The sequence below is a fragment of the Lynx rufus genome, unplaced genomic scaffold (assembly GCF_022079265.1).
Source record: "Lynx rufus isolate CCGP_SWC_20201006 ecotype Redwood Valley unplaced genomic scaffold, mLynRuf1.p SCAF_2, whole genome shotgun sequence".
NCBI lineage: Eukaryota > Metazoa > Chordata > Mammalia > Carnivora > Felidae > Lynx > Lynx rufus.
In genome coordinates this window covers 128947270-129087223 of record NW_025814834.1, presented here as the reverse complement: position 1 = coordinate 129087223, position 139954 = coordinate 128947270, and the positions used below count along the sequence as shown (strand labels likewise).

Sequence of the window (139954 nt, the reverse complement as noted above, 5' to 3'; positions counted from 1 at the left end):
GTGTCCAGTTCTGAGCACCAGAAGCTACTTGCAAGAGGCTCATAGAGCTGACAAAAGTTAGAGAATTCCTATGAGGACGAGCTAGAGAAGCATCATTGTTATGCCAGTGAGGAGGCTTGGAGTATATAAAGGGTAATGATGCAGAGGCTTTGGGCAAATTCTCTTCAGCTCTGTCAAGATAAGCAAACAGGGCTCTACTGCAGTCTCTGTAAATTAAGCCAGATGAGGAGGCTATTCAGGCATTGGAGAGAGTTATACTGTCTCCTTTCCTGGATGTTTTTTTTTACAATGGAGACAATTCTCAGTTGTCTGAACTAAACCTCCTGGAAACAGAGGTGCTCATTGTGACCTTTAGAGATGGGTCAATGGCTCCAGCATGGAGAAGATCTGCCAGGGCAGGCAATGCAAGGCGGGGCAGTGGCACCGGACACCGCTGAGGGGCAGAGCACAGCTGCCGGCAAGCCCGGCCAAGAGCACGCTGATAGTATTACCCCCATCCAGTGGGAGAAAGGCCTCTCGATTGCCTGCTCCAAACCCCTTGTTCAACAGACGGGAAAACGGAGACTCCGAGAACAGAGTTATTTATTAGAGGTCACCCAGCTCATCAGTGACAGGGCCAGGACTAGAATCCAGATTTCCAAACTCCTAATCCAGGTCTCTTTTCAAAACTCCATAACGCTATCAAGAGTTAGCAAAATCACGTGCACATAACTCCATTCTAAACTCTGGGTGCAAGCCTGGGATCTAGATGAGCTGTCTTCTAGGTGCTTAATGTCCAAGATATGGAGAAACATACAGAAAATAATCATTAACAGAATAAGCTCTGTGCTTAATAAGAATGATTACATCATATACAAGCCCGTATAAGGTAAGTGCACAGGAAACGGGGCCTGAACAGATGATGCGGGAGGATAAGTGATTCCAGTTTCTCACCTCCTTTTCTAACCAGTGTGTTTCCCCAGAAAGAAATTAGAAAATCATAGGTTGAGGAAATTTCATTTCACTCAAGACAGGAGGTTTAGTAAAATGTGATGAAAGGTGGAGAGGAAAACAATTCAAGTGACCTGAAATGCTTCTGGTTCTTAACACTGAGCAATGGCAGCATCAACAGATAACAAGGGGAAACACTGCGGGGGGGAACAGTGGAGGCTGATAAGGCAAGTGGAAGGTACTTTGCTCTGGGCGTGGGCCAGGACTGTCAGCATGGACGCAGCCAGCATTGTTGCTGCAAGGAAAAGTACCTTTGGAGGAAGAGGAGCATAGCTCTTCCCTGCTTGGCCCCTCTGAAGGCTTGGTGGAAGTGGAAGTTGCCACTTCTCGCTATACCTCCAGTGAGGCTGGAAGCCCCTGGAAGTTAGCAACAAGGTAACCACAAGATTCAATGACAGCTTCAAAGGAGAAATGGAAAGAATCCCAAAGCATGCCTGATCTCATCACAGAGTAATCTATTTCTAGGATGCCTCTCCCTTGGGGGGGGGGGGAGTGGAATTCAAGTCCACCTTTATCCTAGAAGTTTCCAAAAGCCTAAATTGTGTTGCTTATCATCTTAAGGAGGCTACCTATATTCTCCACTGTCACATCCAATGGCGAGATGTGGAAACTGTCCATTTCTTCTTTCTCTCTATCTTCCCCCCAGACACCACTCAAAGTCAACCTCATTCATTTGACTGTTTGGTCCAGGACTCAGATGCAGTGAACACAGCATCCTGAGGCTGGAAGACCAATGGAAGCCACGGGTCCCTACCCAGGAGGGAGTTGATTAAAGGAAATCCTGGTCCCCTCCACCGTATCTGCACCTGTTAAGAGTCAGAAGGTGGTTCTGATGAGATATACCTTCCGACTCTCAAAGGGGCTTCCCTCTCCCTCAGCTCTTTGCTATTTTCGCCTTCGGGTCCTGTGGCTCCTACAGCGGGGAGACAGGAGCAACAGTTCGCTGCAACAACGAAGCCAAGGATGTGAGCTCCATCATTGTTTTGTTCGGCTATCCCTTCAGGTGAGCAGGAATTGATTCTGACCCCACACAGCCTCTCTCGCTTATTTGGCAGGACCTGCTTGGTCTCTTCCTTCTCCAGAAACTTAAAGGCCTTTTGTTGAGTGCCGCTCCAGGTTCAAATAGAACTACAGGACTTGGGTCCTTTCCACCCTTTAGGAATTTCAGACTAACCACAGAAAAATATCGGGGAACCTCAGATCGATCATTGTCATAATAATGTTCCAGTCCATAGATAACTAATAGCAGGTATAACATGGTTCCTACAGAAAAAACCCATGCAATTGGGGATGGAGGCTTATACGAGTCTCAGCTAGTTGGGCAGGTCCTTCTGACCTTCAGCAACCTCCTCCCTGCCTTGAAGGTTAGGGCACTTGTTAGTACTAAGATCCTAAAGAGTTGACATGGGGTGCTCACCTGGTACCACTAGAGTACAAGGATGTGCACCTTGACCAGGAGGCAGAAAAGAATACTTTTTCTGGGCTACTTGGGAGCTTAGGGAGGGGAGTCCCAACTGTTCAGAGGAGAACTGGGAATAGGACTTGTCTTTCCAGAAATTTTTAGTACCAATGATTAACTATCTCTTGTATATTGCAGGGTGTTTGTTTTTCTCTCCTTATTTTATCCCATATAGTCTCATTTGGGGGGCCTGACTAAGGCCTGGGAATGGGAAAGTCCAAACTAACCTGGCCACTGTGGGCCTGTGTGCCCCTTTCCCAGGGGCAAAATGAAGCTGATCTCCCTGGTGGTTTGACTATAAGAAATAGATGGATTATTGTGGTAGTGACCTGAAGGGCCCTGGAGATCCTTGGAACTACACGGTCACCATATCTGGGCAAAGCAGACGAGTGTGGGGTAGTGGCTGAACGGGAGGTAGAGTTTGACCAGAATTCCAGGGAGATTCCTGTTTTGACTGCAGGGTTTCCTCCAGAAGCATTCCTCCCCACACACCCCCTTTCTTGGCTCTGTAAGAGTCCCAGGGTGAGAATGAGCACAGGACTACCCCTAGGGCAGGTACAGTCTTCTGCCTCCACAGGAAGAGGATTGCCCCGAGCTTAGGATGGCATCCCCTGCCACCTGCAGGTTGAACCGGGTCCAGTATGAGATGCCCCTCTGCGACGATGACTCCACCTCCAAGACTATGCACCTGATGGGGGATTTCTCTGCTCCCGCTGAGTTCTTTGTGACCCTGGGCATCTTTTCCTTCTTCTACACCATGGCTGCGCTAGTTGTCTACCTGCGCTTCCACAACCTCTACGCAGAGAACAAGCGTTTCCCCCTGGTGGTGAGTAAGCAGAGGCCAGAAGTGGGGTGGAGAAACTGAGAGATGTGCTTTCTGAGACTGATGTCAGAGTGAGAGGGGAGGACACCCATATGTGGAAGCTCCTGAATCTCCCTGCCAGCTTTTCCTTGTTGATCCCTTCGGGTTCTGTGGTTCCCACAGCTCCGATGACTCTGCCTCTACCAACTTTCTGTCACTTGCTGTGCTCACAGGAGGCATAACAGCATCAAGAAGTGGGCTCTGGAGTTGGGCTGCCTGGGTTCAAATTCCAGGGTGGTCCCTTACTGGCTCTGTGCTCTTGGACAAGCCACTTATCCTCTATAAACCTCAGTTTCCTCAATATAAAATGGGGATAAAATAATACCCATCTCGGTGGCGCCTGGGTGGCTCAGGGGGTGTTAAGTGTCCCACTTCGGCTCAGGTCATGAGGTCACAGTTTGTGGGTTCCAGCCCTGGGTCAGCCTCTGTGCTGATGACTCTGAACCTGGAGCCTGCTTCAGATACTGTGTTTCCCTCTCTCTCTGCCCCTTCCCCACTTGTGTTCTGTCTTTCTCTCTCTCTCTCTCTCTCTCTCTCTCTCTCAAAAAAAAAAAGAAACATAAAAAAAAATAATACCCATTTCATAGTGTTTGGGGGAGATGAAGTGAAAATGCATGTAAAATATCGGGTATATAGTTAGCTTCAGTAAGTGTTGGCTATCATTAATATTATTCCCCCTTTACTGTCTCCCTATCCCAGGCATGCAAGGTGGAAGGGGTGCTTCAGGGGACCCCATTTGTCTCTTGCAGTCTGCTGTCACTCTGACACCAGTTGTAGCTGAACAATGGTGACCAGAGGAAAAGCTTGAAGGGGAGAGTGGGGAGTTTAGGCCACTTGGATGTGGGGGTAACATTGACCAGCAGGTGCCTTGATACATTGTGGCCTGACCTCAGTTCTGAGGGCATGGGGTGGGGTGGCCCTGGGTAGCAGGGTTCCTTTGGTGGCATTGAACAGATTCCTTAAGATGATCTGGGCTCCCAGAGGTTCTAAGTATTGGGTAGGATAGGAAGAGGTGGCTGTCCTGGGACCCCAGGATCCCAATGCATTCTGGCAAGAGGAAAAGAAGTAATCACGGGGGTCTTTCTGAGTGTATTTCTTGTTCCTCTGCTCCTTTCAGGACTTCTGCGTGACTGTCTCCTTCACCTTCTTCTGGCTGGTAGCTGCAGCGGCCTGGGGCAAGGGCTTGACAGACATCAAGGGGGCCACACGGCCATCCAGCCTGACCGCAGCCATGTCTGTGTGCCATGGGGAGGAAGCAGTGTGCAGCGCTGGGGCCACACCCTCCATGGGACTGGCCAACATCTCTGTGGTGAGACCTGTGGCCACTGAAGGGGACCGGGGGAGGCAGTGCTATCCCAGATGCCCAGGCCTGTCCCAGCTAGCAGGTTCTGGGACAAAAAGAGAGGGTGTCTCTCCAGCTGGCATCCCTTACAACTGGAGCCGGTGACCCTAGCACCTAAGGATGGCTGCTGCTCCCTGGCTGACCCTGAGAAGACATTTTGGTTTGGGGGGAACCCAAGAGCCATTTAGCCTCCTGTTCTTTCCTCCTTCTGTACTCTGTCTTCCCATTTCCCTTCTCCCCGCATCCAGGCATGCCCTTTGTGACTGCTTCCCACTCCTCCTTTACAATATGTGTTTGTGTGTGTATGTGTGCACATGCGAGCATATGAAGGAGAGCACAGGCTGTGGCTGGGCTCACGGCTGGGAGCAGACCCAGAATGAGTGAGAAGGGGTTCACTGTCACTCAGGCCTCTACACTGGAAAGGGGTTTTGGGCAGGTGTGGGTCCGGCAGGTATGCACATGTTTGGCCATCCCAGTTGTTAGAATGGGGAAATCTTTCCATATCAATTGGTAGATAGCTGAGGCCTGAAGCTTTTCAAATGCCCCCTGTCACCTTAGCCCTGCCCTGAAAATGGCCTGGAACTCTTCAAGGCCCAGCAACTGAAGGGTTTAATCGCTGGCACACCAGGGAGCCTTCTAGAACTTGCTGGAACCCTGCTGATCAGTTTTAGCCCCCAACATTTTATTGTAAAAATTTTCACACATCAAAGTTGAAAGAATTTTACAATGAACACCCACACACTCATTGCCTAAACTGCACCATTAACATTTTACTAGACTTGCTTTATCACACATCTACCCGCCTCCCTTCATCCATCAAACCATCTGATTTTTAATGCATTTCGACGCTAATTGCTTTGACATCAGTTCACCTCCCCCACCCCAATACTTCCTGCTGATAGGTTTTTAAGTATTTTTGAATAAATAGTTGAATATAGCCCGGGCTGGGTCCCTGGTCTTAAGAAAGGAGCACCTTGGACAGCTCTGGTCACACCCACCCTTGAAAAAGGCACTCCTAACAGTGCTTTGGAAAGCACCACCAGAGCCCCTGCTCCTTGCTCTGCTTTGCATGATGCTTCACTCCAGGGGCCAGACTCTCCTAGCAACCAAGCTACAACCTGGGTGCATGCTGTGGACAGTTAGGGACTTTTGCCAGAGAGCCCCTTAGTGGGTATCAGCATTGAACCCTGCCTGTATCTCCAGTTCTCTGTGTTTTAGTCTTCTGAGCCCCCTGTGCCTCTTCCTTCACCCCTCACAGGAACTCCTCCTCCCTGTTCCCACAGTTCCCCCCTTACTATTCTCACAAACTTCCCTGATGTCTTTGCAGCTCTTCGGCTTTATCAACTTCTTCCTGTGGGCCGGGAACTGTTGGTTTGTGTTCAAGGAGACCCCGTGGCATGGGCAGGGCCAGGACCAGGACCAGGGCCAGGGCCCCAGCCAGGAGAGCGCAGCTGAGCAGGGAGCGGTGGAGAAGCAGTAAGCAGCTCCCACCTGGCTACTCCTGAACAGGACAGCACCTCTTCAACCACCTCCAGCTTCCAGGACCTCCCTCTTCCTCCTTCTCCAACTCCCCTCCTCCATCATTCTGGGCTTTGAGCTTTGAGACGTCGTCGTCGATGGATGGGCAGGCATCAGCTGTCAGAAACCCCAGCGGCCCTACCAGTGGCTTCCTATCTCTCCTCTTGCTGGAGCTTCGGATGGCAGGAGCTCAGTGCTTCTTGTCTACGGCCTGGACCCCAACATTTTGCTTGGGGTCTTCCTCGTACACTTACAGCCTCCCATTGCAGGAGAGGGTTGGGGGCAGGAGACTGGTTCCTAGCAGCCACTTCTATCAACCTGTCAGCTTCAATAAAAGTGGGGGGAGGGGAAATTGGCTGGCAGCCTTCTTCCTGGTCCCTTGCATGAAGGGCCCACCAGTGGTTTAGTGACCCCTCTTCAATGGTTGTTATCTAAGCCTTGTGTCTGCCCTGATCTCCAGTCAGCCTGAGCCCGGTATGCTTCCCACTTTTTCCTCTGGCATCTGCTTGCCCACAGAGCCTACCATGTGGGAACCCAGGAGGCCAACTAGTCTAGAAGACAGCCCTGTAGGGGCTCCTGATGAGGCCCAGACTAAATGGGGAGCAGATATATTGCAACTGGGTTGCAACTTCAAGAAACTGAAGCCAGGAAACTTGCTGGGGAAGCAGTTTCTTCTATTCCCTTAGCCCTCCCACCCCTCCAGGCTGGTGCACCTTCCACCAATAGTAAACTCGTACTTGCCTTAGAAACCCCTGACCTTCTTCCCTGTCCTCCTTCTTGGGCTTAGTCTCACACAGGGGACACTAGATGAGGGGTCTAGGAGCAACTCCCTTTTAGCCCTCTCTGCCTCCAACCTCTCTGTCCATCTCCCTTCCCCAATCTCTTGGGTCTGAGGCATTCAAGATCCTTTTCCATGTCTGTCCAGGCTTTCCTTTCATTCCTATGGGGCCATATAGGGGCTTTGGAAGGGCCCAGAGGACCACCATGAGGCTAAGTTGCCCCAGAGCCCCAGGACATGGATGGATGGGCCTATTTCTTCCTCATTCTCTGCTCATTTCCCCCCAAACCCCCAACTCCTTCTGTGGCCCCTCTTTCATTCTCCCCTATCTCACCTTTATGAAAGGACACACCCTCTCGGTTTGCCCTCTGTTCCTCCCCTGCTTCCTCATTTCTCCCAGGCTCTATCCCTCCCCACCCAAACCCCCAGTCCAGGGCAGGCCAATGCTATTGGTGCTTCTTCACTTCGGGACCCAGTTCCATATTTGTCTTTGATATGTCTCCTCTTTCTGACACCTCCTTCAGTCCCTCTCTGGACCCCAGGGCCTAAGAGTCAATGCTGACTGGGAAAGGGCCATCCATCTCCTACCCAGCTCGAAGCACTTCAGTCTGCCCTGGCCATAGGGCTGCTCAGGGAAGGATGAAGAAGGAAGAATCCAGCCATTTTCTGATCCAGTGCCAATTAGCCCACTTATCATCCCAAAGGTGAATGTGCCCTGTGCCAATTTCTCCTCAGGACTGAGTCATCCCTTCCCACCTTCTCACCTCCCTAAACACCATCCCCAGTAATGTGCACTTTCCTGGGGTACCCAGAAGACAGGACCTTTGATATGGGGCCCGTCATTTCTTTGGGTCAGAGTTTCCCTACTTGACAGGGGGAGTGTGAGATTTACATCCTCAAATGCTCCAGAATCCTTCAGTGAAATAATTAGATTTTTTGTTTTATTTTTCTTTTTAGATTTTGGGGGAGGGATTTGAGGAGAGAGGAGAGGAGATGGGGATGAGAGTGTTTCTAAGTCTGAACCTCTCTCTGTCCTGAGCTGTCCCCATGGTTACTCAAGGAAAAGGGGGGAACAGTTTTGCCTGCAGCTCCAGAGACACAGAGAACAAAGAGGTGACCATTTTTCTCTAAACTGGCCCCTGTGAGGGTCTGTGAGCAGCTTCTACTGGAACTTTGTTTGGATTCTGTGTATGTATTTATAATTTATTTGAAATGTGATGGATAAAGTGTTCTCATTTGGGGGCTGAAGTTAGCAACTGGCCCTTGAGCTAGGGGAAGGGCAGTGGGGTGGATATTCACTCCTGCCAAGGACTCCTAGCCCAGAACTCTCCCTAGAGCAGAGAAGGCTCTTTCTCTTCCTCAAGAGCCTAGCTTGTTCTCATCCAGAAGGGCCTTGATTTAGGCTATGGCCTCTCCATGACCGCCCTAAGAGGAAAGGCTACTTCACCTCATAACCTCCAGCCAAGTGCTGAGGGCAGAGCTGTCCTCATAGGACTCACATCCCCTCTAATCAGGGCTGGCACTACTGCTTTGCCTAGTAGGGCCTAAGGTAGGAGACCGTGTCTGGTTTCTTCAGACTGCAGGAGGCTAACAGGCAGGGCATTTGCCCTTTGCCCTCCTAAATTCTGACTCTGCCAGGGTACCCACCAAGGACTTTTTCTGAACTTGAGTTCTCCCCACTATCATGGTCATAGGTCTCCTACTTCCAGGATTGAAGATCGGGGTGGGGGGAGAATGTTGCATGTTGTTTTCTGGTGCTTGTTATTACACATTTGAATAAACAGTGCTTCAAAGCATTTGCCATGAAGGAGCCAAGCCTAGAACCCTTCCAGAGATTTTTTTTTCCCCTCTTCTCCCATTACTTTAAGTTATCGGACAAATATCAGTATTTCCACCAAAACATCATTCCACTCCTTTCCACGCTGCACTCCAAGCAATAGAGTCTGCATTTTCTCTTTTGGTGGCACCGATTTGTCCAAAGTAACTGAGGCTCATTAGCAGATTTACAGTAAACTCAAAAGGCAAGAGATAGTGGCTTCCACAATACTGTTTCCATTTGCTCTGTGACCCAGACAAGCTTCCTGTCAGGAGGTGAAGGCCATATGCCTTGTCCTCTTAACTATAAAGGTTCTTTCTGAACAAACTTGCACCTCTATCCCCCTTCTGACATGCTACCTTGCATTCCCTATATCTTGGACACAATATTGCATTCAATTTCACCAAGTTCCTGGACCCCCTAGGGATCATCTGTCGTTCTCAGGTTAAGGATCTCTGCTCTCAGAGATTATCTTTGCGGTACTTAAACCTTCCCTGGGTGAAAATGAGAAGAAAGTCTGAGGTCTTGAGGTCACAGACCTTGACTTATTTGCCTCCAATTTGGTTTCCCTTTAGCTTAAGAAATTAATATGGGGTGAGGTGTGAGGAGTTGAAGAGGGAAAAGAGAACTAGTATCTCTTTTCTGGTGTGATGCGGGGGGGGGGGTAGGCTTTTGTCTCTTGATTGTGTGAGGGTGGGAAGAAATGTTATCAGCTGAGAAGAAGAAAGAGAATGATTAAGGTATTTTCCAGGCCATAGCAAGGAAAATGACAGATCTGATGAGAAATCTCCCTATGCTGAGGCTCTGGTAGCAGCCCTTCCAGCAGAGAAAATATTCATTAGAAAAAGAAGCCAAAGTGATGGATGGAGTCGGGGTCCAGCCAGGGTTTGGGAAGAGGCGGCACAGGGTATCGATCGCAGTTCTCAGGAGGAGAGAAGGATCAGCAGAGATGCCGCAAACACCAGCAGCCTCGGGGCCACCCCAGTTCCGGGGCTGGCTCTGGCTCGGAGATAGCCTTCTGTCATCCTGACAGGTGATCTTGATCAGCTCATCTAGGTCCTTCCAAACCCAGACAACCCCACTCCAACCCTCTGCCCTGCATCAGGGCAGCGTGGGTTTCCCACAGATGAAGCACAACACGGTAGACGAGGACCCTCCCCCCCCCCAACCCTTGTGTCCTTCAGCGCATCCTACAGACTCCCTCCCCTTGCCCTTCTGATTCACAGCGCCCACCTCCCTGCACCTACCCTATTCGATCTACTGGGGAGCGAAGTCGCTTCTTGACCGCCAGCCCGGGAAGGGGCGCCAGCCAGCTGGCGGAGACACGGCTTAGAGGGGCGTCTTGGGCAGAGAGAGGTTTGGGGCTAAGGTGTGTATGCAGTGAGCTTGGAAGAGTGGGCTGGTAGCACAAAGAATGTATGCACAAGGGTTAGGAGAGGAGGTCCTGGGGCTTTGGTCTCTTTGCCCCCCGCATTTGTGCATTTTGCAGGGGCTTTTGCAGCAAGCACGGTAGGCAACAGCACGCCCTCCAAGACTACATTTCCCAGAAGGCTACGCGGGAGGGAGAGTGAGGGGCAGGCAACCTGTGCTGCGCTTGCGCAAAGAGTGAGCTGGAAAGGTGGGAGGGAGAGGGGAGGCGTGCCCGCGGCGGGGCTTGGGGGGAGGGGGCCGCGCGGCGGTGGCGCCGGGGCGGGCGCGCGTCCGCGGCGGTGATGGCGGTGCGTGAACGCGCGGCGGCAGCAATGGCCGCTCTGGAGCGGCGGGTGCCGAGTCTCGATGACTTCGCGGGACAGAGCTGGAGCTCGTGGGTGGAACGGGCCGACCTGCCCGCGGCCGACGGTGAGTGAAGCTCCCCTAGAGTCCGGGGACCCCATCACTGTCTCCCCTCCCCCTCTCCGGGCCCCCGCCAGCAGAGGGGAGCCGCCGACGGGAGCCGCCGTCCGGCTCCCCGGCCCCCCAAACAAAGGACCCGCCGGGTCCTAGTGCCCGCCTGCTCCGTCACCTTCGCGCCTCCGGGTCCTAGCGCCGGCTCACAGCCCGCAGCCCACCCTGCCCACCTCTGCTTCTGCCGGTGCCCAGTACCTGCCCCCACATCTGCTTGCCTTTATCTTTCTCTTCGCCTGCTGTCCTCTAGCTTCCGCCCCTCCTGCACCTGCCTAGGGCTTTCCCCGTCCGCAACAGTCCTCTCCACGTGTTTCCCACGCACCCCACTTCTGTGCCCCCCTCCCAACCCCCCTTGTTCTTTCGCCTTCTGCCCCACACCTCCTGCTCCTCCTCGGCGTTTGCCTGCCGGTTACAGTGCTACTGGACCACCCCCCCCCGCCCCCTCCGCATTAGTTCGTCGGTCCATCCATCAATCCATCCTCCCTTCCTCCCTCCTTTCGTCCATCCATCCCTCTCTGCCTGCAACCCTCAGTCCTTTCCCGGGCCTCTTGCCCTCCCTCTTGGCTCTCTCCCCTGACCCCCACCTTCTCTAGGCCCCTGAGTGCCTTTAGTAAGGGGGCTGACAGCCCCTTCTGCTGATCTTTGTCTCCTGGGCCCCAGGGGGCACCTGGCCTCGTGGCCTTTGGGGTGACAGCAGGCATCACAGCCCTGAAGAAGTTTGCAAGTGAGAAGAGGTGGAGGAGGAGACCGCATGGAGCGGTCTCTGATGACACTTGTTCTCCTCTGAGACATCCGACTCCCAGCTCAGTTCTGCCCATCACTGCATTTAAACGGACTTAAGAGTGGGAGCTGCCCCTTGTCTCTTACATGCCTAACCCACTACCCCTCATATCTGGAGATTATGTAAGACTGTCAGCGATCTTCTCATCCTAGAAAGGGGCAAATCTATTAGTAGGCGTTAGAAGCACATCTAAGTGGAAGCCCAGGCTACCCCAGGACTGCCCCATGCTGGGTGGGCAAGGATGGGGCCATTGTCAGGGTCTGGGTGCTTTGAGAACCGGAAATGGAATCAGACGGGTTTGGTGACTCAGAATTGATTTTTTTTTCCAAGGGACAGGGAGGGGGCGTAGAGGAGGGGAGGGGAGAGGAGTGAGGTAGGGGGATGGGGGAAAGAGCTGCTTTGCACAGCTAAGATGTTTTTGTCATCAACCCAGAAACTGAGGTACAAGGGCAACCCTTGCCCAAAGCCCTCCTAAAGAGGGGAGGGGCTTGCATAGCTGACCAAGGGGACTTTGAAGATGCCATAGGACCCCCAATACAGCAGTTTCTGTGCTCTGTGACCATCCTGTCAACGCAGGACCTGAGAAGCTGGGTGTAACTTTGTCAGTGCCATGGTAACCCAAGTGGAACAAAATTGCATTCATGGGGATGGAGTCCTAGGAGAGTATATGTTTGGTATGGCACAGAGTAGCAGAAAGGACCCATCTAAGAAATCTCAAGAAGGGTATAGTAAAATATGCTAAGGATTGTTTCTCATTTAAATGGGGAAGCAAGCCCAGAAGGAGATCATATTTACCCACAATCACTCAGCTAGTCAGCAGTGGAACCCTGACTTGCACCTTGGAGTGAAGGGTCCATAGGAAAGGTGCCAGGATCCCTTCTAATGGAATTAGCTCATTGCAGAGGTAGCAGGTAAAGGAAGAATGGGCGCTTGAAAATGACCCACTGAAAGCTTCTCCAAGTGGTCCTGAGCACCAGGAGCTTGTTAGGGAGTGTGGGCTTCCTACTGCTTGGCTGCCAGTGCTGGTTGGGTAGGAGTTGGGGCTTCTGGGGTAGGGGTGGGACTTCTGAGCTGTGTTTCTCCTCCAGGGGCTGAGTTGGAGGAGAGTAACAAAAACACAAAGAAGTTGGATGCCATGACCCTCATTAAAGAAGGTGGGAGTTGACACACATTAGGGCTGGGACCTGGGGCAGATGGGGGGCTGCGGGGGTGGGGGTGGGGAGGGTATCTTCTGAGTGGGGGTAGGAGTGCTCTCTGATCTTACAGGGAAACCCTGGCATCCCCAGCCCCAGTGATAAGGACTTCTGTCATTGCAGACATGTCCATCTTCGGGCACTGCCCTGCCCATGACGACTTCTATTTGGTTGTGTGTAACCACTGCAGCCAAGTGGTGAAGCCTCAAGCTTTCCAGAAGCACTGCGGTGAGGGGCGCCCCTAGGGAGGAGATAGAGGGAACAGGGGAAGGTGGAGCACGGAACTCTGAGGACAGGGTCAGTTGGGAGGTCACGTGGGTAATAGGGGAAGGCGCTGGGGATCAGAAGGTCCTGGGGGCGGTTTCAGAGGATTGTGGCAGGTCAGAGTGATTGTTTGAGCAAAATTCTAGCATCTGGTGGAATTAGAGGAAGAGCTAAAAGGGTCAAGAAACTGGATCCTAGAATTTTTGAGTCTTGAAGGCTCAGATTCAGGTGGGAAGACGGCAAATTTAAAATCTAGTCTTGGGAAAGTCCAGAGTTTGTATTGTGAGTCTATGAGCAGGGCTAGGAGGTTGGGGAAGGAGGCAGTGGATATCACTCACCTCGATTACTCTCTCCACCTCCTGGTGACAGAAAGAAGACATGGGCCCCTCAGCAAGCTTTACGCCCGGGCCCCACCCCCACCTCCAGCCCCTGCCAGCTCTCAGAAATGCCATGTAGTGAATGGGCAGGGCCCAGCTTGTAGGGCCCCAGGTTCCACCAAAACCTCCAGGGAGAAGGGCCAGGGGTCCCGGAGCCGTGGCCACCAGCCTCCTGATAAGACACAGAAGGACAACCTCTGGTAAGGAGAGGCTGGAGACTCCCTGAGACCAGCCATGACCCTGACCCTAGCCCAGGGAGGGATTAACACAAATGCAGGCAGCTGTGGGGCCATGGGCACTGCTCACAGCAGGAGGCAGCCAGCTCTCTCTGCCGCTCCCTTCCATATGTTCCAAGGAATATGGGGTCCCCTTTTCCCATGTTCTGCACCCCTGCTGGAGCCCACCCAAATTCCAGGGCTGGGAAGGAGATGGCTCTGGGCTAGAGTCCAGGGCCCAGGCCCAGCCCCCCTGCCCCCCAGCCCACACCCTCTCTCCATATGTAGCCTTTTCGTGCCTGTGGTGAATCTGGAGAAGATGTCCAGTCTCCCGAAGCCCGATGGACACGGAATCAGGGTGGCCCCGCCCTCTGCTTTCCTCAGCCAGCCTGGCGGCCTCACCAAGGACTCCCCTGGAAAAACCCCCATGGCAACCCCTTCTAAAGAACCTCCTGGGAGAGAGAGCATCGAGATGACCCCCAGCGAGGGCCCCAGTCACCGGGCTGAAGGCAGCCCCCCTGAAAAGGAGCCTGGTGGGGCCAGACTGCCCCCCAAAACCCACCGGAAGATGGCTCGTAAGTAGTCATGATTTTGGGGGTCAGGAAGGTAGAGTGGGAACCCTTTTGGACTACTTTGTCCTTGGACCTGACGGAAAGGGGTCAGGAACGAGTGGGCCCGGCCATCACTGGTTGCAGGGTACGGGAGCCCATGGTCACCCCTTGATGTGGACACGTGCTTAAACTCCTTGCTTTCTAGGAAGGCTCTCTCCAGCCCAGGTTTCCTGATCAAGGCTAAGGGAGCTTATGCCCAAGCAGGGCATCACCCTGGGCTGTTGACCTTTAGCTCTTTTCTCACCTAGATCCAGGGCACCCGATCGCTCCCACAGCTGGTTTCTCTGGCATCCCACATATCTGTGGCTGCTTTTGTTTCTTGATATGTATTGCCCTGTTTTGGACTTGGCATTGCTAAAAGGAGGGCCTGGGCTGGGCATGGGGATGGGGATAGTTCTTTCGCCCAGCAGGGAGCTGCTGGTGCTGGGAGGCGTTTCTCTGGGAGGCCGCAGCCCTGGACTTGACCGCCAGAGGCTCTTGTGTCTCAGGCCCAGCTCTCCCTAGGCCTTTCCATGGGAAATGGCCATGGGGTTCACAGGAACTGTTTTCCCCACAGGGAAGGAGTGCGACCTCAACAGGCAGTGTGGGGTAATAAACCCAGAGACCAAAAAGATCTGTACCCGCCTGCTAACCTGCAAGGTAATCCCAGTCCCACCGCACCGTGAGGGACAGCACACACACAGGTCCTGGGCAAGGAGAGAAACCACAGCGTTAGCCAAGATCCAGCTCAGGGGGTGGGAGTAAAGCCCCAGTGAAGCAAGGGGAGAGGAGGCTGTTCTCAGTGGGCCCGCGGTGGAACAGTAGGTAGGGGTGGCTTCCAGATTGCCCCACTCCAATGGAAGGTTCTGGTCCTTTGGGGGAGTGAAACAAAGACACACAAATACACCCACAAACATACTCACAGCCCCCTTCTCCACTTGCCCAGGCTAAAGCACACTGCTGCCTCTTACTCCTGCTCAGCTCACACCCCCTCCCCACCCTTCACCCTATTCTAGATCCACTCAGTGCACCAGCGCCGGGAGGTCCAGGGCCGAGCCAAGGACTTTGATGTGCTAGTGGCAGAACTGAAGGCCAACTCTCGCAAAGGGGAGTCTCCCAAGGAGAAGAGCCCAGGGCGCAAGGAGCCCACTCTTGAGCGCCCCTCCCAGGAGCCCCCCTCTTCAGTCCAGGTTATGGCAGCGGCCGCCCCCAGCAGCACCTTCTCTGCTCGCGCCAAGCAGACCTACCCATACTGTGCACTGCCCAGGTAAGTCCAGGATCCAGTCCCCCATCTGGGGACACTTGGTCTGAAACCATCAGGGACCCCGGGAGATCGACCCAGGGAGTCTCACTCTGCCCTGAGTTGGGGGGATACCTGGGGGCCCCCAGCAGTGGTGTGGAAGTAGGGGACTACCTGCTTCTAACCAAGCATACTGTAGTACCTCAGCCTCTGTGTAGCTTGCCAGTTACAGTACCTGGGATAAAAACATTTTCCCAGCTGCTTCTGACAGTCCAAAACTTGTAACTGGGGAACCGAAAGGGTCAGGGTCCTGGGTGAGGCAGTCCTACTGTATTCATTCACTGGCCCCTTCGTGTGCAGAGGCTGCGCTGGAGCCCTGGGAGAGCCTGCCTTGCCGGAAGGAGACACATGCATCTCTGCCTGTAACACAGGGGGCAGACGTGAAACAGGCTCAGCTCACAGACAGGCTCATGCAAGAAGGGGGTTGAGAGAATTGACTGGGCTGACCAGAGCTGGGTGCAGTTAAGCTCAGAAGATTTTCTGGAGGAGGCAAATCTGGAACAGATTCCCCACCCACCCCCCACCCCCACCCCCCAGGAGGCAGGGCCTGGGAAGTGAAGGGGCTGGGGAGAGGATCCCTTGGGAGCTGTGGCCCCTGACCTTTCGGCTCTTACAATGTGAGCTCTGTTGTTCCCTCCCTTCCTGTCCTCCTTCCTCTTTGTCTGATTGCCCAGCAGGGTGTCTGCCCTGGCGGTTCAGGGACACCCCCACCCCGACCCACTCCTGTCTCAGTCTCATCGCCCTCACATCCCCTTTGGCCCTTCCAGGTCCCGGGCCTCCTCTGAGAGTGAGTTGGATGATGAAGGCCCCTGTGGTGGTGATGGGGACCCAGGCCTGTTCCCCTTTCCCCTGCCCCGGGGTGGGGCCCAGGCCTCCAGCGAGGAGAGTGAGGAGGAGGGGACATCTGACGACCTCCACCTCCCCCCTGACTGCCATTATGCAACCCGGCCCCCGCGGCCACAGGCGGTAAGGACCTGGGGCAGGGACCTGGGGTGGGGGGTGGCCCAGCCCTCCTGGCCCACAGTGCGGGGAGGAGGTCAGATCCTTTGTACAGGAGCCCTCCCTGCATCCCAGGCCCCGCTAACCACGGACCTTCCTTCTGCCTCTAGTTCTGCACGTTTGGGAGCCGGCTGGTGAGTCCAGGATGCTACGTGTTTAGCCGCCGGCTGGACCGGTTCTGCTCAGCACTGAGCTCCATGCTGGAGCGGCACCTCAGCTCACACATGTGGAAGTGAGTCTCTCAGGCCCAGAACTTCCCTCCCTAGACCTCAAGCCCCAGACATACGTGAGCTTCAGAAGCCCTAATTCTTCTCACATACCTGTGGATGTGGTTCGGCGTTTGTCAGGAAGACCCCAGATAGAACGAACAGGAGGCGGGGAAACTTGGCAGCCTGAAGCTGGGCTAAGGCAGGGCATGGGTGGGTGGTCTGGGAGGGAATCCCGACTCTTAGCCATCACTTCCAGTACCTCTTGGGTGACTAGGGATAGGGGATGTCCAAACTGAAATTTGAAACGAGGTTCTTAATGGGTGTGTATACTAGTTCATTCCTGCTTATCCCTGTGCTGTCTTCCTAACCCTCAGTTCCAGTGTCTCCCAGCAGATGGCAGCAAGGCCGGGGCTCTGTGGGCCATCTCTAGGTGGGGCGGAGAGACTGGTGGATGTCGGAAGGGAGGGCCTCTTGTTTGCTTGGCATCTCAGTGGAGCTCTCTCTCTGCTGCAGGAAGATCCCACCGGCGGCTGAGCCTCCATCCCACCTTGTCAGCTCCGCACTCGCTGCTCCCCTGAGCCCATCCTCTACTGGCAGCTGCCCCCGCCTTCCAGGCCCACCCCTCAGACCTGCCTGCCCAGCCTCCACGCCCCCCGCCAAGGATGGCCTTGTCCCCAGCTACCCTGCAGGCTCCCCCAGTGTGGCAGCTGCCTGCAGCCAGGCGGAGTGCATGGGCGGGAGCCAGGCCATCACCTCACCACTGCCTGCCAACACGCCATCCCCATCCTTCAGCAAACTCCCGCCTTCGAAGGCCAGCAAGTCATCCAAAGGCAAGGATGGGGCTGAGGTGGAGGCCCCTTCTCGAAAGCGAAAGTTATCACCAGGCCCCACTACTTTCAAACGGACCTGCATCCTGGATCCCCCTGGAAAAGGCAAACCCTCTGGCTGCCGGGGCCTCTCGGCCAAGACTAAAACTGCCCTGGGCATGGGGCTTAATGGGACAGTGGGGCCAAGAGTGAAGCGGGCAGGGCCCCTGGACTGTCGGGGTTCCCCTCATCAGCCCCCTGCTCCAGTCAAGGCTTCTCAGCTGGACAACCGGGGAGTGGCTGGACACCCAGCCAAGGCCCTGCCAACCAATTGCCTCTCTGAGGAGGAGGTAGCCAAGAAGCGGAAAAACCTGGCCACTTACTGCCGGCCAGTGAAGGCCAAGCACTGCCAGGCTGGCGCCCCTGCTGATGCGGCCTGTTCTGTGCGCCGCAAGAAGCCGGGTCCAGCCATGGCCTTTGAGGAGAAGTGTTCTACACTGAAGGTACCAGCCCAGCTCCCTGAAGAGCATGGGCAGGGAAAAGTCAGGATGGACGAGGGTAGAATACACAGTGGGGACCTGACACAGAGAAGGTGCTAAGTAAATGTTTGTGTAGGGAAGGGATGAAAGAGGAAATTGAGACAGTTCCTGGGCCATCTTCTCTAGGGAGAGGTAGGTCAGCTCTTCGAAAGGTAACCTAGCTTTTGTTTGATGGGCCTCCCTCTATCTCCAGCCCTCTCCCTTGAGCTAAAGAGATGCTGCCTCTCCCCCGCCCGTACCCCTGCTTCTGTTTTAATCAAAGGGCCACTTTCTGAATTGGCTGTGGCCTTCACACCAGGAACTAGAGCTACCTCTGTCCCCTGAAGGAAAGGCAGTTGGACTCCATGAACTCTGATGGGAAAGGTTTGGGCAATGGGGTGGAGTCTGGGTTGCCAAGCTGTGGCCCGACATGCTGGGCAGCAGGGTGGGCAGGCTGGTCCAGTTCTTTGGTTCTGCCTCTGGGCATCAGGGCATGCAAGGGCAGGAACACCACCCAAGGTCCACATACGTATATGTGTCCACCTTGCACATGTGCCCACTTCCGGGTTTTCAGGGGCTAGGCGAGTTTTCCAGGGTTTCTGGTAAAGCCAGCAGCCAGGTTTATGTGCCTCTTCTGATGGCAGCCCTGGAGTAGCATTATATGGGCTATCCATTTGATCTCAGCCAGGAGGGACTTACTGGCGGTGAGACAGGGGATGCCCTTCCAGTTCAGGCACGGGCCAGATGTGTACCATATCCTCTGGCACCCATATGAAAGGGTTTGGGGCAGTGCCCCACACGTGTGTGCATGTGTACATGGGTGTTTTCAGGCTGTCCCTGTTGGGCTGGCATTCATCTCTCCCTTCACCCTTCACCCGGCTTCCCTCACCAGCCCAGCAGGAGAAAAGCAAGCTTTAGCTCCAATGGTCCACACAGTGCACGGGTAGGAGGCCTGCTAGGCCCCCCAGCCTGACCGTGTCTCTTGCCTCTTGTCTTCCTGCAGTCTAAAGCCCATTAACAAGAAAGTGCCTGCCCACTGCGATGGAGCCGCCAGCACCTCCTCCCCTCCAGATCCGGGCCCCAGGCTGCTGCCGCTTTTTATAACTTTATATTATTTTTTTTAAGAAAAAAAAAAAACTCTTTAAAATACCTCAAGACTGTCTCCCTGTTCTGTTGCTGCTAAGAAAATGTAAAAACAGAAACGTAGAAAAGGAAGGAAAAAGATGTAATAAAATGAGTGTCCTTGCTGTCCCCATCCGCACCCCAAGAGGCCAAGATGATGGGCAGCCAGACTCCAGCTCCCATCTCTTGCCTGCAAATGTCTCTTAGCTCTTATATTTTTGTCCTTTTAAACAATGTGGAAATGGCTGGGGTTTGTGTCATGGGGGCAGTCTTCTCTTCAGATAAGATGATGAGGCATGTCGCTCTGAGTGAGCAAGGCTAGCCAGAGTCTTTACCCCAGAGATGACTCCAGTCATCAAGGGAAACTTGACGGGGTGGGGAGCCACACCTCCGGCTCTACTCTCAGGTCTTTGCCCTGAACCTCTGCAGGAGTCAGCTAGGGCCCTTCTCCAGTCTTTCAGCCTCCATCCAGTCCTGGGCCTCCATCCCATCTCTGAATTATTGCCTCAGTCTCTTCAGCTGTTCCTGCCCTTCCCGCCTCTCACTAGCAGCCTTATTTTCTCAACCACTCGGGGAGCTCGAATTGAGTTGGTAACTGCTCTAAGGATGTCCGTGATTTCTGCGGGACAGCCTGTTTTGGTCTCTCTGTCCGTAGCCTGTGGGTTTGCCCTTCAGGAAGGGATAGGGCCTCTCCCAGGTAGGCCTCCTTAAGGTGAACCACACCTTTTTGGAGGCAAGAAGGGGAAGGGTATGATCACTTACAGAACTTCTGGTGTGGGAGGCAGCAGGAATGTGGGAGGACCTGGTCCCTCAGGATCACCTGGCTCCCCAGGACTGAACAGATGGTGTGGAGGTGGGAAGGGCTGCGTGTGCCCTAGTTCTTCCCTTTATCTCACTGGAGACTAGTGCATGTCCCTCCTTTGGTCCTCAAACCTGAACTCACCAGGCACAGGGCACTATTTTTTGGCGTTGTCCTTTCGGTCTCTTTGCTTTTAGGCGGAAAAGACTCTTATTCCCTTAACAAGCCAGAAGAAGGGATGGCAGGAGGGTGTAGGCAGGTGGAGAAATCCAGTGTTTCTAGAAGACTGTTCAAACCACTGGTCTCACGCTCTTGGTTCAGCGTACGAAGTTTGTGATTGGGGTTTGGGTGGAATCAGTTACCATACGTGTAATTTCCACAGGCTACTTGAGGCGTAAGTCCTTGTGGACAGAAAGGTGCAAATGAGGTTGACCGAAGAAACCAGGCTGGTCGCCTGCTGTCGGGTCCCCTTCTGCCCCCAGGGCTCCCTAGGGCCGACGCGCTTTCCCCCCAGCCCACAGAGGGCGCTGTGGGCGAGTCCGCCGTACTGCCGGCGGCGGCCCGGGGAGGGGCCTCTCCCGCCGTCGCGGCCGCCTCCGCGATCGCAAACCCGGAAGACGCGCTCTAGCAGCTGTGAGTGTGCGCCGGCCCGGCCATGCAGCCCCTGGAGGTAGGTCTGGTTCCCGCTCCAGCGAGGGAGCCGAGACTGACCCGCTGGCTGCGGAGAGGCAGTGGGATCTTGGCGCACCTGGTGGCTTTGGGCTTCACCATCTTTCTGACTGTGCTGTCCCGGCCGGGAACCAGTGAGTGTGCAAGGCGGGGCGGGGCCAGGAAAGGGGGCGGAGCCGGGATGCTGGAGGAGAGGCGCCTGGAGCGCTCGGAGAACTGGCGTGGGGACCCCCGCAGTGGTGGGGGGAGGCGTACTGTGGAAGGGTAGTAAGGGCGTGGTGGGGCGGGTCCCCGGGAGGTGGGTCCTGGAAGGATCCGACTCTGGGTGCTGGGGTGGAGAGGCAGACACTGAACTGACCTCAGCTCATCAGAAGCAGAGACCCTCATGGAGAATACAAGCAAAGAAGACCAAGGTCCATTCTAGGACTGGGCTGACAGCTGCGAGGTGCCGAATGGGGAACACAGGCCAAATTGATGTATATTTGTCCCCTTAGTTGGTCATCGTAAGGCCCCTTGACTGCTCCACTTTGCACGGAGCTCCTGATTCGTGATTGGAGCTGGGGATAGTACACTGACCTTTCCCCTATAGCCAGATTTTTTGGGCTCCAGCCAGCCACAGGGGCAGAAACAATGGTGCCCAGCCGTCAGTCTGTTCTCTTTGATTCTTAGGTCTTTTCTCCTGGCACCCTGTATTCATGGCCTTGGCGGTGAGTTTGGGCTTCTTTTCTGCAGCTGATTCGTTAGAATATGCCCGTAGGGAAGCATCCAGCCTTCCGAAGGCGTGCAGCCTTTCTGAGGCTCAGAGAGGTGGGGGAAAGAGCAAGGGCCCCATCTTTCCCTGCAACCTATGATTGGGAGACATGGAGGGCCGGGCTGTAGTTAGTATCAAGTGGTTGAAGGGGGTTGGGAGAGTATGGAAGATGTATCTTTCTCCCCTATGGTCTGAAAGGAGGAAGTAGAAGGGGTGTTGTCCAATCACCCCCCCAACACCCCTACCCCCTCAAAGTTCAGGAACTTGCTAAAGATTTGCTTAATATTGGTCAAGAAGTGGGAATCATTGCCTGTGGAGGAGGAGGAGGAGGAGGTAGGGCATGGATGTCAGCCTGAGTGATAAAACTTCCACTCGAGTGTTGATTCTCCATTGTGCCCAGAAATCCTGACCTGTGATGCAGGAGGTCCTGGTGGGAGTTCTTTGGCCTCCACCCTTTGTACTCCCTGTTTGGATGTATGAGAGCACCCCTTTTTTCTTAGGCCTCCAAGCTGGCCTGAGGCTCACGGGCCCTCTCCTGTGTTCACAGTTCTGCCTCTGCATGGCTGAGGCCATCCTGCTCTTCTCGCCTGAGCACTCCCCGTTCTTCTTCTGCTCCCGAAAGGCTCGGATCCGACTCCACTGGGCAGGGCAGACCCTAGCCATCCTCTGTGCAGCCCTGGGCCTGGGCTTCATCATCTCCAGCAGGACCCGCAGTGAGCTGCCCCACCTGGTGTCCTGGCACAGCTGGGTAGGCGCTCTGACCCTGCTGGCCACTAGTGGTCAGGCACTATGTGGGCTCTGCCTCCTCTGTCCTCGAGCAGCAAGAGTCTCAAGGGTGGCTCGCCTCAAGCTCTACCATCTGACTTGTGGACTGGTGGTCTACCTGATGGCTACAGGAACGGTGTTCCTAGGCATGCACTCAGTGTGGTTCCAGGCCCAGATCAAAGGTGCAGCCTGGTACCTGTGCCTGGCACTGCCCCTCTATCCGGCCCTGGTGATCATGCACCAGATCTCCAGCTCCTACTTGCCAAAGAAGAAAATGGAAATGTAAGTTCCTCTGAACTTTGAATGTAGGTGGGACACTTGCCTTGGACTTAAATGTTTCCTCTGGTGACCTTCAAGGGATCCACTTCAGAAGTGGTAGGATTTTTGTACTTCTTAGCTGGGCCAGGGGCCACAGAAACCCAAACTGCTATTGCTGACGATGATTCAGGGGGCCCAAATGGGGAGATATACTGGGTGCAAGTGGAAGGTGATGGGGGGGGGGGGGGCTTGGTCCTGAAGCCTCCACTCTTGATGGGACACAGAAGTGTTGGGCGGCGGCGGTGATGGTGTTGGCAGTCATTTCTTGCCTGTGCTCCTGATGGAGAGTTGGGTTACGGTAACTTATGAATGAGCACAGTGGCTCTTTGGGTCTGTTGGAGACAGCAGTGTGGAGAGAGCCCATGGGTTATGGTTCCTGTAGGTTCTAATGTGCAACCTTAGGCAAGTCACATGCCTCAGGACCTCAGTTTCCACATCTGTGTCATGGGTGAGTTTCTAAACAATCTCCCAATATTCAGTGTCTGTCAGGTTGATGTCACAGAACACTCTCCCCGCTCTGGAACGGTGGCTGGACCACTAAGCAGACTCAGGATGTGATTCATACATTTGTTATTCTCTTATCCCTCTGAAGGGACAGGTCTGTCTTTGTGGCCTTCCAGGAATCTGTGCCAGTTTGGCTCCTGGACTAGGGCACAGAAGGTCGGGCACTGTGGAAAGAAGGGTCCCATGTGAGGCTCTTTTGAACTCCAAGACAGTAAAGGCACTAAAGTCACTTTAAAGCTTTTGAAGGAGCAGAAGGGCATTGGCCTAACCAAGCCTATGGCTCCTGGCTGGGCGTCTTAGCTCAGTTAAGAACTTCCTTCAGCCCACCTCAGAATCTGGGCTTGAGGGCTGCATGTCATGGGTTCGCACCTTCCCTGACATGTGTTCTCAGTGGCAAAGTAGTCCTGAGCTTCTCATGTTCAGCCCTTCCTAGGGCTCACATTCTTGCCTTAGCACATAGCTTTATGTAGGTATTCTGAAACTTTTAGAGCAAACTAAGAGCTAAGGAAGAGGGGTAGGGCTTTTCTGATCTAGGGAAAACAAAGTCTCCCTGGTCCCTTTCTCAGCTAAGCTTTTCTCAGTTGCGGTCTCTTGCCAGCTCTTTGGTCTAGGAGGGGGCTGAGTTAGTTGCCAGTTGGCAAAAAAGGGCCGGGTCCTCTTCCCTGCAGAGACCCCTCCTTGTTCCAAACTGAAGCTAGTTCCCCAGACCATTCTCAGTGGTGAGGGCTGGATGCCGGACTGGTTAACTGTGATCTGGCTTGGTCTCAGAGATGGGACCTCCATAGATCATGACAAGGACTGAAGATGGCTAAGCCAGAAAAGCTGATGTTGAGGCAAGTAAAGACAGCTCAGGGGATACTCTGGGAGGTCTGGGTATAGGGGCTGGAGCTCCAGGTCCCAGGAGCAGGGCAGGCGTTCCTAGATGGCAATAATTTAGATGTCCCAGGTCTTCCTAAGATGTAAGAGCTTCCTGTCTGGGTGGCTCGGAAGCAAGGAGGTTGGTATGATTTAACAGTCCAGGAATTGGGACTGCGAGGGCACAAGCGTCCTCTGAGTGGATCTCATTGGGTCAGATGGCATCTCCAGGAGCTCTCCAGACCCAGAGCATCTAAAGGGGGTCTCTGCTGTTCAGAGGGTGATTATACCTGTCTCATTGTCTGCTCTTCTCTCTCAAACTACCCAATGTGGTCTGAACTTGGAGAAGATGGTTCCTGGGGCATTCTTCCCTAGTGTCACTTGGATCAGGGACTCCATCTCCTCTCCCCCTGTCACAGCCAGTGCTGGGAGTCCCATCCTGTCTACAGCAGGGTGACAGGGCCGGTGAGGTTCACCAGCTTCTGCGAGCCAAGCAGGCAGCGCCATAAAGCCTGAGCCTGCCTGAGGTGTTGCCTCCTCCCAGGTGGTGCGGGGGCTGGTGGGCGGGCGGGCAGGCGGGCTGACAGCCGGCAGTTTGCGTGGGCTGTGCCAGCTGATGTCTATTCCCAGCCCTCGGAGGAAGGGGGAAGTCATTTATATTCTGCAGGAGGAAGGGGCGCCAGCTGTCACCTATCTGACCAGGAGGCCTGGAGGGCAAGGGCACAGGGCCGAGAGGAGGGCACAGGTGGTCTTCTGCTTAGCCTGACTGCAGTATAGGGAGTAGGTCACCAGGAGGAGCCCTTCTTCCCGGTTGGCCAGGTTGTGGGGGGACTTCCGCCCCCCTTCTCTGAATCCCATCACCACCTGCCCTCACATCCTGGGCCAGCAGCTGGACAGCCATTAGACCTCAGTGCCAGGGCACTCTTCCTCCAGCTGGGAAGAGGTAGCTGCCTGCTACATATGCCTCCTGCTTGTGTGTTTCCTCCTCCCTACACCCTCTGTTACCCCCACCTCTCTTTATCTCCCCATCTGGGATATTAGCTGGGCTCCTCAGCAATGAGGCAGAGGCCTTGGGGGAAGAAGCGAATGTCTACCCTTTTGCCCTTGTTCCCTGGCTAGGGAAAGCTGCTAGTAGTCAGCCTGTACTGTCTTTTTTAAAAAAAGCCAGGGTGCTCAAATTAAAAAAAAAAAAAAAAAAAGCATGTCATTTGCACAAATTTGCATATCAGGCTCACTAAGACTTGATTCCAAATATGATATTTTAAACTCAACCTTGAGGACATTAGAAATGTAGATGTTTTTTGTAACCAAATCCAAATGGTAACAGGATTACCAGTCTGGGTTCAGACCCCTCCCCCAGCCCCCATCTTTCCCGTAACCACTCCCCTTGAGCCCCACCAGAGCTGGGGTTGGTGTTGAATGGCAGGAGCCCTGTGTCTTGGGGAATTAATTCTTCCAGCCTCACCTTCTTGGCTGTTCAGCTGCATCAAAGGTAGGCCGCCGCCCCTTGCCAGCCTGTTTCTCCTCTCCCTAGCATCTCACAGGGCAGACTGCCCATCCCAGTCCCTGACACCGGCCTGTCCCTTCTTTCTCATTGTCTCCACCCTTCCACCCCCGTGCATGGCTGCTCTGGGTCTTGTTTTTCAAACCTCACTGTGGGAGATCTAGGCATCTTCCCTGAGCCAGCTGGCTGCTGTGCCAAGGCCTGTTCAGAGTTAACAATAATCATTAGCTGCACAGTGCTGGGGCCTTTCAGCTCCAGGGCTCTAGGCACTTGCAGGCTGAGTCAGCCAGCCCTCACCTTCCCCCTCCTTCTGGGCAGCTAGAGTGTAATGGAATGGGGAGGGGGTGGTCAGAGTCTCACTTCCTAACCATGGCTTGAGGCTGCTTTCCTTTGGGAGTGGGCCTTGAGCTTCCTCTAGGTATATTACTAAGACCTTTTCACCTGACAAAGATCAAGACAGGAACACAGCGTAGGCTCTGCTGAGAGTGGCAGTGGCCGTCATTGACCCTGAACCTCCAGTACTCCTGTCCTTCCTTCTGTTATCTGTCTTAACTTCGAGAGGACACCCCTGGTCCTGATGCCCCAATCTCAGCATTTCTGGTGGCCCTTTGCAACCTTAGGGAGCAGGGAGGCTTCTGGGGTAGTGCTCCACTCTTCCTGTATCCGGTTGACCTAAGAGCCTGTGTATCATGCAGTAAAAAGCACACTGACCTGGGAACCAGGAGGGCTGCAGTCTACATTTGCTCAGCTCCTAACACTGGTGTGGCTGTGGGCAAATCACTTACTGTTTGACCTACCTCACAGGGATGTTGTGAGGGTTTGATGAGAAAATGCATGTTAACAGGCATTGGAAAGTCCAAAGTATTAAATGTAAACAGGTGATAGTATGTTCTTGTCCTTGACTCTTTCATTCAGCCGGGCTCTGGGTTTGATGCTTCTTTTATAGGGAGGCGATAAACAGTTACAGCTAAGATGCTTAGAGGACCCAAGTCCCTGGCAGCTTGTGTCGTCAGCCATCCCGAGAGCACACACACATTTCTTCCTTCTAGATGAAAGGTCAGCTCTCATCCACTCCTGTCAGGAAAGCCACCAAGCCTGGCAAAGCCAGCCCTAAGTGCTGCTGGTTTCAAGGCATGGGGCTGGTGTAAATCCGGAAATCAGTGCAGTTGTTCCCTCATCCAACCTGAAGTTCCTGGAGCTGGTCTGTCTGAATCTCTCCTACCTAATTCTGCACTTCTGAGGGAAAAGTGGAGCAGGCAAGCCAGGGAGGCAGGAGCAATAGTAACGGACACAACACCGCCACCCTGACTCTCTGGTTTCCCCTGTAGCCCCAGGCTGAGCAAGGCCCGCCTCAGGCCCTCATGCCCGGCACTGGAGATGTAGAGCTGACACGCGGCCCCTAGCTTGTTCGCAGTTTTTTCTCTTTCCTCGTTACAGGCTCTTGGAGTAGGATCACAGTCCCCTCCTCAAAGGACTTTATTGGAATTAAAACACACACACACACACACACACACACACACACACACACACACCATGACAGCAGTTCTATTTAAATGTCAAATTAGGGGAAGGATACTTTCCATTCCATTTGAGAACTGCCAGCAGTCTGCTGGGAGTGCACAGAGAGAGGCAGGAACAACAGCAGTGCAGAGGCTCCAGTATTCAGTTTTTTATCTCAATTGTTTTTTTTCTATCCTGGGATCCAGCAGTGAGACACTAGTCAGGCGTTGTGGGCATAGCCTGAGCAGTTCTCACCAGCACAGGCACAGAGCAGATATAGGTGACATACAGGAGGACAGGGCCCCAGAACTGCCCTGGTGGGTGTTTTGAAGTAGACAGTCCCCAGCAGTGGGCTAAGCTTAAAGCAGACCCAAATTACATCCAGTAAGAAGCCTTCCCCCTAGATATCCACCCAGAAGGCTTGGCTAGTCACCAATGTGTAGGGAATAAGAGTTCCAGTTTTTAATCTACCCGCTATTGTCAGAACTTCCCAGATGATTTTTTTTTAACCTCTGCTAAAAGCAGATTAAATAGCTACTTCAGGCCATTCTGTGGTACCAGAGGATTCAGCTCTTTGTCTCACTGAGTATACATGAGGGGCCCCCAGCACCCCTCTCTTTAAAGCAGGTTGTGAGTTATCTCACCGGGCTCAGGACTGAGCTGGGCCTTTCTAGCTAGACCCCACCCAAAGCAAACTGGCCAAGTGAAGGAGCAGTGGGAGGTGAGGGAAAAGCAGCACCTACTTCTGTCCAGCTACAGTGCTTCCCCCTCCCTCCCCGTGTGCCTACTTGCATGTACACACACACACACAAACACACACAAACACACACGTGCATATACACACCCCTAACTTAGGGGCCAATGACTCTCACCTTATGCATGCCAGTGCTGTAGGGTGCCTGGAAGGCTCCCTGCAAGGCTCTGTGTCCTGGCTCACAGAAAAATGGTTCTCAGACTGTGGTTCCACGCCCTCTATGTGTGGGACAGTAACCACACTGACACAGACTAGAAGGCCTCAGGGCAGATCTAAGTATCTTTGCCACTTGGTATTTCCTACCTGACAGCATATAAGCCTGATGAAGGGGCTTGATGAAGCGGCTGCATTAGCCTTCCTCTCTCAAGCCCCAGGAAAGGACGCATCTGGCACAGGCTCACTGTAGCCAGACCAGAAAAGCCAACCTTCCTACTGCATAGGCCTGAGCCTTTTCTACATTGTGGATGAGGAAAGGAGCTTCACGGTGGCTTCCTGGGAGACACGGTAAGTGCTACAAGAACTACAACTGCAGAAGGGAAGGAGGTGAGAGGTCAAATGGAAAGGAGAGTAGGCTGGCCAACGCAACCGAACTTTCTACTTGTGTTGCACAAGGCAACTGTCCTGTTAGCCTCCACCACTCCGCCGAAATGCCACCTAAGAGGAGCTGAGTGCTACAAGACATGGTAGACAAAATTGCACATCTTGGCCAGAATCTTAGGGAACTTCTTGTGGTTTGGGGATGGGGGGGTGTGGGGCTGAGGTGCAGCCGTGGCCTTGGGAGGTAGGAGAAGGGAGCACCACAACTTTGCAGGCTCAGAGACAGGGCTTGGCACAGGCCATGACAGAGGGGAGAACTGCCAGCAGTCTTCCCAGACCTGTTCTCTTTACCAGCGTCCCCTTCTTGGCCAACCTCAGCCACAGCAAAAGCCGCTTTGAAAAGATGAAAAAATGCTATTTAAATGTAGACTGTGGGGGCACTCTGGCATCAACATCTGCCATTGCGCTGACTGCCAGCGCTGATTTGTCTGATGTAGCTGGAGTGAGGTGTCTCCATCTCTTCACCACTTTGGTTGTTCCTCATGAAGAAAACAAGACAACTTTCCAGACAGCGGAGGGCTGCCCTCTAGCCAAGATTTTATCAATGTAGGAAATTAGGTAATGATTCAAATTCCTTTCTTTCTTCTTTATACCATCTCCTCTCCCCTTTTGGAATCTACCCCGACAATCCCCTTCCAGAAGTACCCAGAGAGTACCCAAAGAATTTGCCTGTTCAGAGTTTAGTAGAATCCAGTCCAGTAGAATCCTGATAGATTGTGTCTGTACCAAGAACCTGGGGGTTGCATTTCTCTGTTGTATGCAATGCCCAGGACACGCTAAACTATCTGTGAATATTAACTTGCCCATTCGATGAATATACTTTTAGCCGAACTTAGTTACCATTTACAGCATGCAAAAATACAGGTAATAATCAAAATACTGAAACTGAGCTGCTTTCCACCAATTCTTCTAATCTAGTCCAAGTGTTTTCCATAGCACGGTTAGTAGGCTTCATCCAGACTTTTAAGAAAACTCTGTGGGGAGGCAGCCCTCCTCCCCAGGGATCTAGGAAGACTTCATTATCTATAGGCTGTAGTCTCAGGTAAAGGAATTTCTAAACTCTCTCCTGCTGGTCAGTGGCATTTCTTTTGAGAATCCTATCAGGTTGGGAGACTATGGTCTGCTGGCCAAAATCAGGCCACTGCTGGGTTTTGTATGGTCTGTGAGCTAATAAGAGTTTTAACATTTTTAAATGGCTGAAAAAAACTCAAAAGCCATGTTAAAATTATGTGAAATTCAAATTTCAATGTCTGTAAATAAATTTTTACTAGAACAGAGCCACAGTCATTAGTTTATGTACTGTCTATGGCTGCCTTCCTATCACAATGGCCCAACTAAGTAGTTGTAACAGAGAGTGTATGGCCTGCAAAGCCTAACGTATTTATTACTATCTGGCTCTTTACAGAAGGAGTTTGTTGACCCTGGTCTATTTTCATGCCTGGATGTGGATTCTACCCTTGCCTTTATAATAGCATTTAAATACCTCTCCTTACTTAGGCCACATACTTCTGAGGTAGAGAAAGCCCCACCCACAGGCTGAAAAGATAAATAAAGCAGTCACAGACTATGCCAGAACAGAGACTCAAGCCAGGTTTAATGATCATAGTCTAGTGTCAGAGCCCAGAGGCTCCAAGGTCTGCCAGCCTGGATTGTACATAAGTGGGAGGGATAGGATCCCGGACTGGGAGGCCTGCTTGCTTTGCCAGCAGGGCTACAAGGAAGTACAGAGGAAAGAACACACAGAAAATTGGTATCAGTCGGCTTTACTGTCCCCAGCTGAGTGTACTCTCTCCTGGCCCCTTCCTAGGAGCCCCATAAATACAAGCAAAGAAAAAAGATCACAAATAATCACATAGACAGATTGTAGAGCCCTGTCATATTCTGTCTCCAGGGACAGCTGCTTCCTGGGAGACATGTCTCGTTTATGGGTGCAGGGTGGGGGGAAGGGAGGAAGTGATTTCTCAGCCTTTTCTTATAACCAGACCTGGCAGTTTCCTACACAAGGTTCTAGTGAGCTCATATATACTGAATACCTAATCCCCCAAGTAGAAAGCTGCCTTTGGGTTCTATCAACTGAAACCATGGGAAGAGGCTAATCGGTTCAGTCTCTTGGTGGGGCAGCTAGGCACATCTACCAGTCTTTCAAATGAGGGGCCTACCTAGTGGATACAGTAGGGATACAGAGCCTTACGAGGGGCCTTTTCCTGGCCCCTAAACTGGGTAGGACTTATGAAGAGAATGGCCCTCTTAGTCCTCAGGAACTCAGAATGCTCTAGAAGGCCACTTTCATTTGACTTTTAAAGATTTTCAGAGCCCTAGGTGGTGCCTAGCGGGAAATTGCAGCATGGAGATGAAATTTTCCCAGGTTCCCTAATAAGTCAGAGGAGGGATGCCTGGTTCCTATAGCTCCATTAACAAAATCCCCAGAAGTCTCTGGAACATAACCAGACAAGTTTTCCTTCATGCGCCTGTCTTTCCGGGGCAGTTAACACAGGGAGAACAACTTCTAGCTGCTTGCTCCCCTGCCAGTTTCCTTCTGGGTCTGTCATTGACCTAGTTATACATTTATTTCTCACATACATGGACTTTCATCCAAGGAAGGTTTCGGAGGGGTCTGAAGACCCAGCTAGCTCCTCATGGGCCCTTCTCCCCAGGTGCCCTGACCTGTGGTTCTCCTAACCCCAGCCTTTGCAGAGAAGTTATTTGGTGCCAGGGAAATGTGGGTAAAGCTTCAGGGAGTTCAGAAATTAAAAGTACAAGAGTTGGTATTTGGGGAGCCTGGCGCAGTCACTGTCTCTCCTATGGGATACAAAAGCTGTGTGCATGAAGCTGTGAGCATAGGCGGAACCCACTCTGACAGGGGACGTTAGTGGGGACTGAAGAATCACTGTCCTGGTGGAAGTCAAGGTGCTGGTGTGCATGCGTACCTATAAGCGTGCATACCTAGGAGCATGCAAGTACTTGAGGGAAAGGCTGCACCTCTCCCAACAAACGAGGTTACTAATTAAAGGACGGACAGCAGTCTTGACATCCCAGGCACAGACAAGGGGAAGATGTTGCGTTCCGGTCCCCTTTCCCAATCCCAACAGGCAGCAGGAGTCAGGCCCTCCTAGCAAGCAGCCCTCACCCACAGGTCGATGACACCTCTTGGAACCTAAAAAGCAGGTCAGAAAGCTAGAAGATCTGGAGGACTTCCAATGGACAGGGGACTTGGTTGGGAGAAGGGAAGACACTGAAAAAGACCAACATCAGAGGACATTTTCACCTGTGCCCTGCTGGTCCCCTTGCCAAAGCTCAGAGCACCCATCTCCCAGGGCCTGCAGTATAGTCAAGGGGCGCAGTCATCTCCAGACCCAAAGTATTCTGCAGCCTTGGATGGAATGGAATGTTGGGCCTGTTCTTAAGTTCCTCTGGCCTGACCACCACAACTGCACAGACCTCTGGCTGAGAGGGATGGAGGTGGCAGAACTTTCCTTCTGAGAGTTCAGTGCCACTGTCTGTTACACGGTTGCCTAGAACCTTGTGGAGAGGGGCAGAACTCTAAGCTGCACTCCGCCTTGCCATTCTGGGGCAGAATTCCAACCCCTTGGATAATGAAATCCCGTGCTTTGGCTCTGCAGCAGGGTGAGATCTAAGAGAGGCTGCTTTGTCAACACAGAGAAAATACATAACTGGTTCCCTCCATGCCCAAGCACAGTCTAGCCCAGCTGGGGCCAGACTTTCCAGGATTCCTCCCATTGCAGAGCAGCGTATTAGGGAAAACTCAATCCCATCTGAACTTGCTAAGAAGCCTGAGAGAAGAGATGGCAAACACGAAATCAGGTACGTCCAGCTGGATGCTACATGATAGAGGCTGATTTACCCTCCTCCGCCTAGTGTGAGGCAGCCCCATATCCCACGTCTGTGGCAGGCACCCATGAAAGCTCTGCCTCCGGCAGCCCCCACCCTGGTCTGACACACAGGTGCTGAGAACCAAATGATAATCAAGGGTTTACCAACCGGGGAATTAGCAAATCTGGAGCTTATCCCCCATCTACAAGTTTTGTGATGGCACGTATGCTGTGAGGCAGACCCCCTCCGTTCATGCTGTATCCCTCTGTGCCACTGGTTCCGGGACAAGGGACAGATACCACCTCTCACATTGTTGCCATATCTGACAGGCAACAGGCCAGGCTCCTGCAAAGATCCGTCCACCCAGGACTCATCGGGAAAGAGAGGCATTAGTGGGAAACCTCACAATAGCTTTGGGGAGCATTACTGATTGAGGCCTCAGCATTTTCCTGACTCACTTTCCCAAAGGTTTCCAATTTCCCCAGCTGTGAAGTGTGACTTCCTGGCCAAAGAAGATACTACAGCTCTTCCCCAGTGTGGCTCCTATGGAAGATCCCCCCCAACCCCCAGCACACACAACACCGCAGGTGTGGGTGGGCAGAGATAGAAAAAAAAAATTTTTTCCCCCAAATGATTCTCTTTTAAGGAGCTAGGGATGACCTCAAAAAAGTTTCGGGAATCTGCTCTTCCCCCCGCCCCTACCTCATTCCCACCCAACTCAGACATGCTCCTCTTCCTCCACCGCACTGAGAATTCCCAGGGCTTTGGGTAAGGGTGTAGCACTTGCCTAAGGATTTGACATATCCATATTTGAAAATCGTGGCAGCCACACCCTGGTTGAGGTCTATGCCAGCTATTGTACCCGTGACCAATTCCCTCACGGTCAGGGGGAACCCACTCCCTTGGGCAGCCAGCCCTCTCTTCCATCCCCTCATATCCTTCAGGGGTGCATTACCTCTCCTGGGGCAGAATCTCCCCACCAACCCATCCTGCTCACACCACAATGGGTGTATCAGAGAAGACCGAGCTGACCGATTCTGGATCCGACATCCTCCGCTGGCCCTTGCCTGTTGCCTCGGGCACTGGCAGGGTGTTGCCTGGCTTCAGCTTGCCATTTTGACCCTGCCCGGGGCCAGCAGGCTCCAGGAAAGCCACCCGCCGGTCAAAACCATCATCCTTGTCCCCACCGGCCATAGGATCGTGATTGGGTGTGGTACTAAGCATGGAAGAGCTGAGGCTGTCTCCTTGATGGCTGGATGGTTTCTCGACACCCCGGCACCAGCATCGGCAAGGGGTTAGGTACAGGTATATGAGGACCAGGACCACACTGAGGATACAGCCCACTAGGGTGGTATAGGCTGTGTTGAGGGTGTCGTGGTGTCCGTGCAAGGTGAAATTATACACTTTCAACTCCACAGACAGTGTCTCGTTGAAAGCCTCCCCCATGGCGTAGCAGGTGTACACACCCCCATCCTCAACCTGCACCTGCTGGAAATGAAGACTGCCGTCCTTGGACACGGTCACTGTGCTGTTGGCCACCTCATCTAGCACCCGTTCGTTGCTTGGCGTCACCCACACCTTGGTCATGCCCTGCTGCTTGGTGTCACACTTGATGGTCAAGGTGTCACCCAAGTGGGCTTCCCAGGCACGTTCCTTGTACTCGCTGCAGTTGAGGAAACTCAGGTTGAAGACATTGTGCAGCTTTTTGGAGCTCATACAGTACAGGTCCTCCTGAAAGTCCATCACGGAGCTCAGCTGCCGGTACTGCCAGTGCGAAAAGAGCTGGTAGAGCTCACAGTCACAGTGCAGGGGGTTGTTGTGCAGGTACAGCCCGTTCTTGACCCATGCCGGCAGCTTCTGCAGGTCGGGCAATGGCAAGTTCTTCAGCTTGTTGGAGGAGAGATCCAGGAGTGTTAGTTTGGGTAGCTTGGCTCCTTCCTTAACCAGCTCCAGAGGGAAGCGGGAAATCTGGTTCTGGCTCAAGTAGAGTTTCTGCAGCTGGGTCATGTCGTCGAAGGCGCAGCGGTCCACTGCCATAATATGGTTATTGTAGAGCAGCAGCACCTCCAGCGCTTGTAGTTCACTGAACAGGAACTCGTCCAGTGTACGGAGCTGGTTGGAGGAGAGGTCCAGGTAGCGCAGGTTGGGCACTGGGGAAAAGGCCTCAGAGGAGATGAAGTTCAGGTGGTTGTGGCTCAGCAGCAGGGACTGCAGGTGGATCAGGCGTGTGGGCGTCCACTCCGCCCGCAGGCGGCTCAGGTTGTTGTGGCTGAGGTCTAACAGTGCGGTGTAGCTGGGTAAGGAGTGGGGCACGTTGGGCAGCTGCTGCTTGGAGCAACTGAGGATGTTGCTGGCGCACAGGCAGGCAGCAGGGCAGCTAACCACAGGACGGGCGGCCCTGGCCACCTCAAAGAGGAGCAGGAACAAGGACAGCAGCAGGAGCCAGAGGCCTCGCGGGTCACGCTGGGGTTGCATAGTGTCACTGGGAAGGGCGAGGAAGGCCACCAGCAAGATCTGGGAGGGAGTCACCCGGGCATGTTCTGGTGGGATAAGGAAGGAAGGCTCACTTTGACTACAGGCTTCAGAGAGACAGCCTGGGTTTGTGGTCACTAGAGCCTCTAAAGGGAAGGACCCTTCCTCCTCCCTCCCCCCCTCCTTCCCCTCCACCCCAACGCTGGGCTAGAAGAGAGAAAGAGATGCTGGGTAGTTCCCAAGCGCTGTGCAGGCAGTGGGCTCAAAATACTGGGCAGAGGAGGAGGTGAGCACACGGGCCTACCGGGCTGGGGTCACAGGAGTATAGGATGGGGAGTATGCCCGGGATTGTTAGGAGCTGTTGGTTTCACAGGGGTTGCAGCGGGTTTGACAGCAGGGTCAGCGGGGCCTCTGGGGAGGAGCCGAGGGAAGGTCAACAGGGCACCGGTTGGGTAGGGCGCCTACCGACAGGGCTGAGGGTTCCCGGGGCCTGTGGGGGCGGGCTCCCCCCGGCACCGCTGGTCACTGCACCTGCTCGGCAAGGACGTGTCTCAGCCCATGGCGGGTCCGGGAGCTCCGTCGCGGCCTCCCCCGGCGCCTCACCGGCCGGCCTGTCGCGGCGCCCGCCTTACGCAGGCGCCCGCGCCCGGCCACATCGCCTCCCGGGGACTCGCCGGGCTCCGCTCCGCCGCGCCGCCGCCTCGACCGCCTTGCCCGCCAGAGCCCACCGACCACGGCCGCCGCCTCCGGCTCCGCGGGTCCCGCGTGGAGCGGTGCGGGGACCTGGAGACGCCGCGATCCGAGCCGAGGGAGCAGCGTGGGGGCAGCGAGCACCGCGCGCGCGCCCGTCGCCGGAGCCTCGGGGCGCGTGCGCGCGGCGGGGGCGGGGCGCACGTGCGTGTGTTTGTGTCGGAGCCGGACAGGCGGCCGCGCGCCAGGTCGTTCTTTCTCGGAAGGGGGTCCGGGCGGCGACCTGAGGACGGAAACTGTCAGGAAGGGACTCTGGCCCCTAGCCCCTCTCTCACTTCCTCCACCTTCTTTCATTCTCTGCACAGCCCCCAAGCTTCTACCTACCGAAATCTCTCCTAGGGAAACTAGGTCTAGCTGGAATGAATCCGCGGCAACTGACTCCGGGGCAGGAAGCGTCACATGTCTTTTAATCCTACAAATTAAAGAAATTTGGCTCAGCGCCCGCCTGTCAGTGTTGGCGGGAAATTCATTAGTCACGTTCTGAGGTTCCCCACTTCTCTCTCTAGGGCTGTGAAGTCTCAATATTTGGGGGTGGGAAGCTTTGGGGGGAAGAGCCTTGTTTTTGTGTTTGTTTCAGTCTTGCTACTATTATTCCACGACTCTTGGGATAACCACTGAAGGATACATTTCCACAGCCTGCAAGCCAGGGAGGTAAAGGAGTGGTGGTCTTTGGTGTATGTCCAGACCCCGGGATCCCACTTTCCCAGGCTACCCATGAAGCGATCCCTACTGCACCCCTGATGGGCGCGCGCGCGCGCGCGCACACACACACACACACACACACACACACACACACAGATTTCATACAAGCCAGGAATAGGTTTCCACTTTTGGAACCTCCAAAACCTTTCCCCGCCTGGGGGGAAGTCGTTCATCCCTCAGGCCTGGCCACTTGCCCTCTTCCTGAACCAGTACCAGCTCTTTCCCCTCCTCTTACGGAGCAATTCCAACATCGTTTCTCTGTGACCTAATCCTCAAGATAAAACCGGGAGGGGGAGTGGGGACAGTGAGGAGGGTGGGGGGGTCTTCTTTAGGATGGTCCCTGAAACACCAAGAAGCTGTTAACCAGTGTTTGGTGTTGGGGGTTGGGCGTGGAGTGAGGGAGATGTCAGAAGAGTTTAAACCTTTTATAACTCAAGACTATAGCTGTTTCTTGGGATGGTAGACCCTGAGGGAGAAATTACCTTTTTATTCTTTCTAGTTTCTTACAACAGCAGGAACGAGACTGAAATTAATGTCTCAATACATTAGCCTGCTAAGAGTTTTAAAAAGAAAGAATTTATATCTGTCACATATGTTTTAGGTTGAATTTAAGTGAACGTGTTATCTCTTCAAGGGGTATTAGCATGTTAACCTTATGCATAGCGTGAAAGATCTTTCCCTGTTCATTTGAGACATCAGTGATAAGGTGGGGAGAGTATTCAGGGAGGAGGAAGTATTGAAATGACATTGCATCAGTACTCTATTACCACTTAACAAATTACCCCAAAACTCAGTGGCTTACTACAACAATATGCATTTATTGTCTGTCATGGCTTCTGTTGGTCAGAGATTCAGATACTGCTTGGCGGGCAATGATGGCATGCAGGTCTCCCATGCTGTTGTAATCATATGTCAGGTGGAGGTACAGTCACTGGAAGGCTTGACTGGGGCTAGAGAGTCAACTCCACAGAGGCTTGCTTACATGGCTCACCCTTGCAGCTGACTGATGGCAGGAGGCCTTGGCTCCTCTCCATAAAGGCCTTGCCACAAGACTGCTTGAGTGTCCTCACAGCATGGTAGTTGACTTCCTTTAGAGCTAGAGATCCAAGAGAGAGCAAGGCAGAAGTCACAATGACCTGGCTCTCCAAGGTCACACCTGTTATCTCCACCTTGGTCACATGGACCAGGCTTGATTCAGTATGAAAGAAGACCACACAAAGGCATGGATACCAGAAGGAGAGGATCATTGGGGGCCATCTTGGAAGCTATCACACACATCTTCTTTGAAATCACATCTATTTCTTAATTTTGAAAAATTTCAAACATACACAAAAGTAGGGAAAATAGTATAATGAACTCCCATATACCCATCATCCATATTCAGTAATTATCAGGGAATTCCCTCATTTTACTTTGTATAAGTATCCCTGAGGAACACATACTCTTCCCACCCCATCCCCCATATCCTATACTAACTTTCCTTAGACCCCATGTTCCAGGTTCTTTCTTTCTCTCGCTTTTCCCCTTTATGCTTAAGGAATGGAGGAGAGACAGATACAAAGAAAGAGGGCCCCTTATGCTGGACACCAGTCTCAAGTGTGGGAGTCCGCAATTTGGAGAGGTCATCACAGATAGGGACCTCAGTCAATCCTTTTTTTTCCCCCCAGCTCATCCAGAAGTAACCATGCCATTTTCAAATTTTAATGTGCATATGGATAATCTGGGGATCTTGTTAACATACAATTTCTGAATCAAGAGGCCCAGGGTGGAGAACCTGAGAGTCTGTATTTCTAACAAACTAATAAGGTGATGCAGACCCTGCTAGGTCACAGACCACACTTTGAGTAGCAAGGGTCTAGAGCTGTGCTGTCCAAATCGGTAGCCACTAGCTACATGTGGTCATTTAAATTAATTAAAATTAAATAGCATCGTAAATTGCCTCTTCAGTTTCAATACCACATGTGGCTAGCTAACCCTATTGAACAAAATCATGGAAAGTTCCATTGGATGGCACTGGCATGGGGAATTGACTGATGCTAACTCTCTCACAGCTGCTTTCTAGACCAGAATAACTATTAATTCACAACAAAAAGGAGACCTTGGTAGGATAAACAGGTTATTTATAGTGGGTATTTATATCCTCTTGCTGGAATGGATCAACCCAGTGTTCCTAAATACAATTTTGAAGGTTGTTTGGTCAGTTCAGCATTTGAGCAAAAGAGGCTGGATATGTCTACCAGCTTATGAGACTAGATAACTTAGTTTTCTCTATTCTAGAAGTATTTTTTTTTTCTTTTCTCAATAGCTAGTATTGGCCATCAGAATCAGAACTGGAGAAGACTGGAGGAAGACACCCTATTAAGAAGCTATGTTTGACTCCGCTTTAAAGACTCCATCGGACGGACTGGCCACCCTTCTTTAGGACAATGTGGTCTAATTTTCTGGACACACTTAGGTGTTCCTTTCTGTGATTCCATTAAAAATTTTTTTTCGTTAACGTTTATTCATTTTTGAGAGACAGAGAGTGAATGGGGGAGGGGTAGAGAGAGAAAGAGAGAGAGAGGGAGACACAAAGTCCGAAACAGGCTCCAGACTCTGAGCTGCCAGCACAGAGCTCAACGTGGGGCTCAAACCCATGGACTGTGAGATCATGACCTGAGCCAAAGTCGGATGCTTGGATGCTTAACTGACTGAGCCACACAGGCGCCCCTCTGTGATTCCATTTCACATCGTGTATATATCCTTATAGAACTTTTCACCTACTGTTTTGTCTGTTTACATGTCTGCTTCCCCATTAGTTTGTAAGCTCCTTGAGAGCAGGGATTTGCCTTAGGTCTGGCCAGTAGTAGGCACTCAAAATATGTTTGTTGAATTAATTAATTAATAATTGCATTAAATTTGCACATTTATTATATGTTAGTCTCAATGCCTTGTGTAGAAGTAAGGATAAGCATAAGGTTTGGGCTTGGACAAGTCGCAGCTATATACTGGCTGTGTGACTTTGGGTATTTTGCTTTCTTCTACCAAATCTCATTCCATTATCTGTAAAATGGGAACAATAAAAGCACTTGAGCCTACTTCATTGGGTTATTTTGGGGATCAAATGAGCTAACGTTTGTGAAAGGTCTTTATCATTTATAAGTGTTATCTTTTAAAAAAACTCCTAGTTTTCTCCATAAAAGTTAGGAGATCCTTCGGTCTTGCTGTCAACATGTGCGTAGATTACCTTGCCCAATTACCTGCCTGTTCCCATGTTCTAGGGTATTGCCTGTTTGGAGCATTCATTCAGATTTACAAGATCTCCTTCTCTGTTTATCTTTTATAACTTATAAATATTTACAAATTTAAATAATTCAAATTTTAAAAAGTTTTTAATTTTAAATATTCTTATATTTTTTAGATTTTTATTAAAAAAATTTTTTTAGCATTTATTCATTTTTGAGAGCAAGAGACACAGAGCATGAGCAGGGGAGGGGCAGAGAGAGAGGGAGATACAGAATCGGAAGCAGGCTCCAGGCTCCAAGCTGCTTGCAGAGCACAGAGCCCAATGTGGGGCTCGAACTCACGGAGTGAGAGATCATGACTTGAGCCAAAGTTGGACGCTCAACCGACTGAGCCACCTAGGTGCCCCTAAACATTCTTATATTTTGTGGCAAACCCCGGTATGTAACTAATATCAGCACCATTTTTGTAGTTCCTGGAGTATCTCCAAAAAGAGGAGGCTCTAAAATGAAGCTATTTCTGGGAAGGGTGGCAATAAAGATTAGTCCTTTGTTAAGTATTGCTTAAAGGGCTAAAATTTAAGCCCTTAGCATTGGGTTGAGCTCTAGCAGGTCACCCATGTTACCATTTTTGGTTTGTCCCTGAAGGTCCTTAGCTTGGAGACTTCCTGTTGCCACCCATCTCTCCCCCCTCCTTAAGCTATCACTCATTTCACTGACCCTTTTGACCTTTTAGCTTGCCCTGTAGCAGGCCCACCCATTATTTACTGCCCAGGAGGCAAACATTTCCTCTTTTTGGGGATTCAAGTGACATCTGACTCTCCCTTTTTTTCCTACTCCTTACCCATTTCTACCTCAACCCTGTCCACTTCCTCAGAAGTTCCACTTGATCTGGAGAAACTGCCAAGATATGGATGTTAACCATGGGCAGAGAAGGAATGACTGGTAGAGAGGTGCCACAGACACCTGTCAGTGTCCAGGGCTTTTCAGGTTTGTCAAATAGATCTGAGGGCACCTTCTTCAATTTACAGCTCGTGCTTTTGGTCAGGGTTCTTCTCCTGTAGGGGAGCAATCACTCCTGATGGCTAAATCATGAACAACTTTCTTGACTTTTGACACTCATATATGGATGTCTCAAAATAGCCCAGCACTGAGTCATCAGGTAAATGTGTCTTTGAAATATTGCTGACAAATAAATTCATGGTACAAAATGTTATTTCAGCCTTTAGGGGTGGGGTTCTATGACCACAATCACCCTGCAGCTGAGCAGACATCCCAGAGATTGGAAGAGTTTGTTCCCAAGCACTATTATAAAGAAGGCTTCTCTGGAGCTCCCGCCATGTGAACCTGGATAACCAGGAGGTCCTGCAAAAGGAGTTTAGCCTTTTTTCGTTAAGAAGTTTTGTCATCAGTCTGGAAATATTTTCTCATCCTGTACATGCGGTCCTCTCTTTTGACTTCTAAAGGCTTTATATCTGAAATTAAATTCTAACTCATGTGAGACTTATCAGTAATTCTTATCTATGAATCCTTGATTAGTTTGTATTATATCTGGGAAGTTAATATTCTTGTTTAGGAAGTCCGTGCTTTTATGATTTGGGGGAGGATTAGGGTTAAACTGAATGTTAAACTTTCCGTTAAGGATTTTTCTCCCTTATCTAAGTCCATTGGACTAACTCTTTGAGTTAATCTTTTTCCTCTAATGATGCTTTTTGAGTCCTTAGCTATTCATTTATGTCTGAAGTTTCTGCTTTTCAACCACTTATACTGTTCTTAGCTGATTCCAAGGCTAATCATAATGTTAGCCTGTCTGACCCTTACCCATAATGACAGAAGTTTAGACTACCGGGGCTGGAAGCTACCTTAGAAGTCAAGTTCACAAGGCGGTTCACAGCAGAGCTGAGTTAACCTGAAGAGGGAGTGTGGCCTTGCGGTTAAGAGCGTAGTCTCTGGAGCCAGGCTTCTTGAGGTAATATTCTAGCTCTGCCACTCACTGTGTGACTTGAGCTATTACATAACCTGTAAAATGGGCACAATCAGAAGACCTGCCTAATGGGGTTGTGGGGATTCAATGAGTTCATGTACCTAACAGATCCTCTAACGTGCAGTAGATGCTCTACAAATGTGAGGAGGTAGGAGTGGGTTACATCTTTCATTCTTGTTCAGGGTTCTTTTCGATGCATCGTAACACTTCCAGGGATAATACAAAGCAGACAGAACTGGGGGTGGGGTGGGGCAGAATCTGAATTTGTGGCCTATGTTCTCCAAGGGTTTCAGGCCCAGACTTTGGGCCTAGCAGAATTATAAGCGTTAATGAGTGGAGGGGCTAGGATTGGAAAGCCATGGTAGAGTCTGAAGTTGCTGAGGAGAGCCCAGGGTCAGCAATAGAGCAGTCAGTTCCTATTCTTTCTGTGAGGGCACACACCAGACCACCAGGAAGGGCAAGCTCCAGCTCCCCAGAACAGGCAGCAGCGCCTTTAAAACCCGGGGCAAAGGAGCTCCTCCTGCACTCATTTAGGGTCAAACCATAGCTGGAGTATCAAGTTCAGCTCTGGACAGCTCATTTACAGTCTGGAGCGCAGCCAGGGTAGCTGATGGATGTTACCACAGTCCAGTAATCATATCATAATGCATTCTCTCACAAAAAAGAATCCGTTGAACCCCTAGGGCAGACCACTGTGTTATGTACCTTGGGGTGAGGCTGCATGGAGTGAGATGAAAATATGCTTTAGAAATGGTTTCTTCCCTCTAGGACCTAGAAAGTACGTATGTGGATTCTTTTCAATTTCACAAACATCTGTCGATCTCCTGTTATGTTCAGGGCTCTCTGTAGGTGGTATGGCCTTTGTGTCCCAGTAGAAAGAGCACTGGACTGTGTCAAGAGAGCTGGGTTCTAGTCTCACCCCTGTCGTGAACTAGCTGTGTGGCTGTGGATAGGTTACTCTGGGCCTCAGTTTTCTCATATACAAAAATGGGAGCTATGATACCTGCTCTATGAAAAAATTCCAGAGCCCCTGATCTGCGGACCCAGAAATTTCGTGAGAGGAGTCTGGGAAGGATTTTGATCATCAGGGAAGTTGGGAAACATTACATGTTAGGGCAGTGTTCTCCTTGGGTGGGCCTCAGGCTGCTTGCCTCAGAATCTCCAAAGAACTTAAAGGAAAAGATGATTTCAAGGCTCACTTCAGACTTGCTTAGAACCTCTGGAGATGGGGGCTTGGGAATCTGTACTTAAGATGAAGCCTGGTGATTCTTGGTACCCCCAAACTGGAGAACCACTATCAGAAGAGTTTCATGAGGATTAAATGAGAGTATATGTGAATACTATCATAGCTCGTACATGAGGGATGACTTAGCAATGAGACCTTTTACTTTGGGAGGAAGTCATAATAACCCCTTTGGAAAGTTGAATGGTTGCATATTAGAATGTTTGGAACCAAAAAGAAGAGTCATACCTCATAGTTTTCAGAAGAGAGGTTTCTTGCAGGACCTCACAGAGGTTTACTGTAGCTAGGGAGTTGCTTTATTAGCTGTAGTCACTGTGGACCCAATGCTTCCTACGTTTGGAGAACTGAAACAGTGGTTTGAAATGGCAGAAAGAGGCTTGCAGCCCCCAAAGTACCCACCTTCTGTGGGTACCACAAGGATGTCTACTTCCCCAGTAAGAGAATTGCGATGAGTCAAATTGCTGCCATCTAACATGGAGAACCCTTTCGAGCAGAATTCCTATCAAACCATTTCCTTCAGCCTCCTGTGTGTCCCACCCATATGTGGTCAACTTCAGTATGTGAATTAATCCCCATCCAATCATCTGTGGTTAGAGTAGCAGAGCTAATTTTGCTCATGACACATGACAACTTTGGGATCTGCTTTCTTTGGAAAAGGAAGGAAGGAAAATCAAAAAAAGCAAGCATTTTGAGGCCCCTTGGTTTGTCTAGTATACATTTCCATGAGGAGGAGGGGGTAAACAAATGCAGTGTGGCTCTAAAATTTGGTGATACAGACTCCTTTGTGAAACCAATGGATTCTCTTCAGTTAAGCACATGAGCAGACACACAAAATTTTATACACATTTCTTAGGGACAGGGATCTTAGAAGGCTCATGCATGGAATCCTAGGTTGAGGACTTCTGTTCTTTAGGGCCTCTAAAGGAAAGATCTGTTCTACTGGGGAGAAGTGTCAGAGAAGCAGATTTCTGTCCCATGGACAGAAACATCTGCTGACATTTCAATTGTCCAATAATGGATTGTTTCCATCTTGAGGTAATGATCGCCCCATCAGAGAAAGCATTCAATCAGGGGCCAGATGACTACTTTGCACGGATATCTTTTCATGTGTTTGTTCATTCATTTTATCACACACACCTCATTAGCATATAGCAAGAAATCCTGTGAGTGTTTAGGAATAGAAAAGAGAGGGGTGCCTGGGTGGCTCAGTCGGCTAAGCATCTGACTTTGTCTCAGGTCATGATCTCATGGTTTGTGAGTTCAAGCCCCACATTGGGCTCTCTGCTGTCAGCACAGAGCCCCGCTCTAGATCCTCGCTCCCTCTCTCTCTGCCCTTCCCCAGCTTGTGCTCTCTCTCTCTCTCTCTCAAAATAAAAAAGAATTTTTTTAAAGAAAAGGAGTAGAAAAGTGAAATACAAAGGTAGACACATAAGAAACAGTCTCCGTTCTCAACTGTCATGGTTTGGCAAAGGAAACAGACACAGGTGGCCACAGTGCTTAATGACAGATAATATATGAGCCAGGGTACAAAGGGCTTAGGAGGCCAGAAAAGAGACTTGAGCAAACTTGTGGGGAATCCTGTGTAGGGACAAAGATTGACCAGATGTCTCTTAAGTCCTCTTTGGGGTATCCTATGTGGCAATGGCACCAGGATGTGTCATGAGAGGGCTTTATCTACACTATTCCAAACAGGTGTACAATATATGGGAGCAACCCCAGGGTACTTGCTATGCAAACATAACTTCAGGACAAGCCTTTCACCTTCCCTTACTCCCCACCTTCCAACCAAATGGGCGGCCTCTTAGCCTGTCCTATAGAGAAATTTTGGAGCTGCTACTGATCGAAGGTTCAGTATTTCACAAAGTTATCAAGACACAGGTCTGAGGCCTTCCCAGAGATTGCTATTTGAATGGAGCACCTTTGGTCTCCTCTTCGGGCTGGAAAGACAGGGACGACCAGTAAGAATGTGCTGGTGAGGATGAGGAAGGAGGCAGGAGGGAGTGCTGGTGATCATGGAGTGGCTGTCCTCAAACCTACAGCCATCAATCCGCGATTGTTCCCCAAACTTTGAGGTTTGAAAGCATTTCCTTCCCTCCGGGTTTTTCTTATTTTCTTTGCCTGCTTCCACAGACAGTATACCCGCCCTCTCTCCCTCCCATCAAGGTCACCACTCAGCAGGCTTTGATAAATGTCATTTTTTTTTTTGAAAGTCGCCTTGGAAAAAGGCAATTTGACTGCAGTGAGGCAGAACAGGAGCTGAAGGCCGGCCGCCCTTTATCGACCAGAGCCCAACCCCAAGAACAAAACGCAGAGGAGTGTAGCACTGCCTGGGGCTCCTGGTGATCCCAGGGCTGCCTCTCCCCAGGGAGCTGCGTGCTGTGCTGTGCGGGAAGCCCGCGGGCGCCAGGTCCTGTGGTCTCCTCCTCCCTCTCCCCCTCTGCCCAGCCCTTTGTCTGCTACTTGTTTCCTGGCTGGTAACTAAAGGTCCCTGAGAACCCCCACAGCTCTGGGGGCGGGAGCCCTCTCCACTGTGCAAGCAGTGGGCTGCTGATTAGTGTGGGGAATAAATAACAGCAAGCTAATTATCTCCTGATTGTGGCTTGCCTCACTAACAAGGCTGGGCTGGAGTGGTGATGCGGCAGTTGATACTATTCCAAGCATGCTTCTGGGTTCAGGGAAATTTCCATGCCTTTCCAGTCTGGAGACTTTCCCTTCCCAGATACTCTGGGATTCTAAATGGAGATGTTCCCACTCCTGCTTCACCTTGGAATTGAGAGACTCACCCCAGACAGACTGTTTGTGTCAGACCCTGGTGGGTGAGGGGAGCTGGCTTCTGGTAGAAGCAGAGAAAGGCTTTCAGGGAGGCTTGGGGGTTGGCCAAGGTCATGGAGAGATAGGTCCTCAGGGAGCACACTCTCCAGCACTTAGTATCCTAATTACATCTGCTGCTCCAACTGTTAGAACTGAGTGGCTCCCATCAGACCTGCAAGCAGAGAAGGAAAGTACTAAGAGCACTGGCCTGGGACTTGAGAGGTCTGGGTTCTAGTCCTACCCTTGACTACTTCTGTGACCTTGGACCTGCTTCTTAATCACTCTGGTCCTTGATTCCCTCCGTATGAAACGAAGGTCAGGCGACCCTTGGGGCTTTGCCTAGCTCTAAATATAACTGTGTGACTCTAACTCTGTAATTTGGACTGTGATATTAGGAAAGCTTCTGATGCTTCGTGTCCACATTTCCAGACTGAGTTTTCCTTTCCCTCGTTTAGTTGCATTGTTCTCCATCTTCTCCTCCCACTATACCTGACTTCTCTCACTCTCTCAAATCTTGAAACCTTGTCTTGCCTAGAGGGAGAAGGGTGAGGAATACCCTTTCTGGGAAGATTTAAATTTCTAGCAGCTTGGGCTGTGTTAACTTGCTGAACCAGTAATTATCAGCTTATGAAAAGCCAAGATGTGTATGTGACCAGTAACTGCTGCTGGCCTATTGTGTTCAGAGGAAGAAATCAACATGAACCCCTGGGATTTAGGTCTATCCTGAGACTACAGGCCTTGTCACCACCTCCACACCAACCACAGAGTCCACTTGTAGGAAGTAGGACTGTCCTCTTTCCTTGGGGATACTCACCTCTACAGGCTGGGTAAGTCTCTCTCTGCCAGAGATCAGGTGTTAGACAAACCCGATGTTTCCATCTGATAAAGATAAGCCCATGAAAGAGCAAACTCTGGGCCACAGTCCCCTTGGGAAAAGAAAAGGGAGAAGGGGAGGCACTAATATATATCTGGGAAAAGGAGGAAAATGTCACTTTACAGTGTCCTGAGGTATCAAATGCATGTACATGGTCTTATCTGATGGGAAGAGCCCTCAGGTAGGGCTCATTCAACCTCAGAAGATTTCATTCAACATTATGCTTCATTGCTTTTTTTTAAAAAAATGTTTATTTATTTTTGAGAGAGAAAGAATATGAGAGAGAGAGAAAGAGAGAGCGTGAGCAAGCAGGGGGAGTGCAAGTGCACAGAGAATCCGAAGCAGGCTCTATGCTGACAGCAGCAAGCCCAGTGTGGGGCTCAAACTCATGAACTGAACTGCAAGATCATGACCTGAGCCAAATTTGGACACTCAACTGAGCCACCCAGGTGCCCCGTTTTTCTTTTAAGTTTTTATTTTTAAGTAATCTCTACACCCAATGTGGGGCTTGAACTTACAACCCTGAGATCAAGAGTCACCCACATTAAGACTGAGCCAGCCAGGCACCCGATACTTCATTGCTTCTAAAGGACAAATTTGGGCAATTCATTTACTCTCTGTATTGGTAGGGTGATCTATCGATGTAACTTACAACCCCCAAGTCTCAATGGCTCGTCACAATAGAAGTTGACATTCTCACTCACATGAGAGTTCAATACTGATGCTCAGTTGATGGCCTTCAGTTGATGGGGTGAATCAGGTACCCAGCACTGTCCATCTTGTGGCTCTGCTAACTGCTAGAGGCTTTGAAATCCTTTACAGTATCCCCTATATTCAGTCAGCAGATGGGGGAAGAGACAGGGAGCCTGCAGAATTGTGTGGAAGGTTTATGGGCCAGGTCTGGAAATGACATTCATCAATTTTGCCCATATTCCACTGTCCAGAATTCTGTCATGTGACCACATCTGACTGCAGGGGAGGCTGGGAAATGTAGTCAAGCTATGCACACAGGAAGTAAAAGAAAATGGTCTGGTAAACAACCAGTCTCCAATATATCTTCTTTGAAGTTTTGTTTCCAAACTTATTGGTAAGGGCAAGGGGCTTCTACATTGTCATCTTCAAAAGTTAGCATGAATATAAAATAGATTATGAGAAAGCTTTAAAAATTCAGAATGAATGAATATATACATATTATAATTTGTTTTTCAGATTAATCTAGAAAAAACTTCATAAATATTGTCTCTATAACTCTATTGGACACATAAACAGTGCTCTACTATTGGAACAGATGTCTCTAGGTTATATGACGAAAATCTGAGTGACTGTGAAATTGATTTCATTGTGTGATGAAAACAAACTCTTCAATAAATCTAATCCTTTAAAAAATTATGGAATGTGCTCTTCCTGTCCTCTTTCCCTTTGATCTGGATGGAGACCACATGGATGACCACATGGTCAGCAGAGTTGGGGCCAAGATTTGGCTGAGTCAACTGGCATGTTTGGTGAACTGGGCTAGAGAAGATGGCCTGTGTGGTTAGGAAATTGATTATAAGTAAAGGAATTAAGAAAATAGATAATATATTGAGGATAATGGGCACCATATTTGTCGAGGTTAGTGAAAGGAGTTACATTTATGGAAAGGGAATAAACCCCATGGTATTAGATCAGAATTGGGGTACCTAGTTTCAACTCATGTTTTTAATATAAATAGATGTGTGTGTGTGTGCATGTGTGTGTACACACATATATATTTCTAACTCTGTCTGATGTGAGGTCCTAAAAGCAATGATAACCCAATAGCTGCAAGCACACCAAGCACCCAGATCTTGGTTTCTAAATATCATTTTCCACTAAAAAGAACCAGGACTGATCAGCCTGAAAGTACTAGATGAGCCTGGAGTATCTTGTTATGCTGTAAAGTGAGGAAGGGCTCAAAGAATGATGGGAACATGTCAAAAATATACAGAATCCAGGTGCCTGGGCTTAGTCAGTTGAGCGACGTTCTTGATTTTGGCTCAGGCCATTATCCATGGTTTGTGGGGTCAAGCCCCACGATGGGCTCTGCACTGACAGCACGGATCCTGCTTGGGATTCTCTCTCTCCCTCTCTCTCTGCCCTGCCCCTGCTTGTGCTCTCTCTCTCAAAATAAATAAACATTAAAAATTTTTTTTTCAATATACAGAATCCATGGGGCACTTGGGTAGCTCAGTCAGTTAAGTGTCTGACTCTTGATTTAGGCTCAAGTCGTGATCCCAGGGTCATGGGGTTGATCCCCACGTTGGACTCCACACTGACAGCATGGAGCCTGCTTGGGATTCTCTCTCTTTCTCTGCCCTTCCCCCACTCACACTCTCTTTCTTAAAAATAAGTAAACTTTAAAAAAATCCTTCATGAATTCTCATTTTGGGGTACCTATGTGGCTCAGTTGGTTAAGAAACCTACTCTTGATTTTGGCTCAAGTCATGATCTCAGGGTTCGTGAGCCCTGTGTCAGGCTCTGTGCTGACAGGATGCTTAGGATTCTCTCTCTCTCTGCCCCCACCCCCTGCACTCGTGCTCTCCCTTTCCCACTCTTTCTCTCTCTCCAAATAAATAAATAAACATTAAAAAAATATACAGGGGTACCTGGGTGGCTCAGTCAGTTAAGCTTTCGACTTCAGCTCAGGTCATGATCTCATGGTTTGTGAGTTTAAGCCCCACATTGGGCTCGCTGCTGTCAGCACAGAGCCTTCTTTGGATCCTCTGTCTCCCTTTCTCCCTGCACCTCCCCTGTGGGAAGGCGCTAACTTACGTTAGAATGCCAACTGATAATTTTTTTTTTTTGCCAACTGATAAATTGGAACAGGGTCTCTGTATTAGATGGTAGTTTTGTTTTTTTTTTTAATTTTTTTTTTCAATGTTTATTTATTTTTGGGACAAAGACAGAGCATGAACGGGGGAGGGGCAGAGAGAGAGGGAGACACAGAATCGGAAACAGGCTCCAGGCTCTGAGCCATCAGCCCAGAGCCTGACGCCGGGCTCGAACTCCCAGACCGCGAGATCGTGACCTGGCTGAAGTCCGGACGCTTAACCGACTGCGCCACCCAGGCGCCCCTAGATGGGAGTTTTGTATCGATGTTAGTTTCCTAATTATAATGTGTACTGTAGGCATGTGGGAGAATATCTTTGTTTTGAGGTACTATGCACTGAAGTGTTAAGAATCAATGGGCCACCAGGCCTGCAACTCACTCTCAAGTGGGTCAGAAATTACACATATATGTACATGAAAGAGGGGGAGGGGAGAGGGCAAAGGACATACTCAAAATGCAGCAAGTGTGGTAAAAGTAAAACAAATCAGGAGACTCAGCAAAAGGTATAGGGGAGTTTTTTGTACCTTTCTTGCAACTTTTCTGTAAGTTTGACATTTCAAAAAAAAAGTTAAAAGGATCATAGACTATAATAGTGTGTGGTATATAGCAGGAGTATAGTACACGGAACATGTGTACCTTTGGTCTCAGGCAGGAGAGACATTTGGTGAGCGGTGAATATTCAGGGGAGGTGAGAAGCAGGAGAGTCATGGAAAGCAGACAGGAGTTGGGATAAATGACCCAGATTGTCACCTAGTAGTTGGGTGATCTGGGAAAAGGCACTTCACCTCTCTAAGCCTCAGAAAATAGTGTGTCTCACAAGAATGCCATGTGGCTTAAATAATAATATATGTGACAGTCCTTTGAAATTCATAAAATGATCCCAAATATAATCATTAATGGTATCTTCTTTCTCCCAGAAAACTACAGCTGATGAATGGAAAACTGTCCCTCACTGACATCTCTTTCAGGGCTTCATCTGGTTACTATCACAACGTTGTTATTCTCAAAAACATTACTCCTTTAATAGTCTGAGAACTGAGGAGGTCTGGCACCTTGGAAGGGGGGCAGCTGATGGCAAAGCCACCAGGGATTGCCATGATGCACGTGTCTGTATCCGTGTGTGTCCACACACATCCTGGAAGCCTGGATTTTAGGTGCCTTCTCTGCAAGCAGAGAGACCCTGTGGGGACTGATGAATGCTGTTATAGATTCATAAACATCTGCTAGTGGGGCCTGGGAAGTCCCTTCTAGCAGGAAAGCTCCTTTGCTTCTGTCACTCCTGACAAAAATGCTTGTGCGCGCGGTGTTATGATACAAACCATTCTCTGGCAGCTTAGGATTCAGAGTCCTAATGCTACACATTGCTGATGAGCTGACAGACAGCAGCATGGGGTAATAAAAATCATCGTTCCTGTTTGTACACTTTCCAAAGCCTCTCACTGATATTCCCTCATGTGGGCCTTAGAGCTACAGCAACCGTACAGCAAACTCCTCCCTGTATCTTTTCACAGGTCAGGAAAGGCTGACGGTCCCAGAGGCCGGGACCGGCCCCGGTTCACAGAGCTAATAAATGATACTGATAGGACATCCAGCTGGTACTCCTTCCCATGACACTCTGACTGGAGATGGTCTGTCGCTGGCACCTCTCTCACTCCCTTTTCATGACCCCTTTCCTGCCTCGAGGCGCTGCTTCCTGCTTGCTCTGCTTCTCAGAGCTCTCTAATACAACGGTCCACAGCAAAGCCACCTATGCCAGAAGTCCTTTCTGTCTGGCCACTCCCTCCCCCCCGGGTTTTGCTAGAACCAGAAGGATTCGGCGTCTTTGCACCTGCTGTCTAGAGCCAAGAGAGAAGAGAATAAGGATGAGGCTGTCCTGCCAGTGGCTTTGGGTCCCCGGGACCTCACCTAGTGCCCTCCCTGATTCCCAGGCCAGCTGCTGGGTCGTCTTCTGGCCCATGTAGACATCTCTTTCCTCACGGTGCCAGCAGAAGGAGCAATACTTGGTTTCTTCTAATTCACTCCATCCCTGTGAATCACACTGGAGGAAGTTCAAGCAATGCCACGTTATCACTAGGCTCCCTCTGCCCTAAGCACCTTTTGCACCTGTACAGACAGGCAGACAGATTAACATCAGACATAGCAGAGCCCAGCTGGTCTTTGCTTGATCCCATGAGTAGCAGCTGTTGCCGACCTGATGGAGGCTCGTGGGAGAAGGGGCTACTTCTGGTGGCAGTGGTGTGACCAAGGAGCATTCTGATGGGCCCCAGGTCCCCTCTGTGTTCTGAGAGCCCTGTGAGAAAGAGGGTGTGCTCTGGGTTTGTTAGAGATCGATTTGTTGGCTTTGTTTGGACCTGCCGGATGGGTCAAGAGTGACCCACTAGATCTTGGTCAGTGGCTTTTGGAACTTGTAGCCGAGGTCCTGTGGTGGAATGGGCCAAAACACGGTCAGGAATGGTTTGGGAGTTGGCAAACCTGTCTCAGATTTGCCTTAACCAGCTAGGCGTCCTTGAGCAAATCACTTCTCCCCACTGGGACACAGTTTCCTCATCTGTAATGTGAGGAATACATTTTAAAGGCCCTTTCTGCCCTTTCTGTACCTCTAGTTACTATCAGTCTGCTGGCTCTTCAGGGCTGGAGCCCAGCCAGAAGGAACCCAGGTCTGGAAACCAGACCTTCTGACTCTCATGCTCTATATTCACTGCTGATTCTGGAAACCAAGGCCACGGTGGGAAGTTTAGGGAGCAGAGGGCACTGCCTGGCTTCTGTTCAGCAGGGCAGGGGAACTGCCCAGGAGCTCAGCATCTGTACCCAACAGGACTTCCTCCAATTGGTGCTGTTCCCCAAGGTGAGGCTAGGAACAGGGGTAGAGGCAGGGTGGAGGGGAGTCCAGGGTCCATCAGTCTTCACAACTCTCCTGGTAAGTGAAGCCTCCACCAGTGGCCTGAGGACATGTGCCTGAGAGAGATCATGGGGCATGTTAGAACTCAGTATAGAACAAACAGGACAGGAACAGAGAAAACTAGGGCCACTTGATGGCAGTCAGCCGGGCATAGTAGAGCTTCAGGCATATTAGAGCTTGCTTGCCCCCTCTGGAGGATGGCTTGGGATATTTTGGAGGTCGCTTCCAGCCTTGACATTTTATGACTCCATAAATAAAAGGCTGGTTCCCTTCACCCTGAACTCTCCTCTGACAGTGGGCCTCCTGGGGTCAGGCAGTGTGGGTAGTTTTCCTCCTGCTTGGGTGCCCCCCAGCTGACCTGCCTCCACCCCCCCCCACCCCCTCCCTCCCGGCCAGGTAGAGAGAGAAAGAGAATGAGAGCTATCACCTCTTTCCTCCCTCCTTCTACCACCTGGAACCCCCAAGGAGCAGAGCATCCCCTGCGATCTCCTCACTCCAGAGGAAACCAAGCCGGGCGGAGCCCAGGGGCACAGAGAGGTGGGCCCAGGGCCAGCAGAGGCAGCTGCCTGAGGTGTCCTCTTGCTGTGGGGGTGGAGAGGAGTTGGACTTTGAAGGTCTCCTCTGAGACCAGCGTGGGTAACCTGAACCTCTGTCCTGCCCTGCTCATGCTCTGAGAGAGAAGACTCAGAAGGCCAGGTCAGGGTCAGCCCAGGAACCCCGATTCTGTCCCTCCAGGCTGGAAGGAGTTGAGCTTTTGTTTGAGAACTCCAAGGAGCTCAGCTCCTGGCAGCCCAGCCCCGGAGAGCCGCGGCCCTGTGAGTGCCAAAGGAGGCAGCCACTGGGCTCCTTCCCCCACAGACAGACGGGGTATTGATCCTACTTGCACACCCCCTCCCTCTCTTCACTTCATGGTGCAGCTAATGGTCTGGAAAAAACTGGCCAGCTGTTCCCCAGCTGTGACATAATGAGCTCAGGGACGATCAATGCCCGTTCCGGTGTCTAATTAGGCCTGGGAGCCGGCTGGGGTGAGAGTGCGGCCTGTTTCCTGAGGGCACCACTCCCACCGCAGTCCCCAGCTGCTGTCTGCTGGCAGCCACCTGGGCCCGCGCATCTGCGCCCTGAAGGGGGGGGGGCAGGGCCCTGGGGAGTCTTCTGACCCAGAGCTCCTTCTCTACAGCAGAAGGGCTTCCATAACCATGTCAGGTGGGGGCGGATAGGCTGGTGGGGAGATCCTGGCCTTCAAGGGAAGTTCCTGTGACACCCAGCTTGCTGTGACACCTCAGTCTCAGTCTGGGCCTGGCCTTGGATTCCAACCCTGCAACCCCCTGCCCCTGAGACCCTGCCCAGGACCCTCCCCACCACTGATCCCAGATGCCGAACCCTGGGACTGTAAGGAAGAGGCTGGGAGCAAGTTTGGCTCCTGGCCCGGCCTCCCTCTGCTATTTATACCCTCAGTCCAGGGAAGGATGGATCAGATTCTCAATGTGTTCACTGCAGAGGAGGAAGTGAGGGTGGAGAGAGAGATGGAAAGGGAAAGGTGTTCACTGAGGCAAAGAAACAGAGAGGTGGGAGGCAGAGGCCCATGGTGAAGAGGTCCTGGGGCATGGAGAAGCCTAAGAACTGACAGTGAATTCTCGAGAGATCAAAGAAGGGAAGCCAAATAAGAGAAAAGTGAGAAATGGGGCCACGGGGAAGAAAGAGGGGATGGGACACAATAAGTAGGATACACCGTGTGCTGGGTGGGGTCAGGCCCCAGGTGTCAGATCAGATGCTCCAACAGGGTAGGTGCTGGCCAGTGTGTCCAGGAGCCTGGTGTGAAATTATTGGCATCGAGAGAATGGCTGGGGTCAGAGAGGCACAGGGAACAGGGCTCATCTGGAGTTGGGCAAGGATCTTCCCCTAGAATCCGGGCTGTGAGCTCTGCTTTCTGGGGGCGAGGGCGCGGTGGGGAACTGGAAGCAGAGGTCAGAGTAATGTGGCGGGGAGGAGAGGAGGCAGCTGCTGGAGAGTCTGGCGTGCAAAGGCCAGAGAGGGAGGGGATCTAGGCTTTCTGCAGTCTCCATGTTAGGCAGCCCAATCTGGCCCTGAGGCTTTTTGGGTACCCTGGAACTAGCGGGCGATACCCTTTAGGCAGCCTCCAGCCTTCTTACTGTTCACACAGTCATATACAAGTCAGTCAGATGGAGGCCCTTAGAGGGGTCTTTCTGAGGCCCAGCGGACCCTAGGAGGCCCTTCCTGTGTCTCTTGCCAGTCCTAGCACTGTATTTCTTCCTGTGATTCCCAAAGGCATGACCGGTTTGCAGAGCAGAAGTGCCCTCTGCTATTTCCTGCACCTGCCCTCTGCCCCTGGGGCCCTGAATCTTTCAAGCTGTCAGGGCCCTAGAGAGAGAAGCCACTCAAGGACAACTGCTGACTCAGACTCAAACTCTAAAGCTGCAAAGGACCTTAGAGACATCTACAAGCCTATCCCAAGCCCTCAGTTGACACTGAGGCTCAGAGGAATTAGGAGAGTAGCCCCAAATGCACTGCTCACTTATGCAGATGCAGCCTCTGGACTCCAAGTTCAGTGCTCCTTCCAGGATGCCAGTCTGTCCGTCTCTTCCTAAGCACCTCCTAGGAGCAGGGGGGGGTTTCTCTTAGAGGCTTGGCCCTCTTGCCTGAACCCCCAGCAGAGATTGTGGGAAGTCAAAGAGGTGAAAAGGTCAGGACTCAGGACAGCAAGTCCCCCAAGAAAGACAAAACGGGTGGGGATTTATTTCCAAGGTAGCAGCAGCCTGTCCCCTTGAGGCTTCAGTCTCTGTGGCCAACACTGCCCTCTTGTGGCTATTGGCCATCAGGGCAGCCTGGGGGAAGTTTCCTCCTTCCCGCCCAGGTCCTCACCATCCCAGGACCCCTGCCCCAGTGTGGGGCTGATTTAGACTCTGCAGGGCTACCCTTCCAGGCTAGGCCATCTGAGAGACCGAGCTTTCACCTACCATTCTCTACTATGGTCCTCAGGCTGACCATTGCCACCCTCTGAGGGGCCATCTCTCCAAATCCCTGAGGAGCCCTGGCCAGAATTCCTTGGATTGAAAGGCGTAAGAATTGAATTTAGGGAGGGTCCTGTATTTTGGTGGATCAGGAATCCGTGGGGAGGACTTTGTAGAAAAGGAGAATGTCTGGGAAAAAGGCCACAGGGCCTGTATCCCTGTGCCTAGCAGTATCCAGCCTGCAGAAGGAAGGGTCAGGCTGCCTGAGGGTTCGGTGGGGCTGATGGGATCAGGGCCCCTCATTTAGCTGGGACTGACCCAGAAATGTAGAGTAAGGGTGCCCCCCCACCCCAAGTCAGAAAGCAGGCACTGCTAGTGTGCTCTGTGGAGCCCAAGTTGGGAAACCCAGCCTAGCTCTTTGTTCTTAGGCCAGAGCGGAGGACCCAACTGTGAGCTGGCTGTCCAGCACAGGAATGAGCAGTGGGAGGTCCAGGGTGCCGTGTCCCTGCACATCAGGTCAGGCAGTTTCTTATGACACCGCGAATCTAGGTGGGAGGATTTCCAGGCACTCAAATTATCCTACCGCTCCACATTTTACCTCCTCCGCACGGAATGGACACACAGGTCACTCTGAGAGCCCCACCTGGGGCCATGAATGTCACATGGTCTCATCGCTTCATCTCTGATCTCCCTTTTCCTCTGAGTTGACTCTGTTGTGTGTTCGAAGACACCATGTCCTTGGTGACCTGTATGTTTTCCCTCCTTCTGGGCCTGAATGACAAGGAAAATTCCCAGCCTTGAGTTCAACCCCTCACTCTGGAACTTGTGAGTTCAGTAAATACTTATTGACTGACTCACTGAAAAGACAGGAGACAGCACATCTGAGGTCCTTCATTTCCCTGTTCAAAACATTTTGCTGTGTTGGCCTTTCAGTCTGGCTTACCCACAGCCTGACCAATCTACCTCTCCATTCTCACTTCTTCCTTTCATGTGAATTATTTTTCAGTCAAACTGAACAAGTCACAGTGCCCTGATATTCCCTAAACTTGCCTGTCCCCATGTTTTTTTTTTTCTAGACCAACTCCTTTCTCCTTGACTCTTCTCTTCCTTGACCCCCTTCATTTACTGCCAGTGAAAATTCAATGCTCCCCTTTAAGACCCATGCCACTTCCTTCATGAAGTCTGCCCAGATTTCCTGAGGGAGTGGTTCACTTTTTTTTTTCCCCTTTAAATCTCCACAGCACTCAGATTCTCTCTGGGAGCTTATAACCTGCCTCATCCCTATCTTAGATGGTAAGCACCAGAAGGGCAAGTTTTGTTTTCATCATTTTCATCATCATTGCATCATTTTCCTTTCATCCCTCTCACCCCCTACACAGACATTTTCATAGAGTAGGTACTCAATAAACACTTCTCGTATTGGGTGAAAGGGAGCTTGTAGTTTGGGCTGTTGGGAGCTGAAGGGGGTGGGGAGGGGGTGCTCCAAAGCTTTAGGAGACTATAGAGGTGTGTTCAGAATGGGGAGGCCAGGACCTGAGTGCGGAAGGGAGTGGGGAGTCTAGGCATCCTCAAAACCTTGTTGGGGAGAACAGGGGGCTGGGTGGGGTTAAAAGGGCACCGGGTGTTAGGGGAACCACAGGTTGACCTCAGCATCAGGTCTGATGGACCCCAACTGGCTGCATCCTTAATGACAGGCCAAAAACAAAAAGAGAGGTAGGAATCTGGAGGCTTGGATTCTCATCTCCTTCACTGGTCAGCTGGGTAGCCTTGGGCAAGTTACTTCCCCTCTCTGGGCCTATTCATCTATAAAATAGGTACCTGGCCACCTATGACCCTTTGAGTTCTGCTATTCTGATTCCAATGTCAAGGTTCTGGATCAGTGGGGAGTTGTATATGCCCCCTCCCCCCAGGCCTGAGCACCAGGAATGACCCTAACTAGGTCCTGAATAGTGTTTCTCAGAGAAGGTGACAGAGCCCAAGTGGTAGCCTGGCTTAGAGGGCATGGAGGTGGGTGGCAATAGTAGATGGTGTACCCAGCTCCGAGCAAGTCGAGTGCCCAGTTATCAGACCACAGGGAAGGGTTTTCAAGGATTCCCCTTCCTTTGTTATGCTTCCCTGTCCTCTTCCTTGCCACATCCCCATCCTCAGTAGATACAGATCTGGGATGTGAAGCCCAGCTGCTCAACTGTGTGGCTCTGAGAAAGTCAGTTAACCTCTCTGAGCTTCAGTTTCCACATTTATGAATGGAGTTACTTAAATCTAACTCAGAAGATTGTTGTGGAACTCTGTGAAAAGTGCCCAGTACTGTGTCCCTGCTGGATCTCCCTTCCTGAGCCTGGAAAAGGGCAGTTGATACAGATCACTTCACAGGCCACAGGGAAAATGGTTAATGGTGCCCTGTGGGTGCACTGGGGGTGGGATGGGGCTTTCAGAGGGTAGGCAGATGGTGGGGAGGTTGGATGGGAAGAACAGGGAGAGGGGCATTGCCCAAGCAATCCCTGACTGTTAGGAAGACCCACTCCCCCTGTAGACCTACTTATTGTATAGCTGTCAAGGACCCAGGAACTGTCTGCAGTTTTTCTTTGGGGGTCCAGCCTTGAGCCCCAACTGATGGAAGAAGGGTGGGCCGTATGGGGAAGGCTCCCCTGTCTCCTAGCAGGCCTGGCCTGCACATGCACTGTGGGTGTTCCTGCCACTCTTTTGAGCCTGGTTCATCCAAGGCCCCCAGTTTCTAATCTGGTTGGGAAGGATTTATTTTTGGGTCCCTGTAACCTAGCAATGGGCTCACATGACCAGTGGCAGCTGCAGGCTGAATATACCGTTGGATCCTGGCTCCTGGCAGGGGGTGTAGGCCAGACTGTGGGGGGAATAAAGGGAATAGAAAGGCTCTCACTCTGCTTTCCTCTTCAGCCCCTCAGCCTGGCCCCCAGATCGTGGGCACAGGGGTGGGTGCCCGGGGAGCAGGCATGGCTGGTGCTGGTACAGGGGATCTGGACAGCCAGCCACGAGCCACGGCGGGGAGGTCCCAGCTGTGAGCCTGCTGTCTGTGTGGGGAGAGCTGGGTGTCCATGTGGATGTGGGGGGTGCAGAGAAGATCCAATGCTGGCATCCTGGGGGGCAAGCCCAGGCTGGGGAGTGGGCGGCTGAACTGACAGTCCACGTTGTGGGATCTCAGGGACACCCCTGGTCGATGCTGGAATCCCAGCATTCAGCTTCTTCCCTTTGTTCCCTGTTAAATTGTTAATATCCCTGGGAGAGGGAACACATTAGCTGCTATCAGCGTGAGTGGATTTATCAGCCTCTTTCCTGAAAGCAGGTTTCAACAGAGACAGAGAGAACGGAGGAGGGCCGTGGGTGCCACTAAGCAGGTGAGGAGTTACTGGGAGAGAGCTGTAGGCACATAAAAGGTATTTGATAGATATTTATTGACTAGGTGGATGGACAGATGAAAGGTACACTTCGTTCGCTTCCAGGTCTCCTCCTGAGGGAGCAGGAAAGGGCTGGGGGAGGCCGGGGAGCATAGGGCAGATGTGACCCTGTCAAGGGGTGCTGGTGGGCAAGGGTGAGTGGGACAGAGCCGCCCCAAGGAGCAAGTCTGGGATGGAGAAATTAGACCTTAGGACCAGGGAGCCCATCACAATACTGAGGAGAGGGGTGCCGCTGCCCCCAGTGTAACAGGAACCCATTTCTGGGCCTGCATGTGGCATGGTGGGCAGTGGATTTCTGACGTGGGCTGTGTGACCACCCCAGTTTCTCCACCTTGGTCTGCCCCATCCTCCATTGTGCTAAACTCTAAAAAGAAGGATTGGCAGGATGGGATGGTGGCAGGTAATGTCAATAGCTATTCCAAATGCTGATTTCGATCATTTAATGAGATACAGCATAAGAAGTGCCTCCACAGGCCGGGCCCTCGAAAAGTGGTATCTCCACCACCATCATCATATCATCCCTGTTATTATTATTGTCATCAGCTGCCCCAGGGCCAGGACAGGAAGTTTTCCCTCCCTCCGTACTCCCAAACCAAAATGGCTTTCAGCAGCTGAGAGGATGCTCCAAGGTCCACTGCCTCCTTGGAACCACCTGTCTTAACAGCTCTCTGGGAGGGGCCTCAGGGCCTGGAGACTCTACCTGCTGGCTGCCACACCAGTTGTTTGGCTAGCTCCCCCAAGCCTGAAAAGAAGGCTGTGTTTGTATTTCAGACTTCCTATCCCTATTCGATAAACTAGGGGTTGGGGAGGGGGTGTTAAGAATTTGTGCCCATTTTAAACAATGTTTTTTAATGCTTATTTATTTTTGAGAGAGAGAGAGAGACAGAGCATGAGTGGGGGAGCAGCACAGAGAAGGAGACACAGAATCAGAAGCAGGATCCAGGCTCTGAGCTGTCAGCACAGAGCCTGATGCGGGGCTCGAACTCATGAACTGTGACATCGTGACCTGAGCCAAAGTCGGACGCTTAACCAACTGAGCCACCCAGGTGCCCCAATTTTTGCCCATTTTATAGATAGAAAAACTAAGGCACAGATGGTCAACTTACAGGCCAAGGTCTTACCACCAACCAATAGAGTAGAGCTCAGCTAGAACCAAGGTTTTCTTCCCAATCCAGTGCTCTTTCTATAATCCTGTTCTGATGAGCCTGAGTCTGCCCTGGTTCTTTCTCAATCCTTCAAAGGGGGCATTGGCTGGGACCCTGTAGGAAGCATGTGGGTGCTGATTAGGTTTTACCTGATTGATCCCAGAGGGTTTGACTGATCTCAAGATGATCCTGCCAACATGTCAGCACAGGGTTTGATAAAAATCATTTGGCTGTCTACAGGTTTACGTTTGATATTTTAACTTCATTTCCCTGTACTAGGGTTTATGTAGTTTTGTTTTAGGCTGTTGCTTGAAAGGCAGTGGCCACTTCTATGGAATAGGCTTTAGGGCTTCAGCCCAGAGTCTCATGTTAGGTCTCCAGAGGGAGCACGGAGGAAAGAGTATATGTCTTGGCTCCAAACAGACCTGGGTTCAAATATTGGCTCTGGCACTTCCTATGTGTATGATCTGCGGAAAGTCACTTAACCTCTGGCGCCCTTTCCTCATCCATAAAGTAAGGGGAATAAAGGCTGCCTCATAGAACTTGTGTGGGGAGTGGAGGTACTGTATGTAAAGGACCTGGCACTCGTAAGAGCTCGAGAAATGGTGGGGGGGATACTGGCGATCACTGCTCCAGCTCTGGGATGGTCGGGGGCCTCTTTGCAGGTGACCTGGGGCCTGGGGCAGCCACCTTGCTCTCTCTGGGTTTTCTGGGTAATTAATTCATTGTTCTTATGGCTCTGTGGGTTAGGTCTGGTAAACAATTCCAGAACTCTCTTTCTTCCCTTTTGAGGACAAAAAGGAATTTCTGGATAGGCAAGTCTCTGGGCAGAGGGCTCTGGAGTAGGTTATCCTGTCTGAATTCCTGGTCCGATCTCATGTCTCTGCCATGTGTGACTTTGGACAATCTCTTCACCTCTCTGGGCCTCAGAAACATGGATGCTTTGTCCTCTAGGATGTCTTAGAGCTCTGCAATATTAGGATCCTATCCTTGGGTGTCAGTCATATACCTAAGGGAAGTGATCGCTTCTTCATAGTGGGAAGCCATCCTTCTCCATCTCACCTCCAAAGGCTTAACAACATGGCCTTGGACCCTCCATGGATAATGTACCCCAGCTCAGTCCAGTCCTATAAATCCAGATTAACCTGAGCCTTCCCTAGTCCCTGGTGCCCGCTTTATCTTCAGGGAGAAGCATTGTGGATCCCACCCCACCCCCCCATCCCCATAAGTTTTCACAGCCCACACCAAAGAAATTTACAATCTAAGAAAACAATGGTAATTTGCCTGTTTGAGGGACAAATGCAGGGTTAGGACAAGGCCTTTAGCTCCCCTTCAAAACTGAATGTCTGGGGCGCCTGGGTGGCTCAGTCGTTTGAGCGTCCGACTTCAGCTTGGGTCATGATCTCATGGTTCATGAGTTCGAGCCCCTGCATTGGGCTCTGTGCTGAGGGCTCAGAGCCTGGAGCCTGCTTCTGATTCTGTGTCTCCCTCTCTCTCTGCCCCTCCCCTGCTCTTGCTCTGTCTCTCTCTCTCTCTTTCTCTCAAAAAAAAAAAAAAAATTGAAAACAAAACTGAATGTCACTCCTAAACCTATCCTTTGTACATATTTGGTATCTGCCAAAGAAGCCAGACCCTGAAGTCTTGGCCGCTGCCAGGCCTAACCCCGGCACCCTGTGTCTGCACTAACTGGCCTGCTATAAGGGCATCTTTGTTCTAACGTTACACGGAAGCATGCAATGGCACGGCTGTCAGGAGCCTCAGGATCATCTCTCCTATATTCTCTTTGAACAGATAAGAAATCTATGGCCGGGAATGGCAAGTGACTTGCCCAAGGTCATACAACTAGTAAGTGTCAGAGCCAGGCCTTAAACCTGGATTTTCTATGAGCACTGGGTGTTGTATGCAAGCAATGAATCATGGGAATCAACTCCTGAAGCCAAGAATACACTGTAAACGCTGTTAGCTAACTTGACAATAAATTGTATTAAAAAAAATACAAAATGGATTTTTCTGATGCTAAATACCCTTTATACTTCATCAAGCTGGCCAGGAGTGTCTCCCCTGCCTACGGTCACCTAGTCCCACTAGAGTTTTGAGATGCCAGTCCAGCAGCCTGAGAGAAGTGAGGGGGATTGGAACCACCCCTGGGTGTCTTCCCTGGGGGCACTGGTGCCTGGCTCCTTGCTTCAGAAGTGGCTCCAAGGGGCTGGGTGGGAAGCAGGAGGCCATTAGGACCCAGAAGCTCGTGGAGCATCTTGCTCTGCCGGCTGCCTCTCACTGCTCACTGCAGTGGTTCAGGCTTCAGCAGCCTTGGAGAAGCATCAGCTGAGAGGAGCTATCACATGGGAGCCGGGAGCTGCTCAGCAAAGGTAGGAGTTGCCGACTAGGCCAGGAATGGGGGCCAGTCCGATGGCCTGATGGTGAGTGCTGAGGTACTCTGCAGGAGGGTAGCTCTGTGTCCCAGGGACCAGCCCACCCAGCCCACCCTACCTTATGGTGGGCAGTTTTGTCAAGGGATGGGCTCCCAGGTATCTCAAAGGCAGTATTGGGGTGTGGGCATGTCTGAAGCCTAGAGATGGGGGTTGATCTCCTGCCAGCGGGAGTACCCACATCCCACGGGCAGACAGGGTTCCCCATCTGTCTTGCTCCATGTCATAGAGATGGGTACCCCACATCCTAGGAGTGGGTCCCTTGATATCTACGCTCATGGGCAACTCTGTGTCCTGGGCGTGGGCAACTCTGCTGGGGAGAGGTGTGGTAGCCCCCTGGAAATCTCCCCTGGCTTACGAGGGGGCATGCTCTTGTCTGAAGAAAGGCTGGGCTCGGGTTCTTGAGGTGGAAGCTCTGTATTTGGGAAACAGGTGCATGCGAATCCCAACGACACCTCTGTGGCCTTGGGCTCGGCACTTATGCACATCTTGCATCCTGAAACAAGGATATTTGTAACTTGACCATGCCCTTGCTGGGAGACCAGACTTTAGCCCCTGTGGTGGCAAAGCCTGCCAGGTGCTGAGAGGTGCTGGAGGTGAGGGAGGGCTTGCTGGAAGGAAGCAGTGGGAAGACGAGAGCATGTGAAAAGGCATGATGATGTGAGCTAGGGGTGGAGTGAGGCTCTCTGGGCTTCCCCTCTGACACCGTCATGCACAACCCTCTCATCCCCAACGCCCCCCCCCCATCAGTGAGAAGGGTGCTGGGGAGCAGGAATGTTGGTCCATCTGTTAGGAGGTAAATTGGAATCCTGGTATTTAGGAGTCAGTGTGGAGATACCGGCAAGGCCGAGGGGGCTATGGAAACGAGAAACGTCCAATACCTTCTTGCCTAGGGCTCCATCATGGCTGCACAGAACCCCCTCCATCTCCACGTGGATACCATGTCTGCTTCCCTCAGTCTGGGACCCTGGGTGCACCTTGCTGGCAGACTCTTGATGTCCATGCAGACACGGAGGCCTATCCTTCAACTCCCAGGGCCTCAGAGCCACATCTTCTGGGCCCCACTCCCAGGTGGAAGGGACGAAGAAGTCACGGCCTGGAGAGTAAGGGGCAAGGACACCTCCCCTAGCTTTGCTCTCTGCATTTTTTTCTGTCAGACTGTCTTGTGAGAAGCTGATGTCTCCACTTTTGAGCCCTCTCTTCACCTTCTCTGTAGACCCTGAGCCTATGTGGCCATTTTAATTGTGAAACGAGCTTTCTGTTATCCCCGGGGAAAGGCATCTCTCTAGGCAATTGTCCAAAGTTAGGGCTGCCCCAAGTCCAGGAGCCCAGGTTACCCTTTCCAAAGCAGAGTCTCCTGGCTGGCACATAGTTGATCTACTGAGTGTATTTGGGAGTATGTACTCAGAGGCAGGGATTTAACAGATAAGTTTGAGTTTGATATAATTGACAAAGTTATATTGAGTACTTATTGCATGCATTAGTGCAAGGTTGGTGGTAATGCCAAAACCCAAGGGTGGTTGTAAGGCTGTAACTACGGAGAGGGAATGGGGTCTGTCTGCCTTACATGGTCCACTTCATTAGAGTCAGAGAAATGATGTGTGTGTGTTTTTTTTTTAAGTTTATTTATTTTGAGAGAGAGAGAGAGAGAGGGAGGGAGGGAGAGAATCCCAAGCAGGCTCTGCACTATCAGTGCAGAGCCTGATGCAGGGCTCGAAATTACAAACCACGAGATCATGCCCTGAGCCGAAGTCACGACTGAGCCACCCAGATGCCCCACGATGGGTTTTTTAATTGAGCAACCACAAGGCCCTTTATAGCCCAGGAACTCACAGAGTCATTAAGTGTTGTCAGATATGGGAATCTTGGTGGTCGTCCAGTTCAACCTTCCCATTTTACGGATGAAGAAACTGTGATCCATGGAACTTGTGACTTGTCCACAGACAGCCCATCAGACTTGGCATGTCCATAGTTTGCCTCTAATTTGCATACCTTCACACATTATACTGAGAGACTGTAAGAATAGGATATGGAAACGAAAATAATTTATAATTGCATTATTATTTCAATTATATGCAAACTTAATATGGATAACGAGACACATAAAACATTTGACCTGCCCTTTGATCAGGAGAAATGAGGGACGCTGAAACCCCAGACTTCGTCCTCTCCCAATTTCCTTCAGTTGCCTTCTCTGCTTTATGCTCCCCTATTTCCATGATAACAGTAACCTACCCTCTCTCACCCCTGTGCCCCTCTTAAACACCTACTCTTCCCTCCTTACTCTGGATTCTGCTAACAGTCCAGGACCAGGAGGACTCTGGGCCAGGGATCTGCTCCAGTGATCAGAGACCTGGGACCTGGGGAGTGTGAGGTTGGGAGCATTTCCTCTCCCATCTGCAGGGGCACAGTGGCCTTGAGAAGCTAATGAGTGGGTGAGGAAGGGCAGCTGTCAAGTGACTTACCCCTTCTGGCTTGGGGGGCAGTGGAGGCTGGATGAGCTGACATCCCAGCTTCCTTCCAGCTGGGACATTTTGTTTTCACTGTTCCTTTTCAACACTCCCCAAATGGCAACTCTGTGTCTTGGGGGGTGGTGATGTCACAGGAGACTAAAGCAAGGTCCTTCCCCCTTTCAGGTGATCTCTTCCAAATGGGAGCCCCAGAACACTGACAGACATTTTTAGAGATGGTTCAAGTTCAACGACTATTCATCGAATGCCTACTGCGTTCCAGCCACCGTGGGGGGCACTGTCTGGTGGGTAGAGTACTGGCCCTGGAGCCCGAGCACTTGGGCTGCGGGTACACACGCAGACCTTGCCACTTTTGGTAAGTTATTTCCCCTCTCTAGGCCTGTTTCATCAATTGCAAAATGGGGATAAGAATAACATCTACCTCATAGGTTGTGTGAGGATTAAAATGAGTTTATTTACGTACAGTGCTTAAAACAGGGTTTGGCATGTGGAAAGCACCATGTAAATGTTATGCTTATTGGTAGTATTGTTATGAAGTCTCACCGGACCCTCCAAACACAGTTGTGAAGTAGATATTATTCTCTTCATTTTACAGATGTCTTTGTGAGGAAACTGAAGTTCACAAGAGTCACAGAGTTAGCAATTCCCAGACCTGAAACTGGAAACCAGATCCTGTGTCCCTTCTACTCCCCAACAGCTCCTGCCATTTGGAGAGTCAAGAAATCGGGAAATTTACATAAGCAACTTTAAAACTGGGGCACTATCCTGGAGCTCAGCGGGACCCCGGGAGAGGGAGAAAGAGGATTTAGAATCTCTGGATAACAATCCCTGAGAGGGGAGAAGGGTATGGAGAACAGAGGAAAGGAAAAGAAACAAGGAGCCCGAGACCACTCAGAAGGTGGAGTGTTGAGTGAGTGAGGCTCCAGCATCTCTCACATCTCCTGCTTCTTCGATGTCACCAAGGTGGACCAGAGCCACCACCTTCCAGAAAGGAGAGATGAGCTTCTGAGCCCTCCGTTCCCTATGCACAGTCTGACCTGGGAGGCTGGCGGTAAGAGCCTGTCCAGGAGGCTCCAGCAGGAGGCGCCCTCCCCCCCCATCCCCACACACCAAATTGGGAAGCCTGGGCCTGGGCTGGCCATCCCAGGGTCACTGGACTAGGATGGGGGATGGGCCTGTGACGGGAGGTGCCCTGGGTGTCCTCTTCCGGCCCCATGGAGTCCTCTCCCATCCCCCAGTCATCAGGGAACTCTTCCACTCTGGGGAGGGTCCCTCAAACGCCAGGTCCCTCTACTGCCAGTGGGGTCCCAGAGGCGGGGCTGCGGGACGTGGCCTCAGAATCTGTGGCCCTCTTCTTCATGCTCCTGCTGGACTTGATCGCTGTGGCTGGCAACGCCGCTGTGATGGCTGTTATCGCCAAGACACCTGCCCTCCGAAAATTCGTCTTCGTCTTCCACCTGTGCCTGGTGGACCTGTTGGCCGCCCTGACCCTCATGCCCCTGGCCATGCTCTCCAGCTCTGCCCTCTTTGACCATGACCTCTTTGGGGAGGTCGCCTGCCGCCTCTACTTGTTCCTGAGCATATGCTTCGTAAGCCTGGCCATTCTCTCGGTGTCGGCCATCAACGTGGAGCGCTACTATTACGTTGTCCACCCCATGCGCTACGAGGTGCGCATGACGCTGGGGCTGGTGGCCTCTGTGCTGGTGGGTGTGTGGGTGAAAGCCTTGGCCATGGCTTCTGTGCCAGTGTTGGGAAGGGTCTCCCGGGAGGAGGGAGCGCCCAGCACCCCCCCAGGCTGCTCACTCCAATGGAGCCACAGTGCCTACTGCCAGCTTTTCGTGGTGGTCTTTGCTGCCCTTTACTTTTTGTTGCCTCTGCTCCTTATCCTTGTGGTTTACTGCAGCATGTTCCGAGTAGCTCGAGTGGCTGCCATGCAGCACGGACCGCTGCCCACGTGGATGGAGACGCCCCGGCAACGCTCCGAGTCTCTCAGCAGCCGCTCCACCATGGTCACCAGCTCGGGGGCTCCCCAGACCACTCCGCACCGGACGTTCGGGGGAGGGAAGGCTGCCGTGGTCCTCCTAGCTGTGGGGGGACAGTTCCTGCTCTGTTGGTTGCCCTACTTTTCTTTCCACCTCTACGTGGCCCTGAGTGCTCAGCCCATTTCGACCGGGCAGGTGGAGAACGTGGTGACCTGGATCGGCTACTTCTGCTTCACTTCCAACCCTTTCTTCTATGGATGTCTCAACCGGCAGATCCGGGGCGAGCTCAGCAAGCAGTTTGTCTGCTTCTTCAAGCCGGCTCCGGAGGAGGAGCTGAGGCTACCTAGCCGGGAGGGCTCCATTGAGGAGAACTTCCTGCAGTTCCTTCAGGGTACTGGCTGTCCCTCCGAGTCCTGGGTTTCCCGACCCGTACCCAGCCCCAAGCAGGAGCCACCTGCCGTTGACTTTCGAATTCCAGGCCAGATAGCTGAGGAGACCTCCGAGTTCCTGGAGCAACAACTCACCAGCGACATCATCATGTCGGACAGCTACCTCCGGCCCGCCCCCTCACCTCGACTGGAATCCTGATGGGCTTCTGGACACTTGGAGGGAGATGGGGCTGGGGCCATTGACGACTGAAGGAACATCTTGTGGGATCACCTTTTCCCAGCTAGCAGGGGCTGGGGCTGGGGTCTCTGCACACAGCTTTTGCTTAGCTTTTTCTGGGTCAGGAACAATGCCAACAGGATGGACGTGTGGCAAAAGCCTTGGACATGGCTCTGATCCTTGACTACTGGGGGAGGGAACCTGGTGAGATGGTAATGAGAATAAACGGTCACCAAGGTGAGATAATGCCTTTCAACCAGTGAACTTTCCATGCCTTGGGAAGCAGGGAAACTCTCTAAGGGTAGGAGTTGGAGGGTATAGAGCAGCAGGCCAGGTTTGGAGTTAAACTGGGGGTCCTTTAGGATATTTCATCTTTCAGTGCAATTGTCCAGGGCAGTAACTGCACTCAGGCAAGGTAAGAAAATGATCTTTGTCTTCTCCTTTCCTTGCTAGGTTTAAGAAGAACGAAATAAAGTACAGCCAAATGTTTCCATTTGAGTTAATGGCTCTTTTTCTAGTTTTAGACCTGAGGGCCAGCTGGATTTATTCCTTTCCTGAGTTTGGCCAGAAGCAAGGGGGAAATAGCAGCCAGGGTACAGAGAGTAGAAGGCAGGAAAGCTGACTGCAGCTCTCTCCCACCCTCGAGGAAGAGCCCTTCTGTTCTATTCTTCTGTCGCTCTACTTCACATGGGAGATCAAGCTTGGGGCTTGATCTCAGCAAAGGCAAGGATATGACAGGATGGCTCTTTCTCCTCATTTTTTTAGAATGAAGAAGTGGAAAGATTGGGAGTTGGATGGCTGAAGGTGGGGGTTAGCATTTGAATGGCTAAGATGGTTGGATACAGAGAGTCCAGATAATCACCTTGACCAATAAAACTGTAAATCTTTTTTTTTTTTTTTTTTCCCTTTCTAGGATTGGCCTCCCTGATCTCTCTCCTCATGGCAGTGACCCACCTCCAGCCCCCTGGACAATCGGGTACAAGAGACTAAGGTTGGGAATGGGAAGGGTGGGGTTTCCATGGTCCATTAAATGCCTCCCTTCTCCCATTCATCGCTCTCAAAATTAGCTTCAGTGACAAAAGACTTAAATCTCTCTCCTACCCGAAGCCCTGGGTTGGAGAGAGGGCACAAGAGTTGGGTTCAGCTGTTTACTGATTGAGACTATAGGAACTTGTTGGTTGGTATTGGTGGTGGTATTTTCAAGCAGGGGGAATAGTTGAAAATTGGACAGGACACTCATCTGGGACTACCTGTCCATCCACTTCCCTCTGTTGAATCAAATAACACTAAAGGATTGAGGCAGGACCAGAGGGTGGTTTGATCTGTATTTAACAAATTCTTGACTCATTGAACATTAAAGGGTAAGATGGGCTGGTGGGAGTGGGCCCTTTGAATGGCCAATAAATAATTTTTATTATAAAAAGTTATACTGATATCAACATTTCCTATTTTAGTCCAATTCAGTACATAATAGTTGAATACCCAGTATTCTCTGGGACCCACACAGAGTCACTGCCTTTGAGGAGTTCATAGTCTAATTTGATCAGGCACCTTGTATTTTTACAGAGCATTTATATCTGGTAAAACACTAAAGAATGTTGGAGAAATATATTAAAGAACACATTGCAGTTCAGTCCACTGCAGCAAGATACTTACATGGAAACTTCCTGTGGGCTGTGGAAAGTGTGAGGGTTGCAAATGAAACCCCAGTTGAGGAAAATAATTTACTTACTGAGACTGAGCAAATCTCCCTTTAGATCTAGGAAAATTTACAGGTTTCTGTCTTCCTACCACCAGACTTACTTTAGTCTAGGACCCATTACACTGAGGAAATCCCTCAGATAGTATATATACCAAGGAGAATCTTTTGTGACTGAAAAATAAGTTCTCCTCGCTTTCCTCCCTTTTAAGATAAACCTGTTAAGGGAGGAACCTCATTCCTAGATAACAGGAAAAAACCTCTTCAAACATCATTGATCAGCTAGTAGGCCCTAAGCATTGCCAGCAGGTGGCAGTGTGAGTCCAATGGAAACAGGAAAGGTGTGCGTTGGGGAGGGGGGCTGTGGGGAGAGGGAATGGGGACAGGGGAGGACATTAAACATTGCCTGGCAGCCATTTTGTTAATTTATTTTTCCTTTTCCTTTGACTTTGCCCTCCAACCCTTCCTTCAAATATATCAAAAAAGAATTTTAAGTGCAAGGATATCTCTAATTCAGGCTGAAATCTCCTGACACTGTGATCTCACTGGCATTTATTACAGAATTTGACACATGCTGGTTCATTTGCCATTTATTTTTCCCTGCTTGAGTGGATCATGAAGGAAACAAATATTTCTCTTCTATTATGCTGAGAATTCTCCCAACAATTTCTGCCATGACCACCTTCCAGTTGTTTTCTAGTTACCAGGATCGCTTGGTAAAGTTGGCTATGTAATCCTTGACTGTGCAAGCTGTTCCTGGACCAAATTTGACTTCTCTAGTCAGCTCAAGAATCAACAGGTTGAGACAACTTTCCTGTCAGTTACTTTTCCTGCACCCCAGTGGCGTTGGGGTAACCCTCAAGCCTAGATGAAAACCTTGTGTCATCAGGTCTCCCCAAGTAACATCTTATAGTGGCATGGTAGAAAAGGGGTGAGTTTGGAGGCAGACATCTACTTACTCACTGTGTGACCTTGGGAAAGATGCTTAATTTCTCTGAGCCTATTTCTTCATCTGTAAAATGGGGGTAACATTACCTACCTCACAGGGTTGTTGTGAGGATTAAAAGAGATGACCATGTGGAAGCACCTAGCCATACCTGGCAAATAGGTACTCAATAAATATTGGTTTTTCTTCCCTTTCCTCTTGCCCTATTCCCCATAAGTATTGATTATGAGAAAGCCATCCCTTTTATTCTAACAGTCATTTGGGAATGAGTAGGAGGCTTTTTAAATTTTGAAGAACCTGCATTACTAAATTATAGTGGATGAAGTTGTTTATTGTGGCTCTCAAGAAATCCCCCCAGTTAATGAATCATCACCACAGAGAGCTTTCTGTTGGGGCCTTATCTTCTAAGGTTTAAATTCTATTAAGGAAATAGTTTTTAATCCCAGGGGAAAGTTTGGGGGACTACGAGAGTTTTCGTCTCTAGAATGTATGATGAGAGTATTTGTGCAGCTATTTGGTAGTAAGGGTGAGTTAGGACCACTTTCACGGTAGTACCCAGAATTAGGAGTGAAAGGGCTGAGTCTCCAGCTTTTGCAGTGGATTTATTTTCAGGTGATGAGAGAGCTGAGAAACAAATCTACTAGAACTTCCCTTTTTGTGTGATACTACAACGGGAAATTTTAGTAGGAGTTTCGCAGGATGCAGTGGTTTGTTTCGGGGTGTGGGACTGAGGCTAACTGATTTTGGTAGAAGTCCGAAGCCCCTTAACGCAGGATCATCTATCGGCACTAAAACTGGCTTTTATTGGAGAAAGGCGGCATGGAAATTTTTTGGAGGAACTACACGCTTACCTTTCAGGTAACAGAGTATCTTGGCGATTTCAAGTGGCCTTTTGCCAACATAGTCGCTTGGCAACTCGTAGCTAACGGCACAAGGACCAAGGTACATTTTGAGAGCAGGAAGCGGTGGGCCAAAGGAGGGCAGAAAGGGATCGCTAAGGTCCCAGGCACGGTCAGTCTTACAGACCTCAGATTTGAAGCGTGGCTGGGCCCCAGGCTCTGCAGTTTGTTCTCATCCCGTAGATCGGGCTGAGACAACCCTGGCAGAGAAAGTTTCCTACACTTGGGAAGGGGCTCCGGTCTCCATAGCCAGAGATCAAAGGGGCCTTCCGACCAGTGAGAAATCCCCAGCAGAAATTCCGGCGCGGGCTGTGGCCTCTTAATTTGGGACCCTCCCCCACCTCCAATCCAAAGCCTGCTGTGTGACCTCAGGAGGGTGCCACGAACGGGAGAAGCCAGTCCCTGGTTTTCCTCCATTTATCCAAATAAGGCAGCCGAAAAGGAGAAGAGGCACTAAGGTCGAGCGGCGTAACAGAAGCTCGAGCAGACCTGGCTACTCCGCGGAAACGCCGCTCTGCCTCACCGGCCCTCTCCCCGTACTTCCGCTTTTCGTTGCTCCTCCTCTACCCCAGCTGGACAGGTTTGAGCAGTAACCGTCGCGGGGCGTTTCCGGAAGTGTCGTAAACGCCGGATATCCGGTTCCTTCGGGCGCTCAGGGAGCTGACGGAGAGGGCCGCCGCCCAGCAGTAGACGCTGTCTCAGCGAGCCGAGTCGCAGTTTCCGCGGTGTGTGAGTGAGCCCGGGCTCTGTCCCCTCTCCCGCCGCCGCCATGGGCTGCACGTTGAGCGCCGAGGACAAGGCGGCGGTGGAGCGGAGCAAGATGATCGACCGCAACTTGCGGGAGGACGGGGAGAAAGCGGCCAAAGAAGTGAAGCTGCTGCTACTCGGTGAGGGGCTGAGGGCGGAGCTGGCAGGGTGAACGGGAGGGCCTAGGCACTCAGGAGCCCTGAGGAGGGTCGGGCCCAGTCGGCGGAAAGGACCCCGAAGGGATCTGGAGGCGTGACGGCCGTGGGGCGGGGTGTTCGTTGGTGGCTGAAGCTCTGGAGGGCGTGATGAGGGGAGGGGGTGGGGTTTGGAGTTGTAGGAATTAGGCTGGAGGGAGGGTGTGACTCCGTGCTGGAATTGCGTTTACTGAAGAGAGCTTGGGAGTGTGGGGCAGTGGGACATTGAGACCCATGTTAGGAATATGGGAAAGGCTCATAAAGGAAGAGCTGGTATTAGGGAAGGTTTTGCAGAGGGTTAGGGTGTGTTCATAGCAAAGAAGACGGGATAGAGTTTGTTGGGGTTGTAGAATGGCTTATGAGTTTGGAGCGTGGTGATAACTTACTTTGACAGGATGTAGTTGGGATGCTTGAATGATTAATGTAAATAAAGGGGCAGGGACAGAGTGGTCACATAAGGGCCCTGTCATTTATTAGCGAGTGGACATTTTGAACTGTTGGTAGGGTGAAGGAACCCTGGATTATCCTGGAACCTGAAGATGTGTGGTTGAGATAAAATTGTAAGTTCTCAGATATAAAAGAAAAGAGCTTGGGTACAGAGGCTGTCTATACTTTTCCACCTTTTTCTATCATTTTTACTCCCTTAAGGTTTTATAACTCTTTCCTTTGTTATTATAAAGGGGGGAGGTGGTGTGAGCTGAGGAAATTTAAGGACTGGCTTGTTTGAGGTTTGTGGCAAAAGATACAGCGGACAAAAGATTACATACTTGGGAGCTGCTGAATAGTTGCTAGGGGTGACTGCAGTGGGAATGGAGTTATTTTAGGATAAATTATGGAATTGGACACAGTATAAAAGCTGTGACAAACTTCTGGTGAACTTTTTAATCTTTTTTGGTTTCTTTAAACTAAAAATACTGGCTTCAGAAAATTACTGTTTATTTTACCCGACATTCATTTTGAGCAGTTTTTAGGTACAGTCAGATGCATTTTGCTCCACACGATTAGTTTAAACATTTTGGAGACTGGCTTTTAGAGACTCAGTAAGTCATAGACCCTGGTATTAGCTTACTGATAAGTTAAGCCACGATTCCTTTACTATTAGTATTTTCTACAATTCTTTTAGAGAAGAGTAAGTAGGGGTATTCGTTTCTGTAAGCAAAAGAACTTTTTAAAACAATTGGTTTTTGAGGAAAATGAGTCGCTTTAGGAGAATTGCCAGATTTTCAGGGTGTAAAGCTCCAGAGGGCAGAATGCACCACCATAACCCAAGGCATATTTTGTATTCCAGGATGTGCTGGGTGCCCATGCTAGTCTCTTGATGTTAATGTATCTAGTGGTTTGTAGATTGCAGACGACTGGGAACAGCTCTTTGGATCTAGGGGGAAAGTTATGCATTGGAGCTTGAGCTTTTGGTTTCAATATCTGACCTTTCATAACATGTGAATTCGAATTGTAGTTCTAGACTGCCACTCTCTATAGAACAGGTATCTTTTGTGGATGAGCATGGTCCATGGCATATAGTAGGTGCTCCTTAAATATTTGCTATTAACTAGCATGAACCAGCTAATGTTGGACATGGCTCTTTGGGCTTTTTTAGACACTTAATATAAACCATTATACCCAAGGCATTAATGTTGTCTGTATTGATTGATTGGTTATGAAATTAAAGGTGTCTTTATAAGTTTTGATTTACATTGGCCATCAGAGATCCCCTTAGGACATTAGCCTAGTGTAATACAGTTGTAAACTGTGAGGCTTTCTTCCAAATGGCAGGATTTGGCAGGCAGAATTTAGGCAAGCAAATGTCTGGAAAAATCTTTGTTCAGAACTTTATAAATAGTGCATTTAATTAAAAACAACATTAAATACATGATGACTTAGGGACTTCAAAAGCAGGAAGTAAAAAATCAAAGTACTAAAACATTTGCTTTTAATTTTTATCAATTTCATTGTTTTAAGTAAGATTTTTTTATATTCTTGAGCAAGTTAAATCAACAAATTCAAATAGGTTGCAGACACAGATGCTCTTGCTTGAACCATATCATTATGAGCAGAAGTTAAAGTTTTCCCTTCTTTTCTGTAAGCAGAATGCACTCATCACAGTATGCAGATACCTTTTTTTTTTTCCTTTTTCTGTAGAATACCTCTTTTGATGTAGTCATTTTTACTTCATCACTGTGAAACTGTCAAACTTAATCTAAGTTGAGATATATTTACTTTTGTTTCTCCTGGCACGTAATATGTGTTCATTAAATATTACTGTATTTTCTATCTGGAGGAATGTAGTTTAGTATAGTGATTAACAACCAGGGCTATGAAGTCAAACTGTTTCAAATTCTAGTTCCCATTTACTAATTGTAAGGAAGTTACTTACTCAGTTTCTCTGCCTCTGTTTCCTCATCTGTAAAATGGAGAAAATAGAGCTACTTCATACTGCTATGAGCATTAAATATGATAATAATGTGAAGTGAAACACAGCCTGGCACATAGGATTAGCTCAATGAATATTAGCTATTATTTATTTAAAAATTTTTTTTTAGAGGAGTGTGAGTGCGGAAGAGGGGCAGTGGGAGAGAGAGAGTCTCAAGAGAGCTCCATGCTCAGCCTGGAGCCCAACGTGGGGCTGGATCCCTTAAACTGAGATCATGACCTGAGCCGAAATCAAGAGTTAGACACTAAACCAACTGAGCCACCCAGGCACCCCTAGCTATTATTGTTATTATTAAATCAAAAAGAATGTTACAGATTATAGGTACTATAGAAATTCAAATTAAGAACCTGGTGTGGGCCAAATTAGTAATACTTCAATGGAAGAATTATACTTCAATGGAAGGAATACTTGAATGTTAAAATTTTTTTATTACCTTTGATTTGAATTTCCTTTAGGTGTGTTATTGGGAAGATCTTGATAATGCCAAATTAATCATAATATTCTGTGGAAAGACAAATTATATTATGCAAAGCTTCCCAACCAGAGTGCAGTGCATAGGATGGCATATAAGTGTGCTGTTTGTAAATTTTTTTATAGTTTTGAAACTTTAAGTCATTTTCATAACTTAAAAATTTCACAACAGTTGAAATGATATTGGAACATTTTTAGTATGATTCCTTCTGTAAACTTTGGAAACACGGCACATGAAAATATTTTATTATGCCAATTAGTGTTTAATATCATCTGTAATACTTGGCATTTTATTTTTCATGTCATAAGTGTTTGATCTAAGGAAAATATATATTATTTTCACCAAGCTCCACCAGTTTACCTTAGTAAGCCTTACAAATACAATTTTTAGTGTGTGCCATCATGTGACAAAAGTTGGGAAGCATTAGTGTAAGAATGGGTAAGAGCACTGCTTACAGAGTCACAGAGAACTGAATTCAATTCCCACTTTCATTTCCTAGTTGTGAGACCCAGAGCATATAAGTTAACTATATGAATCTTATTTTTCACATATATAAAGTGGGGATGATGATGCCTGTTTCATAATATGCACTAAGGTAATGTATGTAAAATCCTTAGCAAGCAAGTATTCGATATTGGTAACTTCTGTTTTTTATGGTAATGTCTGTGAAAGCTTATCATTTTAAAATGCTACTTTTTTCAGGGGTGTTTCAGACAGTTAATTTGATTTTTTCAAGTACTATGTTTTCGGAGGTCTTCAAGGAATTTTAATAAATAACACTCTTGTGGTAAAAGAAATTAAATATTATCATTTAGTTTTGTAAGTTATTGTTTAGTTTTGTGTTATCTTTAGATTTATATTTCTTGATATAAAGGAAGATTTACATTTACATCAAGATCCCTTAGCGGATCTTGAGAAAATAGTTTTATACAAAACGAGATTAATGCTTTGTTCTTTAGGATTTTGCTGGGGGTGGTATGGCAAAAATTAAGTTGCATGCAGAGGATTGGAATCATCTGATTCACTTAAATCTTATACAATTTATTCACATTTAAATACCTGCATTTACTGGCTGAATATGCTTATTATTGAAAGTAGTGTTTTTTGATGATTAGAGAGTTATAATACTGAACTTTTCCTTTAATTTAGCTTACACTAGCTTCTTAATTTGAATTTCCATAGTACCTATAATCTGTAGCATTCATTTTGCTTTAATAATAACAGTAATACTTTCATAGTTTCATTAGATTCTCATAGGATGATATTCTTTATAATGTTTGCCATTTTTTTGGCCTAAGATTCATAGACCGTTATTTCATTTCTTGTGAGGATGCATCTTGTGTCAGTACAAAAAGAAAAAAAAAAAAAAGAAGAAGAAGAAACTGGCATAAAAAATAAAAAGTCCCATTTCGAAAATAGGTTAGTTTTTTATAAGCACTTTTTTGTGTCTCTTGTGTCTTTTATTTAAATGCATTTATCACTTCTTCAGCCTGAAATTATGGTCCTTTTCAGGAGTTACAATATTGTAATCTTCCCTATGTATGCTAATTCTCAAGTAAGTACAGAGATAACCTTAGAGTAGGGTCTTAGTACTTAATAGATTTGACAAGGCATGTAACCTTTGAATCATTGCTGCAACTGTCCATGCTGTCTTCTTATGTTTAGTTTAGTTTTATTTTATTGGAGAATGGGGCTTGTCAGGGAAAGTAGAGAGGAAAAGATATTTTAAGTACTCAGGAACTAGAAGATTAGCAGTAAAGTCCAAAAAATAGAAATATGGGTCTCATAAGAAGTGTATAGAGCAGGAGACACTAAATTGGTTCAGATAACTGAAGTTTGTTTCAAAACTTGTTTTCTAGTCAGCAGAATGTAATAGACTAGCACTAATAAAAGACAGTTCTTTGAACTGGTAACTGAGTTCATAAATAGATGATCCCATGTAGTGTAGGGTTAAAGAACAAAGATACTGAAAATTGGGGATTCATCCTAATCTTTGAGCTTCATTTTACTTTTTCTGTACAATGAGGTCCAATCTTAGGGGTTTCTTGTCTGTGATATTAATATTATCGGCCAGATAAAATATTTTAGTGAGTTATAAGGAGGGCTGTTTTTGTTGTTATTTCTCTTATTCTTGAGTTTGACTGAAATTAGTTTAATGTAATAAAGCTGTTTAGGAAGACATAAATTCATAAAGTGCCCATAATGTAAATTTTCAAGAGAATATTAGGAAAAGCGTTGTAGTGATTGATTTCCCCTCCAGTTTTAATTGTCTTCATTTTGGTAAAATTCTTTTTCAGTGTTTAGCAAGTTAGAGTTATCTTTAAGCCTTTATCTACCTGGGCTATCCTGTTACCTGCTTAGCAGTCGTCTGTATCATATCTGTAATTCAAGCTGCTTGAACTGTATAACATTGTGTTAGGATCACTGTTTAATTGTCCCAGTTTTTATACAGTGCTCTATGTAAGGGAACTATCCTATTTTCATGTCTTACTACTATTAAGTTGTAACAGAAATGAATATATCTGATATGAACCAAACAAGAAGGACCAAAAAGACCAAATTTGTTTTGACTTGTATATGACTAATGGCCTGGTTGATCTTAGAAACAAGCTTCAGAAGGGTATAGTCTTTACACATGGATTTCTTTTGATTTTCAAGTTAGACTTGGAAGATACTTAAAAGTTTAATAGATTTGTTCAGGGCTAGTAGAGACGTTAGTGTGTTCATTGTTCCGTTACTATTTTGCTGTTTTGGGCCTCTTTTTGTCACCAAGTCTAATTCACAAATGGGTAAATATTTTTAATATTAATACAAAAAGACTGAGTTTTTTGGATGATGTTAGTGTTTTATATCTTGAAAAAGTTTTGTTGCTTAACTTTGAAGTAGATACTATTCAAAAATTTTTTTAGTTGCTCATATAAATCTACAGCTACACAGTCAGGTGTCTCACCATGATTAAAACATACACTCTTACATTTAAATTGTGCTTGTATCTCCTACTTTTATTTATGTGGCCTGCTGTTAACACTTATTACTCTTGTGATATAGGGACCATTTAAATCAGACTTTTTTCTTAATGTTTATTTTTGAGAGAGAGAGAGTGCGAGAGAGTGAGCAGGGGAGGGTCAGAGAGAGAGAGAGGGAGACAGAGCATCTGAAGCAGGCTTTGCGCTGATAGGGGGCTTGAACTCATGAATGTGGGGCTCAAAGTCACAGACCGGGAGAACGTGATATGAACTGAAGACAGCCGCTTAAGCGACTGAGCCACCCAGGTACCCCTAAACCAGACTTCTTTAAAATTAATTAGCAAGGTAGTTTGATTCTTGTTATCTTCTAATTTCCTGTATTGGTTGGATATAAAATTTTTTTTTTTAATGTTTATTTATTTTTGAGAGGGAGAGAGAGAGAGAGGGAGAGGGAGAGAGAATGAGTGGAGTAGGGGCAGAGAGAGACAGAGACACAGAATCCGAAGCAGGTTCCAGGCTCTGAGCTATCAGCACAGAGCCCAACATGGGGCTCAAACCCACAAGCCATGAGATCATGACCTGAGCCAAAGTCAGACGCCTAACTAACTGAACCACCCAGGTGCCCAGTGGTTGGATTTTAAAATTAAATAGTATTCCATTGAATTCTAAGAACTTACTATGTTACACTATGTTTGGATTTCTGTTGTAGTCATATATTGGTATCTCTAGTTTTTATATTTTTTGATTAAATAGATAGTGTCGTATGGAAATGAATTTTGCCCAGGCTCTTGGAAATTATGTTTTACAGATTACTGTAAATTACAGAAGGATTGTTTTAAAGTGACACACTTTTGATAGAACATTTCCCCCTCTATTTCCTGAAGTTAGAACATCGGAATCATTAACTTCAAAACAAGGTTCTGTTTGATGTAATGATATAATCACTATCATGATTTTTATAGATAATGTAGTTCTGATGTATGTGTTAGGATAGTACAGTCTTAAACTTCCCATGGAAGTTATTTCAATGTTGAGTTATGTACTTTTGAAATTAAACACTGAATTACTTCAGTTTAAAAATACCAATCTCTTAGACCATTTTTCAGCATTACTAAATCACGTATTTTGGTTCATATCAGGTTGTTAAAAACTAATGTCCTTCCCCTCTCTGCTTCTGAGAAGTATATTTCTCATCCTTTTATTTTTTTTATTGTGGTTATAACTAAAATCCACATTCACATTCTCATTAATATTTGTACTTTTTTGGATTTTTCTAGACTACTTAAAAGTTTTTTTAATAAACTTTTTATTTTGGAATAATGTCACATTTTATTAAAAAAAATTTTTTTTGTTTATTTTTGAGAGAGAGAGAGGGAGGGACAGAGAGAGAACGAGACACAGAATCTGAAGCAGGCTCCAGGCTCTGAGCTGTCAGCACAGAGCCTGATGCGGGGCTTGAACTCACAGACTGCGAGATCATGACCTGAACTGAAGAAAACTGCTTAACCGATTGAGCCACCCAGATGCCCCGGAATAATGTCACATTTATAGGAAAGTTGCAGAGATAGTACCTAGAGTTCTTGTATACTCTTTACCTGGTTCCTGTTAATATTGACATCTTAGATAGCTGTGGTATGTTGGTCAACAATGTATAATATTGGTGCACAATAGTGCATAGTATTGGTGCATTAATGTTAACTACATAATTATTTAGATTACATCAGTTTTTCCACTCATGTTCTTTTTCTGCTCCAGGATCTAATCTAGGACACTGCATTGCGTTTAGTCAAGGCTGCTTTTTATTGAACTTTTTGGTTTTTAGTGTTGCACTATCCAGAGGAGGCTCAGGTATCTGAGATCATCTTTTATGTGCACAGGTACTTTTCTAGCCTAGAGATAAATGAGAAATAGAACTCTTAAGCAGCTAAAGTTGTAGAGATATACAAGTAAACCATGGTAATATACGTGGAATGTGGTTACAGAGGGAGTAACCAATTTTGGGAGGAGGAGAAAGAAACATGCCAGGGAAGTCTTCCTAGAGGAGGCGACATTTGAGGTGGACCTTGAAGGATAAATAGGAACTCTTAAGACAAAGACTAGAGGGAAGTGCATCCACACAGAGGGAGTAGTATATACAAAGGCTCAGAAACATGAGTGAGCAACTAGTTAGATTTGCCTGGGATAAAGGGTTGGTATAGGAGGAATGTGGGAGAAAAAGCTGGAATGGTGTGCAAGGGCTTTGGAGAGGTTGATTCTAAATTTTAGTAGCTGTCTTTTAAGCCATATTTTTATTTTATAGAGGTGAATATAGATATAATTTGGAGGTAAATCATCTAGGGACTTTGCATTCTCCTCCCTCTTAGCTGCCTTTTTTGCCATTCCACTGCTATTCATGCTGTAGCAAAAGGTTAGTAAAAGTAAATATGTATATGAACTCCACACTTCTGAGTTTTGACTTTCAGTATTGGTGAACATTTATGTGGTAGAGGAAATTGGAATTGTAGGCATCTTTGTGACCTGACAACTCAGTTTATAGTATTTTACTGTTTGTGAATTAAAAAAATTTTTTTTAAATATTTATTTTTGAGAGAGACAGAGCGTGAGCAGGGGAGGGGCAGAGAGAGAAGGAGACACAGAATCTGAAGCAGGCTTCAGGCTCTGAGCTGTCAGCACAGAGCCCATTGGGGCTCAAACCCATGAACCGTGAGATCATGACCTGAGCCGAAGTCAGACACTTAACCAACTGAGCTACCCAGGCACCCCTCTATTTGTGAATTTTTTAGATGTGGCATTTATATTTGATTAAATAGACGTGTAGAAAAGTGCTGTATGTGCCATCAATGTTTAGGAGACTTAAGTAGGGATCTGATTCTAACGTTTTTAAATGTAAAATTTTTAAATGTAAAATGTGGGTTTTGATGAATGGATGTGATATTCCAGTTAACTTTGGAGGACATCACTATATATAAAAAGTTTTTTGTATGGGTTAAAAATGAGTATTTTACATTTCTATCTCACAAGAAAAGTTTTGAGGCAGAGCTAGAAAGAAATACACCTTTGCAAAAATAGTTTTCAATCATGTCAGATATACATACCATATAATTTAGCATCAGTACTAAAATGATAATTTTTGCTCTGCTTTGAAATTTTTTTTAATGTTTTTATTTATTTTTTTTGAAGGAGAGAGAGAGACAGAGCATGAGTGGGGGAGGAGCAGAGAGAGAGGGAGACATAGAATTTGAAGCAGGCTCCAGGCTCTAAACCGTCAGCACAGAGCCCAATGCGGGGCTTGAACTCACGAACTGTGAGATCATGACCTGAGCTGAAGTCAGACGCCCAACCAACTGAGACACCCAGGCGCCCCTGTTGCTCTGCTTTTAAAGAGATAAAAGGAAATTTACTCACCAGGTCCAAAATCAGAACATTGAGGCAGTCATGATAATCCTCCCCTCCTTGCTTACAAATAACTGCTCCCTTAAGCATTCTTTTTATATTCCACAAAAGTGTAGAAGAAACCCCACTTCTCCCTCTTGATTGGCCAGCTGCCCAAAGGGGACACATGATGTTTAGCAACACTCAAGTTACCATTTTCATATTCTAAAGTGACTGAGCTGCCTCTTTTTTTTTTCCCCCCTCATTAATCTAGGATTTTACACATTATGATCTTATAGTTTAGGATGACTTTTTTCTGTATCCTCTAGTGCAGATTCCTCAGATAATCTCATTGGTCCTACTCATCTTTTGGAGCTAGGTCACACAGGGTGTAGGCCATTTGTCAGCCTGTGACTGGGTGATTCCTGTGTCAGGTATTTACTCCTGATCCAATCACAGATTGGGGAGTGGCTTAGGTCTTGTAGGCAGTTGCCCACTGAGGAAGCTAGGTGGGGATATCTCTAGGGGATATAGGCAGGCATATATTCTGAAATTATGTCTACTATGTCAGTTTAGTTTTATCAGAAACTTCTTAAATGTGCTTTAAGCCTTTTTGGTTGTGGGTACGTGATTGCTTCCTAGAAAAATCTTTTTCACAGACAAGACCCATTATCTCTGTCCCAGTCACAACTTACTGTCATCTCTTACCTTTAAGATATCCATTCATCCATTCACTGAACAAATATTTGAGTAATCACTATGTTTCATGCGCTCTTTTAGATGTTGGGACACAGGATGTTCAGGACATATTCATAGCAGTTTATTTCACTGAAGCGGATGGTGGGTGCAAGGGTGCTGGGGTAGAATTTGAGAGTAAGGCTTAGAGGGGAATAAGAAGAATAGAAGCCTTGTGGGTGAGTCCAGATTTATTGTCAGGTATACTTGTGGGGTGAGAGTTGAAGGCCTAGCCAGGCATGGGTGTAGGGCTGAGTAAAGATAGCAAAGGAATGGAAATCTTCTGTTAACTGCCCACATTGAAAATTCCATCCATTGCAGCTGGCATTTACAAAATGTGATTAGGCAACTACTGAATCTCACAGAAACTCAAGCCATTCATCCCACAGCTATTATGTGCCTACTCTGTCCTAGATGGGGTGGGGGAGTAGAAACACAAAAAGAAGGAAGGCACTGTTTTGTGCTTTCTAGGAGTGTGCTTTTGAGTTTAGGACTAATGGAGTCCTAAACAGGTTCAAACCCAAGTAATTACAGTAGTTTGACCAAATATTAGTGTTATGGTGTTTGACACTAAGCTGTAGGACCAGGTTGAGCGTCGTTGCGTGCCCTTAAGGGAGAAGTACACAGATGTGGAAGGGTTTTCAGATCCTACTAGAAAGAGTTTCATTACCATTTTAATCAAAATCAAGAAAACCAATTAGCAGTTTATGAAAAGCAAGGAGATTAGGAGTTGGAAAGACAAGCAAATAATTTTTTTTAGAGTAGACAGACTTGGCTAGAGATAATGAGGTGAAGTGGCTTAGAATGATAGTTTGGGACTTAGTTTTGGAAATTAACCTCTGGGACCCATGCCGAAAGGGTAGAATCTGTGTCAGCCATCAGAGTGGGAGTAGTAACTCCGTGGAGAGGGAATGGAGACGGCTTCAGCAGAGAGCTGTAGTTTGAATTGAGTAGGTTTTCAAGGGTGTTCATATGTAGAGGCATGGCTTGCTTGGAGGGACAGGGGGCTGGGTGAAGTGATTATTCTGATATTTTAGGCTATGGAAACTTACTAATTTCATAAGAAAAATAGATCTAACTTTTCCATGAGACCACACATTCCTTTTTTTGTATTTGAAGTCTCTGTGTCCACCAGTTCCAGGCACATTTGAGAGAATGTTTGTTTAAAAAAAAAAAATGAATAACAATCTTTATTTGCTACATAATGTTTTTCCCGTCTGTAATTCTGCTAACCTTTTCTTTTACTGATTCGGGAGCAACTGGTTTTTGTATTAAGTATGGTACTTTGGAAAGCATTTTGAACGAATGTCATTTTTAACTTTAATCTGAATTTTCATTTTGTTAGTTACTTATGCCTGTTAATAAAAAGAAATCAATGGGAGCAGTAGATAAGTTTATTATTAGAAACAGCATGGACTGCTGCTGTGATCTTTAGTTAGAGGTACTCATATTTTTTTGTTTTTGTTTTTGTTTTTTGTTTTTTTTTTTTTTTTAAGAAAAGCAATGTAACTTGAATTGCTAACTTGAATGTTCTGTTAGTTTGAGCCTATGTAATTATAGAATACCCTGGAACACAAATATAGAAGGTTGGCTGCCAGATAACTCTTACTTCTTTACATTGCTGCACTCTTTAATTCTTTGTACTTTTTGTCCAGTCTTGAGCAGGAGTGGGTGATTGGAGAGCATGCTGATCACTGTATTATGGCAGCTATTTTGAATGGTTGGGTTAAATAGGAAGATGTGGATCTGTGGTTTGATCTGAAGCCTCTGTGTGTCAGAAGTAGAGTTTTAATCTACTTTTAGCATTATAATAATTGTAATCATAGAATGTTAGAGTGCAATCTAGGCCAAAGCCCTTCACATTTTATGTATAAGGAGACAGACAGGCATTGTGAAGTTAGGTGACTTGTCCAAGGTCACACAGCTAGTCATTGTAGAGCTAGCACTAAAATCTGCTTTTCCACTGAATTTATTACGACATGGTATCATTGACTAAAAAAATCTTTTTAAGTGAAGTTAGAAAAATCAAATATATTTTCTGATCAGGCTTTCAGCCTATTGTGGGTGGGAGGCTGTCTATGCATGATCTAGTCATATGCTCCCATGTGTCTGGAAGGGGTGGAAGGGAGGGCATGGGTGGGCTGTAGAAAGACCAAGAAGAGTATCTTGGTTTAGCACTGGCTAGAAGATTGTCTAAAAATAGTGCCATATTGGGACTTAGCTATGCAGACCTCTAGAAAGGGGGCTATGCCCTACTTAAAATGCTGAACTTTTAGGAGTTCAAGATTTCTCCACAAAGGAAAAAGGAAAAGGAGATGTTTGGGTTGCTGTTGGAATAACTGCTAGTACCCATGATAGTGGTACAAAAACCTTTGAGGAACGTTCAAAGAAAAGCTGTAAGAAGTGCAGATGGGTGAGAAGTGTGGGAGGAGAGGTAGTTAGGAGTATCTAAGGGCTGAAAATATATTTAAAGAAGAGAGTGTTTTTGTTCCTCATGGTAGGGTGGAGAAAATGATTAATGCTTTGACACAGTTTGCTGTGGCATTTAGGCTCTAAGTTTCAGTTGTAGTGTGAAAATCCAGCCTCCATCTAGGGTTTTATTATTGTGAAATAGCTGCTAAGTAGTTATACCATTTCTGCTGGATTTTGAACCAACATACACTATCTAGGGAGTTTTTATTAAATTAAACTTTTGGGGACTTAATATTACTTGGTAGTGTTCAAAACAGTGAAAACAGCATTCACGAATAATAGCTGGTTAACATTTATTGAATGCCTACTATGTACCAGGTACTGTTCTGAACATCTCCTATTGACCCTTGTTTTACAGATAAGGAAATTCATTGTGCCTGAAGGCACAGGAGTATAAAAAAGCATAATATACTCATGTACCTTGCTTGGACTGGCTGTAAGGTTTCTTTTAGTCAAAATGAAAGAAGAAAGAGAAGACATCGGGTGACTGTGTTTTTGAATATCAACCATCTTTTAGGGTTAATTTCTTTAAAAATTTTTTTAAGTTTATTTTGAGAGAGATTGAGAGTGGGGGAAGGACAGAGGGAGAGGGAGAGAGAGAGAGAGAGAAAGAGAAAGAATCCCAAGCAGGTCCTGTGCTGCCAGCGCAGAGCCTGATGTGGGGCCTGAACCCACAAACTTTGAGATCATGACCTGAGCCAAAGTCGGATACCCAACTGACTGAGCCACCCAGGTGCCCTAGGGTTAATTAATTTTTTAAAATCAGTGCGTATGTAAGTTGAATGTATTTGCTCATGATAATTATTTACTTATATTAGCACTTCACTGGCCTTTAAAAGTTTTGCAAAGACATTGTCACTGTCTCTCATTTTTCATGCCCATAATTTATGTTATGGGAAGAAATAGGGGGAACATGTGATGGTGTCTCCTCACCAGGAGCTCCTTAAGAATGAAATGTGGGATGTATTTAGGTAAATATAATGATTTTATGGTAGAGTATATACTGGTGAATTGTTTTTCATCTGACCTTGTTCTATTTGATTGTTTATAAGATTTTCTAAATTAATTCTACCCCTTTATCCTCTGCAGATTGTCTTCCTTTTATTGTATAAGACCATCTAATTTGGCTCCTTTTCTCCTTTTTCTCTCAAAAATCTCCATACTTCCCTCCCCTCCCCTCCCCAATCCTTTCTTCCTCTTTATAGGAGATGTTCTTTAGATACATACTGTTTTAAGGATGAGTCTTCTAAGTCGAAATGATTCCATTCCCTCCTGACTTTTCTCCCCTCTGTATCCTATACCTTGACCATTACCATCCCTCCTGCCTACAGAGTCTTCTTTACTTCCTCCCTCTCCAAGCTATAGGTTGTATCTTTGCAGTTCCTTTGTATCTATTCCATTCTTTGTTTCCTTAATATTTTTATTGTGGTAGATTGAAGATGGGAAAATGAATATCTGCTTAAATTTGTGAATTCTTTTTAAGTTTATTTATTTTGAGGGACAGAGAGAGAGAGAGAGAGAACGAGAAGGGGACAGAGGATCCAAAGTGGGCTCTGTTCTGACAGTAGAGAGCCTGATGTGGGGCTTGAACTCATGAACCATGAGATTGTGACCAAGCTGAAGTGAACTGCTTAACCGTCTGAGCCACCCAGGCGCTCCAAATTTGTGATGAGTTTTAAAGGAAGATAGATTTAAAAAAAAAAAAAAAGTGAATAAAATTAGGAAAGTTCCAAACATCATGTAATATGTATTGGGGGAGGGAGATGAGACATGGGAAGCAGTTTTGGGAAGGCCTAAGAGCAAGATGTTATTAGAGAGGAAACTTACTACCAAAGCAATGGAACACAAGAGGATTGAGGTAAAAATTAAGAGTTCAGACCTAATAAGAAAGGGTTATAGAAAATGTTAGAAGAATTTAGAGAGTTATTAGTGCCATTTGGAAATGATAAGAAAGAGGGGCTTTGAGCTAGAAGTTTGAGAAATTTCAGCAGTAACGTAATAGTAAACACTGTCAGGCTCAGCCCTGTGAGGAGTAGAAAGGATTCATTTGAGAAATGCATAAGAAGAGAGATTTTGTTACAGCTTGATGTAAGGAGAGAAGAGTGAGTGGGTTCCAGATGATTCTTAGATTTCGTACTTGGAAGACAGGTAAGATGGTGGCACTTTTCTTGCTGATCTAGAAGCTGAATGGTCAAAGACTTTTGGTATAAAGCAATTCATTCTTTGCACAAAATGCCCTGGAACACCCAATAAAATACATCCTCTGTTTAGTTCTGTGGTCAGTAAGAGGTGCCTTTAAGAGGTGGAACTGGATGCCTAGTAAAAGCTTGGATGAATATATGTAGTGTGATAGTAAAGAGAAGGACAAACTGACATTTTATCAGGGAACCTTGGAAACATGAGAAGCAGGGCAACATACTTTTTTAAAATCGTCACCTTCAGGGGTGCGTGGATTCAGTCGGTTAAGCGTCTCTTTGTTTCGGCTCAGGTCATGGTCTCAGGGTTTGTGAGTTCAAGCCCTCCATTGGGCTCTGTGCTAGCAGTGCAGAGTTGGCTTGGGATTCTCTCTCTCCTCTCTCTCTGCCTCTCCCCTACTTGTGCTGTCTCTGTCTCTCTCAAAAATAAAATAAAGCTTTAAAAATAAATAAAATCACCACCTTCATAGGGTGGACCTTAATGAAATGGGTAGAAATTGGTTCTGAGAATAATAGACTCATTGATTATTTCATTCAGTCCAACATAAATGATAGAAATCCTGCTTTCAATATATTAAAAAATGTGCACGTTACTTCATTTATTTCTATTTTTCCTAGTTAATTTAGTAGCTGTTGCTAACATGGGGTCATCTAGGAATTCTGTGTTTTAAACTAGTATTTAAAATATACCTGGTATGCTTTTGTATTCTCTTCTCCAGAATTGAATCATTTAAAATTTTTTTTAAATTTTCTTAAGTTCATTTATTTATTTTGAGAGAGACAGAGTTCAGGCAGGGGAGGGGCAGGGAGAGGGACAATCCCAGGCTCTTACACAAGAGTTCGAAGTCCTGAAGCCATGAGATCATGACCTGAGCAGAAGTCAAGAGTTGGATGCTTAATTGACTGAGCCACCCAGATGCCTCAGGTTTTTTTTTAGATATCTATGGGAGAAAGCACTTTTTTCTAACAGTGTCATTAAAGATACAGGACAGGGGCGCCTGGGTGGCGCAGTCGGTTAAGCGTCCGACTTCAGCCAGGTCACGATCTCGTGGTCCGTGAGTTCGAGCCCCGCGTCAGGCTCTGGGCTGATGGCTCAGAGCCTGGAGCCTGTTTCTGATTCTGTGTCTCCCTCTCTCTGCCCCTCCCCCATTCATGCTCTGTCTCTCTCTGTCCCAAAAAATAAATAAATGTTGAAAAAAAAAATTAAAAAAAAAATAAAGATACAGAACAGATGAACATAAGGGAAGGGAAGCAAAAATAATATAAAAACAAGGAGGGGGACAAAACATGAGAGACTCTTAAATATTGGAGAACAAACAGAGGGTTACTGGAGAGGTTGTGGGAGGGGAGATGGGCTAAATGGGTAAGGGGCACTAAGGAATCTACTCCTGAAATCATTGTTGGACTGTATGCTAACTAATTTGGATGTAAATTAAAAAAATAAAATTAAAAAAAATTCTTTGTGTTATATGAATATTTAGTGCTACCCCTAATTATTGGTTAGATGATAAGAGCAGAGATAAAGTCGGACAGAAATGTCCTTTTTGAGTATGTAAAAATGTAGATTCCTGGAATTTTCAAATTATTTGAATTTTGTTTTAACTAACAGTTTTGGTTGGTAGAGTTGAGAAATATTTAGTAAAGGATTGTGCTTATTAAGCATTAGTAATTTATCTGTTCCAGAATATTTATTTGCTAGCCAATTTATGTCATGGCCAGTTCTAGGTCCTGGGAATACAGAGATGACTAAACCTTCATGGGGTTTATAGTCTAGTGAGATAGGAAATGAACAAATCTGTGATGTGAAGAACTGATCAGTGCTTTGAAAAAATATAACCTAGAGTAAGAGAGAGAGTGATGGGGTGGGGACTGTTTAGATGGATTAATCAGGGAAGGCTGTTCTGAGGGAAGAAGAAACTCTTGCAAAGACTTTCCAGTCAGAGGGAATAGTAAATGCCAGGGAGCATGAGTCAGGATCTAGCTCACTGAGGACCAGTTTGGTATGTTGGAAGAAGAGCAAGAAAGCTGGTCTGACAAGAGCAGAGAGAACAAAGTGGAGAATGATAGGAATTGAGGGTAAAGTGGTAGGCAGGGACCAGAGCTTGTTTCACCTTCTTGCCCATGGATTTTTTTAAAATTAAAGTTATTTATTTATTTATTTAGACAGAGACAGTACAAATTGGGGAGGGGCAGAGAGAGAGAGAGAGAGAGAGAGAGAGAGAGAGAATCCCAAGCAGGCTCTGTGATGCCACAGCGTGGAGCCTGATGTGGGGCTTGAACTCACGAAACCCTGAGATCATGACCTGAGCTGAAACCAAGAGTCACATGCTCAACCGATTGAGCCACCCAGGTGCCCCTGCCCATGGATTTTAATTTGAGTGTACAGTTGACCCTTGAATGACATGGCATAGGGGTACTAATACCCCCACCCCACCCTGCATACTGAAAAACCTGTGTATAACTTTTTGACTCCCCCAAAACTTAACTACTAAAAGCCTACTATTTTTTTAAATTTATTTACTTATTTATCTTGAGAGAGAGCAAGAGCAGGGAAGGGATATGGAGAGAGGGATACAGAGAATCCCAAGCAGGCTCTGCACTGTCAGCACATAGCCTGATGTGGGACTTGAACTCCCAAACTGTGAGATCATGACCTGAGCTGAAACCAAGAGTCCCATACTCAATTGACCAAGCCACCCAGGCACTCCCTAGTAGCCTACGATTGACTGGAAGTCTTACCAGTAACAAATAATAAACACATTTTTTGTGTTATGTGTATTATTTTCTGTATTCTTACAATAAAGTAAACTAGAGAAAAGAAAATGTTATTAAAATATTACAGTACTGGGGCGCCTGGGTGGCTCAGTCGGTTAAGTGGCTGACTTCGGTTCAGGTCATGATCTCGCGGTCCGTGAGTTTGAGCCCCACGTCGGGCTCTGTGCTGACAGCTCAGAGCCTGGAGCCTGTTTCAGATTCTGTGTCTCCCTCTCTCTGACCCTCTCCCATTCGTGCTCTCTCTCTGTCTCAAAAATAAATAAACGTTAAAATTTTTTTTTAAATATTACAGTACTGTATTGCATTTATTGAAAAAAAATGTGTATAAATGGACCTATGTAGTCCAAACCTGTGTTATTCAAGGGTCAGCTGTAATTGTGGAGACCATAGGAGTTTTGGGGCAGATTTGCGACATGATTTGATTTACCTTTTGAAAGTTCATTGCAGCTACTGAGTGGAAAACTGACCATAGGAAAGGCAAGGTCTCAGGCATTGGACCATTTAGGAAGCTTTTATAGTGATCCAGGCTTGTGGTTTCCAATGTGCTTATGATAATCTATGTGGTATAAGAAGAAACTGTTACAACTATATATTTATTTTTCAAAAATTAAGCTTTACTAATATTTGATATACATGTTGGTACTGGTACCTACATTCTATCTGTGTATTAGTTCCATGTGACCTACCATTTTTGGCCTGAGCAACTGGGCGAGTGCTAGTATTTACTAAGATGAGAACAGGGTGGAGCAGGGTTTGTTTGGGGGTAAGGGTAAGAAAGCAGGAACTCACTTTTGGGTATCTTAAGTTTGAGGTGCCTATTCAAAAATTAATGAGATTTATCAGGTAGGTGGTTTAGATGTATGACTCTGGAACCAAGGTTAGAGATATAAATTTGGAAATCATTAGCATAGAAGCAGTATCCAACAACTGGAGCCTAATTGTGTGAATACATATTTCAGCTTTGCCACTTACTGGCTTTAATTGTGGACAAGTTAACTTGGCATCTCTCTGCTTCATTTACCTCATCTATGAAATGGAGAAAATAAGTGTCTGCCTCACTGGGTTATTGTGAGGATTAAACGAGTTAATAAAAGCAAAAGGCTTAGAACAGCGTCTGGCACGCAGTGTACCCCAGATATTAACTATTGCTATCAATTTATAAATGGTGTTTAAGACCAGGGGATTTGATGAAATGACCTAAAGAATGAATGTAGGTAGAGAAAAGGGCCCAAGGAAGAAGTGCTGAAACACTATAACCTTTCGGATTCAGAGACCAGAGGGAGGAGACTGAGGAGTGGGGTAGGGGTCAAACGAGGAGAATATGGGGTCTGGAAGCCTGCCTAGTGAAGAAAATATTTCAAGGGGAGAAGTCATCATTGGACAAATTCTGTGCAAGAGGTTGGGTAAGATGAGGACCTAGAATTGACCATTGGGTTTGTTAAAATGGAAGCTGTTAGACACCATGAGAAGTGGTTTCAGTAGAGTGGTAGATATGAACATCTGGTTGGGGTGGCTTAAGGAGAGAATTGGAAGTACAGAACCGGAGAACATGGGTATAGACAACTCAGGAAAAGAGAATATGGAGTAGTAGTTAGAGGAATATGTGCAGAGTCCAGGAAAGGCTGGAATGGGGGTGTGTGTTGATTTAAAATGGAAGATACTACAACAAGTTTGTATACTGATGAGAGTGTCCCAGTGGGAAGAGAGAACTTCACATATGAGTGACGTGGGATAATTGCAGTAGCCAAGATTGTCAATAGGTAAAATCAGGTGGTTTAGGGTACAATTGGAGGGATTAGTCTTAGACATTAGCAGAGACCGTTCATCCATTGATGAAGATAGAGAATATTAGTAGGGGTACAGGTAGATTGGTGGATTTGGTTATGGGATTTGGTTATGAACTAGTTTCTTGAGTGCTTTAATTTTTCCAAGAAGGGAGAGGAAAGATCATCACCAGAGAGTCAGAAGTGGGAAAGAGTTTGTAAGGTTTGAGAGAGAGAAGAGGTGGTATGATATAGGCATCTTGGAAGGTGGGAGAATTAATTAATTAATTAATTAATTAATAAAAAATGTGGGAAATGCAGGTGAAATAACACGTTCGGAGGACTCATCTGACATTGGTGATCATTAAAGTGATTCCAGCTTGCAGACGGGGGAAATGTGGTTTTGAGAGCATATATAGAGAAAAAAAGCAGTGGAAGCAACGGCTCCTGTGTTTCTATTTTGAACTCTAGCCACATGGCTGAGAGGATTGCTCTTGGAACATTCCTCAGATCCATGGATGTTGACAGAGGAATTAATAAAAGCGAATAGGCCAAAAACTAATCATTTCATTTTTACCTGTGTTTATTTTCTACATCATGATGTTTTGTGTAGAGGATGAGTTCCTAGAGGTGTTTACATTGCCATATCTCCTTGAGCATGCCTACTTTACACAAATGATATCAAATAGGTCCTGGGATTACTTTCAGTGATTATATTTGGTTGCTAAGTTATGCTAAGAAAGTAAAAAACTCTAATAGGAAAGTTTAGTAGTTTTCTTTTTTTTTTTTTTTTAATGTTTATTTTGAGAGAGAGAGACAGCATGAACAGGGGAGAGAGGGAGACACAGAATCTGAAACAGGCTCTAGGCTACAAGCTGTCAGCTCTAATAGAGCCTGACGTGGGGTTTGAACCCTTGAGCCGGGAGATCATGACCTGAGTGGAAGTGGCTTAACTGACTGAGCCACCCAGGCACCCCAGTTTAGTAGTTTTTCTTGATAGAAAGCCTCACCTAAGTTTGCCCTAGGACCTGTGGTTTCCATTAGTCTAGAATTATCCCTTGTGTCGATTTCATACTTTGTTCAATTACAAGTGAATTCAAAGTCTGGTTTTTGTTTCTTTCAGGTGCCGGAGAATCTGGTAAAAGCACCATCGTGAAACAGATGAAGTAAGTTGGAACATGGCCTTTTGTAAAACTACACTTCCTCATAATGCGTGGAAGTCTGTAGTATCTTTTTATTTTATGTCCGTGGTAATGATCTATGGTTTTCTTTTTAAAGAATCATTCATGAGGATGGCTATTCGGAGGAAGAATGTAAACAATATAAAGTAGTTGTCTACAGCAATACCATACAGTCCATCATTGCAATCATAAGAGCCATGGGACGGCTAAAGATTGACTTTGGGGAAGCTGCCAGAGCAGTAAGTGTTTCTCATTTCCTCTTCACTTGCTCCCTTTGAGTAGATGCAGTTAGGCAAAATTTGCTTCATGTTTTAGGGAAATGAACGTAAGCAACAAGATAAGATGTAGCAAAATACGGTTGCTCATTTGAGAAGTATTAGCAACCAGCTTTAGAAGATATTAGATTACCACCACAAAGAAAAGTCAAGGAAATGGGATTCTGTGGGTATACTGTAGGTTTCTGTGATAATTCTTTTATTCACTTCTTTTATAGCACTGTTTACTTTTATTTTATAGTAGTAAATGCTAATAAGTTGAAATAATCTAAAAGAGGTGCCTCTGACTCCTGAGGTGTAAAGATAAAAGACAAAATCAGTCTCCCAAAGTAAACTTGATAAGGACATGGACACTAAGTCAAAATTTTAGGGGCGATTTTTAGGTATTCAATGGTACTATATCCCTATACTGCATCGGACTACAGCCTATAGAATTGGATGATACGATGTCCTAGGATGATAACTACACATGTCAGATATTCAAAAGTTATGTTGATTAATTATAACACTTCGTGCACTATGTAATTCTTGTTTGTCAATTAGAATGTTTGGTGCAGTGGGAAGAGGGCTAAAATGAAGGTGGGAGATCTTTTATATAGTCCAAGTCTGTATTGTCTAAGAGAAGGCTTGTAATGTATAGAATGATTTCCTAGACCTAAGGCAGACATTCGCTGTGTTCAGAGTGTTATTCCTAGGCGCTATGGACAATAAAAGGAGGCTCTGCCTGGAAAAGCAAAGCCTCTGTGTCTGTGAACTAGCTTAGGAATTCTTACCTACTCTCAACTTATCAAATAATAAGTTATTAGTGCAGATTAATATTCAGTAAATAAGTGGGGAAATTGTTGATGGGAGAAATTACAAAAGGATGGTCATAATTCGATGGTATTTGACTAGGAATCTTAGAAGTGGAGTAAGGGAAGAGGAGCCAGGGAAAAGGTTGTAAAATGATTGGAGACAAGAGTAGCAAAACAGGGGATGAGGAAATGTGTGAGGCACGACTTTTATGTTTTGTAAAAAGCTGCCATATCACAAAAATTGAAGACTTTGTTTCTCTAAGCGTCTGAGAGGGGAAAGTATGCTAGTGAATGCAAGAGTAAACAAAGCATTTTTGTCTTACATCTTTCCATCCCTTCTCTACCTCCTGCTTTTCATTTCTTTTCCTTTCTTTCCTCTTCCCCCCAGCTCTCCCCAGTGTTCTTATTTTTTTCCTCCCTTTTCTCATCCCTTCCGGTCACCTAACTCTCCATCTCTGTCATGTTTGCCATATACGATAACTGGTCAGTACCACTGTATTTAGTCCCTTCCCTCTCTTTGTTGGCTTTTACTCCATCTCAGTTATTTACTCCTTCTCTTTGTTTCTTCCTTTATCTATCACCATCTGTCCTTTATATCTCTTAATCATCCTTCCTCCTTTCTTTTCTTTCCATTGTCAAATTAGCTGTTATTAATGTTTGTGTCCTCACACTGCTTTGTCACCATATACAGTTGATGATTTCTGTCTTAGTTCAATTGCGCTGCTGTAACAAAATACAGACGGAGTAGCTTATAGACAACAGATATTTATCACACACACTTCTGGAGGCTGGAGGTGTGAGATCAGAGTGCCAGCGTGGTCAGGTGAGGGCCCTCTTCAGTTGCAGACTTTTCACTGTGTCCTCACATGGCAGAAGGAGAAGGAAACTCCTTGGCATCCCTTTAATAAGGACACTAATCCCATTCGTGGGGCCTTCACCCTCCTGACCAAGGTACCTCCCAAAGGCCCCAACTCCTAATACTATGACATTGGGCGTTAAGTTTTCAACACATGAATTTTGGAGGGACACAGACATTCAGACCATAGTTTAAATGACCTCCTTTCATTTCTTTCCTTTGTCAGATCTGTGTCATTAATCGTTTGGTCCTAACACTCCTGTGTCACCAGACGTAGTCAACATCTTAATGCCTGTTAAGGCTTCCTGAATCACCTAGCTTTCCAGCATCCACCCATCCTAATCTACAACCCTACATAATTTTTTTGAAGTTTCTCTTTTTCTTCCATATGTAAAGGTTTATATTTATAATTCCTCACTTATCCTTGTCCAGTTTCTTTGGTTGGTTAGAGAGTGAATGGACAAGAATAGAGCTGGATGGCGGGTAGGTTGCTTTTTCATATCTGCTTAAGGGTAGAGATATGAAGTTCATTGTAAAGAGAGGCCTCTTTAAAAAAAATTTTTTTTTTGATCTTTTTATTTATTTTTGAGATAGAAAGCCTGAGCTGGGGAGGAGCAGAGAGGGAGACAGGAACCAAAGTGGGCTACATGCTGACAGCAGAGAACCTGATGTGGGGCTCGAACTCAGGAGCTGTGAGATCATGACCCGAGCTGAAGTTGGGTGCCCAGCCGACTGAGCCACCCAGGTGCCCCAAGAGAGGTCTCCTTAAAGGCCTGTAAAGAGGGTTTATTGTGGGAAGCAAGAGTAGGTCAGTGGAAGAGATTAAGTGGTCAGGAAAAAGTGTTGCTTCTTAAAGCAGTGTTTACAAAGTCAGGACAGCAAAAATATGTAGCTATAGTGCTCGCTCTCTCTCTGTTAATAAAGTTTCTAAAGCTAGAATTGTAGTATTTTAAAAAGTAATGCTTATTGATGTTTTTGAATACCTGCATGAGTATAGTTCAAATTTCAGAATAGACTATAAAGTCTTCACATGTTAAATAAAGCACAATACTATATATACATAGAAGGACATGCTCAGTATTATGTTTGCCAATCAGTGTACTTTTTCAGCTTCCCTCAGTCATTTGTTTCTTTATTTAAATTTTTTTCCTAAGTTTATTTATTTTGAGACAGAGCACAAGCAGGGGAGGGGTAGGGGGAGAGAGAGGGGGGGGGGGAGGGAGAGAGGGAGGGAGACAGAGAGAGAGAGAGAGAGAGAGAGAGAAAGAATCCCAAGCAGGCTAATGGGGCTTGAACTCATGAACCATGAGATCCTGACCTGAGTGGAAATCAAGAGTTGGACGCTTAACTGACTGAGCCACCCAGGCTCCCCAAAAATAAAAATTTTAAATAAATGGGGTGCCTTTATTTATCTGATAGCACAGAGCCTGCTTGGGATTCTCTCTCTCCTCTCTCTGCCCCTCCCCTGCTCGCTCCCTCTCTCTCTCAAAAAGAAATCAATCAACCTAAAAGAAAATAAAATTTTTATCTTTGAAAAGAGAGGAGGGTAATATACATGTTAGATGAAGTTTCTTAGGGATGAGCCTAAAGTATTACTTGAAAGAATGCAGAAAAGCATCTTATAGAGGAGGGCTGTTACTTGGCAAAAGTTTTTAAGGCTGAAGACCCCAAATTTGGCATGGTTAGTTTTGTTTTGCTTAGGTGGGTGCATGAGTTTTGGGAACACAGAGGTCTTAGGAGTTTGGGGTTGTGATTTCACCTGTGGTCTGAAATGCTTTTTTGCTTGCTAGTTTATTTTCATAATGACTACTTACTGATACAATTGATTGCTCCTCTTCCCCCTTTATTTTTTCTTTAACCAGTATATGTGTTCTTTAGTATCTGATTTTAATAGTTATTTGGAAATCTCTTGAGGAAGATAAATGTGAGATTTGAGGTGGAAAAGCATCCCATGAGACCTGGGTTTATTTATTTAAGATTTAATTTTATTTCTTAAGTACTCTACACTCAATATGGGGCTTGAACTCAACCCCGAGATCAAGAGTTGCATGGTCTACTGATGGAGCCAGCCAGGCACTCCACAAATTCTTCTTTTTAATCTTTTTTTTTTTTTTAAGATTGAGACCTTAGTTTAGTGTTAAACTTAGTTGAGTTTTAAACAAGTAAGGGTGGGTAGAATAAAGCAAAAACAATCAAGAGTTCTCATAGCCCTTTTCTGTCTTCTCTGCAGCTCACATGTTTCAGGTTTAAAAACTATAACTACTTACAAAGCTCTGTCTTTGACTCATGAGTTTTGATCAGATCTCTTTGTAACTTTTTTTTTCCTCTTTATTTTTTTTTCCCTTTCTCTCAGAGGATTATTACTCCTTGGGGAATCTAGAAACTGAATTTTTCTCTGAGGGATTTATTTCCCCCACTAGGCTTCCAGACTTCTTAACTATCTCAATTTCCTCTTCTTCCTGTTCTTCTGTCTGAGCCGGAGGGGAAGAGAACACTTTTTCCTTAAATACAATTAATGTTTTACTTGCTCTGACATGTTTAGACTTTACCTCTTACATGTTAGTTTATTCATTTCTGTTTTTATTGTAGGCTTCCTTTAACAGAATGGGAATATGTTCTATGTGCCCATCTCACAGACCAGTTTTTTCTGTTAAAAATCATGATTAACCAGGGTGATTTGTAGGGTAGTCAGAAGAGATCTTTTCAGGGGATGGTGGTATGTGGTAGAGGGACTGAAATAATTCCTCACCTTAGCTCTGCACGTCTAACTATAATGGAGTGAATAGGGGGAATGACTTCATTGTAAATTCTCTCAGACTGCCCTGCCTGGAAAGGTCTCTTTAATACCTCTCTTGAAATAACATAACATACAGTGTGTGTGTGTGTGTGTGTGTGTGTGTGTGTGTGTGTATTTTTGAGAGAGAGTGAGTAAGCAGGTAAGGGGCAGAGAGAGAGGGAGACAGAGGATCTGAAGAGGACTTGAACTCACAGACCATGAGATCATGACCTGAGCTGAATCAGACGCTTAACCGCTGGGCCACCCAGGCAGCCCTGTGTATGTGTGTGTTTTACAGAGACTCTCGTCAGATCTTTAAGAAATGGAGAATCATTTGTCTCTCTTTCTTAATTGCTTTTTTCAGGATGATGCCCGGCAATTATTTGTTTTGGCTGGCAGTGCTGAAGAAGGAGTCATGACTCCAGAACTAGCAGGAGTGATTAAACGGTTATGGCGAGATGGTGGGGTGCAAGCTTGCTTCAGCAGATCCAGGGAGTATCAGCTTAATGATTCTGCTTCATAGTAAGTAATTTTTCCCTGTGAAACTATAACAGAAAATAATTTGGTGACCCTAACAAAGTTCATTGTCCATAAGGAAACATTTAAGTAACAGACACTCTTAGAAGTCTATAGTATCTCTTGTAAAGATGGTTTCAGTTTAGGGCTATATAGCCCGTGGTCATTTTGTATGACTTGGAGAAAAATGTTTCCTCTTGAAATGTAAATGGGAGAATTGGCACGATGAAAAGTAACTCCGTGTTAGTTTATAATAAGTAAATGAAATAGAGAAATCTTTTGCAGCTGGATCTGGGATCTCTTCCAATGCAGTTTAAGTTCCCTCTGCATAAGGACTTTGCCAGCTAGTGAGGGAAATTAGAATAGTGATATCCCTTTTTATGCACCCAGCTCTGTGACTGGGCTGCACTATGGATTTCTCTGGTACTAGTCATCACTTATAAATCTTTTGCCAGATCACAATAGTAGACTTTGTACAGAAAGAGAATGTTGAGTCTTGGAAGGAAGTCAAAGCGTCTATTTGTCAAGGAAATTCTCTTAAATGTTACATATTTAGAGAATTTGTAATTGATACTTGTGCTAGGCTATTACATGCTATCCTATTTTGCTTCTTTTACAATACGTTTATTTATACGACCTGTATCCAGGATGTATTTTTTGAATGTGCCTTTTGGGGGCTTGGTGAGTTCTTGGTACCTGTATGCATTTCTGTATTAATTGAAGGCACTTCTGAGCATTAAGGTATTTTCTTCAATAATCTATTTTCATATTCTTCTAATTTGTTCTAGGAAGAAGTTAAATTAAAAATTTTTTAATGTTTATTTTTGAGAAAATGAGAGAGACACAGAGTGTGAGTTGGGGAGGGACAGAGAGAGAGGGAGACAGAATCTGAAGCAGGCTCCAGGCTGTGAGCTGTCAGCCCAGAGCCTGACACCGGGCTCGAACCCACAAACTGAGATCATGACCTGAGCTGAAGTTGGACCCTTAGCTGACTGAGCCACCCTGGCACCCTGAAAAAGTTAAATTATATTTGAAAAACTTAGTTATTATTTAAATGAAAACTTAACTTTAGAAACAAGGATCTTTTAATATGTTTTAGTTGCAAATGTTGGTAGTTTCAATAATTCTCCCAATAGTCATGAAAGGTAGATTGTAATTATTACCTTTTTTTAAAAAAAATCATACTTCGTTGAGCTCTGAATCATCCAACTACACCAGAGAACATGTGATTTATAGAGTTTTTTCCCCCCTGAGTTTTGGTTGAGGCTTGACTAATTCCTTAACATTAATAGTAGTACTTAGTTTTATAGAAGCTCGTTAATGATTCACTTATAATGGTGCCACCTGTTCTTCAGTTTTCTAGCCAAAAAAATCTTAAAATGTTTTTTCAACGTTTATTTTTATTTGAGAGACAGAGAGACAGTGTGCGAGCTGGGGAGGGGCAGAGAGAGAGGGAGAGAGAATTCCAAGCAGGCTCCAGGCTCTGTGCTGACAGCAGCAAGCCTGATGTGGGGCTTGAACTCACGAGCCATGTGTGAGATCATGACCTGAGCTGAAGTCGGATGCTTAACCAACTGAGCCACCCAGGCGCCCCTAGCCAAAAAATCTTGAGAAACCCTGAAATTACCAGAATTTTAATTTAGCTTTGAAGCAGTCTTTTAATTATTTCACTGAATACTTACAATTTGTTTTTGGACTTAGATTTTTAAGAAAACCACAAGTTTTCCATTTCATGAATGAAAACAGGAAATATGGAAAAATGGAAAATAGTTCTCATTTTAATTTTAGTAATGTAGACACCATTCTCTAATGTCCTATCAAACATCAGAGCCTACAAATGATCCATTAACTATAAATGTCTGAGGGCTTTTGTTTTGGTTTTGTTTTCGTGCTGTGCAATGCGCAGTTGATTCAGTATTTAGCATTAAATTTCAGGAATCTTTCTTTAATAAGAATAACATCTCGATAGTTGTTTTTAATTGGCCCTCATAGTTTAGTTTTGGTAGAATTAAAACCACTTTTGTGTGGTATGTATAGAACTTTAATTGTTCTGTGCTAGGTTCATGCTTTTTCTCATGATGATTTCTGTGATACTGCAGGTCTGATTTTGTTCTGCTACTTTAGTGACAAGTTCAGAATCTACTTTTGGTAAGGAATGAGTTTATAGTTTAGTCTGTTGACTTGCTGTGCACATGGTTGGCTTCACCAGGTAAAAATAAATGTATTTTTTATTTAGTTACCTAAATGATTTGGATAGAATATCCCAAACCAACTACATTCCAACTCAGCAAGATGTCCTGCGGACAAGAGTGAAGACCACAGGCATCGTGGAAACGCACTTCACCTTCAAAGACCTATACTTCAAGTAAGTCCTCAATTCGCCTTTTTGCTAGATGTGCCAAAGACAGATGTCTTTCCTTTAGTTAATCTCTTAATCAGGGTAAAATTTCCCTAGGCAATATTCTTTCTTTTAAAAACCTACCGTCATGTTCGTCAGCCAGTATTTGAATGTTTTAACTGAATGGGGGCCCAAACCTTTCTTCTTTGTCCAGATAACATCAAATATTTTTGTCCATTTGGAGGAATTTAAATTCAAAATTAAATTGTAAATATCAATAAAAGTAATCATATGGTTATCGTTTTATTTTATTTTTATTCTTTTCAGCTGCTTTTTTGTTGGAATCATCAAAACAGGTATTGAACGTTTGTTGTTTAGAAAGGTAACAACAATACTAAGGCTAGAAAACTAGTTTTTTGGCCTAGTCGTGTGGCTTTGTTCTGCCATTTTGATATTAAAATAGAAATGCTTTACTCACCCATGTCAATCCTTCCTTACTGGAGTGCATTTCCCTTTAAGTTTAATGGAATGGAGCTGATACTGTCATGGCTCTTGGACTGCATTGTGCACAGTATCATGCACAACTGAGTTTTTAATGTAGTATAGAATGGAAAATCAATCTGGAGATAGAGGTATTTTGGGGAAGTATGATGATATAGAAAAAGTGGTTGTTTTAGAGAGAGAGAATTCTAGGATATGAATACAAAGGACTTTCTCATTAGCATTAGTTATTCTAAAATAGGCTTCAGCTTATCTGTGTGTTAATGGTCTTTTGTAAATATTAGAACTGTCTTTTTGGTTCCCACTTTCTGCTTTTGTGACCTTTGAGATTAGGAGTAAGCTTTTCCCCTTCAATATATGATGTTCTTTCCAGTTGCTTCATTATGCTTGTATGTAGCCTGTGATACTCAGCAGTGTCAAACGCAAATGTAACTTCTAGCTAGGAGCTTCTCAGTTTTTTTCTCTCTGAAAATATTTGCTTCGCAGGATTTGTGAAATCCACACGGAGTTTAGGTATTAGTAGATTCCAGTGGAGGTCTTGAAATCTTAATAAACCAAAACAGGTTTGAAACATGGTGCAAAAAAATAGTAGTTCAGCTGAATATTGGTAGAATAGGAGAGCTACTTCTCTTTAGCACTGATGAATTTAACTAGAGTAGCAAAGACCATATGGATTTATCTATCACCCATGAAGCCATAAGAATGAGATGCCTTTTGTGTACAGTAAGATTAGTAATCCATTTATAATTAAATGCGGTGAACTTTATTTAGTGCGGGAAACATTCTTGTTGATGTCATGGATTGATCTTTAGTTGGGTAAATCCTGTTGGTCTTCTTATGTCAGGATCAGTAGCCAGGCTTCGTTAAGGTGCTGTACCCACTTAATTGTTGGCATGTAGATATCTTGTTATGAAGTACTATCACTTCTTCCTTTTCCTCTTCTCTCTAGGCAAAACCACTATCCATTCATTCAAACATTTATTGAGCATCTGCTATATGCAAGGCATTGTGTAATTGCTTACTTGCCTCTCAGTTATGAGGTAATGTTTATAAAACGTTCATCTGTTAGTAAATTATATTGTAAATGTTAATATGTGCTAAAAGCCCACCTTGGGGACATCTTAATATTCTTCCAGTTTCATGGACTTTGTAGAAGAAAATGAAGGGGTAAGCTGAAATTATTGGTGTACCAGTGTGTCTCCCCTTGAGAGACTTTTATGGTGATATATATGATGTCCGCTTTCCTCAAACCTATAATATGACCCTGTATCAAAGCCAGCTTGTGATTGTATCATTCCAGTTGTCATGACCAAAGGCTGGAAAAACAAACGAACAAAAAAAGGTGCTAAATCAACCAAAAGAAAAAGCTGAGTCATGAAGAGATAATATGATTGTTCTTTTCTTTTTTTTAAAAAAATTTTTTTTTTTTCAACGTTTATTTATTTTTGGGACAGAGAGAAACAGAGCATGAACGGGGGAGGGGCAGAGAGAGAGGGAGACACAGAATCGGAAACAGGCTCCAGGCTCTGAGCCATCAGCCCAGAGCCCGACGCGGGGCTCAAACTCCCGGACCGCGAGATCGTGACCTGGCTGAAGTCGGATGCTTAACTGACTGCGCCACCCAGGCGCCCCTGATTGTTCTTTTCAAACGTACATTGAGAAATTACTCAGTGATGTCTTATTTCTCTCAATTTCTCGGGGAAAATTCTTTGGAAATAGACCCCTCGTCACCACTGTCGATCTTGACATATTAAACCTACCTGCATACCTCCTCAGACACTGGTACCAGCTAACAGACAAAGCACTGCAGGTGTTCCTCTTACTGTAGGAAGTAGATGAGGATGCTGTTGACAGAAGTACAGCAGTTGAGCCAGGATATTAAGTAAGCCCCCCAAAAGGGAGTGATGGAATGAAATGCATCTGGAGTGGAACATAAAGTTTGTCAACAGCTTAGTTAGCTTTAGATGAGACCTAAGAGTTCGGAGACACTGGCTAAATAAGTTTGGTTTTTAGATATTGGGTTCTTAGAGTCCTACCCTGAAATACAGTTTACCTTCTCCATAATTAATCTCTAAAATATTTTTTCCTTAAAATAAGGAACCTCAGCTTTAAAAAACCTCAGCTTTAAACCTCGGCTTTAAAAAAGAAAGAATTTTTTTTTTTTACAAAATAAGGGAAACAAACATTTTGGAAGCAGAATGCAAGTTGGAGATTTCTAGTTTTTCAGTGTTCTCTTTAACTAAAGAGTAAACCATTTCGAGAGGTAGAGTGGTGGTGTGGGTAAGAGCCAGGGCGCCGGAGTTAGAGTGCCTGGGTTCAGAGCCCCAGTCCCCATTTGTTAGTAGTGTGCCCTTGGGCAAAATACTTAACATATCTGTGCACTGGAGATAATAATTGTACTTACAGGAGTGTTGTGAGGGTCAAATGAGTTAATGCACTTAAGATGTTTGGGATTGTATCTGGCACCATGGTAAATGGTAAATATTAGTTATTCTTGCTGTTATCTTAAGTTATATTATTCAGCTCTTCATTTTTCCTGTCTTTTTTTCCCCGCCTTCCTTTAATCCATTTCAGTGCTTATTCTGCTGATTTTTGAGATATAATTTCATCTGATAGAAGCTTTGATAGAGAAGGCTCAGCTAGTTATTTACAATGAGAATTTTGATTATCCCTAGATTTTATTTGCTCATGTTATTCTCTTTTGACCATGGATTATTAGTTTGACTACATTTTATCTGCTGCTTGTTTGTCTTTTCTGTTATAAATGGGGTGTTCCACACGCAATAGTGGGAGGTTCCCTAACCATTTCAGTTTAGGGAGAGGTGTGTTTGTGACCTTGCTGAATTTGTGCTTTCTTTCCCTTTACTTCAGGATGTTTGATGTAGGTGGCCAGAGATCAGAACGCAAAAAGTGGATTCACTGTTTTGAGGGAGTGACAGCAATTATCTTCTGTGTGGCCCTCAGTGATTATGACCTTGTTCTGGCTGAGGATGAGGAGATGGTATGTTGGGTCTTCTGGTAAAAAGGCAGTCTAATGCAGCCAGGAAATGGAAAATAACTTAGGAAGATTCAGTGCATACATTTGCTCGTTGGACCAAAACTTGATTCCTTAATTTTTTTCCTGTCAGTGGGTTTAGAATTTTAAAATACTGATCCATGCTCTATTAATTCTTAAGAGATATGACAGCTCACTGAGTATGTGGGCAGGATTAAGTGCTCTTGGTAGCCATTCTTCTTCCCATCTCCCAACCTCCAAGAATTACAAAAATGAGGACTGGATTAACTTTTGAGTTGTCAGTCTCTGGTTTATTTCCATGAATGCCATTCAGTGCTTTTAAAACTTGTTGGTCTGTTTTTTCATTAACAGTTAATCCACTTTTGCTTTCTGTTACTGACATCCTTTTTTTCCCCCCTCAGAACCGAATGCATGAAAGCATGAAACTGTTTGACAGCATTTGTAACAACAAATGGTTTACAGACACTTCAATCATTCTCTTCCTCAACAAGAAAGATCTTTTTGAGGAAAAAATAAAGAGGAGTCCATTAACTATCTGTTATCCAGAATACACGGGTAAGAGATCATGAACGATTTTGTTCACACTTCAGTGGCATTCCTATACCTGCCTTTTTATTTTAAACAATGCATGTATAACCTTATGGAGAGTGTTCACTGGTAGTGGTATTAACATTAAGCATGTGATTAAGACCAGTTAAGTCTAAAGTGCTGTTCTTGACATAATTGAGTTTACTGTGTTTATTTTATATTTCTGTCTTCCTCACTGTTTGAGGAAAATAGAGAAAAATAAAAATCAAAATTTGGTGTAAGTATGTTAAAAAAATACGAGAAGATGCAGTCATTGCACTCAAGACACAGTAGTTGTAGAGAGCGGGGCACACATAAAGAATTTCATTATAGTATGAAATGCTCATTAACAGAAGACGTGGTTACTGCTGTGGGTTCAGTGTCCTCTTTTTGCCAGAGGAAATGACACTTGGAGTGAGAATAACGAGAGGATGATTAGAAATGATGAGGTAGACTGAGGAATAAAAGCATTTTAGGAAGAAGGAATAACCTGTAGGAAAATAGGGAGGTTTAAAAAAAAAAAAAAAAAGACATGATACATTTTGGAACCTAGAAGGAATTTGGTATTGTCAGAGCTTAAAGTGGTGGGAGGGAGTTGTTGAAGTGATGGGTGGGATGCTCACGGAGGGCTTTGTATTTCATACTGAGATAGGGGCAAGCTGTCCAAGGATTTTGATTCGGATACATGATGTAGGAGAAACTGCTTTAGAAAGATGATACAGGGGAGCTTGGATGGCTCAGTTGGTTAAGCATCTGACTTCGGCTCAGGTCATGATCTCACGATTCGTGGGTTTGAGCCCCACATCGGGCTCTGTGCTGACAACTCGGAGCCTGGAGCCTGCTTTGTATTCTGTGTCTCCCTCTCTCTCTGCCCCTCCCCACTCTCACTCTGTCTCTCAAAAGTAAACATTAAAAATTTTTTTTTAACTTAAAAAGAATAAAGCATAAAAAATATGAAAAAGAAAAGAAAGATGATATAATAAATGGCAATAAAGATGGATAGTAGGGGAGTTGAATTAGTAAGGAGTCACTTAGGATGCAAATAAAAACTTTAGGTGAAGATACAGGGATATATCATAGAAGCCAAGGGCAAGAACGCAGACGTATCTTTTTTTTTTTTTTTTTTTTTTTTCAACGTTTATTTATTTTTGGGACAGAGAGAGACACAGCATGAACGGGGGAGGGGCAGAGAGAGAGGGAGACACAGAATCGGAAACAGGCTCCAGGCTCTGAGCCATCAGCCCAGAGCCTGACGCGGGGCTCGAACTCATGGACCGTGAGATCGTGACCTGGCCGAAGTCGGACGCCCAACCGACTGCGCCACCCAGGCGCCCCGAACGCAGACGTATCTTAAGAATGCATTTAGAACTAGGAAATAGAAAAGTGTCAGGGATCCTGGAAGTACTTCTTTCCCCATCTTTTCTCTCCTTCTGTGTATCTTCTTTATTTTTCTCTGCTTACCAACTTTCTGTGCTACTCAGTTTATGTGATATAAGATGGCCCTGCCATGGTCTTTCTCCTGCAGTTAGGTATGTATGTATGTATGTATGTTTATTTTGAGAGAGAGACACACACAGAAAGAGAGAAGGAGTACCAAGCAGGATCCATGCTCAGCGTGGAGCCGACATGGGGCTTGATCCCACCACCATCATAAGATCATGCCCTGAGCCAATTTCAGGAGTCGGGCACTTAACCATCTGAACTACTACCCAGGCACCCTTTTCTCCTGCATTTAAAAGGTAAGGCTCGGGCACACGGCTGGCTCATTTGGTAGAGCATGTGACTTTTGATCTCAGGGTTGTAAGTTTGACCCCATGTTGGGTGGAGAGATTACTTAGAAATAAAATCTTAAAAACAATTTTTTTTTTAAATAAAAGACCAGGCTAAACTGATAATGGTTGGCCCCATGTTCAAATTCCTAGGGGACAGATTCTGGCCAAGGTTAAGCCAGGTAAAAATACTTAGCCCAGTTAATGTCAGGGATGCAAACACGAATGCCAGGGCTGCACCACTATAACCTTTAGATCAGAATTGGATATTTTCAGAGAAGGAGAACTTTTTTTTTTTAGCTGAGCAGACACTGTAAATGCTTTCTGTAATAAAGTGAAGAGGGTAGCTAAGGTAAAGAAGCCAGAAGAGTCAAAGGTACTCCCAGAGTTCTGTCTTGATTGGCTGCTGGTGCTGTGGTCTCTAATTGATATTTAGGAATATTGATTTTGAAGTATCTGAAGAACATCCAGATGGGGGTATCTAATAGGCAGGTGTATATGTGGCCTTGGAGTTTTGGGAGAGATTGGGGGTTAGATATGTTGATTTGAGATCATGTATAAATACAGCATGGAAATGGATCAGATGACATGGGGTGATGATATAGAATGAAAACAGAAAAGGACCATGGATAGAATGAGAGAGAATTTCAGACTTTTTTGGCAGGAGAGAAAGAAAGGTTTGTATTAGGTATAAAGACGAGAACCAGGAGAGCCAAGGTATCAAAAGCTAGGAGTTTAAGAAGTGAGTGAGGGGTGGTCAACAATGTTGTGTACAAAGTAAGATACACATTGAAAAATGGCCTCTGGAGTTAGCGGTCCAGGAGATCGTGAATGTTACTGACAGCAGTGTCAGTAAGAGTAGAGCCAGGACAGTGAATTACTGAGTGGGAAGTGGAGAAATGAAGATAGGTATAGCCTACTGTAACTTGGATTACAGGGGAAGGAAAGATTTAAGAATGTTCATAAGCTTGGAGGTAAGATTTTATAGCAGAAGAGAAGTTGTAAAAATTGGATGTAATTGATGGAGCAAGATTTGTAAGCAGGTGGGAAAGGAAGGAATCAAGGAATTCCATACAATGGAATTATTATTATTATTATTATTATTATTATTATTATTATTATTCAGCCATAAAAAGGAATGAAGTACTGATACATGCTACAACTTATACGAACCTCATAAACATTATGCCAAGTGAAAGGAACCAAACACAACAGTTCACATTTGTGTGATTGTTTTGTGTGATATTCCCCAAATAGACAAATCCATAGAGACAGCAGATTGGTTGGTGGTTACCAGGAGATGGGGGGAGGTACTGTGGGGAGAATTAGGAATGATTACTTATTGGGAATGGGTTGTTTTTCTGGGTTGGTGAAGACGTTTTGAAACTAGAGAGAGAAGGTGGTTGCATAACATTGTGAATACATTATGCCACTGTATTGTGCACTTTGTATGTTATGTAAATTTCACCTCAACTTAAAAGTCTTGGTAGAGCAGTTAAATTTTGAACCAGAAGGGAGACCTCTCTAAGACCAAAGGTATAAATAAGTGGAGATACAGGTAACTTTTTAAGTGAGGTGGTGGGCTAAAAAGTTGAGATGTAGCGCAAGCCCCCTGGCCTTTCTTTTCTCTGGGAATTTGCAAATGTAGTCAGAATCAGGAGAGAGATGAGTAGAAAAGTAGCCAGGTTTTAAGGTGGAGAGAAATCTTAAGTTGAAGGATTGACAGTGTTCTAGCTGAAAATCTTCCACATAGCAAAGAGCCCTCAATATCATAGCTTTTTTTTTTTTGGTGAACTTGTAAGCCTGTCTTGCACTGGCTTCATTCTTCTTAAGAAGTCTCACGGTCCTCATTTCCCAAGTGTCAGTATCTGTTCTACCAGCCAGAATTCGCTTTTTAGTCCCCCTCTCTCCTTTAATATACAGAAGTTCTGCAGATCTCATGAAACCTATTTCAAGCACCTACCAAGCTGTCTTCCTTTATTTCTTTAAATATTCTGTTTAAATAACATTCCTTTCTTGTTGGTATTTGTTGCTGTCTAATGTCACTTAATTTCACAAATGTTATTTGTGGAAAACAGCCTCTGGTTTACAAGAATAAAGTATTGTGTTTTTGTTGTTGAGTTTTTCCGGTTCTGTAGTCAGTTTCTAGGGCAATTCTAAAGGCTCACGGGCAGTTAACATGGTGTAGAAGCGTGTGGGTAAGTGATAAGAGTTGAAAATAAGGTTTTCTTTTGAGCCCCCTCCCCTTTAAAAAATGACAGCTTAATTGAGATAAGTTAATAATTTATATGCCACAGAAACACATTTTAAAGGGCATAATTCAGGCCCTTTTCCCTTTCACATGTACTAGTTTACCTTTCATTAAATTATTGCCATAAGGCTCTGAAGCTAAGCTTCCTTAAAACTGGTATGATTTTGAAAAGAAGCATGACTATTTTGAATTGTTTATGTCAAGATCACTCCAAGGAGCACAGGCTCTCACCTTTTCAACAGTTGTGTCCTAGCAGCGCCTCTTCCTACTTCCCTAGTTTCCTTTTGTACATTTTTGGTTTTTTAGCTGAAAAGTCTAAATGAAAGGGGAAAAAGGAAAAGGCTCGTTTCTCTAGATCTTTTCGTGTGATGATTTTGTTTTACTTAGAGTCTGCTCTCAAGAAAGCCTAATGATTATAGAATTAAAGAAATCTGTCTATATTCATTTGGGTTATTCCCTCTCTTCATCAGTCAGTGGGGATGGCCTGACTTAGTTGAGTTCAGGCAGCTATTATAATTTAAACTGAGAATATTGAGTGTCTGCTTCAGGTTCCAATACATATGAAGAAGCAGCTGCTTATATTCAGTGCCAGTTTGAAGATCTGAACAGAAGAAAAGACACCAAGGAGATCTATACTCACTTCACCTGTGCCACAGACACCAAGAATGTGCAGTTTGTTTTTGATGCTGTTACAGATGTCATCATTAAAAACAACTTAAAGGAATGTGGACTTTACTGAAGAGGGTTGGAGATTAATGAAAGGTAAAACTTCAGACAATTTAGTTATAGTGCTCTAGTGATGTCTCTGGACTTTGTAAACTATTCTAATTAAGAATGTTCTTCTTTTCTAGTTATTACAGTGTGGAGTGTTGAGACCAGACTTCTTTTGCTGTCTCATTGGGCAGCTGCAAGCATGAACGGGACCAGGGAATGGCAGCAGCATGCAGAATCTTAGCACTCTTTAGCACAATCTTCTGTATTAGGGAACTCTTAATTGACATGAGATGCTAAAGTCAGACATTGGAATTGGAACGACTATATAAAGTATGATTCGATCATCAAGACATCACTTGGATTTCATAATCTCAAATGTTTAGGGCCGATGTGAAGTTGAGGTGCTGCATTCCAGAACTTTAATATGTAGCTTACTCTTTTTTTTCCTTCTTAACAAACCACCACTAGTTCATTTTTAAAGTTTTTTTTTCATCAAGAGAATAATGTTACTAAATTTTATTTCTTTGTTTGCAAGAGAATCTTTATTAAAACACAATCTTAACTATGCACATGATGTGACCAGATCATCTTGAAAATACTCCTCTTAGTAGGAGCTCTTTGTTTTTAACTTTCGGTATGGTCAGAACGTCGTATTTCCATAATTACTTAATTCTTTATGGTTATTGGGGCTATGACTATAGCTTTTTTGGATGAAATTTATGTTACTCTCCTGCTCAAAGTACCATCATGGTTTTTAAGTGGTAATTACATTGGAGAGTTCTGTAATAAGATTCTCACTCTCTAACTTTTGTTTAAGTTTATGGTTTAAGGTTAACCTGATTTATGCTGATTACCAAATTACTAGGTAAATGCTGATGTAGGATGTAAAGTTAGTTTCTTGGATACGGACACACCCAGGGCAGCTGTCAATTAGAAATGCAAATTGCAAAATTCCAAACAGAAACCGTGACTTTGCTGCTACATATCTACTAAATTGACCACTTTGGTTCTTGCTTGTTTGTCTCAGTCATAGGGAGTTCTGTAAAAGATGCCCCTTGTTTTCCATCTTCCATGGCCTTTTCTGTTGGGAAACATCTAAAGTGTATTAACAGTGCATGCTTTTACTTTGTAAATGTGGTGCCAAATCCCTGTTTGCCATTGTTTTTATTGTAGCAATGTTAATTGTAGTAATCCTTAGTCAGTACCTTCTTTTGCCGAAACTCCTGCATTTTGGGACTTTTTCCACTATGTTGTATGTACAGATTTTAATCTGTTATAGTTGGCAGCAGTATTAAAATGGTGAGTAAAGAGTCCAGGTTTGTTCCTGTTTGTAATTAGTCCTTTCTGGAAATATTTTCTTCTGTTTCTTTTTGTTCCTGCTGAATGTGCTTTGGCCTTTGTCTGAGAGTGGGTTTAGGTAGAGGGTTCCCTGAAGGTCTAGTCTTTTGGTGTAGTAGTATTGTTTTATTTTGGCCTGACTGAGGGTCTTATGTCATATCTGTGTCAGTGACATGCAGTCATAATCCATTTTCCGGGTTTACATTTTGGTTTTGTGGAGAGCTTTATTCACCTCGGCCTGTAGGTCCTTTTGTATAATGTACAGCAAATGTCTTTAAATATTGAATGGGCCTTTGGGGTAAGGCAGATGAAGAGAATGTATTGTGAGCATTCCAAATCAGCAGTTTGAGCAGTGCCTTTGGGGTCCAGTCTTTTCAGATTGGATTCTATGTCATCTTTTGATGTGACCTTTTACTAGTTTAAAAAAAAAAGAAAAAGGAATGATGGTCAGCAAAGCTAATTCAGAAAGCAAGCCACAGCACTTCAGTGCCTTTATTGGAATTTTTTTTCTTACTCTTTTTGGAAAAGTATAACTATGCAGATGCTATAACGGTACTATCTAAACCATTTCTTTAGGGCTGGGAAAACTGCATCTAAAAGAAAGAAAATGATCAGCTTCGATTGGTGATTAGTTTATGCCCACAATGTAGATAGGACCGATAGTTCCTGTTCATTTTGTATAATCTTTTCCTTATTGTATTTTGTGATCTAGAATCATCTGGAAATGAGAACTCGTGGAATATTGTTTTAACTGTAGTCTTTCTATAGTCAGGGCTAATGGGATGGTGTTGATGATAATCCAAAATAACAAATAATCTGAATGCGTTAATTTTACTTTGAAATGCACCTTGTATTTTCATTTGAATATGTCTATCTGATATGTTCATTTTTTAGCTTTTCTGTTAATGAAAAAATAGTAATTCTCTGATTTTTTTGCCCCCATACCATTTACATTTTTCTTTATTTACATGAAGATCACCCCCTACCCTACCATCCCAAGTAATTTGTCTAAATGCACATTCCTGGAGGACACAGGGACACAATTCAAGTCATTGGTTTTCAGATATGCCTTAAGTCAAAATCACCTGGATCCATTTCAGAGATTGACTCTTGGCTGGTGAGCCTAGTGATCTATCATTTTAAAAAGGTGATTCTTATCAGCTTTGCAAATCACTGTTGTGTTTTGAAATAAAAGATCTTTTCTAATAGCAGAGCCAGAGTGTGGGGGTGAAACATCATGTGTACTAGCCTGGAGAAAAAAGGATTGGTATTTGTAATCAAAGAAACTAAAAGTTGCTTTGTGTCTTTTCTGTGGAGAATGCTGGAGGTTTGTGATGGACTGCATTTCAGTATTCATGTGGCCAGGCTTTGGACCATCTGAGAAACCAGCACATCTAAGAAAATTAAATTTTAATGAATAAAGAACAGTAAATAGACCCTAGTAGGAAGGACTGGAACAATAGCTTTATTTTGCTGTTTATTTTGTTCCATCTTCACCTGATTAAAACCTTGGGCTGTAGAAATGCCATTCATTAGGCTCTATTTAAAGAGGATATAGTCTCCTTAAAGGCCAGTCTTGCCCGACCTTACAAACTCAGCCTTGCAGCAGATTTCACCTCCTGGCACGAAAATTCCAAAAACTTTTACAGTTATTTATAAGCGGATCTTGGGATGACATTTCATCTTGGACAGTTTAAATTCTAAGTCTCTAGTTCAGTGTGTCATTTTATTGTTTCCAATGACGGATTGTTATTTTTTATAAAGTGCTGCATTCTAAGAATAGATGGACCAAATTTTAAAAACTATTTTCTTGCCTTGTTTCTTCTTCTTTTATGTGTTCTATTTGTGTTTTATTATATACGCATTTTAGAGCATTTAAAAATAACTGCTGGTTCTTCTAATTCATTTGCCCACCTTATATTCTTATATCCTGGCTACTGTCCTATTTGTAGCTGTGACTTTCTTTGTACATTGCTTGTCTAGCCTGACTAGTTGTTTCATATATTTATACATTTGTTTAGCATAGCTCTGGAGAATCGCGTTGCACAGCTTGTTGCTGTATTGGCAGTTACATATAAGGTAGTCTTTCATTCCCATTAAAAACCTCCCTTTGGTTGATCTTTTTTACCCCTTTCAGATGTTCAAATGTTTATTTATTTTGAGAGAGAGAGCGCGAGTGTGCGTGTGTGTAAGGGGCAGAGAGAGAGACCCAAGCAGGCTCCACGTGTTAGCACAGAGCCCAGTGCAGGGCTCGATCTCATGAGTCATGAGATCAGGATCCGAGCCAAAATCAAGAGTAGGACTCTTAACCAACTGAGCCACCCAGGTGCCCATCGCCTTCCAGATGTTCAAAAAAACCAGTCCTTTACTCATTTAAATATAACTAAAACAGCACTAATTTTCTTCACTCTTACCACTTATGAAATCTTTCATATCTTAGATACTGACTTTAATTTTTTTTTAATGTTTATTTTTGAGAGAGAGAGCATGCGTGCACATGAGTTGGGGAGGGGGCAGAGAGAGAGGGAGACACAGAACCTGGAACAGCTCCAGGCTTTGAGCTGTCAGCACAGAACCTGATGTGGGACTTGACTCCACAAACCGTGAGATCACAACCTGATCTGAAGTTGAACGCTCAACTGACTGAGCCACCCAGGTGCTCCTCTTATATTAACTTTAAGAACAAGGTTATTTCAGTTTCCTAGTACTGCCAGCTCATTCTCCAGGCTTCACAGTACAAGTCAGAGATCTGACCTGGATCAGCCACAACTCTCCACATAGCTTTATGGCTGTCTAAGCACAAGAGAAAACCAGGCTGCTTAGGGGCCTGAAATCAAAAGTTGATCTTGTTAGCAGTTAGTTAGCTTGTTAGCAGCTAGTTAGCAGGAAGTAAAAGATTTAGGTGAGGTACAAGGAATGAACTTCCTGGATGGTCAAGATCTGTGTTCCTTTACCTTTGTGTAAGTTTTAACCCCCCACCCCCATTTTCTCATAACTTATATGAATTACTTCTGCTAGGAGAACATACTCCAGAACAAGTCGGGACAGGACAGTTTTTTCTGATACTATGTCAGGCTTACATACCTGGCTCAACTCCAGTCTTAGGAGTGAGAGATAATAAAGAAGGTTATATGGTAGTAGATACCTGAGGTGCAAGATTAACATACAGATTCCCTGGCTAAACTCTACTGAATTAAGTCTACTGGTCTTGGGAACATGTATTTTTAAATTTTTTTTTTTTTAACGTTTATTTATTTTTGAGACAGAGACAGAGCATGAACGGGGGAGGGGCAGAGAGAGAGGGAGACACAGAATCGGAAGCAGGCTCCAGGCTCTGAGCCATCAGCCCAGAGCCCAACGCGGGGCTCGAACTCACGGACTCACGGACTGTGAGATCGTGACCTGAGCTGAAGTTGGACGCTTAACCTACTGAGCCACCCAGGCGCCCCGGGAACATGTATTTTTAAATACATTTCTCAGGTGGTTCTGATGAAGCTAACCTGGGCCAACATTTGGGGGATAACTGAATAGGACCCGATGTTAAAGATCAACACAAACAGTAGACAGATTTAACCTTAAAAAATCACTAGTAAACGACTGAGGCATTTTTTATTTGCCAAGGAATCAGAAGCACCTTTTGTATGTGACTTAGAGTGCCGTCCACCAAAAAAATTAGTATGAGAACTGTTAAGTCAAAGAACATTCTTACACTTTTGATACAGAGTATTTAATCTTTATACATAATTAAGACAAAACACTTGAAGTTTCCAAACATTGGTTTAATTTTTTTTTACTGCATTTATTCAGTGAAAATGGAAAGCTACCTCAAAGTAAAGACAAAATCCTGTGACAGAGGTCTAACTATATATATGAAATAACATGAATATTCATCTACAGTTGGTGGATAAAGAGCAAAGCTAGCTAGCTCTAAATTACAGACTGGAAAGTCCTTTTGAAACAAGGCTAGGGAAAAGATAAATAAGAGGACTGTTTGAGCAGCCAAATAGAAGACTCTTATGTATGTTTGCTGCTAACCCCGTGTTCTCTTCTGAAAGCTAGTGGAAATCAACAAGGTAGCAGAAATAATCCAATATTAGCAAATAACACTGCTGGGATACACCGTCTCAGTGTATTAGCATTCAGATGTAAGATCTTTGACAGCTGGAATATTAAATTTTGTACAACGTGGCTTATCTCCTATCCTCTACTACCCCCCCACCCCACCAACCTCGCCTCCTGCCCCCATACTCCTTTCAGTTATCCAAACATTTTTACCTAGAGGCTTTTTTAAATGTAAGAGAGATTCCCAGTAGACATAACAAATCACAAGAAATTACCTGTTCTTTCTATTCTTCCTAACTGTTCATCTGTGCTCATGGAGGATAAAGGTCCTGAGATCTCTCAGAATCTTATGGAGAGTTGTTTGTCACTCTGGATTCTGGTCTTTTCCCTGCTTCCAATCATCTATGAAATCTCTGTCTTAACATCTCTCATCTGTTACTTAAAGTTGGACTAAATTATTCCTTCCAGCTATGACATTCTGTAATCCTGAGGCAATCGAAACAACATTTAAAAGTGCTTTTGTAAATATTCTTTATGATACTCAAGATTATACTATACTGCAAAACAAGTAATCTTATAAGGCAGTTCCAACAGTTGTATTCATTGTAGCTGGCCGTCTTTTCTCAGCATCACTTTTCCCATATTCATTTTGAACACCTGAAATGAAGTTCAACTGTAAATTTCTCTAAAATTTGTGCAGCTGGGTAAAAACAAAGGTCTTTGTTTTGCATTTAAATTCAGTTCTTTATTTCTGTTCATACTAGTGCTTGCCTTTTCATGGCCAGATGGCAGAAAAGTTCCCTTTTGCAGTCTGCACTATGTCTGACCTCACAGAGATGTCTTCATGCTTTTACCTAGCAGGATCACCAGAAGCTCTGGCACACTTGCAATCCCTGGGCCAACACTGAAGCCTGCTGGAATCTGTGCTCCGGGGGCTGTGCCGGGTAGAGAGGGCAGTGGGAGGTAAGAGCTCTTCACCCTTCACCACCTTCTCCACCCAGCATGGCCAGCACACTTTGGTCTACGGCACATCTCCAGTTATAGAGTGGGTTCTCAATGCTGTTATTTCTTACCTCGGGAATGGGGCTACCCTGATTTGGACTATTTGGGGTACATGTTGCGTGAATTTTTTTTTTTTATCAGAGTAGGAAGTGTTACAAGTAAATGTGTCTTTTATATTGCTTTTAAGACTGAATTTTTGTACTGCTTTTATCCACAGAATGTAAAAGCACAGCTCCGATTCTATTGTATTCTTTCCATTATATTTTTATTGTGGTAAACTATACATAACATAAACTTTACCATCTTAATCATTTTTAAGTACATAGTTCAGTGGCACTAAGCACATTCACATTGTTACGCAAACTGTCACCACTGCCCATCTCCAGAACTTTTTCATCTTCCCAAACTGAAACTCTGTATCCATTAAACACTAACTCCCCATTCCCTTCTCCTCCCAGCCCCTGGGAATGTAAGTGCAATCGTATAGTATTTGTCCATTTGTGTTAATTGTACTGTATTTTTGTAAAAAAGATAAAAGCAACTGTCATCAGATCTACAAGAAGTGGAACATACTTCACATTTGGCTTACTGTCATCAGTGGCTAAATGCGCTGCAAGGGAACTACATTAAGATCTCTGCCCTTTAAGGATATGAACGGGATATTAATTACACCTTCAACGAACAAACTTAAAGTTATTTATATTTTTGTTATTTTATGCTAATTTCACATTCCACTTTGAGACTGATTTGTATTCAGTTTGGAGATGATTTTGTTAAATATGGTTTAGAGATGGCATAATTTAAAAATAACCAAGAATTTGGGAGTGGGAGGAGCTTAGGGAAATGAGAAAATTGACTGAATAGTGTGGTGTATGGTGGGCTTTCAGTAGCATGGTACATATATAGAACGCTGGCTTGGGATTCAGGAGACCTATTTTGGAGTTCTAGTTCTGCTACTTCCTAGCAGTTTGATCTTGATGAAGACACTCCTTCTCCCTGGGCCTCAGTTTCTTATCTATAAATTACTAGTGATGGGCCTGGACTATTTTAAACTTCCTTCTAGCTTTACCATTTTAAGAATTAAGATTGCAGTTCATGAAAATCAGGTCGAATTGTTTCTGACCTACCTTGTTACAAGAAAGAATTTCTGATGATAAAATTCAACATTATAGTGTAAATTTAAAAGGAAGCAAAAGAAGACAAAGACAGCAGAGTGAGTAGAGTACCAGAAGACCAGGCCCATTGGCTATTTTCATGCTTGGACTATAGGGCCGGTTGTATATGAACATCCATAACCAAGAAGCCTAGGGTAGGCTTTTATAGTTTGGCCTCTAACCAAGTCCTGCTTAGAGTCAAAGAGCAAGGAGAAGATAATAAAAGAAGTAAACAATCTGATACAATTTGTGGGGAAGTTGGGCTACCCTATCTGAAGATTGGATAAGTGAGATAAATTAGATTTGGGGCCTGAATAGACAGGATCTTAGCCGGAGTGAGGATTCTTAACCTGGGACTTCAGGGCTCCAAAGGTAGAATTTATTCCTAGTATGTTGGTTTCCCTTATAATTTTATGCATTTTTAAATATCCTGAGAAGAGGTCTATAGGTTTCATCAGACTGTTGGAGGGATCCATCATGCAAAAAAAGGCTCGTAACCCCTGTATATGGAGTTAAAGCAAAACAGGTTAGTGATAGTTGGAATATGCCATTTAGAAACAGTCCCTGAACAAAGCTCTTGGATGCATGAAGTCTTGCCCAGGTTTTTTTATGTGGTAAAGTTTTATAATTGGCAATAGTCAGAGTACTTTCCCTTATTTCTCTGGTACTTCTCCCAAGTTGACTTCTTTTCATGGAATCAAAAAGACGATTAAATGAGTCCAATTTTAACAGCTGCAAATTTATTCTTCAGTGTATTTCAAGCTCATATGGCTCTCGAGTATCAATATTGCTAGTAACAGGCTAAGTGTGAATATGTGTTTCTGGCAAGGAACAGATTTTCATTTTAATTGACACTTTCTTTTATATACTAAATCTTGGACGCCAGGAGCTTTCCTCACTAGTAGTTGTAGATGCTAAATCTGTACTTGACTTCACCACCTCCTGTCAAGATAAATGCAAGCTTCGTTTCCCCTCAAAGGAGTTCAGAGAAATAATTTACTTGTTGTCCTGTATCGGGAGATGTTGTTTTCAGCCAGGCATCACATGGATCCAACTGCAAAGATTTTCAATGCCCAAAGCAAGATCAGCTGCTTTTTTTTTGTTCTGAAACATGTAGCAGTTGAAATGAGAATTCTAGGTTTGCTCAGTTACTCTAAATTCTGTGATCGAGAAGTGGTAGCAATAAAAATCATTAATACTCCAAGTGGGAGTGTGTTGAAGTCTTCTAAATTTATTCAGAAAGTGTCTTGTGCACCTGAGACAGTTACTTACAGAGATAAAGGAAACTCAGTTTTTACAGTAGTTGGGGGGCAGAGAGAGAGTCTGCTTAATAAAGATGATCATTTTTAGACATGTGCCTTAGAAACTAACAAATTTACATCTTCTATTCAGTGATCCAGATCTCTGAGCTAAGGCACATAGGGTCTGTTAGTAAAAAAATGGTGGTAAGGTTTACTGAGATCTCATTTTTTATTTTTTAATTTTTTCCAGACAGTAGGGAAAGTTGCTATTGTGCTTGGGATAGTTCATCTAAAAACTTGGTCTTGAATTTCATAAATGGCTGCTTTTACATAGGATTTCTTTCTGTGACTCTGACCACACAGCTTTTATGTTCCTTCCCTTCAGTTATGTTTGTGATCGTTAAGAATAACCCTGTGAAGTAGTAGAAAAGTTACCTTCATTTTATAGATGAGGGACTCAAGGCTCAGAGAAATGAAATATTTATACTTTGTAGTAAATTGCAGAACCAGTACTGGCACCTGGGTCTTCTGACTCTTGGGTTTGTATTCTTTAAACTGCACTAGCTACCCCACTTTGAAAAGAATATATGGGACACAGTTGTGATCATGTAGAGTCTGTCTCCAAGGGAGAATGGATTCACTCTTCATGCCATGGTATATTGATCTATGATTTTTCTGCTTGAAATGAACCAGATTCCAAGCCTGTTTGTGGAATGTATACTTGAGGAGTGATGAGGATTAGAACAGCCCACAGTCCTTGAGATTTTCTTTGATGATAATATCTGTAACTGCATCAAATACAAATTTGACATTCTGTGTGTCTGTAGCACAGGTCATGTGACTGTAGATTTCTTTGACATCTTTTCGCATGTTGAGGTCAAGGAACTGACTCTTGATGTAATTCCCTGCATCTTCAAAAGAGTTGTTCCCTGGTTTCCCAGAAAAAATAGTGAAGAAATGGGATAAATTAACCCTTTTTAGCTGCTGACTTTTTTTTTAATGTTAAAATTTATATATTTTGAGAGAGGGAGAGTGCAGGTGCACATGGTGTGCTTGCATACAAGTTGGGGGAAGGGCAGAGAGAGGAAAGAGAGAATCTCAAGCAGCCTCCACACTAATGCATCGTTTGATCCCACAAACCACGAGATCATGACCTGAGCCAAAATCAGGAGTCAGACCCTGAACCAACTGAGCCACTCAGGCATCCCTGCTCACTTACTTTTTAGGTGACCCACTCGATCCTTGAAATGTGTTGGACAGCTGCAGTTGGGAACATATTTTTAAGGGGAGGGTCCTCTTCTCTATTGTACTCCGGTGTTTATCACTTGAGTTGAGCAACAGAATTGAGGAGCGGGATCTCTTTGTCTCTGCCCTTGATTTCTGGGAGGTATCATTTAAATAGTCTGTGGCTCTCCTGCATCCTGTCTATTCTGTTCCAGGGACATTTGATTTTAAACTTACGACTGAATACCCAAGTTTCTCAGATCAGACATCCAAGTATCACTTGGATATCACAAAGCGCATAAGAGGAACTGAGTATTAAGGGGATATGGCGGGGCAGGGAGGGGGCGCCTGGGTGGCTCAGTCGGTTACGTGTCTGACTTCAGCTCAGGTCATGATCTCATGGTTTGTGAGTTCGGGCCCCATGTTCGGCTCTGTGCTGACAGCCTGGAGCCTGCTTTGAGTTTTGTGTCACTCTCTGACCCTCCCCCACTCATGCTGTCTCTCTCTCTCTCTCTTTCTCTCTCTCAAAAATAAATAAACATTAAAAAAATTTTTTAAGGGATAAGGGATCATCAGCCTGGCAAAGCAAAGGAGTTTCACACTTAGTACCCCTTAAAGACAGGTTCCTTTATGTCTTCTTGGTATAGGAAATGAGGCAATCACCAGTCATTACCAAGAAAGCATTACCATTATCTCCATCCCTTGACACTTACCATCATAGTCTGGAAAACAAATGCTGAGATGGACTTTCTTGATTTTTTCCTCAAAGAGGTCCTTCTTGTTGAGAAAGAGGACAATGGAAGTAGCCGCAAAGAACTTGTGGTTACATATGCTGTTGAAGAGGTGTAATGACTCATGCATGCGATTCTAGTAAGAGGAGACACCATCAGAGATATCAGACTGAGCTTATGGGCTATTGTCTACTTCCTGTTCTTGTTCCCCTTGGAGAGACTAGTGCTCCAAATGTAAGAGGAAAGTTGGGGAATAGCTTATCTCTTTTTAGTGTGGTGGGAAAGGGCCAAAGAAATCTAGCTGCCTTTCTCATCCTTTTTCTGTCATAGCTGTGTGACTTGGGGGAAATCCCTGAACTTTTCTGAGTTTTAGTTTCCCTGTCTCATAGGGTTGTTATGGAAGTTCAATGAGATCATGTATGAGTGTCTATGATAGTGGCTGGCATATAGGTGTACAATAAATGTTAGGTCAATCTTTGGCAGCCAGGGCACTGCGAAGGACTTTTACTCCGTAAGTGCTGCTTATACAGAGTGGAAACTAGGCCTGAGTTGTCATGTGCCCATTTGCATCTCCATGATAATTTTTCTTTTCAGGATGATTCTGATAAGCTTCTGTTACAGAGTCCTGGATCTCTGTGTGGGCAGGAACATAATAGGAATTATTGCCCCAGTGTCAAATGGTGAGGACTAGAGAATTTCTCAGCACCATACCACAAGCCCTTCTGCCTTATTTCCTCCTCTGATTGCCACTCTGAGCAGGTGAGAAGTGGTGCTATATATCTGCAGAGTCTAGATGTTGCCAAGTGCCCCAGACCAGCCTGTTTTTAGGGAGCAGGGCCTTTAGGATTTCAAGTATGCTATTATCTGACTTGGCCTCAATCTTTTCACCCAATGAAGAAAGAAAACAAATTACTTTTTGTGGCCTTTTGTCATTGCTAATGCTCCTGTAGAACCCCTTAAGACTTCATAGACTTCAGGGTTAAAGGTGGAAGAGATCTTGAAAAATGAATGACCCCATAAGACATTTTGGCTAGAGGATATTCATAGTGCTCTAATGTGAACTTGAACTACTAAGGAGAAGGGAGAACAACTGAGACAGGGATGGGAGTATAGGAGCTTTGTCTCCTATCAATAAGCTATGGGCCTCCATCAGCATGTTCCATGCCTTGATATTCTCTCAGACTCCAAGACTGGGCGGGCTGACGCTTGGTCTACAGAGCTCCTATCTTGTTAAATTCTGCAGGCTCAAGAGACTCACCCCTCAGGTAGTCTTCCACCTGCCAATTTAAGTGGCATGTGAGAAACCTGGTCTGCAGGTCTCCCCTTAGTCCTGTTGACAGTATATATTTAGGCTTCCAAGTGAGGTTAGTAGTCCAACCCTTCTGTTGCACAAAGATGCACATCATACATTGTTTTTCTGCTCTATCATTTTCATCTCCTATCTTTTATTTCCATAGGTGGCCTGGAAGAGTCCTAAGTGTAACCCCTGCGCTTTGCCCAGTTGTGATCCCTTGTCCCTTTAATACTCTGTTCCTCTTGTGAGCTGTGTGATATCCAGGTGATTCTTGGATGTCTAATTTGAGACCAGGCTCACCTCCAGTAAATCTAGAGCTCCAAAGTGCTAACCTGGAACCTGCAAAAGGGGAAGTTTTTCTAGAATTATTTACTGAAGCATTGATTTGTGTACCAGAGGACTGCTAGACTGTCAATGTTAGCTGAAATCACCCAAGCTGAAGAATTGGTGACACAAAGCTTAGAGGAAGGGTCACAGGGGGACTGTCTATGAAAGCTGCTTACTGTAAGGGCCACTTACCACTTCGTCATCTTCCACTAGCACCATATCATAGGCACTGAGGGCCGCACAGAAAATGATGCAGGTGACTCCCTCAAAGCAGTGGATCCACTTCTTTCTCTCTGATCGTTGCCCTCCCACGTCAAACATCCTGAGGGAAGAAGCAGCACAGGTACTTGGTGTTTACAGAGGGGTGGCCACTTTGGGGCCAATCGGCAATGAGATGGGAAATGGGGAGGAAAGAGGGACAAATAGGATAGTTATTCAGATTGGGCTTTAGTGAAGGCCAAGAGGCATCCCCAATCCCCTTTTTTGGTATCTGAGGTGACCCCAGGGAACCATGTGTGTACCTGTGATGCCCTCCAGAGAGCTGTGTACTCACCTGAAGTTCAAGTCTTTGACGGAAAACTTGGTCTCAATGATGCCTGTGGTTTTGACTCTAGATCGTAGCACATCTTGCTCATTAGGGAGGTAGTCGGGGGCTGTAATCCGGTCTAATTGGTTCAGGTAGCTAGAGAAAAGAGATTGGAATGGATTAAACTTTACACAGCCAGGGCCAAGAAAGGTAAAGGTCCTACCCAAAGTTATATAACTAACTTGGTGATGGAATCAGGACTAGAGTCCATATTGTTAAATCTAGGGTTCTTTCCTTCAAACCCTCATGTGTCCTTACAAAAGGGAGTGTGGGCTGAGAGGCATGCCCAGTTGTGGCAGGGGTTCTGTCACATTTAAGTCAAATCAGATAACTTTTCCTTAAGTTTTGCCTGGCTACAAAGTTTTCTAGATCCTTCAGTAAGATTTGGTGGTTTAAATGAGTGTCAAAAGTTCCAACAAGAAGCAGGAGTAGGGGCTCCTGGGTGGCTCAGTTGATTGAGCTTCCGACTCTTGATTTTGGCTCAGGTCATGATCCCAGGGTCGTGGGATCAAGCTCTGTGTCGGGCTCTGTGCTGAGCGTGGAGCCTGCTTGAGATTCATTCATTCATTCTCTCTCTCCCCCCGCCTCTCTCTTCTCCTCCCCCACTTTCCCTTTTCCTCCCCCTCCCCCACTCACGCTCTCTTTAAAATAAAAATAAGTTTAACAAGAAGCAGGAGTAGACTAAAAGAGACTTCAGAGACATAAGAGACGTGAATCGGTTTGATACATGGACCTTGTTTATATCCTGAATCAAGTTGAGGGGCAAACAGTTGAGATAACTGGGGAAACTTAAATGAGCACTGGCTTGGATATTTGATGACATCAAGGAATTATTAAATATTTAGGTGTGGTGGTTATGTTGTGATTTCTTTTTTTAAAAAGAGCCTCTCTCTCTCTCTCTCTCTTTTTTTTTTTTTTTTTTTTTTGAGAGATACATAGTGAAATTTTTAGTATGTAATGATAGGATATTTGGGACTTTCTTCAAAATAATCCAGTGGGAGATGGAGATAAAATGGAACAAGAGTGGTCATGAGCTGGTAACAGTTGAAGTCAGGTGATTCACTGTATTATCCTACTTTTGTATGTGTTTGACAGTTATCATGAAAAAAACTTTTTTTTAAAGACAAGAGGAAGGCAGATGTGAAGTGGGATGACAGAGAAGAAGGGAAGGAAAATTAACAAGTGTGTAGTATATGCCAGTATTTTCACATTTAAATTCTCATTTAACCTCATACACCTTCAAGTTTCATGTCCCATTTTACAGATGAAGGTTAATTTCAGAAGAGTTGAATAACTTGTCGAAGGTCAAGAGGCACTGTGGTATATTGTAAAAAGCATTCAACTTTGCGGTCAAATAGACCTGGAGTCAACTTCAACCTCTGCCATTTAACTATGTGACTTTGGGCAAGTTAGTTAACTTCTCTGAACCTCAGTTTTTCATCAGACTAATAAAAAGTACTATCTACCTCGAATAATCAAACGAGATGGTGCACCTCACACACCCAGCGATGCCTGGGCCTTAGTGAGTAAGTGCTCTGTGGATGGTAAATGATAACTGTGTTACAAAATTAGATGACAGAAGAGGGATTAAATCCAGGTCTGTCTGACTACAGAGCTCATGCCCATCTATGAAACCATGCTGTTTGAGGTAGGCTTGATAAACTCTCTGTAACTTATCTTTTTGGAATCAGCTTTGCAAAGTTGGTTCTTTTAAATCCCTGACCTACTTCCTTTGGTTTGCCCTGGAAGTTTCTGTGTCCCATGCCCTGGCACCCTGATGTAAAATGCTATGTGTGAAGGAGGCATTCGTTTCTGGTTGGTGGCCTAAGTAAATACACCTAGGTTACCAGCTAGAATATTCCATCCTGAAAAGGCCATTGTTAATCACCTGTTTCCTGGGAGGGCATGTGGCAGAACTGCAGGTCTGTCTTTGTGTTTGTGGTTCTGAAAGGAGAGACTATGTGCATGAATTTAAGAGGACAGCAGTCTGAGGGCTACTAAGCAGGGCACATTTGTTATTAATTTGGGGGTCTTCAGCTCTATAGGCTGCAGTGAGCCAGATTGAAGCAACACAGAGTGGTGGCAACTATGTCTGTGTCCCTCTCTAAAGGCATTAAGTTCAAAGCATAGTAAAACACTGCTTAAGCCTAACACAACAGGTATCCACGCTGAATTCAGTCCTTTGTGACTCCAGCTTTCATGCCTGAAATTTTAGTCTGCTTGTGATTTCTCCTAGAAGGTTGTTTATAGCTAATCCCACCCCTTCCCCAGTCAGAGTCTTACTAAGATGCTGAGTCATTGAGCTGGTACTCTGCAGCTCTCTCGAAGCAGGCTTGCACCCCACCATCCTTCCACAACTTCCTGATGACCTCAACCAGCTCAGGAGGCATGGTGCCCTCCTCAGTGGAGTCAGCCAGGTTGTTGAGCTGTCGCCCAGTATCCTGTAAGGCAGAAACCTGGGTGAGAACTACACAGGAGTAATGGCTTTCCAGGAGGCTCCTGGGAATACTACTGAAAAGAAAGCATTTTGCATTGCTACTAAAGCCTAAGATGGAGATTGCAGCCAGTGAAGATGTTAAGAAAACATATGGATTAATTTTGAGTGTGCTTCTGAGATGTAGAGGGTGGCAATTTCTCCAGTCCTAGGATGTCTAGGGGAAAATAGGTTCCAGGGGCTTCCTCTGTGGTGTTTCTGTCTCCCATCCTTAGTTCAAAAGAGTACCGCCACAAAATGTGGGCCCTCTGCTCGCAGGGAGGTTGGAAGTTTAAAGACCAGATTGACCGTGACATAGATCAGATGGTAGACAACCATCACCTTTGTTCTTTCAATGATCCAAAGCTAGGAAAAGACAAATGCCAGAACTAGGGATTTAGCTTGTAAAAGTTCCATAGCCAGGCAAGGAGCCCAGGGGAGCATTTTAGATGGTAAGGTAAAACAAAAAGGCAGAGGAAGCTGAGAACAGGTTTTGGTAATGTATTATAAAGGTAGGGATTGCACACTTCTCCAAGACTGAAGTAAAAAGACTGGAAGCTCAGTAGGTAGGACTTAGTTCTACGAAACTCTTTTCTGACCCATATTTCCTCATAGCTTGTCAGCTGCCTGTTTTCTGATCATTAGCCTTTCCTTCCAACCTTAACCGCATTGCTGTTAACCACATACCGCACAGCTTGGTTCAGCATAGTCAATACCCAGTGTGGACATGGCCTGGATGATAGCCAAGATGGACTGCAGCATATTCCCATAGATGATGGCCTTGTACTCCAGACACTCTTCTGGTGAATAGCCATCCTGATGAATGATCCTGCAAGACACCCGGCCCATAGTTGGACCTGAGTAACCAGCCCTAAGGGATTGGGGATCTGGAAGGATTGAAAGGGTCATAAGAACACAATCTATTCCTATGGCTGTCCCAAAGTGGAGGGTGAGGAGAAAAGGGCATGCAGATGAGGGGCATTGGGAATCAGGTTCTTTATATCCTTTACTTCTGGGTGCCTTCAGGATGAAGAGCCCTTCACCTTCCATGCCTCTACTGGCTCTACTGACTTCATCACCCTACCTCAGTCCTCAGGGGGCTTTGTTCTTACTCACTTCATCTGTTTGACGATAGTGCTCTTTCCTGACTCCCCAGCACCTGCAGGGAGAAATGCTTATGCTTCAGGTTTCCACCAATTCTCCCCAACCCTCCAGTAGATGGCTTGTGAGAAGTCTAAGCCAGGGCTTGCTTGGGAGTCTTGTTAGGAGACAACCTGTAGGGATGATTACTGCCCTCAATTTCTGCCAGCCTTGAGCTCAGGCCATTCAGTCTGGATTTAGAGCAGAGTTTCTCAGCCTCTGCACTGTTGACATTTTGGGCTGGACAATTATTTTTTTTTGTGGGAGGCTGTCCTGTGCATTGTATGGTGTTCAGTGGCATTCCTGGCCTCTACTCACTAGAGGCCAGTAGCACTCTTCTCTTCCAGTTGTGACAACTAAGAATGTCTCCAGACATTCCCGAGCGTCCTGGTGAGGGGTGAGGGTGGTGGCAAAATCTCGTTGAGAACCACCGATAGAGTCAGGGAATTCCTTTAACACGTTTCTCCTCTGCCCAGTTTTACTCAGGAGAGTGATCTTGGAGCAGGATTGCAGAGAGCTGGATAACTTCACTGAAATAGTTTTTTTCATCATCTTGCTTTTTCCCTTATTGGCTAAAATGCCCTACTATCCTCTCATTTACACTCTGCTCTCCCTCCACATACCCTTCAACTCTCTCCCCCAGTTTGCACTGCCCTGATGCCCTAACCTCCCTCCCATTTAGTCTATGCTGGTTCCCTTTAAGCTGCTTATCCTGAATGTAGAAGAAAGCTGCTTAGGCTTAAAAGATCTCTCAGTGGCCTTGCTATCTCTTTCCCCTTCTGTAGCTTTTGGGCTTCTTGGAGTCTGAGTCCAGCTTACAGTGGTATGCTCACAGATTGGCTGGGCAAAAGGAGGTGCCACCGCCTGGGACTCCAGTTCACAGGCTCCTCATGGGCTTGGAAACAGCCCAGCCAGCTAATCTGCTGCTGCAAAGACCCCCCAGCTAGCCTATCTCTGTACTACCATTGGGTTTTTTTCCCTAAACCAGGTGTCCCAAACTCTTTATTGAACCAAGAGGTTCTGTTTGCAGCTGTGACCAATCTCTCTGACCAACAGAAGAAGGTGCTTGTTGTTTTTCAGCACAGACCTGTGATCTGCTTAGGGCTCATCAAGTTGATGAACCTCCCATCTGGAAGGGGCTTTCAAGGCAGCTACTGAACAGAAAGCCAGGAAAGGACTGCTGTAGACATTCCTCCTCCCTCAGGGCTGGCTCCCTAGTTATAAAATGTATACAGAATGTTTACTGGAGGCAAGGAGAAGGAACCCATTTATGTGGCAAGAACCAGTGGGCCTGCTCCTGGGACTACATGGCACTGATGCTATGGCAGGACTTCTGAGTCCACTGACTCAGAGCTTTCTGACTGCGGATCAGGTAACTCTAAGCCCAGGGTTCACGACATTTACCAAGCTGTGAGGTGTGGGGTTTGGTTAGATTTGGAGATGGATGGGTCTCTCCCAGCCCTTGCACACTTCCTGGTTCAAGGAAGAGCAGAACTATTCCAAGGTAGCTTTGGTATTCTGCATCTCCTTGGGGTGGCTATGCTCAGCCCTAGAGCCCTGATCCCTTAGCCTGAGACCAGATGGGGAGAGGAAAATGACCGGCCCTCCGTCCTCCCCGTGGGGTGGGCTAGAACCCATCTACCATTCAGGATAAGCAGGAAGGAGCAGTACCTTCTTCTCTGGCTCATCCTCCCATCTCGCTCACCCAGCAGTAGCAGTTTGACAGTCTTGGCTTCCTTGTCAGCATCCTCCTGCAGCTTCTTTTCTAGCTCCTTGGACCTCTTGGCCAGTTCTTTGTCCTCAGCACTGGCTCCACTCCCCATCTTTCTGCTATCTCCTTCTCCGCTGCTTCTTCTGGCCCTTAAGCTTCTTCTCTAGGGTTTCCTATCTGTGAGATGGAAGATAAGGAAAAAGTAAATTGGGATCGAGTATCAGTTTTGTAGTCTTCCTCAAAAGCTGGTCGATAAGGGGCTTGGTGAGGGAGCAGGCTCTAGGTTCTCGTCCCCTGCCTGCCTTGGGTGAGACTTTCTACCCCAGCTGGAGACCTACTTAGTCTAGGGATTGTAGCCTTTTTATCTAGCAATGTGGTGGGTCAAGCCAATTAAGAGCTTAGTATGACAAAGGGCAAAGACATGTGTTTCTGTAACTAAGAAAATGGCTGGATTTTGACACAGGAGGACAGAATGCAGGTACTGGAGCTTTCTGGAATGAGATCACAGCTGTCCCATCCTTTTGAGGGGCTGATCTCCTAAAAGTCTCTTTCTTCCTTGGATTCACTTGCATTTTAGCTCTAGAGATTAGATGTGTAAACGTAGGAAGCTCTGCCTGTCCTGAGACTCCAGATTTTAGAGTCTTGTTTTCAAGGGCTTCAAGGCATCAAAGCACCCTCTCCATCATACCAGGCTGGTCCTGGCAAGGAAATCTTGTTTAGGGTGGTGCCCTTCCTGGAAAAATTAGAAATGTTTCCTCCAGCTCCTCCAGTGGCTGCTGCACCAGGAAGTTATTAGCATTGTTCTGCTATGTTGGGTAATCTCTCTATGTGCTTCTTTATAGCACTTATCCCTTCATACTGTACTTTGCTTTATGAATGGGTTTCTCCCAGGCTGAATTCCTTCCGCTGGAGGTCAGGGACCAAATCTGATTCATATGTGAGTCCTTTAGACCGTGTGGTTTATTAGCAGACCCTCAGTAAAAGTTTGGTGAATGAATGAAAGAAAAAGTATACACAGAGAGAGCGGGCCTCCAACTCTGTAAAGCCACCTGAGGCCTACCCTCACTTGGTGAGTGAACTTTGCTGTTTAGAGTGGGAGTTTGTGCTGCCTCATACAGGAAACTGCTTCCTTGGGAAATTGGACTCTAGCCTCTGGCTTTGCAAAGGTTGGGGCAGCCCTCCCTCTGGCCCTCATTCCAGCTGCCCCTTCCTGGAAAGAAATGCCAGAGAGGAACCCAGGAATTCTCTTTTGGACCTATGGAAGACTCTCCATCGGTCATATTTCTCTATGCCAGTTATTTCCGTTTAATTAAGTGGGTTGCTGGTGGAGCCTCCTCAGTACGTCGGGATTTTGCTACCCAAAATGTGGTGCAAGGCCCAGCCTAGATCACCTGGGAGCTTCTTGGAAGTGCAGGATCTCAGGCTTTAACCTAGATCTGATTTAGAGCCTGCATTTTAACTGGATCGCAGGTGACTCTAAGCATGTTGAAGTTCGGGAAGTGCTGCCCTAGGAGGTACTAGGGAATTGTTTTTTCCTCAAACCTGCCTAATCATGAGGATCACCTGAGATGCTTGTTTCTGTGTGTTATCAAATCTTAGGTCTCACTGATTGGAAGATCACTCAGATTTCAAAGATGTTAAAATATCCTATATGTTTTTATAAAGGGGTGTGCTTTAGAATCATTAAGTTCCGGCAATAGTGCTAATTCCAGATCCTGAGAAACTCTTTTAAACTAATACAAGTGATTATCATCATCTGGCAAGTTTGGAAAAACCTGATCCAGAAGAGTGGTTCTCAACTTTTGTTGTACTTTGGAATTTACCCAGAGAGCTTTAAAAAATAATACTGATCTAATTGGTCTGGAATACAGTCTAGGCGTGGAGATTTCCAAATTTCCCCAGGTGATTCTAATGCGCAGCCAAGGAGTTGAGGACTTGACCTGAGCTTGAAGGGCTTAACGTGTTCCTTTTAGAGTGGAATTGCACTGTAGTGGCCTGTGCGTTTGGACTGAGAAGCTGGGAGGGAGCCCCTGGGCCTCCCACCTACCAGGTACCCCGAGCCATTGCTGAGCTCCTTCCTCCTTCCACCACCTTTCAGCTGCATATCTGAGCATCTGGCTGAGAAGCCCTGGGCCTGGAGCCCAGACTCTCAGGGCTGATGGAGAAATAGGTAGCCGCCACGGTGCCTTCCCTAGTGATCATGTTTTCCCAATCAAAAATTGGCAAGTGCTTCTTGACTTAAAACAGGAGAGTGTCTTTGAAATTGTGATTGTCTTGGAATCTTGGCTATAAGGTTTCAGTAATTATACCTCCCCAGCCCAGCCCTAGCCTACCCACAATATTGGTAACCTACACCTAGGCCAGAGCTGTGCTGAAGTCTGTTGTGTTCAGAGCAGGGGACTGCCAGCCACTGTGCTGGCCGAGTTAATGTGGCTCCTATCAGTTCATTCTCACACTAACTTCAAGGTAAGTGCTCTGTCCCCAGTTTACAGACCAGAGAACTGAGACTTGAGAGGTAAGTAACCTGTTCGAGGTCCTATAGTTTAATGAGCAGACAAATCAAGTGATCCTTCTTCCCACGACCCCCACATAAGCAGCCAGTGAAAGAACACTTGGAGGAAACAGGCAACATGCATGAGCTCGAAAACAGTAGCACTTGCAATGTTAAAGGAACCACTAACTTGTTTGACGCATGGAGAAAATGTTCGAGCTTGTTCCTTTTTCAGATACCACCTCTGCAAACTTCTGTGCTGCTCCTACTTGTTTTGTAGTTTGCTGGGCTCCCATTCCGACTACTAAGCTGAGTAAGAGAGCTCCTGACCCTTGCCTGGCCTCTAATTGTGCTGACCCATCCTGATGCCAGTGACCTCCTGCCTCCCGTCTTCAGCTCTGATGCCTTTCGAAACTGTGACTGTTCTACTTTATTATCGCATTTGGGTTCAGTGACCTGGTGGAGTAGGAAAAGCATGTACGTGCTATTCCCATTTAGAAACACAGAAATATGATCCTCACATTAATAAACAAATTAGCATCAAAATCAGCTAGAGCTCAGGAGTCCTACTCACAGCCTGATAACCAATCATTTTGAGTGAAGCAAGACTCACCATTTCCCAATGAATTTGGTCCTGTTTCCTGAGCTAAGGGGAGACCTCAGGATCTGTCTTACCCTCGGTGATGGGGATTGTGGAGAAAGCCTTGTCTCAGCTGGAGTAGGGAGGTCATGAATGAAGAACTGCCCTCAGGACCTTCCAGTCCAAAGGAAGAGGTGGGGTAAATTCACAGAGAAGCAGCTGAATTGAAGGAACACTGTGCTAGTGCTGGAGAATTCAAAGCTGTTTAAAACCTACCCTCCACCCCTGGTAGGAAAGACCATTATAAACACATTTAACTGTCAGACTGAAAAATTCTGTAGAAGAAAGGAGGGAGCAACTAAAATGAACAGACTTGCAACAGAGAAGCAGAACAACAATAGAAACGGAGGTAAGGCATTTTGGGGAGAGGAAAGAAAGCATGAGAGAATGCATGGAGGCCCGAGGTGCAACGTGTGCTCTGGGAAGACTGGGAAATGAGATGTGACTGGTGGGGCAGGAGAGGGAAAGGTGCGTGGAGAGGAGGGCTGGGGGAGGACAACAAAGGGGCATTGGGGCTAGCCAGTGAGGGCCTGGAATGACAGGGCATGGCTAGAGCTATTTGAATACTTACAAACTAGTATGGGTGGATGCAGCTGTATGGAGTTGTAAACAATGCTGGGGGACAGGTTGCTTGGACAAGCTGAGAAACCAGAACCGAGTAGCTTGGTTCCAGAAGGATCTAAGCATAGGGGATGCTTTGGGAAACTGTTCTGGCCAAGGATCTTTGTGAGGCTGGAGGTGTTCTCTCCAGAGTCCGGTGTCTGCAGAGTGGTCTGGCCTAGTGGGGAGGCTGACATCACAAGTGAGCTGCGGGCCAGGGGCTAAGAGAAGCCTTCTTCAGAGAATTAAGGAGCATACTTGAGTGGGGGCCTGGGGTTCAGGGAGGGCCATTTAAGGAACCATCTGGTGAATAGAGTAGGAGGGAGGGAGCTGTATTTAGAGCTAGGGAAGATCTCAGAGGCTCAAAGACAACATTATGGCCCCAACATGAAAGAAGCTGGAGGCCAAAGAGGATGACTCACTCCTTCACTTTCCAAACTGTTTTTGCGTAGATGGTGAACCCCGCTTAGATTCTTACTGGTGTTGTGTAGGTGGAGAGATCGATGCTTAGCTGTAATCAGGACACACTTCCTAGCAGGCACTGTGTACCAAATGGCCTGGAAATAGGGGAGGGTTGTGGGGTGAAGGGTGTGTTGCAGATGGGACTAGGGAGGAGCATGAAGGGACTAGTGAACCGGTTTGCCTGGGTAGGGTGGAGGGCAGGGATTGCCACCTATGGGCTGGTTAGGTAAGTAGGTCCGGATTAAGGGAGAATCTGAATGAGACCTAGCCCAATGCAAGATACCGCCCCTTAAAACTATGTCAAAATATGCATTTTATCAGAGTACAGTTGACATTCTACATGGTTACCTGCTGCTTGATTTTTAATTTTGAGATTTATTTTGTCATTCATTGTTGAGAGCCCAACAGCTTCAAGATTCCTAAAGATCCCAAGACCAATTTAGTCTGGGATTAAGACCCAGGAGGGTCTGTTGGGAGTGGGGTGTGGAGGCTGTTACAGATTTGTTTGTTGTTTCCTATTCCCTTGATTTATATAAAAGTAATGGCTATGCATGGTAGACAATTTTTTAAATGCAGTTAAGTATAAAGAAGGAAATATAATTCCCAATTCTACCACCCACAGATAATCATTTGTAAACTTTTTGGTGTGTCTGTTTTCTATGCATATATATGTCATATAATTAGGGCCATACTGTATGTACAGATTTTTACATTCATTTTTTTGAAACCAAGCTTTACATTGTAAACATTTCCACCTCATTAAGAAATTCTCCAAGAACAATTTTTAATTGTTGTATTTCATTGCATGCATATGACAAAATTTAAACATTTCCCTATTGTTGGACCTTTATGTTTCCAGCCTTTCTATATGATAAACATTGCAGTGATGAACAAATTCGTGCATATTTTTCTGGCAGCTCTTTAGAAGAACAATTTCCTGAAAGTGGAATTACTAGGTTAAATAATAGGAACTTTTGAAAGACTCTTGATTATGTATTACCAAATGGCTTTCAGAAAGATTATGTTGATGTTCGTGTCCAGTAGTGTATGTGTGTCCCATCTCACTACACCCTTGCGTGTATTAGGATTTTTTCCCCTTAATCTTTGCTAAGTTGATGGGTAAACATCGTTATTTCCTTTGTTTTATTGGTTTGATTGATTCTTTGTGAGGTGAATTCCCCCACTGCCATGTTTATGGAGGCCATAGTTTTTTGAGTTTGCCCAGGGTAAGGAGGAGCAGCAGGCAGAGATCAATAGATGTGACACCAGATACACACAGATAGTAGGGTCCAGGGTCCAGAATCCAGCTTGGGGAGAGGTGGGGGAGGCAGAGTTTGGGAAGGAATTTGGCTGTAGGGGAGAACTGGGAGGAGCTGGACAAACAGCATTAATACAACTGGGTGTGGGGAACAAAGGGCTCCCACAGGTGGAGAAATAGGGAAAAGATTAATTACTGCTAATACACTTGATTATGTTTAGTGAAGTCTTAGCTCCCCCCTCTTCCCCCCCATTCCCTTTAGGTAGGATTCTGTGTTACTTGGGAGTGGGGGTGCTGGCTGGGTGGGGTGTCTGCAGTTCTCCAAACATCCCAACTCCACTTCTTTCTAGGCCGCCAAGAGAATCATCACCATATGAGGTTGTCAACAGGGAACCAAGGACAAGGACATAGCAATGATAAGATGCAGACAATAACTGAGTAGTAACTACAGGCCAGGCACTGCTCTAAGCACTTAATTTATATTAACTCATTTATCCTAACGACCACTATACAAAGCAGGGTCTCTTACACTCATTTTCCAGAGGAAATAGGAGCACAGAGAGTCCAGTAACTTCCCCGTCAATCACAAAGTAGGTGGAAGAGTCTGGAATTGAACCCAGGCATTCTGGCTACAGAGCCTAAGCTTTTAACCAATAAATACGTAAGTAAATGTAGGAAGGAGAGCCTGGATTGCAGGACACACCCTGTTTATCTATGCCTGCCAGAAGAAAGCAGAGGACCCGGAATGAGAATGCCCAGGAATGACTTCTAAAAGTGAATGAATGGGGGTGCCTGGCTGGCTCAGTTGGTGGAGCTTGTGGCTCTTGATCTTGGGGTTGTGAGTTCGAGCCCTACCTTTGGTGTAGAGATTACTTAAAAATAAAATCTTAAAAAACAAAATGAATGAGTCCTGAGACAATACTAGTTATCTTTTATGGGCCATCGACTTTGTGCCAGGCATCGTGCAAAGGTGCTTAACGTTTCATGCTCAGAACAACTCCCTTGAGTGCAATTACACCGCCCCATTTCACTGATGAGGAAGCTGACGCACAACGCTTGCCCAAGACCCGCCTGGCTAACTGCGGAGTGGCGGCTGCCCACGTGGCGAGGGGAAGAGGAACACGGCGGGGGCGGGGCCTGCCCGGAGGGGGCGGGGCCTCGGGCACAGCGGGGCCTGGGGCGGCTGAGACGCCCTGAGGCGCTGGCTAGGCTTCGGTGGGGTCGCACCTGTTGCGTGACTCCACCACAGTCCAGCTACGATAGTCCGATCCTGAACACCCAGAGAGTGTTGAGAGAAGCACAGACGAGTTCCGGGTCCTGCTCTCTGGGGAGCACGTGGCCTGCTCGCCTCCTGAGCAGACAGCTGGAAGTCGGGACTCCCTGGGGTCTTCGAGGCTAGTTCAGCGGCCGAGGTCCGCCGAGGTCCGTCTCCCGCCTGCGGGCAATTTTGAAAGACTGCCTTACTTCTTCCGTCTCGGTGCCAGAGCCAGGGATCCTTGGAGCGACTTGGCCAGGGTCTGGGTTCAGCCCTCCTCCCCTCCCTTGCGACCCCAGCTTCCCGGTTGTGCGGACCCTGGCGGGCAGTCTCCCACATACCCCTCCGGGTTCCGGCAGTATGGCCTCAGGTGAGTGTCTGTGCCTGCGCCGGGGGGAGGGTCTCTGGGACAGAGAAGTACATGGCCAGGGAGACAAGAGGGTGGGGGTCTCAGCACAGTCTGCAGACCTAGAGAAGGTGGCCGTCTCCTCCTGGGGCGGGCCTGGGAAAGCAGAACCTGAGTGCGGAAAAGACAGAAAAGTCAGAAGTCGCTGGGTCTCTTTTCCAGACCCCCCAGAGACGCCCCTGCTTCCTGGCCTCTCTGCCTTCCTAGAAGGTAGCGCCTGCCGACCAGTGGAATTTTCCCAAGACAGGCTCCTCCCTACTGGGTTGGGATTCTCTGTTCTACCCCATCCTCCCAGAGCTGGGCTACCCCTGGGGCTGGGAGTCTGACGGAGAAGAGAAAAGGGGACTGTGTCCCAGAGGGGCTGGGTTTTCACGGAGCATGCCTGCTCTGAGAGAAGTGTGTTCTGAGCTTAGGGGAGCTGGCGCTGGATTCCTGTTTATTATGATTTTTTTTCTCCCATGCTGGCTGGACCAGCTAGCGGGGACTTTGACTCCTTTGCCCCAGATCCCTGACAAGGGGCAAGGGCTCTGAAGGGGTCAGTGGAGTGCTAAGGGCTGGCCCTTCCCCATCTTGTTTGCTCACCTCCATCCCCCCAGGCCCAGCACCCATCAGTCGCGTCACTCCGGGGTCTGAGGAGGGAAGGGAAGGGATAAGAGGCGGGGATGGAGGTCCCCCTCCCCGAGGTTGCCTAGACAACATCAGAAATCGTGGCCAGGGCCTCTTCCGCCTGCGGGGCTTCTGCTTCCTGCATCAGTCACTCCCGCTGGGGGCGGGGCGGAGGAAGGGGTTGGATGTGGCAGAGCCAGGCCCAGCTGGTGCGGCTCAGACTCCCCCCGCCATCTCCGCGGCGCGAGCCATGGCATCCAACCCATCTGGCGCCGGCAGTCCCAAGGCCAAATATCCCTTTAAGAAGCTGGCCAGCCTGCAGGCCTCCTCTGCAGTACCAGGTGAGTGTGTGCTTCCTGGCCTCAGCCACTGGCTCTACCCCACCACCGCTGGCCCTGGCTACTGGTCCCATCAGAGGGGGTGCCCCTTCTCCTGCACCCTCTCTGCGGTGGTGCCCCTTGTCCTCTATCCCAGGGACGGCTGGCTTGGGAGGTGGTGCAGAGAGGGCGGTGGGGTGGAAGATGACAGGTCTCTATGTTCTATGTTGGGGGTGCTGCCCTCTGTAATGAGGAGTGGGTGCGGGTGTGGGTGCAGCAAGAGGTGTGTTTGCACACGTGTCAGCATGTGGATGTGCTAAGACCGTTTGCATGTGGAGTGTGTGTGAATGGAGAGGGAGATGTGTGGGACTGACTGGTTTGTGGGCTGGCCACACTGCTGGCAGCTGTGGCTTTACCAGGCAGTCTCAGGCTGTCCTGTGGTTAGTGCCCCTTCCTAGGACCCCAGGTCCGTATTCCCCTTCCTGGGGGGTCTGATGTTAGGGCACGCTTGTTGCTACCGGGCATCCCAGGGCTGGGGGCTCAACGGTATCTGTTATTTGCTGTTTGCTCTCTCCTGGTTTGTCTTGTGAGCTTCCTCATAAGTATGGAGTGTCCTCGGGCCAGGCCTGTTTGGGGGCTCAGCGGGGGCCACTGCCTGCCTGTGTGTGCTCCTACACCCTTTGGTTTGGCTCCTATTCTGATAGACATCTCTGCACCATTTGGAGCAGGCAGCGTGGAGTAGCTGTGCCCATCTCCCTGAGGGCTAGACTGCCTGAGTCTGTGCTTGCTGAGGGATATCTACCTGCCGTCTGCTGTCCCCAGGCTTCCTGACTAAGGAAGGACCGCCCCCATTTTTGGTGACCTGGTCAAGCCAGTCTTTTCACCCCCTCCCCTCAGCAGCAGTCTGTACCTATAGCCTAATCATCCACCGCCTCTGTTTTCTTATGCCATTGAAGATCCTGACCTGAGGTCAGGAGTCCTGAGGGTCTGTGTTTTCTGTGTCCAGGTCTGGGCTATCCAGACAGTGTGTACCCTGGAGCTAGATCTGTACACCTTTGGGTGGTCACTCGGTGGGAGCATCTGATATCTATGGGTCAAAGCCTCGGACACCTCTCTGCCTACTAAGGCAGTCTTGGCAGTGAGCGAGGGGGCTCCAGGGCAGAGGGTAGATGAGGTGACAAGATCTTGGAGTTGATGGGAGCAGTCCCTTCTGGCTTTTGGTGGACTCCGCTTGTGTGTGTGTGTGTGTGTGTGTGTGTGTGTGTGTGTGTGTGTGTGTGTGTTGCAGTGGCACAGACTCAGGGGATGGGACTAGCAGACAGGCAGCTGGGTCTTCTAGGCCTGGCCTCAGGGAGTATATACCTCTAGTGAACCCCAGCAGCCCTGTGCAGGGGCCTGCAGCCTGGACGAATGGCTCTGGCTGCTGGAACCTGTCCTGGTGTCCCCTGCATTTCAGTGTAGATCTTAGGCCACCCTGATAAGAGAGGAAGTTGAGATTAGGACCTTGGATTCAGCTCTTGCTGACCTGATAGAGACCAGCCCCGGAGGTCTGTGGTCGGCCTCTCCTGCAGGGGGCTAGAATGGTGAGGAGCTGTGTAGGATCAAGGTTTTGGGGCAGGCAAGAACCTTGAGCTCTGTCTTACACCCTGTGTGTGGAACAAGTGCCCATCTTTCTTTCCTCTTCCTGCTCTGCCCTCTTCCAAGTATGAGATTGTGTCTCCCCCACCCCCCGCACCCGTCTCCACCCCATCAAGTTCTGTCCTCTTTGCTGCCATTCACTGCTTGGTTGTTTTGGTCTGAGCTGGGCCTCTCACCCTCTCTAGTAGGTGGGAAAGTGAGAGGTGTGTTGGAGGGCCCCCGGAGTTCATAATCACAGATTATGGTGTTTTACAGAACACTTGCAGAAACGTATCTCTTTGAGCCTTATGGCAGTTTGTGGCTAGGCAGGGCAGGACTCACTTATCACCCCATTATTATAGGACCTGAGGCCTCTGGGAGGCAGAGACATGCTATAAGTGGGAACAGTCAGACTCAAGTTCTCCAAATTCTAGTCCCTTATCTCCCACGCTTCTCCTGGATGGTTTGTCCCCAGTGATAAGCTTGAAACGGGGGTTTAGGTCTGGGCAGCTGTGAACCAGCCCCCCTGGGCAGCAGAGAAACTCAGTAACTGGTCCCTACTTGGAGTGAGTCACTTCTCTTACTGCCACCCAACTTCTCTCCCTAGAAGAGGCTTTGTTTGTCTCAAGGAACCCCATAGTCAGGGGACCCAGGGGACTGTGGGGAGCAAAACAAGGCCTCTGGGCAGATGAAGCTGGCCTGGGGCTGTTGTGTTTGGAAATGAGGGCTGCTCACCACTACCTCTCTCCCCTCCTACCCTTTGGCCAGCAGGGCCCTACCCACTCACTATCCCCAATGGTAGTGCATTTTAAGGAGGCTTGGCCTCTCCCAGCCAGACTGCCCAGCCCTTATCAGCCTACCCTGGTCCACCCCCTTGGGGGCTCCACTTTAGGCTGGGCCCTGGTACTGTAGAGGTTAAGGCCCTGTTCACTTCTCCAGTTCCTCTCATTTCCCAACTCTGATGCTCCTTTCCTTGATTTCTGGCTCCCCTGGGCTTCCCTAGCCCCCTGCTTGCTGTCATCCTAGGGTCTCCCCTGCATGTTGCTGCACTTGGTACAGCCCGTGCCGGCCCCTTGAGCTGTCCTGGGGGACTGGCTACAGCTCCACTCAGCAAACAAGCGGGCCAGGGGCACAGGGCTTTGGCTGGAGCTGCCTGAACTCTGCAGGTAGGACCCAGGCAGGCACCCGGGAGAGCAGAGGCTGGGTCCTGGATCTGGTGCAGGCACCTCCTCTTCCCTTTGTCCAGCCTTGGGACCCAACTCTGGGGGATCTTGAAGTGGGTCCACAGACTTTAAAGCATGCTACCTGGGCAGAGCCTCCAATCTGTCCCTGAGACGCGGTAGAGAGGGGAAAGGAGGCTGCTGGAAGGGAATATCCTTCAGAGCTGGCTGGGAAAGCCCAGTTGGGTGTGGAGAGCTTCCTGGTGGGGAGGGTGGGGCTGGTGAGCCCAAGGAGGGTCCTTCAGGGTTGGCTGGGAGCTCAGGCAGCCCCTGTAGACTAGCAGCTTCAAGGCCTTTAGTGCCAGCCTCCTGGTGGTACAGCTGAGGAGTTCTGTCCTCCATGTGGAGAGGCCCTGGCTTCTGACACTCCCTTCCCCAGGCCCTCCCTGGGGCCTCCGGCTCAGATCCTGGGGCCTCCGAGTGGCGCAGACTGTTTGTGGCAGCTCCCTTTGGAGGGGCAGCCAGCAGTGGGAGGGGCGGGCCGGGGCCAGGCCACATCTTGGCAGCCTTGGGGTCCTGGGGGAGAAGGCAGGCCACTGGGGAGGAGGTAGGGTTACTGCTGCCAACCAGGTCCTCCACTTCCTCTCCTCCTCTTCCCTTAGGGTCTGGTCTCCAGTTCAGAGCTAAGTGGCAGCTGTGACTTGCCTGTGCTGTGTAGGTCTGGGTTATCAGGTGCAGGCCCTGGTTTCTTGAGGAGGATTCCTGAGGCCAGGGGCAGGTCTGCTCCTGGCCTGGCCGGCCTGGAAGCTGTGGGCTGGGGATTGCTAGCATGACCACCGGGTCCTTAATGAGCACTGTGTGTGTGTGTGTGTGTGTGTGTGTGTGTGTGTGTGTGTACGTGTGCCTGCCTGCACGGGGTCTCCTGCTTACCGAGGCAGCGGTTTCTAGTCCAGGATTTAGAGTCTTATTCCTGGAGTGAGGGAATCCACTTGCTCTAGGGGCAGACTCAGGACCCCCACTCCTGAGCCTGGAATGCTTGAGGGGCCCTGTGCTAGATTGTGAGGGTGAGGTCCTTTGGGAGCCACACGCAGGCCCATTCCTCAGTCTCTGAGGGGGGACTGCCCACTTTCCAAGCCCTGGCCTCTCTCTGGGGCAGGCCTGGGGCCTGTGGGGACCCAGCGCTTCTAGTGCGCACAGGCCCTGCCCTCCACCCTTTGACCCTGACATCACTGTCTCCACAGAGGCTCGGGGTGGGCTGGGGGCCCCTCCGCTGCAGTCTGCCCGATCCCTGCCAGGCCCTGCCCCCTGCCTCAAGCACTTCCCACTCGACCTACGCACGTCTATGGATGGCAAATGCAAGGAGATCGCCGAGGTATCGCCTGGCACCTCACCCTGTGTCCCTCCACCGCTGTCCCCATGCCCTGTCTCTGCTCCCCACACCCCTCCATCTCAGCTGTCCCCTTACTTCACGCTTGGCTGTGCCCTGATCCCTAGCCTCTCCCAGGTACCTCCAGCTCCTGCTGCCCTTACCCCATCCCTAGACTCGGCAAGTGAGGGCCCGGCGGCTGAGGGCTAGGCCACACTGACCCTTCCTTCCCTCCCACCAGGAGCTGTTCAGCCGCTCCCTGGCTGAGAGCGAGCTCCGTAGTGCCCCGTACGAGTTCCCTGAGGAGAGCCCCATTGAGCAGCTGGAGGAGCGGAGGCAGCGCCTGGAGAGGCAGATCAGCCAGGATGTCAAGTAAGCCCCCAGCCCCAGCTATGGCAGCTATGGGTTGGACCAGGCACAGTCAGCTGCAGGGGTGGGGGGGTGGGGCACAGCCCGGCAGCCACTGTTGTAGGGGGCACAGCCAGGTAGCAGTAGGAGAGGGCACAGCCTGACAGCTATAGGGTTGGGGGTAGGGGGCACAGGGTAATCTGCCCAGTGTCCCTCCATCTCTACTGGGACACTTTCAGAGCCCTGTCTCTGTCCCTCTCCCATCCTGTCCCTCTCTCTGGGGCCCACTAGGGAGCAGCATAGAGCAGCGGTCTGAAGCACAGGCTTTGGAGTTAGGCTGTTGAATTCTGGTTCTGTCTTCTACCCACCAGAGTGGCCTAGAACATGCTGCTCAACTTCTGGGTGTACTTTCTCATATCTAATGCGGGCAAGCCAGCACCCACAGTGCAGGGTTCTACAGCCCCACGAGGCCACGAGGAACAACATGTGCACGGCAGCCAGCACGGTTCGCGGACCTGGGAACAAGGGCCGTCTCTTGTCATCTGCCTGACCTCTTGCCCTTCTCACTTCTAGGCTGGAGCCAGATATCCTGCTTCGGGCCAAGCAAGATTTCCTGAAGACAGACAGTGAATCAGACTTCCAGTGAGGAGGGCAGAGGGGCACGGGGGATGTGGGGGTGTGGGGCCGGGGCCTGTCCCGCCGCTGGCTCCAGCCCCCTCCCTTCTACTCTCCCCCTGTAGGCTCTTCAAGGAGCAGAGCGAGGGGCAAGGTGACCGGGGCCTGCGGGACCGAGACGTGGTGCTAGAGCGGGAATTTCAGCGGGTCACCATCTCCGGCGAGGAGAAGTGTGGGGTCAGTGTGGTCAGGGCCTTGGGTCTCACTCCCCTCAATTCTACGGTGTTCCATTGGCTGGCTCCCCCAGCTTGGGAACTGGGTGGGCCTAGCGTGGGCATTTCTTGTTTCAAAAGCTGGAGGGGCAGAGGGTCTGGCTGTTAGCTAGTTGATGTGCTGTTTCTAGGGTCAAGGCCTTGGGGAAGAGGCGAGAGTGGGCCTGGTGTGGGTCTGAGACCAAGGAGAGTGACCCCATGTCCTTGTCTCCAGGTGCCATTCACAGACCTGCTGGATGCAGCCAAGAGTGTGGTGCGGGCACTTTTTATCCGGGAGAAGTACATGGCCCTGTCACTGCAGAGTTTTTGCCCTACCACCCGGCGGTATCTGCAG

General features: G+C 46.8%; 8 protein-coding genes across 11 annotated transcripts in view; 6 read left to right on the top strand and 2 right to left on the bottom strand.

The window, feature by feature from the left end:
* Window positions 1–6133, top strand: part of SYPL2 (synaptophysin like 2) — an 11368-nt gene extending 5235 nt beyond the window's left edge. Inside the window, exons 3-6 of the mRNA XM_047082583.1 lie at window positions 1869–1993; window positions 3074–3275; window positions 4429–4620; window positions 5981–6133. Coding sequence (XP_046938539.1) covers window positions 1869–1993; window positions 3074–3275; window positions 4429–4620; window positions 5981–6133 — 672 coding nt within the window. The remainder of the gene's footprint in view (window positions 1–1868; window positions 1994–3073; window positions 3276–4428; window positions 4621–5980) is intronic.
* A 4344-nt stretch (window positions 6134–10477) lies between these two features.
* On the top strand, window positions 10478–19265 carry ATXN7L2 (ataxin 7 like 2). The gene is made up of 11 exons (XM_047084593.1): window positions 10478–10604; window positions 12519–12584; window positions 12747–12851; window positions 13257–13464; window positions 13768–14054; window positions 14647–14729; window positions 15086–15336; window positions 16137–16335; window positions 16479–16600; window positions 17091–17886; window positions 18905–19265. Exons 1-11 carry the CDS (start codon window positions 10478–10480, stop codon window positions 18917–18919), a joined length of 2259 nt encoding a protein of 752 aa, XP_046940549.1. The 3' UTR covers window positions 18920–19265.
* Window positions 19266–19903: 638 nt separating this feature from the next.
* On the top strand, window positions 19904–26075 carry LOC124515615 (probable transmembrane reductase CYB561D1). Of its 2 annotated transcripts, XM_047084594.1 has the most exons (3): window positions 20478–20625; window positions 21161–21198; window positions 21790–26075. In XM_047084594.1, the coding sequence occupies exons 1-3, from the start codon at window positions 20478–20480 to the stop codon at window positions 22291–22293; spliced, it is 690 nt and encodes a 229-aa protein (XP_046940550.1). In that variant the 3' UTR covers window positions 22294–26075. The 2 variants fall into 2 exon arrangements, with proteins under 2 accessions (XP_046940551.1, XP_046940550.1); XM_047084595.1 differs by lacking the exon at window positions 21161–21198 and having other exon boundaries at window positions 19904–20492.
* Window positions 26076–32681: 6606 nt separating this feature from the next.
* Window positions 32682–34345, bottom strand: AMIGO1 (adhesion molecule with Ig like domain 1). The gene has a single exon (XM_047082268.1). It carries the CDS (start codon window positions 34343–34345, stop codon window positions 32864–32866), a length of 1482 nt encoding a protein of 493 aa, XP_046938224.1. The 3' UTR covers window positions 32682–32863.
* A 30665-nt stretch (window positions 34346–65010) lies between these two features.
* On the top strand, window positions 65011–66686 carry GPR61 (G protein-coupled receptor 61). Its single transcript, XM_047082581.1, has one exon. It carries the CDS (start codon window positions 65331–65333, stop codon window positions 66684–66686), a length of 1356 nt encoding a protein of 451 aa, XP_046938537.1. The 5' UTR covers window positions 65011–65330.
* Window positions 66687–70923: 4237 nt separating this feature from the next.
* Window positions 70924–109237, top strand: GNAI3 (G protein subunit alpha i3). The gene is made up of 9 exons (XM_047082430.1): window positions 70924–71135; window positions 91494–91536; window positions 91649–91790; window positions 96617–96774; window positions 99005–99133; window positions 102479–102608; window positions 103025–103178; window positions 107759–107972; window positions 108062–109237. Exons 1-8 carry the CDS (start codon window positions 71018–71020, stop codon window positions 107947–107949), a joined length of 1065 nt encoding a protein of 354 aa, XP_046938386.1. The 5' UTR covers window positions 70924–71017; the 3' UTR covers window positions 107950–107972; window positions 108062–109237.
* An 8222-nt stretch (window positions 109238–117459) lies between these two features.
* Window positions 117460–126319, bottom strand: GNAT2 (G protein subunit alpha transducin 2). The gene is made up of 8 exons (XM_047082424.1): window positions 126202–126319; window positions 124473–124515; window positions 124044–124185; window positions 123167–123324; window positions 120851–120979; window positions 120490–120619; window positions 118659–118812; window positions 117460–117650 (listed from the first exon to the last, which is right to left on the bottom strand). The coding sequence occupies exons 1-8, from the start codon at window positions 126317–126319 to the stop codon at window positions 117460–117462; spliced, it is 1065 nt and encodes a 354-aa protein (XP_046938380.1).
* Window positions 126320–132842: 6523 nt separating this feature from the next.
* AMPD2 (adenosine monophosphate deaminase 2) overlaps window positions 132843–139954 on the top strand; it is a 12089-nt gene continuing 4977 nt past the window's right edge. Inside the window, exons 1-6 of one of the 3 annotated variants that reach the window (XM_047082421.1) lie at window positions 132843–133283; window positions 138261–138391; window positions 138627–138757; window positions 139307–139375; window positions 139474–139585; window positions 139835–139954. The exon at window positions 139835–139954 is cut by the window's right edge and continues 67 nt beyond it. In XM_047082421.1, the coding sequence (XP_046938377.1) occupies window positions 133274–133283; window positions 138261–138391; window positions 138627–138757; window positions 139307–139375; window positions 139474–139585; window positions 139835–139954 (573 nt within the window). In that variant the 5' untranslated portion in view covers window positions 132843–133273. Of the gene's footprint in view, window positions 133284–133829; window positions 134267–138260; window positions 138392–138626; window positions 138758–139306; window positions 139376–139473; window positions 139586–139834 lie in introns of those variants that run through there. The other 2 variants (XM_047082422.1, XM_047082423.1) reach the window with 2 other exon arrangements.

Excerpts from the sequence above, each read along its gene's own strand:
- GNAI3 (XM_047082430.1), top strand. The coding sequence starts at position 71,018 with ATGGGCTGCACGTTGAGCGCCGAGGACAAGGCGGCGGTGGAGCGGAGC. Across the intron at positions 71,136-91,493 it reads AGTGAAGCTGCTGCTACTCG|GTGCCGGAGAATCTGGTAAA; the intron begins GTGAGGGGCTGA and ends TGTTTCTTTCAG. Across the intron at positions 91,791-96,616 it reads TTGGGGAAGCTGCCAGAGCA|GATGATGCCCGGCAATTATT; the intron begins GTAAGTGTTTCT and ends TGCTTTTTTCAG.
- GPR61 (XM_047082581.1), top strand. The coding sequence starts at position 65,331 with ATGGAGTCCTCTCCCATCCCCCAGTCATCAGGGAACTCTTCCACTCTG.
- LOC124515615 (XM_047084594.1), top strand. The coding sequence starts at position 20,478 with ATGCAGCCCCTGGAGGTAGGTCTGGTTCCCGCTCCAGCGAGGGAGCCG. Across the intron at positions 20,626-21,160 it reads GCTGTCCCGGCCGGGAACCA|GTCTTTTCTCCTGGCACCCT; the intron begins GTGAGTGTGCAA and ends TTTGATTCTTAG. Across the intron at positions 21,199-21,789 it reads CTGTATTCATGGCCTTGGCG|TTCTGCCTCTGCATGGCTGA; the intron begins GTGAGTTTGGGC and ends CTGTGTTCACAG.
- ATXN7L2 (XM_047084593.1), top strand. The coding sequence starts at position 10,478 with ATGGCGGTGCGTGAACGCGCGGCGGCAGCAATGGCCGCTCTGGAGCGG. Across the intron at positions 13,465-13,767 it reads ACACAGAAGGACAACCTCTG|CCTTTTCGTGCCTGTGGTGA; the intron begins GTAAGGAGAGGC and ends CTCCATATGTAG. Across the intron at positions 14,055-14,646 it reads AACCCACCGGAAGATGGCTC|GGAAGGAGTGCGACCTCAAC; the intron begins GTAAGTAGTCAT and ends TTTTCCCCACAG.
- GNAT2 (XM_047082424.1), bottom strand. The coding sequence starts at position 126,319 with ATGGGGAGTGGAGCCAGTGCTGAGGACAAAGAACTGGCCAAGAGGTCC. Across the intron at positions 124,186-124,472 it reads ACTATCGTCAAACAGATGAA|GATCATTCATCAGGATGGCT; the intron begins GTGAGTAAGAAC and ends GGTGTCTTGCAG. Across the intron at positions 118,813-120,489 it reads TAGTGGAAGATGACGAAGTG|AATCGCATGCATGAGTCATT; the intron begins GTAAGTGGCCCT and ends TCCTCTTACTAG.
- AMIGO1 (XM_047082268.1), bottom strand. The coding sequence starts at position 34,345 with ATGCAACCCCAGCGTGACCCGCGAGGCCTCTGGCTCCTGCTGCTGTCC.